The 139474-nt window shown below is 37.2% G+C and overlaps 18 protein-coding genes and 3 pseudogenes across 24 annotated transcripts; 13 read left to right on the top strand and 8 right to left on the bottom strand.

The window, feature by feature from the left end:
- The first annotated feature begins 17990 nt into the window (after positions 1-17990).
- Positions 17991-19785, top strand: LOC103960848 (protein RADIALIS-like 4). 2 transcript variants are annotated; one of them, XM_048589281.1, is made up of 2 exons: positions 17991-18480; positions 19583-19785. In XM_048589281.1, the coding sequence occupies exon 1, from the start codon at positions 18197-18199 to the stop codon at positions 18443-18445; it is 249 nt and encodes an 82-aa protein (XP_048445238.1). In that variant the 5' UTR covers positions 17991-18196; the 3' UTR covers positions 18446-18480; positions 19583-19785. The 2 variants fall into 2 exon arrangements, with proteins under 2 accessions (XP_048445238.1, XP_048445234.1); XM_048589277.1 differs by having other exon boundaries at positions 17995-18480; positions 19579-19785.
- A 3479-nt stretch (positions 19786-23264) lies between these two features.
- Positions 23265-31828, bottom strand: LOC103960872 (annotated as a pseudogene).
- Positions 31829-34219: 2391 nt separating this feature from the next.
- LOC103960849 (phosphopantetheine adenylyltransferase) lies at positions 34220-37432 on the bottom strand. Of its 2 annotated transcripts, none has more exons than XM_048589254.1 (7): positions 36820-37432; positions 36029-36187; positions 35866-35937; positions 35682-35741; positions 34961-35055; positions 34653-34722; positions 34220-34535 (listed from the first exon to the last, which is right to left on the bottom strand). In XM_048589254.1, the coding sequence occupies exons 2-7, from the start codon at positions 36143-36145 to the stop codon at positions 34431-34433; spliced, it is 519 nt and encodes a 172-aa protein (XP_048445211.1). In that variant the 5' UTR covers positions 36146-36187; positions 36820-37432; the 3' UTR covers positions 34220-34430. The 2 variants fall into 2 exon arrangements, with proteins under 2 accessions (XP_048445211.1, XP_048445222.1); XM_048589265.1 differs by having other exon boundaries at positions 36029-36172.
- Positions 37433-37584: 152 nt separating this feature from the next.
- LOC103960850 (phosphopantetheine adenylyltransferase) lies at positions 37585-39848 on the bottom strand. 2 transcript variants are annotated; one of them, XM_009373345.3, is made up of 6 exons: positions 39534-39848; positions 39381-39452; positions 39148-39207; positions 38471-38553; positions 38163-38232; positions 37585-38043 (listed from the first exon to the last, which is right to left on the bottom strand). In XM_009373345.3, the coding sequence occupies exons 1-6, from the start codon at positions 39651-39653 to the stop codon at positions 37936-37938; spliced, it is 513 nt and encodes a 170-aa protein (XP_009371620.2). In that variant the 5' UTR covers positions 39654-39848; the 3' UTR covers positions 37585-37935. The 2 variants fall into 2 exon arrangements, with proteins under 2 accessions (XP_009371620.2, XP_009371619.2); XM_009373344.3 differs by having other exon boundaries at positions 38471-38565; positions 39534-39837.
- Positions 39849-40359: 511 nt separating this feature from the next.
- LOC103960851 (transmembrane protein 53) lies at positions 40360-42671 on the bottom strand. The gene is made up of 4 exons (XM_048589218.1): positions 41909-42671; positions 41704-41806; positions 41054-41262; positions 40360-40924 (listed from the first exon to the last, which is right to left on the bottom strand). Exons 1-4 carry the CDS (start codon positions 42523-42525, stop codon positions 40609-40611), a joined length of 1245 nt encoding a protein of 414 aa, XP_048445175.1. The 5' UTR covers positions 42526-42671; the 3' UTR covers positions 40360-40608.
- Positions 42672-42682: 11 nt separating this feature from the next.
- On the top strand, positions 42683-45264 carry LOC103960852 (pheophytinase, chloroplastic). Its single transcript, XM_009373347.3, has 7 exons — positions 42683-42867; positions 43074-43175; positions 43285-43423; positions 43820-43990; positions 44269-44512; positions 44653-44744; positions 44881-45264. The coding sequence occupies exons 1-7, from the start codon at positions 42771-42773 to the stop codon at positions 45152-45154; spliced, it is 1119 nt and encodes a 372-aa protein (XP_009371622.1). The 5' UTR covers positions 42683-42770; the 3' UTR covers positions 45155-45264.
- Positions 45265-46317: 1053 nt separating this feature from the next.
- On the top strand, positions 46318-47967 carry LOC125479639 (vitellogenin-1-like). Its single transcript, XM_048589207.1, has one exon. It carries the CDS (start codon positions 46766-46768, stop codon positions 47894-47896), a length of 1131 nt encoding a protein of 376 aa, XP_048445164.1. The 5' UTR covers positions 46318-46765; the 3' UTR covers positions 47897-47967.
- A 118-nt stretch (positions 47968-48085) lies between these two features.
- On the top strand, positions 48086-50154 carry LOC103960873 (replication factor C subunit 3-like). The gene is made up of 9 exons (XM_048582120.1): positions 48086-48127; positions 48233-48265; positions 48513-48962; positions 49108-49244; positions 49325-49420; positions 49627-49696; positions 49785-49859; positions 49934-49979; positions 50093-50154. Exons 1-9 carry the CDS (start codon positions 48086-48088, stop codon positions 50152-50154), a joined length of 1011 nt encoding a protein of 336 aa, XP_048438077.1.
- LOC103960855 (protein RER1B) lies at positions 48646-52630 on the bottom strand. 3 transcript variants are annotated; one of them, XR_007260147.1, is made up of 5 exons: positions 52470-52630; positions 51857-52218; positions 50944-51124; positions 50693-50820; positions 48646-50193 (listed from the first exon to the last, which is right to left on the bottom strand). XR_007260147.1 is itself a non-coding variant. In XM_009373349.3 (4 exons), the coding sequence occupies exons 2-4, from the start codon at positions 52204-52206 to the stop codon at positions 50800-50802; spliced, it is 552 nt and encodes a 183-aa protein (XP_009371624.1). In that variant the 5' UTR covers positions 52207-52218; positions 52470-52630; the 3' UTR covers positions 50550-50799. The 3 variants fall into 3 exon arrangements, 1 of the variants encoding a protein (XP_009371624.1); XR_669331.3 differs by lacking the exon at positions 48646-50193 and adding an exon at positions 50265-50519; XM_009373349.3 differs by lacking the exon at positions 48646-50193 and having other exon boundaries at positions 50550-50820.
- Positions 52631-59254: 6624 nt separating this feature from the next.
- LOC103960853 (protein RER1A) lies at positions 59255-61525 on the bottom strand. Its single transcript, XM_009373348.3, has 4 exons — positions 61366-61525; positions 60731-61095; positions 59652-59832; positions 59255-59531 (listed from the first exon to the last, which is right to left on the bottom strand). Exons 2-4 carry the CDS (start codon positions 61081-61083, stop codon positions 59511-59513), a joined length of 555 nt encoding a protein of 184 aa, XP_009371623.1. The 5' UTR covers positions 61084-61095; positions 61366-61525; the 3' UTR covers positions 59255-59510.
- A 1822-nt stretch (positions 61526-63347) lies between these two features.
- Positions 63348-65225, top strand: LOC103960874 (soluble inorganic pyrophosphatase 1-like). The gene is made up of 6 exons (XM_048582082.1): positions 63348-63602; positions 63979-64007; positions 64231-64296; positions 64511-64618; positions 64845-64951; positions 65123-65225. Exons 1-6 carry the CDS (start codon positions 63473-63475, stop codon positions 65223-65225), a joined length of 543 nt encoding a protein of 180 aa, XP_048438039.1. The 5' UTR covers positions 63348-63472.
- Positions 65226-66078: 853 nt separating this feature from the next.
- On the top strand, positions 66079-68072 carry LOC103960856 (gamma carbonic anhydrase 1, mitochondrial). The gene is made up of 5 exons (XM_009373350.3): positions 66079-66478; positions 66652-66795; positions 66998-67123; positions 67230-67381; positions 67611-68072. The coding sequence occupies exons 1-5, from the start codon at positions 66364-66366 to the stop codon at positions 67878-67880; spliced, it is 807 nt and encodes a 268-aa protein (XP_009371625.1). The 5' UTR covers positions 66079-66363; the 3' UTR covers positions 67881-68072.
- A 10931-nt stretch (positions 68073-79003) lies between these two features.
- LOC103939265 (auxilin-like protein 1) lies at positions 79004-85190 on the top strand. Its single transcript, XM_048589198.1, is given in 9 exon segments — positions 79004-79553; positions 80349-81700; positions 81703-83795; positions 83886-83940; positions 84074-84156; positions 84240-84305; positions 84398-84487; positions 84661-84837; positions 84939-85190. Coding segments are annotated over 9 exon segments (4278 nt in total). The 5' UTR covers positions 79004-79227; the 3' UTR covers positions 84975-85190.
- Positions 85191-86111: 921 nt separating this feature from the next.
- Positions 86112-87918, top strand: LOC103960875 (pentatricopeptide repeat-containing protein At5g66500, mitochondrial-like). Its single transcript, XM_009373367.3, has one exon. The coding sequence runs from the start codon at positions 86326-86328 to the stop codon at positions 87916-87918; it is 1593 nt and encodes a 530-aa protein (XP_009371642.2). The 5' UTR covers positions 86112-86325.
- A 46-nt stretch (positions 87919-87964) lies between these two features.
- On the bottom strand, positions 87965-89070 carry LOC103939264 (probable aquaporin SIP2-1). Its single transcript, XM_018645478.2, has 3 exons — positions 88786-89070; positions 88396-88656; positions 87965-88288 (listed from the first exon to the last, which is right to left on the bottom strand). Exons 1-3 carry the CDS (start codon positions 89068-89070, stop codon positions 88124-88126), a joined length of 711 nt encoding a protein of 236 aa, XP_018500994.2. The 3' UTR covers positions 87965-88123.
- Positions 89071-94268: 5198 nt separating this feature from the next.
- Positions 94269-98273, top strand: LOC103960859 (annotated as a pseudogene).
- A 1334-nt stretch (positions 98274-99607) lies between these two features.
- On the top strand, positions 99608-102880 carry LOC103960860 (GTPase ERA-like, chloroplastic). Its single transcript, XM_009373354.3, has 9 exons — positions 99608-100068; positions 100176-100321; positions 100704-100844; positions 100918-101034; positions 101132-101257; positions 101702-101800; positions 101905-102006; positions 102271-102351; positions 102549-102880. The coding sequence occupies exons 1-9, from the start codon at positions 99675-99677 to the stop codon at positions 102633-102635; spliced, it is 1293 nt and encodes a 430-aa protein (XP_009371629.2). The 5' UTR covers positions 99608-99674; the 3' UTR covers positions 102636-102880.
- A 1809-nt stretch (positions 102881-104689) lies between these two features.
- On the top strand, positions 104690-107562 carry LOC103939261 (mannan endo-1,4-beta-mannosidase 7-like). The gene is made up of 5 exons (XM_018645477.2): positions 104690-105293; positions 105791-105985; positions 106215-106337; positions 106737-106939; positions 107014-107562. The coding sequence occupies exons 1-5, from the start codon at positions 104961-104963 to the stop codon at positions 107420-107422; spliced, it is 1263 nt and encodes a 420-aa protein (XP_018500993.2). The 5' UTR covers positions 104690-104960; the 3' UTR covers positions 107423-107562.
- Positions 107563-112314: 4752 nt separating this feature from the next.
- LOC103960877 lies at positions 112315-114861 on the top strand (annotated as a pseudogene).
- Positions 114834-117658, bottom strand: LOC103939272 (lipid phosphate phosphatase epsilon 2, chloroplastic). Of its 2 annotated transcripts, XM_009349333.3 has the most exons (5): positions 117180-117656; positions 116754-116979; positions 115828-115901; positions 115189-115412; positions 114834-115075 (listed from the first exon to the last, which is right to left on the bottom strand). In XM_009349333.3, exons 1-5 carry the CDS (start codon positions 117522-117524, stop codon positions 115021-115023), a joined length of 924 nt encoding a protein of 307 aa, XP_009347608.2. In that variant the 5' UTR covers positions 117525-117656; the 3' UTR covers positions 114834-115020. The 2 variants fall into 2 exon arrangements, with proteins under 2 accessions (XP_009347608.2, XP_009347609.1); XM_009349334.3 differs by lacking the exons at positions 114834-115075; positions 115189-115412 and adding an exon at positions 115419-115741 and having other exon boundaries at positions 117180-117658.
- Positions 117659-125454: 7796 nt separating this feature from the next.
- LOC103939258 lies at positions 125455-126296 on the top strand. Its single transcript, XM_009373368.2, has 2 exons — positions 125455-125795; positions 126026-126296. Exons 1-2 carry the CDS (start codon positions 125455-125457, stop codon positions 126294-126296), a joined length of 612 nt encoding a protein of 203 aa, XP_009371643.2.
- Positions 126297-139474: the final 13178 nt, after the last annotated feature.

The raw sequence follows: 139474 nt of genomic DNA, 5'->3' as shown, positions 1-139474 counted from the left end.
AAATAAATCAATTTGACTAATCTAGGGTTTATGGAGATATATTCATTTATATTCTATATACTGATTAAACATTTAACCACCATCAAAATTCATGGAGCACTAAGACCATCTACAAAGGAGATGTTAAATTTTAAACCTAAAATTTAAATTTGAAGGCTTACGTGGTACTTTGACATTTTTTAAATAAGTTTTACTCTCCAACTGATATACCAAATTTTAAACATAAAATAAAAATTCATTTGTATTTTCTTTGCATTGGGAATGAAAAGAAATAAAAGGATAATGCTTGAAATCAATAAAAAAAAACTAATAAAAATCATTTAATAATTAATTAAAAAAATGTGAAGGTGCTGTCAAATTTGGCAGCAAGGGAGAGATATGTCATTCCATGTCATGCTACATCAGATTTAACTTCCCGGTTAGAAAATATTAATGATATTTTTTATTACCGTTATTACTGATTTAGACAATTTTACATCTTCTTTGAATATGCTTTAAAAAATCTGATGGAGATGCAACAATCCAAGGGTCAAAGAAAAAGGAATCCACAGGCGTGCATATTGCTTTGATGGACGTAGACATGAGATAAGGTGATAAAGATTCCAAATATATATATATATATATATCTGCAAATTATGATTTAATTCAGTATTTGAATTTTGAATGCAAGGACCAGTGCTGGTACTCTACATGAGTACAGATTCCATGGCCACTTTTCCAAAAGTCTCTCTCAACCAATCATATATATAATATAATACATATATTTATCAACCGATCTCAACAAAATCAAGTCGAACATAATATCTAGATTTTTGTGGCATTTATGAGGTTATCATATGAGGGACTTGATCAGCTAATTATATATTCTATGCGCGATTTACATATTTTAAATATATTTATATGTGTAAATTAGTAAAAGAAAAATCAAATATTTGAAGTAAATGAATAATTTTATATCATGCTAGAAAAAACCCCTCACAAATCAATCAAAGCAGCTGAATTCATATAATAAAATCGGTCTTTCAATTTTCATTTACATTATATTGAATTTACATTAAAATAGAGAAAATAATATTTAATAAACAACTGATTGAATCACATTATTGCTAGCCCATTGTGAGGCTAAGCCCACCCCCTCCCTCTTAGTGTAGATAATATCAATTGTTAAAAAACAAATAATAATAATCATTTGACAACTAATTTAATCATATTATTATGCGCGTGTGAAAGAAATTTTTTATAACCGGCATTTCACGCCTATTAAGATGTTTTGAATGTGTTTAAAAATAGAGAAAATAATATTTAATAAACAATTGACTGAATCACATTATTGCTAGCCTATTGTAAGATACTAATTAAAAAATGTACAAAAAGAATTAATTATTAAAAAATACTTTTAAAATGACGAAAATACCTATGCATTATTTTGGGTTGCTTTTGACATTTTTTGTTTTGGAGGCATTTTTGTCCAAAACATTTTGGTGAAGCTTATGACCCCAAAAGGGGTTGTTGGTTTTATATATAAAGATTCAATGTAAGCTATGTCTACGAAGAAATGTTCTTTTCAGATGCAACGTATATATACAAATTACTTATGTGTGAATTTAAATTATCCATTAAATTACTTATGCTACATTCGCAGTAGCATAAACATTTCTCTAGCACCATTATCATAAAAAAAGTGTTTTCCCGACGAAAGACCATTTGTTGCACAAAGTGAAAATCCTTCATGTAAAACTTTAGGCGGCAGAAATTTCGTCACCCCTGTGTACTTAGGCAAATTCAAGCGTAAACATTTTCGCGACGAATATCAAGCCTCGTCGTGCAATAGTGTTTATTTGCCTAAATTTAGGTCAGAAACATGACAAAAATTTTGTCACACAAACTTATCGCGAAAAAATATTTCGTTGCACTAAAATTTAGGCAACGAAGCTTCTCCATTGTGAAAGTTTAACGCGATGACACATCTTCATTGTACTAAGTTTAGGCAACAAAAGGTCTTCATCTCAGAAAACATTCCATAACTAAATATGTCGTCGTGTAAACTAATCCGCACGAAATCTTTCCTCACATATTTGTTTTTCGTTTTTTTATTAATATTTCACCGCGCATACTTTTGAGCGACGAAACATGTACTAGCTTTAAGTTTTAGGTGATGAAATACTTTCGTCATGCAAACTTTTTCTTTAAAAAAAAATAATTCTATTTATTTTTAATTAAATTGGATATTTTAATGTATTTAATTATTTTATATTTAAACACAATAAAAATAATAAACGATGTACAAAAGCTATTAATATTATAAATAGAAATATACATATAAATAATAATAAAAAATATTGTACTATGCTAATACAAAATGACTATAGAGGTGGCGATTGGCAATCTGCTAGGTGGGGCAGCTGGGAACCCGGTGGCTAAGGTGGCTGGGAATCAGATGATGACATTGGAAATCTAATGTTTGACAACTGAAGGGCATGTAAGATCTAGCTTATCTGGAAGATGAAAACACCAGTGTCACATAATTGCACATTTCCCATTCCCAATAAACCCTAATAGGCCTACGACCAGTTTAGCGTCTCAGTCAAGGTTTGAAGTCCCGTATCATATGTCGAAGTCACCTCCTTGATGGGTGTGGAGCCAAAAATAATCAAGAAAATTATGGAGGTGACACATAGACTTTTGGGTTAAAATGAAAATTACCTTCAAGGCACACTGGGATTCCCACGCGCATGCAACGAATAATAACAGCTCAATCAAGGAAGAGTTAAAGGTGATCAAAATGGTATTTATTCAAATCCCTCTCATCACTCCTCATCAAATCCTTATTCAAAAGGTAACTCCCAAAACTTCCTATTTAATTTGGGATTAATTACCATGTTGATTGCAAGAAATTATTTCACATAATATCTTGCAATTATTCTCCAATTACACCATATATGGCCAGCCACTAATCTCCAAATAGGGTCGGCCACTCCCCTATAAATAGCCCTATTACACCATATATTGCATCCATAAATTGGTGCTTTCATTAAGAGTGTGATTCACATGCTCGAAAAAGACTCTCACATTCAAAGTTTCTCATTTCTCATTCATATGTATATTTTTTTCATACTTTCTTATTCCTAGAATTTTTTAATTCATTGAATAGAGGTAAGGGAAAAATACAATGAAGGGAAATTCGAGAACCACGACGAGCTGAACTTCCTACATTTAAAGATCTAGATCGAATGATGGAGGACGAGATGTAGCCCCACCATGACGATCCATAAGGCTCAACGCGATGGCAAGATGAGCAACTTTGCCACCATGGAGAACAAGCACCATGGCAGCTATGGGGACCACCGTGACAATAGGGAGTGGGCCAGCTTTATGGCAGCAAGCTTACTAAGAGTAAGGAGCAGCTACTTTAGCAGCTCAGGAGGTAGCCCAAGTAGCCCATACCGCAAGGCAGCTGAGCCAGGCCCATCATGAGTCGGCCCAAGGCGCTGCTCAGTAGCGCATGCCCGAGTCACGCCAACAATCTTCTCGGCCCAAGCTGTAGCCCCAGCAGTGCAGATCTAACACGCTCTCAACGCCGCATCGCGCCCATACACCTCACATATGGCTCGGCTTATTTTCGCAGCCTGACACGCTCTCGTGGTCCATTTGGCGATCCCGACCAGTTCAACTGTCTTGGTTTTAGATTTTTGGATTAACGATTGAACGGGGGGTATTTCACCTTGAGTTTCTACGGGTTTAACTATCATGGCTCAAAATTTTGCACACAGAGTCCACTACTCTTCTACCACACCTATGGAGAAACTTACCATCCAAGCTCTTACATCCCACATGGTGAACAGCAATTGTCCCGACAAGTCATAGAGTTGACAAGCGCCTTTGGCCAGCAGACAACTTTGGTGAATTAGCTTTTGCAGCGTACCGAGGTGAAGCGTGCCCCAGACGAGGTGTCTCGAAGTAGGACAAGGGTAAACAATGAACCTCTCCAACAGCATCCCAACAAGCAACCCTTCAACCAGCTATTAACTAAGCGTTCCGCCCGGGCCCTCGAGATAGCGTATACATTCATTTTAGTGGGCGAATCAGCATGCACTCCCGATTAAGCCCACAGACAAGCATACATTCACGGTTGAGGCACACTCCTATTATCAACATGGACAATCTTCCAGGTGAAATGTTCATTTGCGGCTAGGCCCACAAGGAACATCTTTCACCTTACATTGGAGTAGGCAGCACATCGAACTGAGAGAAGTAGTCACTCAATTTGGCTCAAGTTCAACAGGCAGCCTACAAGTAACCCGCTCGCCTGCTAGGAATAACACAGGGAAGAACATATTAGACCAACATGTCACAACCGAGGGTAGTCGGAAACTCCGGTGCCCTAGCAGAGACAAATTCAAGAAGAAGTTGAGAAACTCTCGACCAAACAATTGCGCGATTTCCAGCACAATGAAGTTACTGATGAGGTGCTCTGACGAGACATGACCAACATGAGTAGGTCACATTTCATTGACAAGATTGAGCAAACAGAACCATCCCATATGCACTGGAGGATACAAATATTACTTTTGTTTCGAAATGAAGCAATTCAGCCTAATGGCGCATTGGGGGCAAACGGTTACTAGAAGGACACACCAGCCCAACCACCAAGAACCAGAGGCAGGTTTTGTTTTCATCACTCCAGATGATTCAATACTGGAGCAGCACATCTCCGGTAGCTAAGCATCACAAACCTAATGGTCCAATTCCGCCTACTACGCACAACCTGGCCTAAGCTGACCTTCGGCTCCACGCTCACAGCTATGCTTACCTGTTTCACGACTCCCAGCCTCCCTCAATCTATCACCATGACTTCCAGCTGTGCCGATTTTGCACCACTGTTCCCAACCTTGCCAATCTTGCCATGCAGCTCCTAACCGCGCTGACCAAGCCCACAGTACTTCAAACTTCAAAGCATCCAATGATGGAGTAGAATATGAGGCTTTACTAACAGCCTCTGCTAGCGAAAAACTTAGTGGTGAATAAGTTTGCAATCCGTTCAGATTCTTAGCTGACCACTAACCAAACCTTAAAGGAACACATTGCACTTCCCACTTACACCCTTATGCGGGTTCCACAAGTAGCTCAAAGTCTCAAGTAGATCGCCGAACAAGACCTCACAAGCTGAGGATTATTTCAATTGTCTAGTAGTTCAGTTTTCCTCAGCTACGCTCACAACAATAACTTACATACTCTCTAGTGCGAAAGCGTAAATCAATCCCTCGACACCTATCTGGTTAAGCTCTTTAGTGCAAGAGGGTAAACTAATTCCCCAACACCCATTTGGGTCCGCTCTCCAGTGTGAGAGGATAAATTAATTGCTCTTCAGTACGAGAAGGTAAACTAATTCCTCGACACCCATATGGGTCTGCTCTCTAGTGAGAGAGGGTAAACTAATTTTCCGACATTCATCTGGGTTTGCTCTTTAGTGTGAGAGGGTAAACTAATTCTTCAACACCCATATGGGTTAGCTTTGCAGAGCGAGAGCATAAACCTATTCCCTGACACCCATATAGGTCAGCTCTTCAATGTGAGAGAGTAAACCAATTCCCCAACACCTATATGGGTCTGCTCTCAAGTACGATAGGGTAAACTAATTATTTTCTAGTGTGAAAGGGTAAATTAATTTCCCGACACCCATCTGGGTAAGCTCTTCAGTGTGAGAGGGTAAACCAATTCTCTAACACCCATATGGGTAAGCTATTTAGTACGAGAGGGTAAAACTAATTGCTCTCCAATGCGAGAGGGTAAACTAATTCCCCAATACCTATTTGGGTAAGCTCTCTAATGCGAGATGATAAACCAATTCGCTGACACTAATCTGGGTAAGCTCTCTAGTGTAAGGGAAAACCAATTACCCACACCCATCCAGGCCACACAGCTCAAAGGATCAAATACTCGAATACCAGTTAAGCAGCAAATGGTCAGGGGGCAGCGGTCAACGACGAACTTAACAGCTCGACGTCCTAAGAAGACAAAACTGATGGCCATAGTGACTACATGGGATCGTTAGCCTTTTTCAAAGCAGCTTGCTCAACCTACGGTTTTATGGCTAAAAGTTTTGACAGACGCTTCAAGCAAGCAAAGTTTGAAGAAAAACAAAGATGGAGTAAAGCAGTTTATTAAATTTTAGCAAATTGATAAACTTATATGAAGGTCACTGAAATCTGACACAAGCTAACATAGCAGACTATTCATTTAGCAGCTTGGATAACCTTGGGCTCTCTAGCAGTCATCCTGCCTTCATTAGCCACTTCGCACTCAGCAATTTCCTCACCCGACATTTCATTTCAGCAGCTCCGATCTTGGCAGCACCATTTTCGATTACTCCATCTACAATAGCTGGTAAATTAAACTCATGCAGTTTCTTCCTTCTTAACAAGCAGCACAACCGTGGTAGCCCAAACCATGGCCTCTGCCACGCCACTTCCTCGGCCTATGCCGAGCAGCCCAAGCGGTGGCCGTTGCCACACCACCTCCTCGGCCTATACCGAGCCAACTATTGGCCTCTGTCAGCTGACTTGCTGCACCACCCCACAGTTACTCCGCGACAGCACAACTTAAGAAGAAGACAAAAAAATGAAGTTTTTCTTACATTGGTGCAGCGCGAAAAAGACAAAGAAATTAACGAAAAACGGTTCTTTGCACAAGTAAGAGAAGAATAATGCTAGGGAGGGGGAACAAATATCCTCTAGCTTTCTCTCTTTCTTGTAGGGATAAATAGTTGCCTTCCGAAGTTGATTTAATCCCCTACTTAAGGTAAGCTTAAATAAGCTTTAGACGTGATTTATTTCCCTTTCCTAGAAGAATCTAATTCCAAGTAGCATCTGTATCAAAGTTGGAGATCACTACACCTACTGCCCTTTCCTGCGAGTAGCCCAGTAGGTGTGGATGCATTTGTGGAGCAAAAAACAATCAAGAAAATTATGGAGGTGACACGAGAACTTTTGGGTTAAAAGGACAAAATTACCCTCGAGGCACACAAGGATTCCCACACTCGTGCAACAGACAATAACGACTCAATCAAGGAAAAGTCAAAAGTGATCAAAATGGTATTTATTCAAATCCCTCTTATCACTCCTCGTCAAATCCTTATTCAAAAGTTAACTCCCAAAACTTCCTATTTAATTTGGAATTAATTACCATGTTAATTGCAAGATATTATTTCACGTAATATCATGTAATTATTCTCCAATTACACCATATATGGTTGGTCACTATTCTCCAAATAAGGCCAGCCACTCCCCTATAAATAGCCCTATTATCCCACTAAAAAGTTAGCCATTGGCTACCCATAAACTCTATAAATACATTCTTTTCAAAATTCTAACTTTGGCATCGGAGATTCTTCGGCCAAAACCCTTATTCATCATGGGAACATGAGGCTTTTGGCCTTAATCTTAAGTGTTACATTTTGCAGGTGCATTTTTGTCAAAGGATGGCGGAAATTTGCATCCACAATGGGTGTTTACAGGAAGCTAAGATGCCACATTTTCTCCACCACAACAACCTAATATAAGAAAATACATATTAATATTTTTAATATTTATAAATGAAAGAAAAGCAAAGTTAAAGAACTTCTATGGAGCTACTCAGCTGTCTTGGGCCTTGGTTGAATATAAACTACATGTCGACCTCTAGAAACGTACAACCATCTTAGAAAAAAATGTTAAAGAAATAATCAAATAATCTTAATAAAAATCACTATATATTAATTTTTGAAAATAATATACTTTTACCTCTTGCAGCTTCTCAACCTATAGGAGAAGGGCTTCGAACCAAAGTGGTGGAAAATTTTCTTTTACAACATATTGATTTTGTTGGCTTGAGATCTCTTCTGTTAAACACAAAATTTATTAATGCAAATACTTGAATATAATTATTAAAATATTATTATACTTACCAAAGGCTTAGGGTTCTGAAAATGTTTGCACAACCACGCTCAATCCGTTGGCCACTTTACCAATTCCTTAGGCAGCCTTTGGCGAGAGCAGACTCTATGTCTAGAAAAGCCTTAAAATGGTGGTGGAGGTTGCTCTTCCACTCGGTGTACCACTTCGTGAAGAGCTCTTCTATGTAGGTAGTATGGTCGGGATCAAGGTTTTCAACATTAAAGTTCAGCTGCAAAAATCAAATAGTATTAAAATATTAATAATAATAGTCTTAATTTAGAAAGTACTATTAAAATTTGAATACACTTGCTTATAGCTCATGCCACATCACCTTCTTCGTGTCCTTCAACACTTTTGCCTAGGTTTACCATTGCAGATGGCAATGAGTTTCCACTATTGATCATATGTCATGGACTAGCATGTTGTGCTGGTCAAACGTAAAAGCATCACAGTGTCGGAGATCATAAGTAATGGTGATGCGCATTCAACACACATGTGACCTTCATAGACTTTGTAGACATGTGACCTTTTGGTTTTTTTTTTTTCTACAAAAAAAAAAAGAAAAAAAAAAAAGAAGAAGACATTTATGGTAAAATATCAACCTAGAATTCTACTGAAAAATCAAAGAGCTTCCCTTAAAAGTAAAACATTTTCCATAACCTGCAAACATAATACAACATATATTCACATCCAACCAACATTTTCAACAATTATATTCATCTATTATCCATATCCAACCAATATTTGCAGCATGCAACAAAAAAAAATCATCATCAAATATTATTAAAGAATTGTTGTTGGTACTCCAAAAATCTCATTTTGCACTTCATCCTTTCTATAAAAATATAGTTGTAAGGAGTGCATATTAGATTTGAAGAACAAGGTATGGAGTCTACTAGAAGTTTGAGAGACGTCTCAAAGGTATAAAATTGGTTAATGATTGAATAATTACAATTGTTACATCCAATGACTTAATAAAAGATTACAACGACTTGGAACAACTCAAAAGACTTTGAGAATTAAAAACAACATTAATCGTCATTAATCCAATGGAAACCAAAAGGCCTGATTTTCTTACGAAACTTTAAACTGCATTTTGGAAGCCTAAACGGCCTCGAATAGCTAAAAGTCTATCAGATATCCTTGCAAAGCATTATATTTGAACCACGACGTCGTTTTCTTTTAACAAGGTATCATAAGCCCAAACAGAGCTCGGATGCCAAATTTGTGAATTCATATTGCATCCATTCGCTTTGTCAATCTTAAAGCACTTCTTGCTCTTTACCTTTCCTCATACAAATTCACAACAATCTTCTTCTACATCAGTCAACTTCACTTGGAAAGAACTTAACCTCGAGTTCATCTTCAATAGAACCAGTAATGGTAAGGATCTTGATGTGTAAATAAATTCTTCAACCCAAATAGCCCAATGTTCTTGATATATGGTTGGACTCACAATAGAGCTAATACCATACACAAGATTAGAACATGCAACTTAATATTTGAATTCTTTCTTAAGTGACGACTCTTGCACCTCTTGGTCAATATGGGCCTTGGTTTCATCATACCTTGACAGAACGATTCTGAACCCTATGTCACAGATGATTTTAGCTAGTGAAATTGGTAATAGATAGAATATCTTGTAATTTAAAATTCGATATATGCTTGATTGACTAGTCAACATCACAAGTTAACTAAGATCAAATTTGTTAGTTTACCAAAACCGATAATAAACAATTATACCTAGTTTACAAACTTAACTTTAGTTAACAAAGGTCCAGTTCAGTGTACATTTAAACTTTGTTAAACCTAGCTGAAATTTAAACTTTGTTAAACCTAGCTGAAAGCACATATCTGTTTGTAAACCCTAGAGTCAATGTGGTACATGCAAATTAACAAGATATATGAACAAGAATAACAATAATCAACACAAGGAGTTTTTGGCAACAAAAACCCACATCTGGGTTAAAAAACAAAGGACTCACCACTGAGTCTAATCCCCTAGTGTAAACAAAGGTTCATACAAAAATCCACACAAAGCTCAATTCTTAGAACCCTATTTATGAAGCAGTTTTACCTTTGTGCAACATTGCTTATACGAGATGAATTCTTACGGCTTTCACGAAGTGACAGCTCTTTCTAAGCTCATCACCTTGTGGCATTGATAACTAACACAACCAATGCTAATGATATGACAATGAAGGTTATGTGAAATCTGGATTCAATGACCATTCAGTTTCTCTAGTCAAACATTTGAAGGAAGAAACTGATAAGAATCCTAAAACAAGTCGATATAACGATTTGAAACTTAATGCAAGACCATGAAAAAAATGCAAACCTACTTCCTAATGATTGGTGTTTAATGCATGAAGAAGGTTTGGCAATAGGGTTTCATAAATGGAGAAAAGGCAAGCTCAAAGCTTTTAAGGCAGCTCTCTCACTCCAAAATAAATTCTAAACCCATGAACAACAAATTGAAACCCTAGGGAACAAATATACCCAAGGAAATTTGATTTCCATTAGCCAACTTGTGTCAAGGACACTTGTCGGCTGCAAAAGAGATATAGGCAGATCAATGGCCAGAAACTGACAACCAGCAAAAAGGTGTTAGTCAACCCATGTAGGCTATCTTAATTTGTGTGCCTATACAACTGGAAGTCAGCGTGCAAAGCTAACTAAACAATCAAACTAGATACAATGCAACACATATATAAATATGAAATGTACATGCATGAACAAACCTTTTGAGGTAAAATGTGCCATATCTTGAACATTTACTCTTGCAGCAAAAACCCATAATCAGAGTATATCCTAAGGCTAAATTGAGCATGTGTGAGGTTCAATTACAATATTTGACAAGGAAAACCAAACCCAAGAGTCTTGACTTCACAGCTAGCAACTTAGTATTCACACTTCAAGTCGGCATAATTTGTCAAATTATCAAATAAACGGGCTTAAGGCCCACTTCCAACAACACCAATATTGCCCCCAATTTGTTAATTACCATATGCACAGGTCGACAGATGTGGGGTTTTATCACAAAAGCCTCGATATTAGTTGGAGTGAGGTTAGGATATTTAAACTCTTATTTTCTCAGAGATACAGTTGATGTGTGATATTTTAGCATGACCCCTCATGTGGGACCCAATTAGTAGGTCATACATGGGAGATCCACATATCGACAACCATGTGGAGCCAAGGCGACTCACCCTACACGAGGGGCCAAGGGACCGAACATCATCACGAGGGGCTAAAGGGACTCACCCATCACGTGGTAATACATGCCCATTTTTTAGGTCTGATACCATGTTGAATTATTAGAGAGACAGGCCGAAGAATTGCATCCAACAACATCGATATTGCCCTTAACTTGTTAATTACCACCTACATAGTCAGGTGTGAGGTTTTATCATAATAGGCCTCGATATTAGTTGGAGTGGGGTTAGGATATTTAAACTCTTATTTCTCAGAGATACGGTCGATGTGAGATATTTCAACATAATGTTTCTTGCATTACAAACTCCCTCTAATGGTCAAGTTTGTCCTTTAATTTCTCTTGGTTGATTGTTGATTTGCTAAATTGGCTTGGTTATTTTTTTCTCGTATTCTTCTCCATTTGAGACGAACTCGACCACAAGTTCTCTTTTATTTGAGACACCTTCACTTTGATTATATGTGCTCCATTAATTGCCAGTTTCATCTTTCAAATTTGGAATTTCAACAAGTACATCACTTTCTTTTCCTACATGGTCGTCATCATTAACTTCTTCTTCTTCATTTTTCCCGTCAGCCTCCAGCAAGTTTGCCTTAATTTGAAAATCATCAAAGTTTTGATGATTTGGATTATTATCCAGGGGCGGGTTTGCAGCTTCCTCTAATTCACTTTCTTGAACACAAGGCCTCTAACCTCCTTGTTTATTGCTTTTGGCGTCCCTTCTATTATTTGGCTCGAATGCTTGGAGTAACACCTCATGAAGCTCTTCGAATTGAGTGATTCAGTTTGCAAAATGCATTCTGAGCATCTAGGTCTACTTGAGTACCAATTGACGTAACACGAATTAATCAAAAGGGTTACCAACATAGTCCCTTGAAGAATAAGGTCTGGAGTCCACCAGAAGTTTAAGAGAAATTCCAAAGGGTTAAAATTGATTAATAATTGAATGATTACAATTGTTACATCTAATGATTTAAATAAAAGATTACAACCGTTTGGAATAGCTCAAAAGACTTTGATATTTAAAAAATAATAATAATAATAATAATCATCAGTAATTGATGAAAACTGAAAGGTACGATTTTATTACGAAACTTTAAACTATGTTTTGGAAGCCTAAACAGCACCGGAGGGCTGAAATCCGTCATATATCTATGCAAATCACTGAGCTTGGACCACGACATCGTTTTCTTTTTAGAAAGGTATAACGGGCCCAAATCAGAGAGCAGACGCGAAATTTGTTACTTCATGTTACGTCCCTTCGTTTTGTCAATTTTAAAACACTTCATTTTCTTTACATATCTTCGTAGAAATTCACCCCAATCTTGTCCCACATTACGATCCTTCTTTATTAGTTATGGATGTCGAGGGAATCTGAGATGGATGGTCAACTGCACGACGTCGTTGGTGAGTTCGACGTATGCTTAACTATGGATGCATCACCGAGGCATTGAACGATGTGAGCACCTTAGAAATAACTGGTGTAGGCCTCACAATAAGTTGAGCACTATTGGCCAGAACAGGAGGTGTGGGAGATGCACTAGCACCTGATCGACGATGAGAAGAAATCAAACATGACATTTGTAAAATTTGTCGACAACAAAAATATCAATTGAATTTCTACAATTAAATAATTATTCATAAAACTAAAATTTTGATCCTAAAATTAAAAACAATTAAACTAAAACCATAATTTGAAAAAAAAAAGTTAATCATAAAAATAAAATTCTAATCCTAAATTAAAAAAAAAAGTTCCTAAATCTAAAAACCTAATATGCAAAAAGTTAAGATATAAAACTATAATCTAAACCTAAAATTTAAAATAAAATAAAATAAAACCCAAATCAGGAAAAATCAAGAAATAAATATAAAATCCTAATCCTAATCCTAATATGCACAAAAAAAAAAAAAAAAAAAAAAAAAAAAAAAAAAAAAACCTAAAATTTGCAAAACATCCTAAACCTTAATCTGCCACCTACAACCCGCGCCTTCCCCAGCCAGCTACAACACCACCCACCCTTCCCCGGCACCTTCAACCAACACCCACCCTCCTTCGCCACCTTCAACCCATGACCACCCTTCTCCACCACCTACAACCCACGATCTCCAACCTACCACAACCCACCCCCCAATCCCGAACCCCAACAACTCACCTAATCTCGAACCCAATAAACCCAAAATTGAAAATTAATAAACAAAAAAAAAATCAAGGGTTTAGGAGAAATTACCTTAGGGAGAGAAGGTTGAAGAGACAATGAGAGACTGTGGGAGATAGGACCGGAAAGAGAGTGAGCTAAGGTCAGATGGAGACAAGGGCGGAGAGTAGAGGAGAGGAAAAGAAAGAAGAAAATGGGGCCCTGGTTTTAATTTAGGACAAAAGCTTCGCCGCGCAACAATCATTAAAAATTAAAAACTTAGCCTGTTTTTCGTGCACTGCCAAAATTTCCACAGTTTCGTGATGAAAGCCTAAATAAAGTTCATCGCCTAAATACTTTTCAGGCGACGACAAAATTATTTGTTGCTTAAGAAGACCTGAGGCAACAAACTAAAAGTTTCGTAGCACAAGAAGCATTAAAGAAATTAAAAACCCGCTCGTAGTTTAGGTGATTAGGAGCTGACGAATTCCCAATGGTCGCTTTAAGATTCTTTAGGCGACGAACTAAAAACATTTTGTCGCCTAAACATACCTAAAGCAATAAATATCCTGATTTTGTTGTATAAAGTTTTTAATTAATTCTAAGATGTTCTTCTTTTGAGCTTCCAAAACTTATTCATTTCTAAATAAAGTAATTTTTTAAAGGATAATCTTGAAGGAGAGCTCTAAATATTGAACGGTTCGGATTTTAAAATTGACTTTTCTAAAATGTCAATCACATTATATCACTTATGCAGTTTGAAAATCATTTAATAGTGTCGTAACATTTGCAAATGTCAAAGGTACATCTTCAATGGCCATATGATTAAGCAATCTCATGGTAAAAGTATGAGCTTTAATATGTATAATAAAACCTCATTGATAATATAATAGTGATACCTTAATTTTAACATCATATAATAGTTCCCTCACATTTACAAAATTGAAAAGAAACGTTAATCTATATGGCCACATTTTTGTGATTAATCGATCTTATTATCAAAGTGTGGACATTAATATGCTCAATAAAGTTTTGTTGGTAATAGCCTAGTGTCGCTCTTATTATTAAAGGAAATAGGTTTTGAGATTTGGGGGAGAAAGAAATTTGGGAATTTAGTGAAGAAGAAGAGGAAGATAGTAAATGAGGAGAAGGGTGCGGATTTGGAATTTTAACCTAGAATCTCATGAATCCTTGCGCGACGAAGCTCTTCGTCTCCCTAAGTGCCTTCTTCGTGCCCCAATAAATTTCTGCCATTGTTGTCCCATCTAAGATTCTTGGGTGTTCCACGACAAAGCCTAAAAGATATTTGTCGTCCCATTTTTTCTAGACGATGAAATGTTTCGTTGTGCAATAAATTCGTTTACTGCACAAAATTGGTGCCAAATTCTCATTTACTGTGAATTTTTCTAGGTCTTGTGCAACGAACACAAACAGTCATTGAGCAACTGTAGTTTGCACGATGAAACTCTTCATCACGCAAAGGTTTTGTTTTTTTTTTTTTTTTTTTTGTTATAGACATTTTGCTCAATGAAAGGTACTTTTGGTCGCGCAAATTTTTTTTGGTAGATGAAATTTTCTTCGTCTCCTAAAATTATGTCGCCCAAGTAATTTTTTTTACTAGTGCAAACTATTTAAGTATAACAAGCTTGTGTTGGATGAATATTTCATAATTGTTGTTTACATGGTCAAATTCCAAAAATGTACATTATGCATGCATCATCAACCCACAAACCACAAAAATAATTCCTTGTAAAAGTAATTAATTTAGGATATATAGCTATATATCAATGATTCGTTGAGAGAGTTGAAATTTGAGATTCTTATTCCTAGCCTCAGTTTTGTAAGCCAAAACTTAAACAATCATAGATTCTAAGCTTTTTAGCAATGGACCTAAAATATATGCCACTTGCATACAAACAGGGGGCGGTCGATTGAACCAACTTGCTTGGTATATAACTAGCTAGGGAAGTGAATTCTTGGTAATCTGACAATTGCGTATCTATCTCAAGAATATCCCAAACGTTCCAAGCAGCCATAGATTTATTTGGTCCAAGAAAATGAGTCCATATCTCTTGTTTGGAAGAATATATAGCAAGTGGAATGGAAGAATCAAGATCATCACCAAATATATGTTTTACTAGAGAAGAGAAAATTAAGATAATAAGCACAACAATACATGATGAAAAACAAAGAAAAATCATTTTTGCACACTTTTTTTTTTTTTCCCTTTTGCACACTCATGCTTTTCCGTTCGTTAGTTTTTCTTTGAGAAAATTAGAATCCCCCACTTTTTTTTACATAATTTTTATTAAACATTTGTTTCTTTTAAAATTTTAATTAAGACGCTTTAACTAGTGTCCACCTAATCATTTTTAAATTTATTTTATTTACATGTCATTAGTTTATTTTTTAAAATAAAATTGCAATAAGTTGATTTCCCACTTTATCCTTTTAGTTGATAAGGGGAATTTTTTTGTCTTGTCAGGATTTATACCTTTCTTTTAGGGATATTATTAAGGAAGTTTTAATGAAAAGCTCACGGTACTGTTCACTTTAACGAAAAATCACATTTTTACACTAAAAAGTCAAACCTGGTACTATTCACTTTACCCTTTATTTTGTCCTTATTGTTAAAACTCAAATTTTTCAAGCCATTTTCATTAGTTTTCCTTATTATTAATGGCTATTAACTAAATCACCAATATTATCTATAAACTTTGAATTTTGAAATTTTTTTTGGCGTCAAGGTTTATACCCCTTTTGTTAGCTCGTTCACATCATAAAATTATTATTGAAACATAAAAGTTGTTGATAAAAAGGATGAGTTTGGGGTCTTTGGACTGAGATTAATGCTATTCAGCATGAAATATATAATGTGAATTTTAAATTGAAATCCATTTCGAAACATATTCAAGTCAATTTGAAACATACCAATAACAACTTGAAACGTACCGATGCTAAATTGAAACGTACCCATTTCACCTTGAAACGTTCAATAACAACTTGAAAAATACCAATGCTAAATTGAAACGTACCCATATATAAATGTGAATTTTAAATTGAAATCAATTTGAAACGTACCAATAACAACTTGAAACGTACCGATGCTAAATTGAAATGTACCCATTTCACCTTGAAACGTTCAATAACAACTTGAAACGTACCGATGCTAAATTGAAACGTACCCATTCTAACCTAAAACATACCAATATATCAGTTTGAAACGTACCAAATTATCCTTTAAAAGAAAATGTACCACTAAATTCTATTTTCCAAATGTACCATGGTACGTGAAAAAGATGGAAAGATGGGTAAAAAGTGTGCTAAAACAAAAAGCATACCCTTTGATATGGATACTCAGATCAAGAGGTGTGCATAAAATGAAATATGAAGGAAATGAATATGACCAACAAGGGAGAACGAAAGAGGGTTTGATTAGCCGATCGAGGAAAGCAATGACATGAAAAAATTGCTAATGGTTGTAGAAGAAGATAGCACGTTAATTACTTGTATGGTGTGGAGTTAGGAATAAAATGCACATTAGAAGCATAATTAGATTAGGTTTGATGTGTTAAGATTTTTAAAACTAATACGTTACATTTTAGGAGATTTGGGATATTAACATGATAATTATTAATTAATTAAAGGTACATCATAATGGCAAATTATGTAATATGGCATTAAACAGATGTTACTTATAAAATAAGTGGCACCTTAATTGTAGGAAGAATGTTTAATCAAATTCTTAAAAGGAGTAGATGTTTAATCCAAGAAATTAAAAAAAAGAAGAGCCTATATCAAAACTACCCTTTTTCTTTATTTTATTCGATTCAAATGCTAAAAACAAGGGAATGGATGAAGAGAAAAAATGTGTGATCATTTCCGAAAGGAAATATCAGAAAGGACAGATCGTCTAAGATTCGAATGTGGTCCAAATGAATGCACATTGACCTAAAATATTGAGTTGCTATCGGCATGCATTTGAGCTTAATTTTAACGTACCATGTATAACAGCTGTTCACTACCATTTTGTACATGAGCTTATCGAACAACATTGGAATCCAAAACCCTAAAGGGGAAGATATGGACCCTTTATACTAACACAATCTCAAATATCCTGCCTTGCCCATTTTCAGACATGGGATGATGACGGAGAACATAAAGGTAAAAACACAGAAAGGAAATTCGCCCTAGGTTGCTGAGACCTTATCACATATATAGATAAAATAGTTACTTAATAGCGAAAATTAAGCCTAAACTACAAAGTAAAACATAATATATATAGCGCATTCTTTCAATTTCCCAAAAGAAATTGAAAAAGAAACATCTATTTGCATGGAAGAAAAATTTACATATTCTATGTTGTATACCCATATCTTCCTCTCGTCAAATGACGAAGATTTGATGAGAGAGAGATAGAGAGGATACAACAGATAACATGGAAGTTCTCCTGTTTAGTTGTTTATGCCAGCCAAGCAAGTATTGATACATTATGTGTTTTCAGTTGCTGCAAAGTTACCAACACTGCATAATTAAGAAGGGTAATTGCAACAAAAGGAGGTCCAACTTGGTGGTCAATCGATCAAGGAATATAGTTATGGTAGAAGGAAAAAAACTAAATAAATAAAGGGCCAGCCCTTTCGTACTGGATTCTCTTCTACCATTTGCATCTTCATTTTGTGGCTCTTGAGGGAACAAGTCACTTCAAATTACGCCCTTTTTGATGATATATTCGGCCAACTGGCTTAACCCCACCACTCTTTTTTTATGCTTCTCCTCCTGCTTATAAGGAGCTTATTTGCTTATCTATTTCTCAAGCCATTCCTCGACCTTAGTCTTCCTTGACTGAGATAAACACAGCCCTTCCTTTCCTTTCTTAAGAAGTGTTTTTAGGTTTTGTTTTTTTAGAAGTGCTTATGATGGCATCCAACTCACTCACTTCCTCGAGAAGCTCTAGCTCCTCCTGGACTCCTAAGCAAAACAAAGAGTTTGAAAAGGCCCTGGCTTTGCACGACAAGGACACCCCTGACCGCTGGCAGAAGGTTGCAAGAGCGGTCGGTGGGAAGTCTGCTGAGGAGGTGAAGAGGCACTATGAGATCCTCATTGAAGATGTCAAACACATTGAGTCTGGCAGAGTTCCGTTTCCTGATTATAGAGGGGAATAATATTAAGTCTTCTCTTTGGAGTTTGAATGACAAAGGTACTAATTCATAGTTCCCCTTCTACTTTTGTTCATATTTTTCTTTAAAGCATTTTACTTTACCAAATCATCTTCATTGGTAATTTGGTACCAATACTGAATTGAATTTAGATGATGTTATACTATATGAAGAGCGAATCACATTAGGAGAGAGAAAGGAAGAGCAAATACCATGACTTTTGAGATGTTGTACCATGACTTTTGAATCTAATCAGAGAATGCTGGTAGTTTCCAGTTAGCATGAACAAGGTGGGCATCACCATTTTTGAGATAGGTTAGTTGTGTGTATCTAATACTGCCTCCAATCATTTCATAATCCCCCAAAAACTTCTTTTGTGGGGATAATAGAAAAGTCGGGGAAAGTGAAACTGAGAAGTACTTGTGAAGGGCTACTTCAGTGTGTGGACATCAGTTTCTGCAACTTATATATTTATTTTAAGGATAATGTTAGGAAGATAAAATTTGCAAACTAAATGATGTGTTAACAATAGGAATGAGCATGTTTATCAACGCTTAAATAATAAATCAATCATCAACTTCCATATCCTTTAATTTCTAAAATTTTGTCAACAAATTTAGTCTTCCTAGCATTACCCTTATATTATATACTCAATTAACTACTTATCATTATATAATGTAGTATTTAATGCAAAATGGAAATACGTGACCACACTGTATTCAACCTCTTATCCTCTCTCTAGGACAAAGAAATGCCCACATGTGATCTAATCCCACCCCTCATATGCCATTTCGTCCTATATGGACCTAATACTCACCACTTGAAACAAATGCAATGTGAGATACATTGGCCTCATGAGGATTCTCTAGCAAACCCAACTCAATATTTTATGATTTCTTTTGGATACGGGGTGTACGCAAGCGTTCTAACATGATACAAAGCATTATTCACGTGTTAGGCCTAATAGTCTCACGTGTTAACATGAAGAGATCATATACGCGAAAAGGCATGCTGAAAGTATTCCACATTAGATATGAAAGTCTTGCATTTAAACAATGCTGCATTGTTCACAGTTTTTGCAGACCGTTTAAGTTTTCTCTGCATACTAAAACTTTCTGTTTCTCTATTCTTCCACCAAGCAAGCTCTTGAAGTTTGTGCTATCTAGCGTTTCCATGAAGTTCAAGGAGCAAAGTTGTAAACATTAGCAGATGCAAATGTGTATGTATGTATGTAAAGAAAGCAGTTGGGTTTTATGCAGCTAAATTAACCATTGATGTGGATTTCGATCAGTGTACGAAGTATAATCTATTGGGTCTATGAAATTCAATACTACTACGTACAATTATATATGACGTTTGCAAAAAGCATATTCGTTTTATAATCTGGTTATCTATAAATGGGGAGACAGATGGGATAGTCTTATCCCTTTCCCAATCTCATCCCTTCCCCATTGTTGTCCAGCTTGAATTCCCCATCCTTAGGCGAGAATCTACACGGTTGTATGTCCCTTTGCTGTTATAGTTCGCAATAAATACTTTAAATGCAAATATTACACAACCAGTTACAAGACAGATACTTTCGTCCTTTAGGATGAAAATGAGATCCGTGCTCCAAACAGTATGTTTACACTGCATGGTACAAAAAACTTGAGCAATACGGCAATCAAACCATGCAAACCGATGCGAGTTTGAAAAGGAACATAAGATATGACTATTGGCATAATTACATCATCAGCATCAACATATAATGTTAATTAAAAGATAGTGATCTCTTTTAAAATATTGATGGAATCAAAAAAGTTAAAAGTTCCGAACAATATGATGGCTGACCTAATTGATTCTGGACTAAAATATTCAATCAAGAAAGACGGCCACGAGGAGAATCTAAAAATTCTTAGGAGGAGAATGCTAGGGTTAGTGGGCGCGCAATTGAATCCATGGCCATTGATGTGTATGGACTTCGATGTGCAAACTCATATACATCTACAGTTGAGAATTTACTACACATCCACATGTGACTGACCTTAACGATCATCTTTTTTTTCTAATTTAATCTCTACTACTCATGATCTATGGTTGAAAATCAACCACATACTTGTAGAAGAGAGTATTCAGTATAAGAATTGTGCTCGATAGTTTGAGTGTATTGTATTAATGTTTTTATAGTGATTACAGATAGAGAGTTTGAGTGAAGAACAAACTCTTCAAAACAAACCAAAGATAATTTACAGATAACACAATTAACAAATAATCTATTTGAATTCAAAATCATTTAACAGCCAAAGGATTGGACTGTTGAGAAGTTGTAGCTACGCCTTCCTATTGACTGATTCCATTGTGATCTTCAGGGAGTTTTGTGCGGGAAGCTTGGATTTCAAACTTGGTTTATCACACCCCCGCAAGTTGAGCGATCGCCGGCGAACGGGAAGCTTGGACAAAAGATAGTTGAACCGATAAGTGGATAGACCTTTTGTTAAAAAATCTGCAACTTGATCTTGGGTAGCTACGTAGCCCACTTGGATTTCACATCGAGTTACCTTCTCTCGAATACGATGGTAGTCCACTTCAACATGGCGTGTCCGAGCATGGAAAATTGGGTTGATGGAGATCATAGAAATATTGTCACACCACATCTTTGGAGGAGTAAGCTAGAGATGAAGGTCATGGAATAACTTTCAAAACCATGAAATTGTGGCAGCAGTAATGGCAAGTTGACGATACTTGGACTCAATGCTAGAACAAGAAACACCTTTTTGTTTCTTGGAACTCCAGGGCACAAGATTAGAACCAAGAAAAATGCAACATCGTCATGTTGATATGAGATCATCGGGGTCTCCAACATAATCAGAATCAGCAAAGGCAATAAGAGTGAGAGGGCCAGGTTTATACACAAGACCATGATTAGGTGTGGATTTTAAATAACGTAGAATTTTCTTGACAATAATCCAGTTTGTAGTGGTAGGTTTGTGCATGAATTGGAAAACCTGGTTAACAGAGAATGCAATATCTGGACTTGTGAATGTGAGATATGGAAGAGCACATACCATGCTTCAGAATTCATTGATGTCAGACAATGGCTTGCCATCGTAAAGACTCAGCCATTTGCCACTAATTGCAGGTGTGGAAACGAGCTTGCAATCAATCATATTTGTCCATTTCAGCAAGTCCATGATGTACTTGGACTGTGATAAATGAACCCCATTGCTAGAACGGTGAACCTCTATGCCTAGAAAATAATTCAAAGGACCAAGATCCTTCATGGAGAAAGATGTGCCCATGTCTTTGATCAAAGTGTTAATGCACTGGATGTTATTGTCTGTGATAAGAACTTCGTCAACATAGATTAGTAAATAAATTCGAACTAACCATGGCAGTAAACAAAGAGTGATGAATTTTCCTGAGAAGCCACAAAACCGAGATGTTTAAGGTGGTTGGAAAAAACATTGAAACCATCCCCTTGGAGCTTGTTTGAGACTGTAGAGACAACTTTTTTGGTGAACTTTTCAGCGACCCAACTAGGCGCGTGTGGTGGAGCGTGGCCTTCCGGGCCGCAGTCTTGTGGGGGCACGTGCGGTGGAGCATGGAGGAACCCGATGACCCTCCTTAGGTTTCTCGACGTGCCAAATCTGAATCCGTCATCCATTTTTCAAAATTCGATCATTTTAAAATAGTTCCTTTATTAGCCGTACTTTGTACGAAAATGCGTAATTACGTTAATACGTTATATTTCCGTAAATGGTCTTGCTTCTAGGTGAAAAGCATCACAAAGATCTTCGATGCCTGTGAAGCGAGTTCGACTCGACAACATGACTTATGAGTGGGTCTTTTCTTTTATGTAGTATATATATATATATTGGTTAGTTTCCGTATATATATAGGAAGCCTTTAAGGAAAGGGATCCCTATTTTTCAAAAAAAATGGGGACATCCTCTTAATTGTAGATTTGGCTTTAATGAAATCTTGTGGTTGAGATTCTGTGGCCTGTGATTTAATCTTAGCCACAGAATTTCATTAAAGTCAAATCTAATAGTCAAGAGGGTGTCCCTATTTTTTTTTTTGTGTTTTTTAAATGGGGATCTCTTCCCTTAAAAGGCATGTGTGTGTGTGTGTGTGTGTGTGTGTGTATTAATGAATTTTCTACATGATTGCCATAATTAAATTAACGTTTATAAGAAATGTCTTATTGTTGAGAAATTATGAAATAATTCTACGGGATGCACATGTAAGATTACTATAAGGGGATGCCTTAATTATATTTATGACCATGAATGGTATTATATTGACTAGAATTGTTGAATTACTGTGGCATGATCATATTTACATTATCTGTTCATCGTTGTTGCACCAGTGTTAGTACTCGGCCAGGGCCAGGGCTAGTCTTTCACGTGTATGTGCACATCACACCGTATGCTCGCTTTGGATCCATTGTAAGTGAAGTCTTGTCCTAGATTGTTATAGGCAATTAGGACTCGGATGTGCTGCGCATAGCACCCATCTTCACGTGATTGTAGTACTAGAGCGTAAATCATTATTACACCCAATCATGTTCATGTCAGAATACCTCTGCATGAACTCATGTGTCAGCATATGTCGATGAGCACTCAATATAATACATTTGTTTATGTGAGATTATGTGATTGTCGAGCGTTAGATGGTTCTTTACAAAATATATTGTGACGTATTAAATTCTTGAGATATTGCAAGCTACAGTAATTACTTTCATACTATACGTGTGAAATAGGTTCATTTCCGCTCACAAGCGCACTCTTATATTTAGGCACTTTTAGGTTTAAATTTATTCACATTTTCCACATCACTTCACTTTATGGCTTCGTTACCCTTCTGTTGTCGGCTAGCATAACTTGATTTGGAGTCCAGGTGGACTTTTCGGGTTAGGGTGTGTCAATATTGAGTTAAAATAAATTAATTAAGAATTATGAAAACTAAAAGAATCCCATGTAGTGGGCACATTTTATTGTTTATCTATATCTAAACTATTTATTAATAGAATCGTGGTTGTCAACCAAGATTATATGAAATTACTATTTTAACTCATATGGGCAATTTAGTAATTATATGAATGTAAATTTTTCTTTTTTTTTTTTTTTTTTTTTACAGCAACCTCACTGCCAAGTTAGTATAGCATGCTCTATTTAAAAATTTAGAATAAAACTAAATAATAGAAAAAAGGCTTATTATCCCAATTCGTAAACTTTTTTTTGTTTTAATTTTAAAAATTAATCACACTTCATAATAAAATAAATAAATAAAAAGAAATTGTTCGCACACTATGTGGGTGTATCTCTGCTAGTTACTAGTATATAAAAAGAGAAGATAAAGAGGGCGAAGCGTTCTAATACCCAAATTATCCTTCTACCTTCAGGATTTCAAAAAATAATAAAATCACAAAACAAAAACAAAAAAAAAAATTCATTATTTTAAAATATATTTTAATAAAAAAAATAATATCTAAAATAAGTACAATTAAAAAAGTTGACCAAAAAAAGTACAATTAAAAAAAGTAAAATAATAACCAAGATTTTAATTGCAATCGGCGTAAGCGTGTGGCAAGAGACTAGTATAAATGATTCTAGTATCATTTTAAAAATATTAATGAAAGAAAACAATAGTATCATTTTGACAATATATAATGAAAGAAAACAATTGTTACATAGTACGGTGTAATTTGTTGCATTTTCATCAGTATCGCACAAATTGATTTTCGTAAATTGATAATTGTTTGCAACTCTGAAGAAACTTCTGCAACTTTGGCAAAAAAGTGTAAGTAGGTGGTACACCAATGTCACCAGTTTGATCTGAACCCGGTCCAAGCGTCATCAGCACGGTGGAAGATCCTTAGGTGGAGGCAGGACCGATAGATCTGATCCCGGTCCATCTTCTACAACAAACGCCATCTTCAATCCCCACCCGGTATGAAACTCCAAATGACAGTGCATGAACCAAACACCTAAAAATTCATACAAATGAACCAAAGCTTATAGTAGTAAATAACCAACAAGTCTATATGTCCTGTGGTACATGTAAATTGAAGTTTGCTATTATTGTACCTGGATTATCAGCTCTAAACCGAATGGCAGTCCAACCACATGTGGGAACACCGACTGTATTTCTCTCAACAGGATCAACTAAGTTGTACTTAGCAGGGTCCTTGGCAGGATCAAAGTTCCCAATCCCAGTTCCAACAACAAAGAAGTTGTATCCGTGGAGATGGAACGGATGCGACTCCACTGTTAGGAGATTTGTGTCTTGCAAAACAAGCTCAACGGTCAAATTGAAGGCAATCTTGCTCAGTCTAGTTCCAGTTGATGTCCCAAGATTGGCTGTGAGTGGTGCACCAGTGTAGTTGAAAGGAGTTGAAGGCCTATCGGGGAAGTCAGGTTTTGAACACCCCTTTGAGATTGAAGTAATGTGCTTGAAGAAGACCGACGTGAGGCATTTCGAAAGAGATGTTGTTCAAGGAAGCAACAAATCTTGTTTCGTTGATGCAACTAGGGCACGATTCTTTCCCAAAACCAATGGTGTAGAAGAGTTTCCGGTCGACTTTGAGAGGCACATTGGCCGGAAAGTTTGGAGTGTTTAGGCTTCTGAGCTTCTTGTTGTAGCTTAAAGCGAAGGACGTGTCGTTAGGGTTAGGCAATTGAGGAAGGCTTGGCAGGATGGTGTTCAGAACTCCTCGGTATTGGAGAATGGCAGTGGCTGTCTTGTTGTCTACGGGAACTGGAGCATCCATGAAAGGCCTAGCAGCCATGAAGTATCTGTTGGGGGTTTAAAAATGCTTCACTACTTGGAGAGGTTTATCTCACAAAGAAAAATGTAACGCAGCGGAATTGATAGGCAAGAGAAAGAAAGAATTCTCAAAGTATTACACAAGGTTTTTATTCACTCACAAACTTAGTACAAAAGGAAACACTCAAACACTCTTAGAAGCTTTGTTGCTTCTTCTTACTTCTTACTTGACACTCTCACTTCTTGCTACTTGCTCTCTTGGTTGTTCCAAATGGTGTGGATGCCTTCTCCTTTTATAGGCATGGATGGAACCTTGGAGAAGCATGAAAACATTATGCTAGAGATATCTAGATAATTCCACTACCTTCCTAAGCTAGAATTATCTACACTAATCTTGTATGTTGGTGGAATCCTCACCATTCTTCTAGACTCTTCCACCAACTTGAACTTTGCTAGAATTCTCTAGCATGTGCATGGATCTTTCTTTGTGTATGGGCCGGATCAATTATCTTTGGGCCAAGACAAGATTACAATTCAACATCCTCCCTTAATCTTGTCTTGTAACGCCAATTGAGTTTCTTAGTCTGACAAAGTCTTCTTGTTTAAGTGGCTTGGTGAATATGTCGGCAACTTGGTCTTGAGACTTCACGTATTCCACTTGCACATCCTTTCTTGCAATGCATTCTCTTAAGAAATGATAACGGGTATCTATGTGTTTGCTCCTGTCATGGAATACTGGATTCTTTGCTAGAGCTACTGCAGACTTGCTGTCGACATAGATCTTTGTTGGCTCTTCTTGTCGCATTCTTAATTCTTTCAGCAAGTTTCTCAGCCAGATTGCATGGCAGACACATGAAGTAGCAGCTACATATTCAGCTTCGCAGGTAGAGAGAGTGACAATCGGTTGCTTCTTCGACATCCATGTGAATGCAGTGTCTCCCATGAAAACACAAATCCAGTAGTGCTTTTTCTATCGTCGGAATCTCCTGCCCAATCACTGTCGCTATATCCAGCAAGTTTGTAGTTATCAGAACTTGAATAAAACAAGCCAAAGTTAACAGTACCTTTGAGGTATCGAAGAATTCTTTTGGCCGTTTTCAAATGTGTAGTTGTGGGATTCTCCATGTGGCGACTGATTAATCCGACAGCATAGAGAATATCTGGTCTTGTGCAAGTCAAGTAGCGCAAGCTTCCAACTAGACTTTTGAAAAATGTTGGATCTACGCTTTCTCCTTTGTCATACTTGGTTAGTTTGACTCCGCACTCCATTGGCGTGCTCACGGGCTTGCAGTAGTCCATTTTGAACTTTTTCAGTATCTCCTTTGTGTAGCTTTCTTGGGAAATGAAAATTCCTTCTTCGTTCTGCTTGACTTCAATGCCTAGGTAATATGCCATCAACCCGATGTCGGTCATCTCAAATTCTTTGGTCATCACTCTCTTGAACTCTTCAAACATGCTTGGATTACTCCCGGTGAAGATTAGATCATCCACATATAAGCACACAATCAAAATATCTCCATCTTTGACTTTGACGTAGAGAGCATGTTCATGAGGGCACTTGATGAAGCTGTTTTCTTGAAAGTACTTGTCGATGCGACTATTCCATGCTCGTGGCGCTTGTTTTAACCCATAGAGGGCTTTCTTCAGCTTCGGAACTTTGTCTTCATACCCTTTGATCTCATAGCCTGACGGTTGCTGAATGTAGACTTCTTCTTCAAGGACTCCATTTAGGAAGGCGGACTTCACATCCATTTGTTGAATCTTCCAACTGTTTTGAGCTGCCAAAGAAATTAGTAATCGTATAGTTTCCAACCGAGCAACGGGTGTGAATACCTCATCATAGTCGATTCCGGCTCTTTGACTATAGTCTTTCGCCACTAGTCTTGCCTTGTATCTTTCGACCTTTCCATTGGCATTTTTCTTTGTTTTGTACACCCACTTGACTCCGATGGCTTTGTGTCCTTTCGGAAGAATAGCGAGTTCCCATGTATCATTCTTCTGGATTGCTTCAATTTCTTCATCCATTGCTTTCCTCCACTTAGTATCTTGCACTGCTTCTTGGAAGTCGACTGGTTCACAATCAGCAAAGAGACAAAAAAGTGTAGGATTATCAAGTCTTTCAGCTACCTCATAAAGATCTTGTATACTTCTTGTGCGTGGTACTTTTCTTTCATTTAGACTCCCACTTGACAATGCTGATGCTGATGAATTACCATGATTGGTTGATGTTGGTGAAGCAAGTGGAGTAGTGGATTCTTGTTAAACCTCTCTTGCTTGGTCCATCATCCCTTGTTCATTCTCTTCTTCAAATTGAGGAAAGAAGTGAAGATCACCTGCATGCGGGCTAAAATCCCATTCTCCTTCTTCATCGAACATCACGTCTCGACTGATCACCGTTTTCCCATTGTTTGGATTATACAGCTTATAGCCTTTTGAATTAGTGTCATAGCCGATGAAGATGAACTTCTCACTTTTGTCGTCGAGTTTGGTTTTCCTCTCGTCTGGTACATGTACATGGGCTATGCTTCCAAAAACTCTTAGATGAGAAATACCTGGTTTTCTTCTACTCCATGCTTCTTGCGGAGTTTTTCCCCACACACTCCTTGTTGGAGACCGATTGGATAGGTAGACAGCACATGCTACAGCTTCTGCCCACAATTCCTTAGGCAATTTCTTGCTTTTGAGCATGCTTCGAGCCATGTCGAGGATGGTTCGATTTTTTCTTTCCGCCACTCCATTTTGTTAAGGGGATCTTGGAACTGTCAAAGGTCGACGAATTCCATTTGCTTCACAAAACTCTTGAAATTCCTTCGAAGTGAATTCTCCTCCTCGATCAGATCTCATGGCTTTGATCTTGCAACCACTCTCCTTTTCTACAGTGGCTTTGAACTTCTTGAATGCTCCAAAGACTTCTGATTTCTGCTTCAAGAAATACACCCAGGTTTTTCTTGAAAAATCATCAATGAAGAGAAGGAAATAATTATTTTTACCCAAAGAGCTTGGTTTTATTGGACCGCACACATCGGTGTGAATGAGCTCAAGTGGCTTCTGGGCTCTTGTGGTCGACTCCTTTGGAAAGCTTTTCCTGAACTGTTTCCCAAGTAAACATCCTTCGCAAACTTGATCAGGGTGGTTGATACACGGTAAGCCTCTCACCATCTCCTTCTTGGATAATAACTCCAGTCCCCCAAAGTTAAGATGCCCAAAATGAAGATGCCAAAGCCAAGATATGTCTTTGTAACATATCTTGAGACACTTTGCAACATCGTTTTGAATGTTCATGGGAAACATCATATTCTTTGACATTTTCGCCTTGGCAATTAATCTTCCTTTGTCATCTCTAAGAAAAAGGATATAATTTTTCGTATGAAAATCATAACCTTTTTCTAAGAGTTGACCCAAACTCAAAATGTTGCTTTTCATATTGGGCACGTAGTAGACATTTGAAATTAATTGGTGACCACCATTTTCCAAGGGAATAAGGATGTTACCTTTTCCTTTTACGGGTATTTTGGATTCATCTCCAAAAGAAACGTTGCCACTCACTGATTCATTGAGCTCTACGAAGATGCTTCTTCTTCCGCACATGTGGTTGCTAGCGCCGGTGTCAAGGTACCATGTATAGTCTTGGTCTCCATCATTGTTCTTGCATGCTAGTAGCACAACGCCATTCTCTTCTTGCTCTTCTTTCACATAATTGACCTTCCCATCAAGTCTGTTGTTTGGAGATCTACATTCCCAAGCATAATGCCCAAACTTTTGACAATTATAGCATTGAACATGAGATTTTTCATACCTCGAGTTTGAGCGTCCTCTTCCGCGACCTTTTGTTGAGCTTTCTCCTCTTTCGTAGTTGCTATGGTTGTTTAAGTTCCAACCACATCCACGCCCATGTCCATGTCCGCGACCTCGACCACGACTTCTTCCGTATTGGCTTCTCTCGTTGTTGAAGCTTTCTTCTTTCTTCTTTGGCTGGATATGCGTCTTAAGGAGCTGCTCATCATTCCCTTGCCTCTTCTTATGTTTCTCTTCATATGCTTGTAGCGAACCCATTAATTGCTCTATACTAATTTCTTCCAAGTTTTTAGTTTCTTCAATCGTCACGACAATGTGCTCGAACTTGGGGTCCAACGAGCGTAGTATCTTCTCCATAATTCTAACATCTTCTAACTTTTCTCCGTTTCTTTTTAATTGATTGGAAACGGCTAAGACTCTTGAGAAATAATCAGAGATTGATTCAGACCCTTTCATTTGTAGAGATTCGAACTCACCTCTTAATACTTGAAGACGAACCTTTTTCACTTGTTCGGCTCCTTTGTAAGAGGTTTGAAGCTTCTCCCATGCTTGCTTGGCAGAGGTTGCACTCGAGACCTTCTCAAAGCCATTGTCATCTAATGCTTGGTAGATGAGGTAGAGAGCCTTCTTGTCTCTCTTTCTTGAATCTTTCAAACTCTCCTTCTGGGGTTGAGACAGAGTAGCTTCATCTTCTGGCTCAGTGTAGCCTTTCTCCACGACTTCCCAGACATCGTGTGCACCCAAAAGGGCCTTCATTTTGATACTCCAATTATCGAAGTTGTTGCTGTCGAGCACTGGAACTTGGAAGGCTGCCATAGCATTGCTAGCCATAGCTCTGGTACCACTTTGTTGGGGGTTTAAAAATGCTTCACTACTTGGAGAGGTTTATCTCACAAAGAAAAATGTAACGCAACGGAATTGATAGGCAAGAGAAAGAAAGAATTCTCAAAGTATTACACAAGGTTTTTATTCACTCACAAACTTAGTACAAAAGGAAACACTCAAACACGCTTAGAAGCTTTGTTGCTTCTTCTTACTTCTTACTTGACACTCTCACTTCTTGCTACTTGCTCTCTTGGTTGTTCCAAATGGTGTGGATGCCTTCTCCTTTTATAGGCATGGATGGAACCTTGGAGAAGCATGAAAACATTATGCTAGAGATATCTAGATAATTCCACTACCTTCCTAAGCTAGAATTATCTACACTAATCTTGTATGTTGGTGGAATCCTCACCATTCTTCTAGACTCTTCCACCAACTTGAACTTTGCTAGAATTCTCTAGCATGTGCATGGATCTTTCTTTGTGTATGGGCCGGATCAATTATCTTTGGGCCAAGACAAGATTACAATTCAGCAGTATCTGCCTGGAGCTTGATTGGCTTTGACCAAAACGTTTGTGGTCTGGCCTAGTGCAATTAGTATGGCTTGAGTAGTGAAGGGTTTGGTGTAAACTGCATCGACCTCCACCACTATCAAGTTCTGTCCAGCAATGCCGAAGAAAAGTTCGTCATTGAGAGCAGCGTTGATGATTCTGAGGAGATAGGTCTTCCCTTGCTCAACCTCCATTGCAAAAGTATCTAAACCAAAGAAAATGGAACAAAATTAAATTACAATTTTTTTCAATTGTGCTTATGTTGAAGCTGAAAGTGTGATTGTGTTTATAAATTTTTTTTTTTTTTTTGGGGTTTGGAGTTAAACATTTTGGCTTTATAGGGTTTAATTTTAGCATTTCGACTATGTACAGAACGTTCTGTCCTTTTTAAAGACAGGATATGCTGAGAAAACCTCACTTATACTCTTCAATTATGATTCCATTTATTGAAACGGTTGAACATTTTAGTTGTAAAATCGTCATTTCAAGCTTAGAGATTAGGTTTAGTCTTGGTGTAGTTTTTAAAAGTAGGCTTGCTTACGTTTCTCAGAGCAAGGAAACAGTGGCCCTGGCTTTCCATTGATGGTGTGAGCATCTGAGGAGTTTGGTGGCAATCCCAATCTGGTTGCCTTGTTGACAAAGGTTTCCACATCCACATTCCACCATTCTCCAAGTAAAATCTCAGTTTCCCTATACGGCTGTGGGAATGGGAATGAAGTTCCTTGTTTAGGCATGATCACAATTGCTCCATAGACAGTAGCCCTTAGCCAAAGAATATGTGCATGCCACCACAAAGTTCCTCTTTGCCCTGTCACATTGAAGACGTATGTGTAGCTACTTCCGGTTTGGATCGGACATTGGGTCACATAAGTTGGTCCATCTGCCCAACCATTTCGGTACTGCTTCAATCCATGCCTGCAAAGAAAAGATCAAATTAAACCCTCTAAATGTTTCTGCTAAATCAACATATTTTTCTTGGAGAACCGGTAATTAGTACTTTGATACGAAAAAAGGTTGTGATAAAAAAAAATGGGTGGTTAGTATAGGTTAATTCTTACCAGTGAATTGACATATTGTATTGAGCATGGTTTGTGACATTGATTTGAAGTCTGTCACCTTCCTGGACATAGATCGTAGGCCCCGGAAATCCGCCATTTACAGTAACAATCGGTTTTGAATGGCACAATCTGCTCACTTTCTTTACTTGAACCTGTAAAAGCACAGAGATGAGGATTTAATTTATTGAATCAAAAACAATGCACGGAGTAATACTTTTTCTTCTTTGTTTTTTTCTTTGTTTCTTGTAATGCATGGAAACAACTCACATCAAACTGGTATTTCTTTATAGCAGCTTCAGCTGGAGAAGTGATTAAGCCAAGAAAACCGCAAAAAACAAAAATGAACGCGCATAGAAATCTTTTCCGGAGGCAGCTGCTAGCCATTTCGATTCTCTCGTTTGATCACAGCTTCTTAAATGTTTATGTGAAGAGGCACTGAGGCATGGAGACTAAGGTGCCAAATATTTATATGAATGTGTTGAGGCAAAATTTGCATTTGTTTTTTTAAGTTTGTTAAGGGGCTTCTGGCTCAATTAACTAATAATTAGGTAGGCATTGTGCTGGACATGAAACCTTGTAAGCAAAATTCTGAAAGGGACTCGGATTGTCCTTGACTGACTTTAAGGTTGGGATTGCTAAAACTAGGGACAAGATTTCAGATCTCAGAAACTTCAGATTTGTAAAATGGATAAAGGATGTATTTTGACAGGAACAGTTTTTTTTTTTTAATACATGTACAGTGTACGCCGACCAAAACCCTAAATGCAGTGCCAATCTTTACTGTTAAGGGAAAGGCATAGCTTAATGAATATGGTAATGGTACTGCTAAAGGGTTCTTGACGAGGGAGACTCACGGGCATGCACATGACATGTCACGTTTGTTTAAGTCAATCACTTACCATTATGTGTCATTTTTATAAATTAAACATTTGAATTCTCTCATGCAGTCGTAAATAGCTCACGTGGCACTGCATACAATGTGATTAACTTGAGGCACTGATGCGATAGACAAGTTAATTACTCTCTTAATTATTTGCCATAAGCAATTTTTCAGTGTAATAACATTGCTATATGTTATTACAATGAACTCATGTTTGACACATATATTTTATTGATATTGTAACCTAGGTCCATGATCAATCATGTCGTCTACATCATTGTAACACATGAATTAGTGATACCAAATGATGGGGTGGCAATTCAAACCATTAAACCCGATAACAGTAGATATCCGTCCGAATGAAATAGATTTGGAGATAAAAATCGGGTATATTTTGAATATGATGAAAAACTATGAATATCATTCTGTTATGGTTTTGGATATGGTATAAGAGTTTCCGATCCATATATTTGTCACCAAATACGACCCGAATATTATATTGTATGTAACATAATTTGTATAAAATATAATAGTAATATATATATATATATATATTATTTATATTCATTATTCGTGGAACCCTTTATCTTGGGAATACAAAAGTTGCATTCTGGAAGTTTCATTTTGTGAGAAAGTTCAAAGTTTTGAATCAAAATCAATGAGAATTCAATGATACTTATGAGAGATATAGAAGATTAGCCAACATCATCAATGCTTTATATTCAATACTTTAATAATTATACCCTACAAGATCCGTTCATTAAATCATTTCACATAAAATGTTCCAAGTTTATTTTCTCTCTTCAAGAGTCTCACAAACAAGAAATTGGTGAATATTTAATGACAAAATTAGTCGCTACAAAATTATAGTGCGTCAACTGAACTAATATATTTTTGTATTGACGAAGATAGATATAACCCTTAACTGATGGGAAATCTATTACCCCGTGAGCATGGTTATGGATGATCTCCAATGGTTAATAAATTTGCGGTTATAAATATGATTAATTTTCGTGGTTATGAGAGTAGCCATTGGACCAAGAATTTACAGAAACATTTGGAACATTTCATTTCTGAGCACACATTTCCGTCTCTGTACCGGCCAAAAGGCTCATGAGCCCCACCATGCTAAAAATTGGAGAACCGGCCAAAGGGTTGGCCAAGAGCAACCAGTCTTATAACCCACCCCAAATAGATGCAACCTGACATCATGTTATTGCTGGATTTTTTTAGACGAAATTTTTTTCCTATAAATACCTAAGTCATTTCTACCACATTTCTCACATCATTTTCACCATTTCATACTATCTTACTTCATTTTATTTCAATTCTTTACCAATATTTCACATCCTTTTCATTATATAAAGATAAGAAATCCAGATGCTTATTAATTTAGCGACAAGTGGCACTCAAAATATGTCTAAACCCTTATTTTAATATGGTAGTTTAGTTCAATTAACCATATTAATTCAATTAAAATAATAAATTATTAAGGAAACTGAAAAATAGCCCCTTCGGTTGGAGATGGATTTTTTTGCCTAAAGACTATGTTTTGGTCTATAACTCTTTGACCTCCTCAGTTGGATATGATATAAAATATAGTATGACACTGTTCATTAGAAAATAATTTTTTGCAAGACTATAGAGCTAAACATGACCCTTTAGCCCTCCTGTGATGGCCTCAAATGCTTCACTAGCTGCTATGATGGGGGAGTTAAAGGTCTTTGCAGAGTATCATATGGGCAAATTCAAATGCTTCACCACCTGCTATGCTTCTTCAGTTGGGTCAGATGTCATCCTCCAAAAGAAGTTGCTTGTAGTTATAGCTACGAATTTTGGTCTATTAGAATCTGAAATATAAAAAATAAACTGGAGCGTGTAAAAATGGGTAGAAATCATTTCTCTACTTAATATTGCTAGAAAGAAGTGCAAAGTATTCGTCTGAAAGCATTTTATTAATTTCTCAAGTGGAGATCATAACTCAAGATTGCTAGAACGACAACTTCTTGAAGAAGTGCGACCTATTTTCTGCACAGATACACTTTTATACATTTTATTTAATACATTTTCCACCCTCAAGCCTTCTAATGTGAGACTTGAGTAGTTTTATTTTTTTTAGAAATAAGAACTTGGTTTAATTATGCTGGCTGGTAGTTCTTGGCCTTCTCCGCCTCACGCTTCCTCAACGATGATGAACTCGGCCTATCTCCGCCGGATCCAGAATACAGATCTACAACTTCAATCTGCAGAATACCCAAAAAATCAAGGCCTAAAAAAGAATATTTTTCAAAGAAATTGAAGTCTACATTTTTACGATTAGTATATCATAAAATGATAAGTTCACGGCAGCCAACTCAAACCTTAAGCTGCGGAAGGCCTTCCTCAGCTCTCTTCTTATTAACAGACAGTCCGCCGTCTAGCGTCTCCTTGCTGCCAGAAATCAAATCTACAAAATTAGCTAGGGAATAAATAACGCCTGCCAACAGTAAGACGGAGACCCGAAAATGCACATTATGCCGCCTTATAGACTTCAAGAGTGTAGCAAAGGCGAGCGTGATGAGGGTTGCATGTACATTTTTTTCGATAAACCGCTACTCGGGGACATTGTAACCGAATTGAAATGTTAACACAGATCAAAAGAAAAGGATGTGATCAATCTGCAACGAACCTGACAACAATTGCCTCCAGATTCTCATCAACTATTGCAGGGCCATAGGGATCCGTAATAGGTTGAACTTGCACTTCAAGCGACGGCGTGATAGACTGCAATTTTTGGCAAAAATTTGAGGACTAAGAGTGTCATTCCACGACATTAAACAAAACAAAAAACAAAATTTCTGAAAAAAATGAGAACAGATTAAAGACATGAAAGTAGTGAGTTTACTTTTATAGCTTTGTGAACTAAAGTTGAAAGGTTAATTACAATTACATTCCTTGAAATTCAACTCGAGCTTGTTTAACTCCTTCAAACTCAAATATTGCTAGTTGTTACCTTAACTCCGCTAAGATTCAACTCATCAACTCATGTCTCACTTTGTCCTTAATCTCAAAATCTATACATAAATTTTTCTTAACAAGGGGGTCAGATCGGTGCCACGTAAACAGTTTTGACAAACTTTAACGGCATAGCACAACTGAGCCACAAATTGAGTTTTAAGATGTTAAGTAAAAAGATTTGATGTTTTTAAGAGGTTAAGTAATGCTTGAGTTGAATTTCAGATGTATTGTTGTAAATAAGCATTTTTCTTTGACTATATTCTCTAACTACATCAAATGTTTATATCTTCTCATTCAACACTTAATTTCTACTTAAATCAAACCCAAAATCTCTTTTGTAAGTACATGTACATTAAATCCAATATAAATATTAAAAAATTCCAAGTACATACCTTGAGGTAATTTTCAACATTATTCATCCTTTCCTCAACGGGTTGTATCAACTCAGCAAACTGCCAAAATTAAAAAATAAATAATGGATACATTAAACACACTGAAAACAAATTATGATTAAGATTGGAATTAAACTGTAAATACATGAAATCACAGAAAAACTGAAGGATGATTAATATAAACCTGTTTGTTGGCCAACATAGGTCCGTCGCAAATTCCAACCACAACTCGATCCCTAGCCAAGTCCGTCGCGGCCTGGTTCCATTCCACCACCACCATTATTTTTCATCATCTCAAAATTCACAAACCCAAAAAGTGAAAACACAAACTAAAACGGAGAAGAGACCTTGAGAAAATATCGATGGCCGTTGTGTAAGCGGTCGAAGGTGCCGCCAAGAACCACGGCTCCATATGTATTCGGCGGAGAGAGCTTGTAATTCGCTGTAACATCAGAAGTCGCCATCTTCACTGCAGCAGCTCCTCAAGATAACTTGCATGCAAAAACCTTTAAGGGGTCAGCAACACTTACACCACTACTTTCCTCACGTCTCACTTCGACTAGGTTCGAAGTTAAATAAAATACCTACGATAATATAGAGCCAGTTTCAAAACTGCGCATGTTTAAGCGAAATCACAAGCAGATAGAAGTGGAAAACTGAAAAAAAAAATTTCCAGAAGGATGCATGCATGATAACCAACCAATATAACGAGCAGTTGAGCCCATACTCATATATATATAAACACTGTCAAACAAACAAATTCACAAGATCTACAATCTTCAGAATAGTTATAAACAGCTTAGGAAGTGATTAAACGATTATGGTTATGATGTTTGCACGATGAAAGGGAGGAATAAGGACTTTCCTCGCTCCTTATTGAGGATTAGGAGAGAGCATCTTTCAACAACAAAAGGTTATCAAATGTGCAAACCAAGAAAACCCAAGAACAATTTCAAAAATACCATTTTACTAATACAGTTTTTTCCCTTGTGTATTTATAAAGGTGAAGTGTGGACTTAGAGTGCTAATACATTTTCAACAGTAAACATTTCCAATTCACAGTTGGAATGAATGTAAACATTGAATCATAAACAAAAAAATCACGGTAAAAATATACAATAGAACACGAAAAAAATACCTGGATCCCGAAGCTATAGCAAGACTCTAGGTTACCCTAAACCCTTATATGGGAGCAGAGTCGGCAACAAGTGGTGAGTGGGCAGATGATGTGTCACATGGCTAGAAATGCAGACATGATGAGATGACACATACCAAGTGGCAAAGTCTCAATTGGATTTGTATCGGTGTTCGGCCATGCATATCCCTTGAAGGCACACCATCTAGAATTGTGTAGGGTGAAAAATGGGTTATTTGAAACCTTGAGAAAAGGAAATAACAAAGACCAACAGAAAAAATTGTGACATCTCAAGTACCAATTAGACCTAGGTTCTGTTCAATCCTGCAAAATAAAAAATATATTATCTAAAAGGAGATTCCAACTTTGGAAATTTTCTACTAATAAAAAGAGAGAGTATACAGATTCAAAATATTAAACAGGTTGACTCAACCTCGCTGACCCGTTTAAAATCAGCCCATCAAAGATTCGGTCCGTTCTCAAGCTGGACCACTTAGTACTGAGACGACTTTATATAAATACAAGAGATTCTATTTATAAACACGAGTTCTAAATGTAAACAAAATCACTCTATAAATATCTAATTATAAATAATAATAAAATCAGGGTCTTACATAGCAAACGATATTAAATGCATTACCTTGTTTGGTAAGCACATTACAGAACCCCTGGCCTTGGATCCTTTGTTTATGCTCTTCCCGTGTCATGGGAGAACATATGGATATGGATATGGACATTGAGTTCTGAAACTTTTACGGAGACCCAAAAAAAAAAAAAAGCAGACATTTTATTGACATTTACTGCACTGAGGACTCAGTTAAAACCTTAGATATGTTCCTATTGATAAAACACCAGCAGTAAATCAAACAACACAATCTGCATTTGCAGATTTTTACATAAGAAACGGTCTAACTTTGAAGAGTGTATGCTGGGGGAATGTCCCGAAGTGATCCACATGCGTTGATAAGCCGAAATTGAAGGACGTTACCATTTCACTCATCTTCTTCGCTCTGCAACGAACAGCTCAATTGACTTATGGATTACTGCACGATCTCCAGTCTTCGAACGGGACAGATTGCACTTGCATAGTTTCACGTACACTTTTCGGTAAATAACAACTTATGATAGCGGTTGGTTCTTGGCCTTCTCCGCCTCAAGCTTCCTTAATGATGTTGAACTAAGCTTATCTCCACTAGATCCTTCGGACACTAGATCTACAACTTCAATCTGCACGAAACAGACTAAATTGAGGCCTAACCGCCACAAAGGTTTTCAAAGTAATAGAAAATAGTCTACTTTTAATATGTTAATGTCAGGAAGATATCGAATTTGCAGCAACCAACTACCTTAAGCTGTGAGAGACCTCGGTCAACTCTCTTCTTATTAACAGACAGTCCCCCCGGTAAAGTCTCCTTGCTGCCAGAAATTAAATCTACATAATTAGTGAAGAAATACCTCTATCAACATTTTAAGAGGGAGACTCGATATTTTAAACGTAAACCGAATCTTTCCAATTCAAAGCAGGCAGACAAGTTTTGAATTTTAAAGCGGGTGATGATCTACAATTCATGGTCACATGAATTTGTCCTTAAAACCTACCGACCTCAAGACTGAAGCAAAGACCAAAAGAAAAAGATGTAAATCTGCAACAAACCTGACAACAATTGCCTCTAAATTCTCATCGACTATTGAGGGACCATAGGGGTCCGTAATAGGTTCAACTTGCACTACCAGCCCCTGCTCGATAGACTGCAAATATTCGTAAGAAACTGAGAACTGAAATTATCATTATAGAACATAAGAGAACTACGCATTTTCTACGACACAACAACGGCGCAGGAAAACAACACAGAAATTATTGAATGCATTATCCTCCTGAGATAGCAGGGTTGATGGTCCATAAATACCGCCACGCAGTCTAATTTCTGTAACCTTTACCAAAATTGAAATACTAGCAAATGTCACCCTGAAAATTGAGATATAAAGAGATGAAAGCGGTACGGACATACATACGGTGGCCAAACACATGAACCTGTTCAAACCCACAACAACAGCTACAACAGAATGAGCTGCATTGCAACTTATTCTTAATTGTGTTGGATAAAATGTTAAAAAAACATAAAAATAGAACATTCCGATACTTTTTTTTATTAAGGATTGAGAAGAAAGTTTTTCCAAGTGAACTATAACACCGTATGTTCCTTTGAGTATTTGAAATCCTCCCTACTTTCCAAATTTTATGCTTCCGAAAGGTCATCAAACCATTTCTATCTCTTCTTGCAATACACACCAATTGAATCGCAATACAAACAAATTCATGGAGCATAATACCTTGATGTAATTCTCAACACTATTGCTCCTTTCCTCAATGGGTTGTATCAAATCAGCAAACTGCCATATTCGGAACATAAACCGCAACATTAACATCGAAATCTACCTTATCAAGACAATAGTTAAAATTTTAAAGCCTTTCGGGAAAATCAATGCTAACACCAACTAAACCACTTCGAATTAATCCACAAAATTCGTAAAATATGAATGAATGATGGATGAAAGCTAAGAACCTGCTTGTTAGTCAACATGGGTCCGTCGCAAATTCCGACCACAATCCGATCCCTTGCCAGCTCCGCCGCCGCCTGCTTCCATTTCCGTCAAACCATTAATCTTAAAATTCACATGCAAGAAGTATATATAAAGGAAAAGATGAAGAAACATACCTTGAGAAACAGGCGATGACCGTTGTGTAATCGGTCGAAGGTGCCGCCGAGAACGACGGCTCCGTATGTATTGGGCGGAGAGAGCTTGGAGCTCACCAGCGAATCCTCCAAAACCGCCATTTTTTACGCGCGACTCCGAACAGCAGAAGCAAAAGTCTCTCTTTCCGTATCTCTTATTTTTTAGGATCCTTTTTTTCAGAAAAGGCCTGAAAGCGTTGGTGTTTTTGGTTGTCGGCTAGGAACATAAAGAACCTGGACATCTTGCCTATGTATGTGCCGGGTCGGGTTTTCAAATTTTGGTTAGTAGGGCCAGTGTTCTTAGCTCCTTGAGCTGCTGGTGATTTTTATTTTTTAACAAACGATATTATCTACCTAAAGGGGAGAAAGTGAGTTTAGTCTTATAATAAGCTAACAATAATATGGTTCAAATTCGACTTTAGCTCGAATCTAAGACCTCTCACTTACAAGTAAAAAAAATATCACTAAACCATAGTATTAAGTAACAGCTACAGAAGAATTTGAATACAATAATTACAGAAACAGTTAATTGAAAACATGACCTCGGTAGCGCTCATTTATTGGCATCTATAGTGCCCCAACCTTACATCAATAAATCGGTAGCAAACGGTTGAATCATCATTCCAAATTTACTTCTAGTCTACTACGTAGACATGAGTTAAATTAGTTGTTTGTGCTAGTGCGCATGCCTCCTTGACCCAATCGGATCATTTTACTCGTAAATTGAGTAGATAATAATATCGGGTTGTAAAAAATATATCTACTACTCTAACAATGCAAGCATGAAGAACCGGTAAGATCTGCAAAGTTCAAAAGAAGCATTAGATATCTTTCATTCCAATAAGGACATTTGAGTTCTTTAAACAAGCTCTCTATTTCCCATCGGTAGCTAAACACAGTATGTTAGACTGTCCTTCCAGCCTAGCAGATCTTTGCTGTGAACTAATAGACTGCAAAATTATTGGCATTTGCTCCATTAGAACTGAACACATACCTTTATAACCTCGGACGTGTTCCTATAGACAACACACCAGCCGATGTTTAAATAGAATGACTTCTACACAACAATCTGCATTTGCAGGTTTACACAATCTGCATTTGCAGAGTTTACATCGTCTTGACTGTAGTTAAACAATCTTTCAAGAAACCTGTCGAGCTCTGAAGAGTATATGTCGGGGAAATTCCTGAAGTGATCCACATGAGGTGTTGTGCCGAAATTGAAGGACCGTACAATTCTACCCTTCCTCTTTTGCTCAGCCATGAACGCCTCAATTGACTGGTGTGGAACGACTTTATCAGCAGTACTGTATAGGTAAAGCTGTGGGCAATCAGGACTGTTTTCCGAAAGAATAGAAACTACCTTCGTTAACCTCCTGCACGAAAACAATACCAAAGTCAATCATCTACCTTTTAATTGCAAAGTTCTGCCCATTTTCTTGAAGATCAAGTTATATATCATCTATGATTTACAAGCACTTAAATCAAAAACAAGCATTGCTTACTTATCCACATCAGGAAACTTTAGAAGAACTGAAAACAGCTTCCCTAATATCAGTAAAACCACGGCTTCAACTAGTGGAGGCTTCTCTTCTTGCAGCTTTGACAAGCTTGCTGCATCTTCCGACTCATTTAATTCTCCAGCCTCAATTGCAGCGCTTGTTAAAGAGCTGCGTTTTTTCAAAATCGCAGCAGAAAATCCCGATGCCCACACCTGTTAAGGTTAGAGAAGGTTATCATTTGCACACAGCACCATAAATGCAAAGCACAACGATGCCCTTCTGAATCCGTAACATATAGCTCAAGTTGAACTCACATTGATGTATAACCATAAAACAAAAACAAATATATAAAACCAACATATTTGAAATATTTGGCGAATTAGATTCAAAAACATTCCTCAGATTACATTGCAGATTCAATCAAAATGCAGAGAAACCAAAGCGAATTTGCATTGCAGGGTGCTTTGTTGCATTCTAATAAGCAGTAAGTCATTTCAGATTCCAAAAAATAGGTAATCCAATCAAAAGCAGATCCTAAATTCAATCTAAGCAAACAAATCCATCCAATTAAACCATGTCAAAAAACAGTTCTTATGTTATTCGACAGCAATCAATTGATACTTAAAAATCCGATTAAACCATGTCAAAAAAACCTTAGGATTAAAAGGTTCAGCTGCTCCTGAATCAACCACACACCCTTTAATCTTCTCCCTCAGGTCTTGCCTCCTCTGCAGAATTTCAAGAATGGCACCATACCTGCAACAAACTAACTGCCATAAGCAACCTCTGAAAACCTGAAATTGGCAACCCATGAAAGCAGGAACACAAAGCAATCACATTCAAACAAAGAGTACCTACACAAACCAACCCGTATTGCTGAAAGTGTGAAAAAGCAAAGACCTTTCTCCGCCATCCTCCACCCACGAAGCCAGCTCCCAGGCCAAGTCTGAAACCCGATTTTCGACCCGGCGGCCCAAATCAAACCAGAGCACCTCTCTCGGAGCAACGACGAAGGTCACCGCGTGAATGCCTCTGGAGTTGTACCATTCCACGTACCTCTTCAGATGCTTCGTCTTGGCGCCGAGCCAGCCGAGCAACACCACTCTCACTTCACGGCTGTGGGTCCCGAAAGAACCCACATTTCCGTCAATGTCACCGTGGAACGCCCGATCCGAGGTGGAAACGTCGTCGTTTGAGGGTGAGAGAGAGTGGTTGAAGCTGCTGAACGGCGACTGGGAGGAGAGAGAAAGGGGGAGGGATTTGAAGGGGTTCGGATTGAAGCAGAACGAGGAGTGCGACTGCGCGAGCGAAAGAGAAAAGGGGGTTCTTTTGCCGACGCCGTTTGGAGCGAGAGTGTGAAATATAAGCGACGAATTTGCGGGCCGACGGAGTTTTGGGGAGAAAGCGAAGGTGGACGGCGTCGTTCTGGCAAAGAGCTGGCGATTGAGACTGAGAATTCTCGCCGGAGCTTCCATGGAGCAAATGAAAATTTTCGGTTGGAGCAGTTGGGTTGTAGACGAAGAGGAAGAGCGCACGACCGTGATCACCTAGAGATTATCAAACAAAACGACATCGTATATCCGAGGACGAGAAACGACAGACCGTATAATCATGCGGGATCTCCTCCCTCCACGACGCATAACATACACCAACCACAGAAAAGTCGAGAACTTTCCCATTTTACACCCAAAGATTTGAGAGGGTATTCACAGCCATTGCGATGTCGTCGTCCGTACTGCCTTCAGCGAGAACAGAGCTCTTCAACCCAATTCATGAAACCAGGTTCAATGGCCTCACAAGACCATTTAATTGCAACAGTAAGCTCATCCACTCTATCTTTGCATTTAATTTACTAAAGTTTCGATTTTACTGACGTGGGTTAGGCTAGTTGGCTAGTGAGCCCGCCTTGTGCGGCCAAGTTTTAACTTAGCGTAGATTAGAGTTGTTTAGAATTTCGGAAAATGAAAAGTTTCAAATTTCTTTTTCTGGGTACTGACTAGTGTGTGTTGCATTTACTTGGAAGGAAGCAAATGTGTGATGAACAGGAGGAGTTTTGCTTTCAGAGGAGTTGCAGCTGCAGGACTCTCAGTCATGGGTTCTTCGTTGACTGCTCAGCCAGTTCAAGGTTAATCTCTTTACTTACCATCTTAGTTCATAATCTCTTTGCAAATTTTCCTGCTTTTAGGCAAAAGGGTTTTGGATTATGTGGGATTTTATTTTATTTTACTCTGTAGGTGTTGAAAGACTGGAATTTAAGCCGGAGGGGTACAATTTTTGGACATGGAGGGGTCACAAAATCCATTATGTGGTACAAGGAGAAGGGCCTCCTGTTGTTCTTATTCATGGTTTTGGTGCTTCTGCGTTTCACTGGAGGTTTGCTACTTTGTGCCCATCGCCTTCTATTTTTCCCTTCAGTGTTTATGAGAGTTTACATTTACTTGCGTATGCATTGGCAATGGCATAGTTGTTCGCAAATTCCTATAAGCTCCGTGGCAGAGAAAATCTAAACTGAGAGTGAGAGGTTTTGAAATCTGATCAAGTGCGAAATTTCAAGAAACTGAGGCTGATTTCCTTTTTGTTTCTTTTGCTTTTGTGATTAAAACCCAGTTGTTGTCGGCATGCCTTGGTGGTTTTGGGTTTCTTTTAACCCTTCGATTTCAAGTTTCCTATGTGAACTTTTATATGAAGTAAACATTCATGCTTCTGGTGGCTGTAAGTTTAGCATACTTTTAAAGTTGGTAAGAGTTTTTTTTGCTCTCCGTGTTACAGGTACAATATTCCAGAGTTGGCTAAAAAATATAAGGTTTACGCTATAGACTTGCTGGGGTTCGGGTGGAGTGAGAAAGCACTTATTGATTATGATGCCATGGTTTGGAGAGATCAAGTGGAGGATTTCTTAAAAGAGATAGTGAAAGAACCGACAGTTTTAGTTGGAAACAGGTAATCTAAACTTTAATTAGTTACTTATGGAATCTGTAATATTTCATGTATAACATTACATAACTTAAGGTTTGTAAAATGTGGAAGATTGTGTTTTCTAAACATCAAACAGTGTTTCTACAGGCATAAACCTTGAGTTGAGGTCTTTTTAACTTTTTCAATTAAGAGGGATAATTTTCTTTGAGTTGATCATTGCAAACGGAAATTGTGTGTATCTCATGTTTTCTCTTCAGATGGCTTTTGAGATAATGACTATTTGACTCGCTGTAAATTTTCAGCCTCGGAGGTTTTACTGCTTTGGTTGCAGCAGCTGGGTTGCCTGAGCAAGTAGTTGGAGTTGCACTTCTGAATTCTGCGGGACAGTTTGGAAATCCTAATAGTGTAGCCAAGGAGTCTGAGGAGGAAACAGCCCTGCAGAAGTTCATCCTAAAGCCTCTGAAGGAAGTGTTCCAGCGAGTGGTACTTGGATTTCTGTTCTGGCAAGCAAAGCAACCAGCACGTGTTGAATCCGTCTTAAAGAGCGTAAGTTACTTTCTAAAGCTTCTCCGTGAAGTCTGAGTGTAAGGTCAACCTTGATATTCCAATCATTATACAATAGTCTCCCAAATTCGTAACAAAATCTTACTACGATATGTTTTAAATACTTAATTTTGCTGGCGCAGGTGTATAAAAACACTGCCAATGTGGATGACTATCTGGTGGAGTCCATAATAATGCCAGCCGCTGACCCAAACGCTGGAGAAGTGTATTACAGGTATGTGTAGATCTGTTCTATAATAAAGATCCCCTGAAAACGAGTGACGTAGATTAGTGATATCTTGAAGATTTGGTCATGAAAATTGATGTCTGATTCGTTAGTAAGTATGACGTTTCTTGATTGTTTTGTGCAGATTGATGACCCGGTTCATGACAAACCAGACCAAGTACACTCTGGACAGCGTCTTAAGCAAGATGTCTTGCCCACTGTTGTTGGTCTGGGGTGACTTGGATCCGTGGGTAGGTCCTGCCAAGGCTAACAGCATCAAAGCGTTTTATCCGAACACAACTTTGGTAAATCTGCAGGCCGGGCACTGTCCACACGATGAAGTTCCAGAGCTTGTCAATACGGCTTTATTAGATTGGTTATCAACTTCGCCACTCAAAGCCTCTCTCCAAACAGTCTGAACGAATAGAAATCTGTTCATGTTTGATATGAGGAGCATACTTGCAATACGAATGTACAATTGTAAATTCATTTATCAAATTACTACTTAATGTCAGCTTTCCTTCGTGTTCGTTTCTGAGCTTTTGAGTTCACAGAAGAATTTCTCCGTTGCATAAAAGAGTTTTGAAGCTTCTTTTGGTGGAAGAGGAAAACAATGAGAGAGTGATAAGTTCTGTGCATTGCTTGAGCTACAAGCAAGAAGCTTTTTAAACTGCTTAAAGAGTTCCAACGACTTCCATGTACCCATAAAACCCTACTTAATTCCTCAACAGAGTAAGAGAAACCAGAGAATACATTGACTTGTAGCTCAAGAAAATACATTGACTATAACACGACGTACATTTATTAACATTATATCTTAAAAGTATAAACTCGTCGTCCATTCATGCTATAACACATACATAACAGTGTTATTGTTCATTTAGTAGTAGACAAGGTGACAACTTGTTATGCAGACGAGACTCCTAAGGCTTCAGACGACGAGACGTGAACATAATAATATTGACAAATCACCACCTTGTTTGTCAAACTGTAATTTGTTTGCGACGTGTAATAAGATACCAGTGACATATTATCTGCTAATATGAATCCTATTTCCAAAGAATCCAAACGAACTTCCATTGCAGATGACAGCCTCTGGACATATGCCGATATAGCCGCCATGCCGATGCCGCGAAGTTATTCCATTCAAATTTCCCTATCCTTGTCGGTACGCTGTAACCTTCCAGTCCGATAAAACAGAGACAAGATAAAGACAAAAACATGAGCTTAGAAATTAAAGAAAGCAAGGTTTATTTGTCTCTCTGTTCTTATTACAGCTGTAAACTTTACACTCGGAGCATAACATCGACATAGTTAACATCATCAATGTCTTCTGTTCTTTGTAAGCATCGGATTTTCCTCCTCACTTCCTTCAGATACCCTTTTCCTTGTTCTTCTCATTGTCTCCTTCGTTACATTAAATTTATGTAATTCGCTTCTCGAATTTCTTCTCCTTCTAAATCAACCCTTTGATGCCTGCCTTGGTGTTCAATTGGGTTTTTTGTAAGCTCGTGGTGCTCAAATTAGCAGTCGTTTAGGGGGCTTCGCTGGTGATCCGCGCTGTTTTCCCTCTCGCTGATGCCTTACTGGCCAAGCCTGGCCACTTCATCTGAAAGTTAAGAAACCTTGCAAGAACTTGTAAGGAGTTGAGTCACTTTCTAACCATTACATCAACTTGGTTAGTTAAAAATGGAGAATAATTGGTCAAGGCCCAGTAGGAATTCTCTGACGCCGGTGAAGCAAGGAAGAGTGGATATGAGCCATCTTATGCCGAGACAGACATCCCAGATAGCCCTTGGCACGGCGGAAACAAATGGCCAAGTGGAGAATGGCAGTCTGAAGGGGCAAAACCTGAGTTGTATTTAGGAAGAACGATCAGCCCTTTGAAGCAGAGCAGGAGATCTTCGAGGCTTGAATACGACGGCCCTACTCCAAGAACTACCTCCGTGGTAAGTCCGGTTCGAAGAAGAACCAGCAGCAAGTCGCCCTACAAGCCTAGAAGAGATGACAGCAATGCTCGAACTTTGCCAATGGCGGGTTCTGATATTCATAGGAACATCAGCCCCTTGGGAAAGTCCGAGCGCAGGAGACACGTTTCACCTTTTCAAACAGACCGAGAAGAGCGCAATATGAACAACGATGGTGATGAGATTGTAGGCTCAAACAGAAACCAACAACATCAGCGAAGGAACAGCAGAAGATCAACAGCTGCTCCGCAGCATAGATCACCGAGAGAAACTAACCAGCAGAGGAATCGTTCGATCACGCCTACGAAAGGGGAGAGGACTCCATCCCCGTTATCCAAAAGCATGGCTCATCAGAAGCAAGGGCAAGTGAGCACGCCGTCTGTTGGCGAAATTAACGAAATGCTTGCCCATGCAAAGCTTGCTAGAACTTCTCCAAACTCGATGTTGAATAACAAAGCTGCTCCGGTTTACGAAAGCTCGGATTCTATTGCAGCAGGTGATATCTTCTTCTCTAGAGAGTGCGATGTCATGGCATTGCCTGGAAATCACTTACAAAATCCGAAAGTGGTTTCCTCTGCTGCCTCTCAACAGAGAAGTACCACTCGATCAAACAGTAACTTTGATCAGGATGTGAACGTCCACGGATTTTTGTCCCCGTATGGTCTGTCACAGACAACCACCACCACTTCCAGCTCTGCGGTGAGCAGGCAGAGCAGTGGGAAGCTGAGCATGGCTAGCAGCAAGACGAGTGATGCAAGCAGGACGACAACAGCTAGCATGAGGAAGTTCACGGACAACAGGAGGAAGAGCGAAAGTCAGGCGTGGTTTTCGTGTATGAGAAAGAGTTCTTGCAAGAACAAAAAATTATCACCTGAGCATAGCGCGTTCAATGAAGCTGCATTCATCGAGAAAGCGTACGTGGTGGAAAGTCTCAGGCAGTTATGGGCTGATAAGCATCGCCCTAGTTCGTTGAACGGATTCACTTGCCACAAACAAGAAGCTCAAGTTCTCAAGCAACTTGTGAGTAATTTTCTGATTAAGTATGCGCAGACAGAACTGATAACAAAGTTCCAGTTGAAAATAAAACTGCAAGACACTAAACAGACAATACAGCCGTTTATTGTATTGGCGTCCCTCCGGTTTTGTTTTTTGTTTTATAACAAGTTTCATTTGTGCGTATTTCACCCATTTTGATCGTTTGTTCTGCGTATTTTTTCTAGCTGCATACGCAAATACGTAACATCTGCAGGCCTTGTGCATGTTTGTTTTCGGTTTCCTTCATGCTTTCTTACTCATGCTCTGTTGAATATGTAGGTGATTGATAACGCCCGTCCCCATATTTTGCTTACTGGACCAACTGGTTCTGGGAAGAAAGCTCTAACAATGGCGTATCTACGGGAAATATACGGCGATGCGAGCTGGGAAGTATGTTTCTTTACATCAAATACAATAAAGTTCGAATCTTTTTCCTTGAAGATGGATTAAAATGACCTGTTTTTGGTTTTTTTACTTTTGTTTTCCTCTCTGCAGATATCTCATGATTTAAGATATTTCCGGGTTCAGGTATTCTGTTGTGAATTAGACAATTGAGATATTGAAATAATGCTTTACGTTTTGTGAAATGCTCATAATGTTCTTACAGTTAAACAAGTCGTTTCTTCTTACTTAGAAATTACATGCTGACACATATGCGAAAATAACTTACCGAAAGCACAAAAGAAAAAACTTATGTGCATGTGTCAAACTGTGATTCATCTGTACGGGTGAACGAGCGTTTTCCAATCTCTCTTACATAACCCAATGGTGACAGGAACAAAGGCCAATGCAAGTAGTGGTTCCATTGACATCCAGTCCTCACCATGTAGAACTCAATGTACAACTGGAACCAAATGCCAGATATGCCCTAATGGGTTTAGTCAAGGAAATAAACAATAACAACGAAATTGCTCATGAAGTCAGCTCTATAAATTCCAAGGCAAATCATAGAGGTCAAAATTCTCTCAACACCCACAAATCCCTTCCAACACTTTTGAACTATTTCTCTCAAAACCCCAACATGTTTTTCCTTTTTGTTCCAGTGATGGTTCTGTACGGTGTTGACAAAGCAACAGCGCACATTCAGCATTTGATCAAATGGATCATGGACTGTTACTCGGAATCGTGGAAGCTCATACTCTGCTGCCAAAATGACACCCGCGTCATTGAATCGGTGAAAAACCGGTGCATGGTCATCAAGGTTGATGCTCCTGCGACTCATGAAGTAAGTATTACATGGACCGTAGAGTTCCTGAGATGTTATTTTAATTTTACCTTAAACTAATATAAACTGCGGAGAGGGAGATTCAAACTCGGGTGCATGGAGAAAACACAACCGTTTTCAGCCAACGTGGTTTTCTCTTTGCCAGATTATGGAAGTTCTTATTCAGATAGCCAGCAAGGAGGACTTTGACCTACCTATGAGCTTTGCTAGTAAGATTGCAAATGAATCAAAGCAGAATCTGAGAGAAGCAATCATGGGTCTTGAAGCATGCAAAGCACACAAGTGAGAACATATGCCAATACAATTGTTGGGAATTTTGAGTTTATTGTAAAGTCAACTTACAAAGAGCTTTGCCCATGCAGCTATCCTTTTGAAGATGAACAACCAATTCCACTTGGATGGGAAGAGGTGCTGCTTGAACTCGCTTCAGAAATCCTAGCCGATCCGTCACCCAAGAGGTAATCATTGTAATCATTTTATTGGCATCTGGTGAATGACTGTGAGAGAGGTAATCATTTTATTGGCATCCGTTGAATGATGTGAATCTCAAAGTCATTCACCGACGTGAAACCCACGAGAGTTGTCACACCTAACTCAGTTACACCGTTCATCTAACAGCATCCCACTATGCTTGAATTGATTTTCCGCATTAATCTTTTGCCAGATTATTTTTCATCCGGGGAAAGTTTCAAAAGCTTCTTATAGATTTTGTCCATCCGAAACTGATTCTACTGGTACTGCATCAATACCTCAAATTTGTTCATATCTAGTTAGTCACCAAAGTATAATTTTGTGATGGAGTTCGCATTTTCCGAAATGCAGAAGCTCGTGGAACAGTTCCTAAAGGGAGTAGCATCTAGTTCTAAGAGGGAACTCTATTACTGGCATGCTTACTACGTAAGTTCTCTCCCTCATTTCTTCTTTCGCTCTCAGAGATGGATGATAAACTGACTCAAATCTTGTCCTCGCAGGAGAAAAGACTCCCCGCAGGGGCGAGTGCATTACTGAAACTAGAAGGTAACATATGCAAACCACTAAAATTCTGCATCCAATTATATAAGCATTCAATAATTTGGCACAAATCCACTTCTGTAGTAAGCTTACAGGTTAATCATGCACTTTTTATGCAGAATTTGTGGCCAAGTTCATGAGCATACACCGGAAGAGTTCCAACCACCGGGAGTACGTGTAGTTTATATGCCCTCGTTGAGAGTTGATCATTACTTTCCGCCTATGTATATGTTTTTTTCAAAATTGTGTTACTGCAGTCTAATACTCAGAAAAAAAAAAGAGAACGAGACAGAGACAAACAGCCCTGAAGTTTTTTTCCTAGGTTCAAGATGATCATTAAGGTTTAGATATAGTACAAAGGCATGATTATCTTTGTTTTAGACAAAAAGGAATAAAACAAGTTTACACATTCTCAGTTCGGTCTTTACGTCTATCTTTTAAAATGAACAATGAAAAGCCTGTGAACAATATTTTAGTACGAAAAGAGCGTAAACACACCCATCTGAACATGGAACATCTTCTCATGCTTTACTTGCAACAAATACACTGAACAATATAACATAGACTGCTGTTAGCTGTGTCTTCAACAATGTATATTTTAATTTGCTAGGCAATGTTTTCAAGAAAAATGAGTGCAACTTGAACTCTGATTAACTATTAGGGCATCTACTTCTAAACTAGAGTCTAACACATGTTCAAATATAGTGAGCGAACAGTACCTTCAAACATACTTAAAAGCCCAAATTTATCATTTTGCTTTCACTCAAGGTTCTTCAAATCAGCAGCATTTGATTTCAGATTTGTAGAAAAGCCGCTCCCATTCAGACTACTTTTTTCCAGTGTATCGCTGCATAAACAGACGGAGATAGTATATAATTAGTTTCCATTCATGATAAGGAATGACTCACCGACCTACATATGAGGGCCTACAACAAAGATGGGGAGAAAGAATGAGAATCTGTTTACTCACCCTCTTCCCGATATCAAATGGAACATATTTGTATTTGATCATGTGTAGGATCTGCCGTTTCATTGTGAGGACAAACAGAACAATCCAGTAGCATAGCAGTATTGGCCAGAAAACAGGTACATCCAGCAGAGAAATAAAGGTCATGATGAATGCAACAACAAATGCCTTTGTGATGGAATACCTGAAAAACAATGAACACATTCATTTTCCATGATAATAAAAACTTCGTTATCAATACAACATCAGTACATTAAAACTCCTCGAGATTTTAAAGAAGTGTGATATTAATATTAGAGACAATTCAACTTCCTTGCTGCTCTTCATTTTGTGAGGTGAGCCAGTTTAGTCACGAAACTAGGTATTGAACCAGTCCACTGGTATAATTCCAATACACATGAATCAGATGGGAGCACGAAATCTGAAATTCACTTACTGATTTATGTTAACTGATACACCATGGGATAAACACCCAGTTGACTCGGTTATTCAAGCATTCAATAACTTCTATACCCAAATTCCTATAAACTGTGCTGATACTTCAACAGCAAAACCATCCTTTAGTAGTTAAGAACTACTCCCGTCATTATTCAAAAACAGTTTTCTACCACTAGAGTAAAACCCATGAAAACCCTTCTGCAAAGCAGGAAATATATGGCTTTCATACATTTCTACGTAAGTTGAACCAACTACACAAAGGAAAAATAGCATGCGGACATAACTAGATGACACTTGAAGCATTTAGTACAACTACAAGATACATTCACACATCCTTTAACATACACAGCATATGGAAAGGGAGTTTTCCATCAAAACAAGAATAACCCCGAACATAAGAAATCACACTGAACCACGCAACACTATTGTCTTAACACCATCACTGCACATAAGAAGCAAAAGGATGAAAGAAATTTACCAGAACTTAAACTCGGGAAGGCGGCGAACAAAAGGCTTAAACTCATCAGAACCACTTGTTGGCAATGAAGGCCCATCCACGGACTCAAGCTCCGGGTCAACCTTCGGCGAGAAGAAACCAATCAAGAGATTCAAGACGTAGATCCCCAGGCCATAGGAGACAACATAGAACCCCTGAACATAGTACACACGCAGAATGTAAATCATAGCCAAAACTAGGGTTCCAAGCCATCTATTCACAGTGTGAGGCGTTGATCGATCCAAATAGTACTGGAATGCTCTCGCAAAATCGCTCCGCCATTGGGCTAGTGGCGCCGCCGCTGCTCCGCCCTCACTTCCAATTCCCTCCATCAAATCCGGATTCTACCAAAAAATTGCAACAAAAATGATTGCTTTTTCACTTTTAGAAACTGACTTTTGTTTGCTCAACATAGAACATCAGAATTGAGAAAAAATGTATGAATCGAAATTTTCTATCGCCATTTTCTCGGTAAACACACAGGAAGCTATAGATTGTTCTTGTGCATAAAGGAGTGAACGAATTGAATAAATTAACTGCGGACTAAGCTAAATCAAGCAAAAAAGAATGTAGGATCAGCGAGAGAGAAAATTACCTGGCGAGGGAGTTAGGGTTTCGTGAAGCGGATGGATTTACGACTCTTGCCGCTCCACGATTGGCTCTCGTGATCTCTTTTGTTCATAAAGCTCTGGGAGACGGGGATGGTGAAGGTTCTTACCCGCCCTAGCTTCGAGAGCAGGCCTAATAACGGGCCGGGTCAAACAGGCAATTCACGCAATTGGCTTTCAAAATATCGAATTCATTTTTTTCCCTTTCTTTCCAAGGGTATTGCAGGTAGTACAGCATGTGTTTTTATAGAAGTGGTAAGAAATTTTTTTTCTTTAAGTTATTAACTTTTTAACACACATATCCCACCATTTGTATAATGACATATATTATACCACTATATACCGATCACACTGAAAAATCTCTCTAAAAGAGCAAACAACAACAACAAGGCATTTTCCCACTAAGTGGGGTCGGCTATATGAATCCTAGAACGCCATTGCGCTCGGTTTTGTGTTATGTCCTCCGTTAGATCCAAGTACTCTAAGTCTTTTCTTAGAGTCTCTTCCAAAGTTTTCCTAGGTCTTCCTCTACCTCTTCGGCCCTGGACCTTTGTTCTGTAGTCGCATTTTCTAACTGGAGCTTCAGTAGGCCTTCTTTGTACATGTCCAAACCACTGTAACCAATTTTCTCTCATCTTTCCTTCAATTTCGGCTACTCCTACTTTACCTCGGATATCCTCATTCCTAATCTTATCATTTCTCGTGTGCCCACACATCTAACGAAGCATCCTCATCTCCACTACACCCATTTTATGTATGTGTTGATGCTTCATCGCCCAACATTTCGTGCCATACAACATCGCCAGCCTTATTGTCGTCCTATAAAAATTTTCCTTGAGCTTCAGTGGCATACGGCGGTCACACAACACGCCGAATGCACTCTTCCACTTCATCTATCCAGCTTGTATTCTATGGTTGAGGTCTCCATCTAATTCTCTATTCTTTTGCAAGATAGATCCTAGGTAGTGAAAATGGTCGCTCTTTGGGACTTCCTGATCTCCGATCCTCACCCCTAACTCATTTTGGCCTCCATTTGCACTAAACTTGCACTCCATATATTTTGTCTTTGATGGGCTTAGGCGAAGACCTTTAGATTCCAACACTTCTCTCCAAGGGTTAAGCTTCGCATTTACCCCTTCATGAGTTTCATCTATCAACACTATATCGTCTGCGAAAAGCATACACCAAGGAATATCATCTTGAATATGTCCCGTTAACTTATCCATTACCAATGCAAAAAGGTAAGGACTTAAGGATGAGCCTTGATGTAACCCTACAATTAGGAGGAAGCTTTCAGTTTGTCCTTCATGAGTTCTTACAGCAGTTTTTGTTCCATCATACATATCTTTTATAGCTTGGATATATGTTACTCGTACTCTTTTCTTCTCTGAAATCCTCCAAATGATGTCTCTTGGGACCCTATCATACACTTTTTCTAAATCTATAAAGACCATGTGTAAATCATTTTTCCTATCTCTATATCTTTCCATCAATCTTCGTAAGAGATAGATTACCTCCATGATTGAGCGCCCTGGCATGAATCCGATTTGGTTGTCTGAAACCCGTGTCTCTTGCCTCAATCTATGCTCAATGACTCTCTCCCAAAGCTTCATTGTATGACTCATTAGCTGAATACCCCTATAGTTCATGCAATTTTGTACGTCACCCTTATTCTTGTAGATAAACACCAGAGTGCTTTTTCGCCACTCATTTGGCATCTTCTTCGTTTTCAAAATCCTATTAAAAAGGTCTGCGAGCCATGCTATACCCGTCTCTCCCAAGACTTTCCACACTTTGATCAATATATCATCTGGGCCTACTGCTTTTCTATGCTTCATCTTTTTCAAAGTTACAACCACTTCTTCCTTCCTGATTCGGCGGTAAAATGAGTAGTTTCTATACTCTTCTGAGTTACTCAACTCCCCCAAAGAAGTACTCCTTTCATATCCTTCCTTGAAAAGATTATGAAAATAACCTCTCCATCTGTCTTTGACCACGTTCTCTGTAGCAAGAACATTTCCATCCTCATCCTTGTTGCACCTCACTTGGTTTAGGTCCCTTGTCTTCTTTTCCCTTGCTCTAGCTAGTTTATAGATATTCAACTCTCCTTCTTTGGTATCTAGTCGCTTATACATATCGTCATAAGCCACTAGCTTAGCTTCTCTCACAGCTTTCTTCGCCTTATGCTTCGCTATTCTATACCTTTCACCATTTTCATCGGTCCTATCCTTGTATAAGGCTTTACAACATTCCTTCTTAGCCTTCACCTTTGTTTGTACCTCCTCATTCCACCACCAAGATTCCTTTGGTGTGGAGCAAAGCCCTTGGACTCTTCTAATACCTTTTTTGCTACTTTTCGGATACAACTAGCCATGGAATCCCACCTTTGGCTAGCTTCCCTCTCTCTATCCCATACGCATTGGGTGATTACTTTCTCTTTGAAAATGGCTTGTTTTTCTCCTTTTAGATTTCACCATCTAGTCCTTTGGCACTTCAAGTCTTGTTCTTTTTTCTCTCTTTTGATATGTACATCCATCACCAACAAGCAATGTTGATTAGCCAAGCTCTCTCCTAGTATAACTTTGCAATCCTTACAAGTTATATGATCCCCTTTCCTTATTAGAAGAAATCTATTTGTGTTTTTGACGACCCACTCTTGTAGGTTATCACATGTTCTTCTCTCTTCTTAAAGAAGGTGTTGGCTAAAAAAAGATCCTATGCCATTGCAAAATCCAAGATGGCTTCCCCATCCTCATTTTTCTCCCCAAAACCATGGCCACCATGAAAACCTCCATAGTTGCATGTCTTCTTTCCCACGTGTCCATTTAAATCTCCTCGTATAAATACCTTCTCCGTCTGAGCAATTCCTTGCACCAAGTCTCCAAGATCTTCCCAAAATTTCTCCTCTAAAAGAGCAAACGCTCTTAAAAATTTGAGCTACAAGGTCTGTACAAAAATATGGAATTTATCAATACTCAACATTTAACGTCATAGTACTGAAATGTCATTCTTTTTCTTTCAAAATAATTAAGGCTAGTGTCATAAAAAAATGGTCTACCACTTGAACTAATAGCTCTTATGCGGACTAAGAATAATCAAGTGCGGACTCATAAATTTTCATAGAGACGTGCATTATTTATTATTATGTCGGTGGAGACAGGCTTGTGGCTTAAGGAACTCGGAACCGGATCTCCTTCGGATCCAAAGGAACTGAGCCCAAGAATCAAATGATCTGGATCATTAAAATTTAATCAAACGGCTATAATTATTATAACTTTTAGAGGAGCTCCCTGTTTGTAGTCGTGGATCAAATTTTAGTGGTCCATTATTATAACTTTTAGAGGAGCTCCCTGTTTGTAGTCGTGGATCAAATTTTAGTGGTCCGAATCATTTGATGAGTGGGCTTAGTTCCTTTAGGTCTAGAGGGGATCCGATTCCAAGGAAATCATCAGGCTAAAAGGCTATTTTTTATTAGGGATTTGGGTCTCATCCGATTCAAATTATGGGGATCCTAGAGATCCTCACATCTTAGTTATTCATCATGCGGTCAGAAATCATTTGACATTTTTTATTAAAATTGAACATAAATAGTACTTGACGAAAACTCCTACATCTTAGCCAGTTCATCGTACATTGTGCGATTAGTTTTTGTCAGGTAATATTTGTGTTTAATTTTAAATTAAAAAAATCAAATAATTTTTAACCGCACAATGTACGATGAATGGTTAACATGTGAGAATCTCTAGAATACCCACAATTTAAATTTGGATGGGATCCAAATCCTTGTGGTGGGTTAGCTTCTGAGCCTATTAATAATCAAGTGCAGCCCTACTTCCTTGAGTATAACAAAAATGATAACTCATTAATGACTAAAACAATGTCCATAACATTTGACATTAAGCATATTGTGAGACTAAGCACTTTAGTGTAGATAATATTATTTCGTTCAAAACAATTTAAAAAAAAAAATTAAGACAATCACTATTGGTCACAAATATGCAGTCGGTACTTGCACTATTCTTTTTGTGGCATCAAAACGTGCTAGTTTCTCATGAAATTGTAGGCATTTCACGTATGTATCTCTCTACAACATGTGTTTTAATTCGCCCATGGAAACCAACTCCATGTGAACTTTCTATGGTCATGCCAAAAATGGAAGCATGATCTGAGAAAAGCAATCATGGATCTTGACCCTTTGAAGCATGCAAAGCACACGAGTGAACATACTGCAAAAACGAAGATTTTTTATGGTGTTTCAGTATCGATACTCCAGACTTTTTAACTGTTAGTTCTTTACTTCAAACACAAAAATACATGGAGCTTGACCCTATACAAGCAGCTATGCTTTTGGCGAAGAACACCCGATTCCACTTGGATTGGAAGAGGTGCTGTTTGAACTTGCTTCAGAAGTCCTAGCTGATCCATCACCTAAGATGTAATAATTTCATTGACATGTGTTGATTGATATGAATCTCATAGTATTGACAAATGTGAAATCCGCGACGGATTCCACATCTAACTCTGTTACACCGTTCATCTAACGGCATCCCACAATATTTGAATTGATTTTCCGTATTAATCTTTTGTCAGGTTATTTTTCATCCAGGGAAAGTTCAAAAGTTTGAAAATTTGTGTTCATATCTACTTAATCGCCAAAGTATATTTGTCTGACAGAGTTTGCATTTTCCGAAATGCAGAAGCTCATGGAACAGTTCCTCAAGGGAGTAGATGCTAGTTCTAAGTGGAACTCTATTACTGGCATGCTTGTTTATTAAGCTCTCTACCTCGTACCTTCTTTCTGCTCTGGGAGAAGACGAACTGAATCAAATGTTGTCCGTGCAGGAGAAAAAGCTCCCGGAAGGAGTGCGTTACTGAAACTAGAAGGTAACATATGCAAGCCATCAAAATCCTTCATCCACTCTTGTAGTAGTTTACTGGTATATAAATAAGTAGGGATCGTTCTTAAACCGGAGATTAGGAGGGATTGCTAAACACTTTAAACTGACTCAAATAAATAAAACTAAACTTTAAAACACTTAACTCAACTTAAAAGACTCAAAACAAGTTCACAAGACTCAAACTAAAAACACTCAAAACTGTCTAAAAACACAAACTGGGCAGATTTGACTCTAAACACAAAATTGGACGAATTTTGGTTTTAACTTGACTCAAATCACTTGAAAACACAATCTAAAACAGATTTTAACTAGTTAGACACTCTAAACTAAAGGGGATTTGGTTTTGGACGAAAATAAACTAAAACAAAACAAGACTTTAAACTAGGCAGATTTGCACGAATTTGGTGAAATTAGATGGATGATGGGCTAGCTAGGAGGTCTTTCTCCACACATGACATATTTGCATACAAAACAATCTCGAGTTGCTTTTTCAATGAATCATGAACCTCAACACCCCAAATTAATTAGGTACGCTTAAATTAACCCTCAGATTTTCTTAAGTCATTGAATTGAATGGAATTAGCGCATTGCAATCAAATTATTCCTCAAAAGTTCTCTACATGAAAGCGCATAATAGAGAAACAATCAAACATCATTAAATTCTATGAAAATCATAAGTGTTGACGAGGCATTCGCAACTATGAAAGCGCATGATACTTATGCCAAGAATTTACTTAACATGATTGTGACTAGCAACATTTACTACTTATGAATATAAGTTCACAACGATTAGGTGAAGCTTCCTTATATCCTAGCATCAGATTTATGCATGCAGATTAAGTGTGCACTCTCAATCCATATACGTAAACAAGTTTTAATTCAAATAGATACGTAAATTGAATTCACAATTCATGAAATCACAACTGGAAGTAATCAAATCATAATGCAAATATAGTCATGGTTTCGAAATTCCCCCTAGCCAAAAGGGGATTAGTTCCTCATACTCACAAAGCAAAGATTCTTGAAATTAAACATTGAAAAATACAAGAAAGATTACACCTAAAACGTTCCAGCAATTCCAAGTCGAATGGCATGCACGTCTAAGGGCTCTCCTCCTTCTTCCTTGCTGCGGCACTTGGTGTGGGTGGTGGTTTTGGGGGTTATGAACGATGTATTCTTCCTTAGGATGATGAATGATGGCTGATTAGGGTGGAAGGGTGCGGCAGATTGTGGATGGAAGTGTATGGAGTGAATGAATGATGGAGAATGGGGTCTAAGGCTTGCGGCAAGGTGTTTTCTGAATAGCATGAGGGTTCCTTCGAATTTGTGGCTGAAAATATCTATATATAGTCCTAGGGTTAATTAGATTAGGGCTACAACTTGGCAGATTTTATGAATTAGGACCCTAGGGTTCGGCACAAGTAACTTAAATCCACTTAGGAGAGGGTTTGGCCCAATTAATTTCAGAAAAGGATTTGTATAACCCAAATCCACAAGGAATAAGGCCTAACAAATAAGAATCCAAAAGGAAAAAGGTTTAGGATATTCGTCCAAAATTGGGCCTTCTAGAAACTAGGTGTTTTGTGGCTGATTTTGGATTTTCTAGAAGAGATAAAAGGGGGACGGGTGTGGCACCCTTTTAGGGTCAAATAAGGCTTCTAGAAATCATGTTTTTAGGTCCACTTGCAGCTAGGATTAAGGTGGAACAAGATTAGTTTAGGATAAGACAAGAAGAGTTCCAACAACCGCCAGTACGTGTAGTTTATATGCCCCTGTTGAGAGTTGATCGTTACTTTCCGCCTATGCATGGGTGTTTATCAAGATTGTGTTACTGCAGTCTACTACTGGGAAAATCAGAACGAACCAAAGACAAATGACCCTGAAGCTTTAGATATAAAATCACGTGTTCTCTTGTTTACGCTAAAAGAAACAGCGTACTCATTCTCAGTTTAGTCATATGAGTGTGTCTTTTAACATGAGAGTCTAGCACATGTACAAATATACTGAATCAACATTACCTTCAAAACATACTTAAGAACCCAAATTTATCATTTTGCTTTAGCACAAGGTTCTACAAATCAGCACCATTTTAGTTTTTGGATTTGTTGATAAACCGCTCCCATTCAGACTCTACTTCTTTCCAGAGTACCGCTGTCAAAAACAAATGGAGACGGTATAATAATTAGTTTACATTCATGGTAAGGAATGAATGACCTACAATGAGGGCCAACCACAAAGATGAGGAGAAAGCATGAGAATATGTTGACTCACCCTCTTTCCGATATCAAACGGGACATATTTGTATTTGATCATGTGTAGGATTTGTCGTTTCATTGTGAGGACAAACAGAACAATCCAGTAGCATAGCAGTATTGGCCAGAAAACAGGTACATCCAGCAGAGAAATAAAGGTCATGATGAATGCAATAACAAATGCCTTTGTGATGGAATACCTGAAAAACATCGAACAATTTCGTTTATTAGGGAAAATAAAGGATCAAAATCAATACAACATCAGTGCATTAAACTCTCCAAGATTTTTCTAAACAATTGTATGTAAAGAATAAGAGACAATTCGGCTTCGTAATTCCTAAATGCTTTTCATTTTGTGAGCCGAACCATTTTAGTCATGAAGCCTAGAAAATCTAGCATACCAGACAGTAGACACCCATATGCAAGAACTTCTCACATAAGTCAAGGTATTGGACCCTAATTACCGGGCACATGAATAAGGTGGCAACATGAAATTTAAAATTCATTTCTTGATTATAACTCCTACAACCTGATGGCTGCAAACCAATAAGCAATATCGACTAGGACACCACTTCAACAGTAGAACCATCCTTCAGTAGTTAAGAACTACTTCCATCATTATTCAAAGTCAAAACGGATTTCTACGATTAGAGTGAAAAGCATTAAAACCCTTCTCTAAAGAGGGAATGTTTACATACATTTCTAAGTAAGTTGAACTAAATACACAGGGAAAATAGCAGACTGATTGTTTGTTAATCAAGAAGTTCCCCCCATCCCTGGCATTATTGGAAGACACTTGAAGCATTTACACATCCTTTAACATACAGAACATATGGAAAGGGGTTTTTCATAAAAATAGGGAAAGAAGTTTCCCCCTACCTGAAAATAAGAAACCATAGTCTCGAGAACAGACACGTGAAGCATTTACCTACTACAAGCTACATTCACACATCCTTTAACATTCACAACATATGGAAAGGGGGTTTTCCATCAAAATGAACCCGGAACATAAGAAATCACACCGAACCACGCAATACTAGTGTTAATACCATCACTGCACATATGAAGCAAAGCTGCAAAAGGATGAAAGTAATTTACCAGAACTTAAACTCAGGAAGGCGGCGGACAAAAGGCTTAAACTCATCAGAACCACTTGTTGGCAATGAAGGGCCACCATCCAAGGACTCAAGCTCCGGGTCAACCTTCGGGGAGAAGAAACCGATCAAGAGATTTAAGATGTAGATCCCCAGACCATAGGAGACAACATAGAACCCTTGAACATAGTACACACGCAGAATGTAAATCATTGCCACAGCTAGGGTTCCTAGCCACCTATTCACAGTGTGAGGCGTTGACCGATCCAAATAGTACTGGAATGCTCTCGCAAAATCGCTCCGCCATTGGGCCAGTGGCGCCGCCGCTGCTCCGCCCTCACTTCCAAGTCCCTCCATCAAGTTTGGATTCTACCCGAAAGATAAATATCAGCAAAAATTACTGTCTTTTCGTTTTTAGAAGCTGACCTAATAATAAATCTACTTGATTTGTTTGCTCAAGTTAGCATAAATGATCTAAAAAATGTACGAATCGAAATTTTCTCTCTCATTTTCTCGGGAAACAAACAGGGGATACAGATTTGTTCTTGTGCATAAATCAGTGAACGAATTAAATTAAGTGCTGAGGTTTAAGCTAAATCAAGCAAAAATGAATGTAGGATCAGCGAGAGATAAAATTACCTGGTGATTGAGTTAGGGTTTCGAGAAGTGGACGAAACTTGGAAGACGATGAATTTACGACTGTTGCCTCTCCACGATTGGCTCTCGTCGTCTGTTGATTCGTAATTCGTAGAGCTCTGGGGAACTGCGATGGCGTTGGATTTGACCCGTGTCCAGCACCGTGAGTAGGCTTATAACATTAACAGGCCGGGTCAATGAGGCCCAGGCTCATGTATAGGGCTTTGAAAATATCGAATTTGAACACGAGATTTCGAGTAAATAAGTCTACGCTCCTAAAAACTTGAGCTACAAGATCTTTACAAACTATTGAATTCATAAGTACTCAACATTTAACATCATAGTACTTAACTGTCATTCTTTTTATTTCACATAAGAATTGAACTTTGGTCCTAAATATTGCTCTATCATGAAAACTAATCGTTCTTTTTTTTTAACAAACGATATTATCTACACTAAAGGAATGGAGTTGGCTTAGCCTTACAATGGACTAGCAATAATGTGGTTCAAACTAGTATTTGACAAGAATTGAACCTAAACTAATCGCTCTTATATGCACTAAATTAAGTATAATCAAGGGCGGACTCATAGATTAAGGTAGAGAAGTGCATTATTATCTTATACATTATATTTTGGGTGACTGACTGACTTGTGTCTCATCAAGTTGATAGGCTATGTTTTATTAGGTCATCTCCAACTAAAGGGGCTATGTTTAGCCCTTGTCCAGATTATAGCCCTGTAAAACAATTATTTTTTAAGGAACACTATCATGCCATATTTATATATCATCTCCAACCGAATGAGACTATTTTTTAGCCCCTCATTAATTTGTTATTTTGAAGTTTGTTCTTTAACTTTATTGATTAATTGAATTAAACTATCATATTTATAAATGAGTAAATCTCCATATTTCTTATCTTTATGTAATCTTTATAATTTTTCGGAATGATATGTTTGTTTTGCTTCCAAAAAAAAATTTTAATTTTTTGGATAGGAGTTTAAAGAATGAGAAGAATTGAAATAAAATGAGGTAAGATGGTATGGAATGGTGAAAAAGATGTGAGAAATTGTGTAGAAATGGCTTAGATGTTTATAGGAAAAACATAGATTTTAAATTTCATCTAAAAAAAATATAATCTAATGACTAGCTGACATCAGCTAGCATGTGGGTTGCTGATAGCTGGGCCCAACTTTTCAGGCTGGCTGGCTAGCTTCAATTGTCCAGCCCGATGGACATAGGCTGGAGTTTGGCCCAGTGGGTCCCTTTTTTCTTTGGCATGGACCTCCATTGGAGATGGTTTTTTCCTCATTTTAGGCTATAAAAGAGCCTATGGCCCTATGACATGATAAATTGGAGATGGTGTTGATCTGAGCCTACTAATGGTTGATCTGGGAAATGTAATGTTTATGTTGGAATCATGATGTTGCCCAATTTCCACCACTTGTCTTATGTACTCTGCCCTAATCTTCTTTCGATTTTTTGCCTCTCTATAAGAGCTACATTGAAGCATAAACATCTGTAAAACTCATCATTGTTAGCAAAAGACATAAAAGTAATATCATTCGCTCTTACGTAGATCGGCCAGCGTAGTTGGCCTTACTTCCTCCTTAAGTACAACAATGACTCTTAGTCACAAATATGGAAATGGAAATATGGTGGATCAAGTTAGGCACTTGCACTATTCTTTTGTGGCATCAAAAAGTGCTATTGTCTCATGGAATTGTGACATTTCATGCAATAATGTCTTTACCACATGTGCCTTAATTCGCCCATGGAAACCAACTCCTTATGAATTTTAATGGTCATGCCAAAAATGAGGAAATCTCCAATTTCGGCTTGTTTTCGAGTATAATCAAGTCGTCTTTTCTTTATTTGTTCTTGTTTTTATATGTCATCATGTATAGTTGCCCCCTTGATGTTGAAAGAAATTCCAGTTGTGTTATTAACAGATCTGTTTCTGCCTTATCTGCCATGTTTTTGACTCTCTGAAACTAACTGTTTCTGTGTAATTGATCAGTGGGTGAAATATGATTTGTTCAAGAAGATTATGTGGTTATGTTGTTTTTTTCTTCCTTCTTTCTGTTTTGAAGGTTAGTGTAAAGGGTGAACATGGCTGACAATGATGGAGAAGGGAGTGGAAAGGATTCGGGGTTACCTCACCCTAAGCTCAATGAAAGAATCCTTTCTTCATTGTCAAGGAGATCGGTTGCTGCTCATCCCTGGCATGACTTAGAGATTGGTAAAATTTGTTGGCTTTTTGACTCGTAATCTTAGTTTCTGTCTTATTTTTTGTTCCTGAGCGTTTCCTTATGTCAGCAAAGTTAGAGACCCTAATTCTTTATGTACAGAGGATACTTGGACTCGCATGTAACAACATGTGAGAAAGTGAGGTGCCATGTGTTATAGGTGTTACTTGTGTGTGTGTGTGTGTGTGTGTGTGTGAGCTGAGAGAAGCTTAGAGTTCGTTGTGTGTGTGTGAGTATTGCACTTCATTGTGTTGTGCGTGCGCGTGCGTGTGTGTGTGTGTGAAAGACTCGTATTCAAGAGTTCCATGTATAATTTGACCTAAACTTTACATGTTTGGTTAATAATGCCTGATGTTTTCGTCTATGCAGGACCTGGTGCACCAGCAGTTTTCAACTGTGTGAGTCATTGTTTCTAACTTTCTTTTAGTCTTTTTATTGTTCTGATCTTTTAGCAAAAGGACCCTTTAACAAATCCAACATGCAAGTTATGGATGTGTTGCATATGGTCGCCGTGGATGAGTTAAAACCTTTCAGAATAAGATCGTGGAATGCTTCTATCAGTGGACAAAATATGCTGTTACACCAGTTACATAAGAATCCAAGTGATAATTTCTGTGGCAGGTTGTTGAAATTGGCAAAGGCAGCAAGATTAAGCATAAGCTCGACAAGAAAAGTGGCCTTATAGTAGTAAGACTCTTCTTCTTCTTTCCAAATGATAAGCTGTTGCCTCTTTAGTTAACCATGCTTATTCATTACAGTTAGAGAAATTTAAACATGGGCCCTGTATATTTACCGTTGTTTGGTAGACATTGTTATCATAGTGTTTGCTAGGGTATTGGCATCTATTGTGAAATTGATGCCTTTCATGGAGGACACTAATGCATGAGGCTCTTTAACGCAGGTGGACCGAGTGCTTTATTCATCGGTTGTTTATCCACACAACTATGGTTTCATCCCACGAACAATCTGTGATGATAGCGATCCTATGGATGTCCTGGTACTGATGCAGGTAATGTCATGTGGACACATAATCCACTTAACTTTTGGAAATAGATATGATCTTGACATCAATCTTGAGGGGAATTCAGGGTTTTAAATCTAGATCAATGCATTTAAAGAACTTAATGTAACAACAGATTGAATCGTTTATTCTTTGTATCGTTTCCCCTCATAACGATCTGATTTCATACATCCAGAAGTGGGTGTAGCTATCGATAACATGAGTTCTATTGCAGGGTGAAAAGGATGACAAGATTATTGCAGTATGTGCTGATGACCCTGAGTACCGCCATTACACTGACATCAAGGGGATTCCTCCACATCGCCTTGCAGAAATTCGTCGGTTCTTTGAGGATTGCATCCTATTACTACATTGCGTGCATTCCATTAAATTGAAGCGGTTGGGAGTCGTGTGACTCCACAGTTATGAATTACCTCAAGTAGATACTTAATCTATTAAAAAACTTTGTTCGTCTCGTTGCAATATGAGCTGGTTTTTGCTGTATGCCCTTAGCTCTTACGCCCTGATAGACAAAAAGAATGAGAACAAGGAAGTTGTTGTTGAAGACTTTCTACCTGCTGAGGCTGCCATCGAGGCCATCAGATACTCCATGTGAGATAAACTTTAGTTCCTTTCTTTTCACGGTCGCCTATGATTATTGCAAATAGAATGTAAAATTTTCATTGTTATTGTTTTCTTAAAATAAAATCTTGTGTGCAAGAACCTGTATGCATCTTACATCGTGGAAGAGCTTGAGGCAGTAGGCTAACTTGTAGGCTTCATAATTAGCAAAATGGCTGGAACGATTTATTACTGTAGTGAGACCCGTAAACTACTTGTTGAATACGAAATTATCGCGCTTTATCTCTGAATTTTAAATGATTGGTCTTATGTGGTACTTATGATTGTATATCTCTTCTGTGTGTTGAATAATGTTTTGTGGATGGTAGATTTTGTCATCGGATGATTTCATGCAACTTTGGATGCAAAGATTTACCTTTTCAAGTGATTGAATCTAAAAATTTGAGTTGTATTTGCTTTTACAGTATTTTTAGTGCATGAAAAGGAAGTAAAATGTTTTGGCATTAGGGTACAAAACCAAGAGAGCTAAACATGTATTGCTAAATTGGACAAGCATATCGGGCAACTGATTTGTAGCTCGGTTGGTCAAAAAGCATTCGCCCTTGAACCGATGTCTCATGTTTGAATTTCCCTCTTCATAATTGGATGAGTTTAGTGTAGATTATTTTCATTGTTTGTCACAAAAAAGAATCACAAGCCTTGATCCTCAAATCTGGTTCCATGCTCAAATACTCGACCTTACCATTGTCAACCCCGGCATGAGCATCCTACCAATTTCTCTCATGAACTTGAATTACATTACTGATTTTATCATGATAAAAAGAATTAAAGAGCTCGTTTTCCCTCTTTCTACGTGGTATACATATAACTGAAAGATCACATTACAATAATGTAGGGAAGCTGTAGTCAATAACCACCAAAACAAGATCCAGGCAGGTGACTAAACGGCGCGCATTGGTTCCGAGTGAGCGAGTCCAGTAACCTCCTTCGCTGGCCAACATTTCCAACCCACTTGTCAGCAGCGCCGCTCTCCTCCTCAAACCTCTCAAATTCTCAAATGCTTTGCTCCACCACCCACAGCTGAGACCGCGACTGAACCCAGTACGCGCCGTCCCATACACCAGCCCCTGCAAATTCACGCTTGTCGACAAACCCTCCAATCTCCGACGACGATGGGGACCCTTGGCAGAGCAATCTACACCGTCGGATTCTGGATCCGCGAGACCGGCCAAGCCATTGACCGCCTCGGTTCCCGCCTCCAAGGCAACTACTACTTCCAAGAACAGCGTACGCCCCCAATTCTTCTCCTTCATCTCTCAATTCCTTCAAACCCTAACTCACAATTTGCACACAAATTGCACAATCCTGAGTCTGTGGCTTTGTTTATTGAATGTCGAATTGAATTTCGAGATGTGCGGTGGTTGAATTTTGCGTGATTTTGTTTCGATTGTTGTGATTAGTATCGCGGCATCGGACGCTGATGAACGTGTTTGACAAAGCTCCTGTGGTCGATAAGGAGGCGTTTGTGGCGCCCAGTGCATCGATCATAGGCCAAGTTCAGGTGGGCCGAGGCTCCTCCATTTGGTACGGTTGCGTTTTGAGAGGTAAGCATTTCAGTGAATTTTGATCACTATATTTTAATCTTGTTGTTACCAAAGTTTGATTTGGATCATATTAGCTCCTAAAGTAGGGTAATTTTGGTTTGAGAATCCAGTTCTGTGAAAAAGTAAGCCAATTTGTTGTTGGGAGTAGAAGCGTAATCCCAAAGATGTTGTATTTACCTGATTGTTGTTTTCGGGTGTGAAGGTGATGCTAACAGCGTCAGCATTGGGTCTGGGACCAACATTCAAGACAATTCCCTTGTTCATGTGGCAAAATCTAACTTGACTGGCAAGGTTTTGCCTACCATTATCGGAGACAATGTTACTGTAGGTGAGTAATGTGTGATTGTGTTTCCGGTGATTTTAGCATGGTCTTGATGTGGGTTTAGTGTAAGGATCTAATTCTGGTGTCGTGGTTTTCGATTTGAACTGTGCAGGCCACAGTGCTGTCTTGCATGGATGTACTGTAGAGGATGAGGCATTTGTTGGTGTGGCTGCAACCTTGCTTGATGGGGTTTATGTTGAGAAACACGCCATGGTTGCTGCCGGAGCCCTTGTCAGGCAGAACACAAGGATCCCCTGTGGAGAGGTATGTCAAAACACCCTTTATTTGCGTGGAATGTGACAAGTCCGTACCCAGTTAAACTAGTTTCTTGATTGTTCAAACTGTTATTACAAAAAGCTCACAATAAGTTCATCCAAGTGACTCAGTGCGAGCTGACACCTTTTGGCTGAATGTAGCTCTTTTTGTTTATTAATTTTTAACGACCAACTTAAATTTTTCGAAGTGGTTGTTTACTGAATATTTTATATAACAGGTATGGGGAGGGAATCCAGCAAAGTTCCTGAGAAAGCTCACAGAAGATGAGATGGCCTTCATCTCCCAGTCAGCCTTAAATTATTCCAACTTGGCTCAGGTTCATGCAGCTGAAAATGCAAAGCCCCTCGACGAGATAGAGTTTCAGAAGGTTCTGCGAAAGAAGTTTGCACGCCGTGATGAGGAATATGACTCGATGTTGGGTGTCATTCGTGAGACACCGGCAGAGACTACTCTTCCTGATAACGCATCGCCACCTAGGGCTGCTTAAGAAAGTACGACTATTAACGATGTTGGTAATGGTACCACCTCTTTGAGATTTAGTGTAAGTGAGTGTTTTTGTTTATGTGCGGATTTATAGCGAATGGCTGCTTTACATTTCGAATAATTTTTGGGGCCGTCTGGAGTGTGAAGGTCAAGACTCAAAACACGAAGTATAGCATATGGCTCTGCTCGTTCTCTCTGATTGATGTGCAACTTCTCTTCTCTTCTCTTATGATATAAAGCAAGCGAAATCAGGCATCGAAACCTGCTGACACTTTTTTCACATCCTTTGATCGATTTAGTTGTGGACTTAATATGAATTATGAACGGGATTATTAAAAAAAATTAACAGTTTTGAAACTTCAATTTATAATAATTAGAAAATAGTTCTCATATTTAAGCCTTTAAGGTGTGCAATCGTACATTTTGTTTCATCACGCTTTCTTTTTTTTTTTTTTTTTTTGTGAGAAGGTTTCATCACGCTTTAAATCAATCAAAAGATCATTCAATCCATTTCGTTTGGGCGAGATGGAAAATGTGAGTCACTGGGGCCACGGATTTTGATTTCACGGATTTTTGGCAAAGTTAGATTTTCAAAAATAAACTAGAAAGTAGACGGTTTTAATTATCGAAACATTCTAGAACGAGGAAAAGAGCAGAGAAAATAGAATGAGAAGGTTAGACCGAGATTGTCGGCAGGATAGCCCAACAAACTAACAACCTTGGATCAGATTGTATGGATTTTGCAGTATTTCTCAACTTCTGTGGGCTGGACTATAAACCTGTAAACGGATCAGGTTTATTGGGTTTGAATCGGATTTAATCCAACCCGTTAAGTTAACGGGTTATCCGAACCCAATCCGTTAATTTAATAAGTCATCCATTTCACTCGTTAACCTTTGTTAACATTTTGTTTTTTTTTTGGCACCCCAATACACTTACACATGTTAACTACTGAAATTATGAACTTCACCTAATTGAAAAGGATTCCCAAGAGAGCAAGATCAGCGGCCATATTTAATGCAGAAAGCCATTCAATCTTGTAACCTCAGATCATAGTGAAAAAGTCCAGTAAAACAAAGAGCAAAACTTGCTGTTAAAACTCGCGCTCCTCCTCCTCCTCCCCAAAATCCAAAATCCACAGTTTCTGGGGTTTGAATTTGTTTATTAATTTACCAAATTACAATCGACTCCGCTCCCCAAATTCTAATTTATAATCTCGCCAAGCGATGTCGACTATCGTCGACAAAATGTTCGGTGACCTCCACATGATGCCGGAGCTCTGCAGAGAATGACTGAGCTTACCAACTTAGCCAAATGAGCAGAGTATATAATGCAGATAGAGGTGTTTGCTCAACAGTTTGGTGACCATGGTGCAACCAGCAACTAAGAGTTTATTTTTTGTTGTTAAGGCTTTACTGAAATTACTTAAACATCATCAACTAACGGGTGTTAACGGGTCTAGTGGGTTGACCCAAAATGACCCGTTATTTAACGGGTTCACCCGTTAACAACCCAACCCATTAAGTATCCATCCAAATACTAATATTAACGGGTCGGATCAAGTTAACAAGTCGGGTCCAAAATACCAGGTCTATTGGACTGGATAAAGAGCTATTATTTTTCTTTCTATTCTCAAAACTTGAAAGTTAAACCTGTCTATGCGTCATCAACTCAAAACTTTACTTCTCCAATCCAAAAAGATAATTAGTTGACAAGTAAGTCCAACTTAATCATCCTCATCATAAGTTTGAAATTTACTCATTTGGTTAAAAGTGTCTTCAGCCACTGTTCATGTCGAAATAAATTACAACGTAGAACAAACGTAAAGATCATAATTTACAATTTGAAATAAAAGTTAAGCACATCATGCTAGGGATTCGGGAACTTTAATACTTCAAAAGCATTTTATCCATTTCACGCTTTTGCAGGACCATCACTAGTCTCAAAATCTTAAGATGTATCACGGCAGTATCATCTCACTTTACAATTTGCTAGCAGACAAAAGGTAGGGACCGAAACTTAGACCTACTAGAATCCAACTTAAGAATACTATTAAAAAAGACTTCGATACCAACCAATGTATATCAAACTTGTGCTTTTTAATGTTTTCACAAGTCATTCTTCATGAATTGAGATTCTCTTCGGTGCTTTGCGTCCAGAGCAAATGGATCCGGAGATACAAACTACTCATTTTAAATTCTACACAGATTTTATTAACTTATTTCATTGGTCCACCTCATACAAACTAAAGGTCTGGATCTCTCTCTCCGCACTGCAAAATCCGGAGAGAGGATCTAAATTCATTCTTTCACTAGTTTGTTCGTGTAAGATGGTGGCATGCACTTTCTACTATTTATGTGCCACCCACTAAGTTAGGAATGGCAAGCAGTATGACTAACACGTCTTATCTAATTCAGATGTAGAGAGAGAGAGAGAGAGAGAGAGAGAGAGAGATTTATCCTATCCTAATCCTGTACTTGCGCTCTCCCCTCATGGAATAATTCCATAATTCCTGCTTTGTATACAAATATTATACAATATTTGACAGTAGGTGTAATATTCTGCATCGTTAAACAAAGCAAATGAATTCCATTTTTCAAGCACAAAAATGAAGACTTTGGTGCCTTTTCCATACGAAAGTGGCAAACACAAGGGCCCAGAAAAACCCCCTCTCTTCTTTTCTGGCAATTGGCATTGGCGTGCATGAGAGGCTTATGGGATACCCAACCTCACATTTCAAACATTTCAAACATTTCAACATTTCAACAAGGAAAGAGAAATACGTTGTCAGAAGCACTTGCCTTAAACTATTCAAACACATTCCCAAATTTCTTTCTTTTCAAATTTTTTTGAATTTTAAACATACAAAATTCATTACAAATTCAACTTGCTCGTAACCTACTGTTTTTTTTATTTTTTTATTTTTTTTTTTTTTTATTTTTTAAGTTCTTATATTATTAAGCAGAGGGGAGAGAAGAGAGTTCAAAAATATAATATTAGTAGAGGAGAGGGGAGAGTTTCGAACCCAGGATGGACGGATAGAAATCCAACACCATTCCACTAGGATATTGGACTAGCTCGTAATCTACTGGTTCTTGATATTGAATGAAGTCTCAAGTTTGAATTTTTATGTACGCACTAATTAAACAAAAATATTGAGCATATGAATCTCAAATTGGGTCACTTATCTATGACCAATTCATTTTAAAGTGAAACCTTAACTTTCTTCATATTATCAAGACATGTTACCTATGTATTGAGTCCAAGGTCTAGGTGATGCCTCGTTATCAATGCCTACGTCCTCTCACGTCATCCAATATGTATGTCCATATGGTTAATGGAGGATGCATATTGGGACTCAGTGATCCCAGGACCATCCAAGTCCTAAAAATATACATGGGAAGGTCTTTTGAGAACCTTCCGAATATTTGATATGAGTCATTTTTGTGCTTAAAAAGTGTTTGACGAAATGTTTCTTGCATGTTGCATCAAAAAAGCTCTTCAAATTTTTTCAATAGCACTTATCAAATTGTTTTGGCATATGTTAATATTTGTTGACATGAGCGCAACTTGATTCGATTGACAAAAAGTTAACCAAGCGTTCAACGAAATGTCTTAGTAAATAAACTCATTTTTTTAACACGCTTTGCGTTCTATTTCAATATAAAAAAGAGTGCTACTAGACTCGCCCCAATATCTTATTTTCCCACACACATGATAATCCCACCCACCATAAAAAAATTAAAATAGTAAAATGTTATTTTTCCACCCTCCATTATTTCCAAAATAACCCTAATATATTTTTTTAAATAACTCTATTATATCTTTAAATAATATTATAAATAAATAAATAAAAATAGAAAGAAATAAAAGAAGATGCAAGACCTAAGACTTGGACATTCATCATCTCCTTCACACCTATCACTACCCTGCAGAGACTCCGAATCCCTAAACTACTCTTCTTCCTCCTTTTTTGTCAAAACCGCAGATCTCATACCCAAGTCTCTTTTTCCTCCATTGAAGTTTCTCGCCTTCATCTAGCAGATGCTCATTCCTTCCTCCAAATTTTGCGTCGATTCTAACCCAAATCTTTTCCAACCTCTTTCCACCAAAGATATCACACCCCACCCACCATTATTTATTTATTATTTTAAATTATTTTTGTTTTTTCAAAATTTTAGTACTTAAGTAAATAGGGGTTTAAGAGTCTTCTTTTAAAAGGATAAATATGTTATTAACATTTTCATTAAATGGTGGGTGGGAAAATAAAATACCGGAGTGAGAATATCAGCACTCATAAAAAATTTAAACTTTTATCATTGGAATCTCAAGATTTGAATCCTGAATACACCACTACTTGTGACTCATGTGGAAAATAAAAAACTTTCCATATTTTGTAGTACTATAGTTAATTAGTTTTATGATAAAACATCTACTTTCTTAAATAAATATTTAAATTTTAAAATTTAAAATACACTCAATAGGCAACAAATCGTATATAAATTATAGCCGATTCTGTTTATGCATAGATGTTTGAATCTTTGAATGCAAAAAGAAAATAAATTAACTTTATCTATAGAAAAAGGAGAAGCCTAGTGCTTTATGCATTGGATTGGACTGTTTGACAGGCAATTTGGGAACAGGTGCCAAAGTAATATAAAGAAGAAGATACCATCCATAATCCATGTGTTTAGTTTAATTTAATAGCTGGATTACTTAATTACATTCCGATTCCCAGAACCTTGTTTTAATCCTTTTTTCTCAGTTTTTGTCCTGCTTTCAGACAAAGAGAGAGACACACAGTGTCTGTTGTTTCTTTTCCTTCTTTGGAATATGCAATGTCCTCAAAACAAGAAGCAAAATTACTAAACAAATTATGTCCAACAAGCTTTATAGACACGGTTTGCTTCAACAGTTGTTATTCTAAGTGAACGCCTGTTGACCGTTGACATATGAAACTTGTAAGTTATAACGCATCTTTCACATTCTATATCTTATGTGACGGTCGCATAATCATAAACCTAGGAGAGAAACGTTGTGCAATTATTTCTCCTACATGGGTGTTTGTCGTTGGAATTTCCCTTTATATGTGTTGCTTGTGCTTTACTTTCCTAAATTGGTTCCTCTTACTGTCACTTGCTTAATTGCTAGTGATAATTTAGTTGAATAAAGCTAGACACATCATATATGTTTCAGATACACTGTTATCGACATTTTATCCGTTATACGCATATTTAAAGTAATTTGAATTTGAATACACAACATTATGTTTATATCATAAGAAATTTTAAGGAGACTCTCTCAAAGTGAGATTCTCCGTGGACTCTCTGCCCACATCTCATGTTTTTTGCACGAAAATTGATATTAAAATGTAAGATGACAAAAAGTTCATGGAGAATCATATTTTGAAAGAATCTCTTTAATATGTCTCTGATATCATTCAAGAAATTAATATAACGAGTGTGACAGTACTACTCATCCTAGCTTATGAGTTTGTGACAGGGCAGAATAATAATTGAGTGATACAACCAAATTGAATGATTGTTTTTTTGGTCCCCATTGACATGGAGAGAGGGAGAGAGAGAGAGAGCGCCCATGGCTAATAACTTCACCCTGGTAACAGTTAGGGTTATAATATAATGTCTCGGGTGGTGCTATATGCATACACTTTTTTACTTTCCACATATTTTTTTTATTTTCTAACTGTCGAATCGAATAAATTAAAAAAAAATTAAATGATAAAAATTAATAAAAAAAATGTGACAGCTCCATCTTAATGTCTTTATGAAACCCTGCAAAAATGGGAAGCATCAAATCATACATTACATTATATGCACATGCATATGTATTATTTATCCACATTAAAAATTTAAATGCTCCAACTACCACCCTTTGAGGAGTTTTTCATTTTTAATGTTGACACCTAATTTCTGCTTGCAGATTGCAGGCTGTGAAAAAATTTTATTCCTTTTGATGATTGAATTTAATATAAATTAATGGATTACGTAGCCTTAATAATATACGAAAAAGAAATGAAAAATCCATTTGAGTGCTTTTTCTTGTTGCAATTAGCATTGGAATTGTGCATGGAATAATGTTTGGCTACTAAAAAATAAGTATGAACTTCTATTTAAAATTCTTTATATTTGAATCACAAAGTTTTGTGCCTATGATTAAAACGTTCATACTATGAATCACTTTGTAAAGATCGTCTCTACAAAAATCAATTGAAAAAGAATTGTTACTAGTACTTTAAAATTCTCATTTTGCATTATTCACGAGTGTATTTTTCTTTCTAAATAGAACAAATTTGGACTGTAAAATGAGAATTTTGGAGCACCAATAACAATTCCCTAAAGCTAAGGTCATTTAGTCAATCTATTCTAGAAAATACATAGATGGTTATGCTTTTACCAATCTAGTCATCTGGTTTTATGCAGTTAATGACTAAACGATATTAGTTTTAATTGATTTTTTTTTCAGAGGCAATCTTTATAGATTGATTAATAATATGAACAGTTATAATCATAAAAACGAAGTTTTATGAATCTGAAACAAACAGTTTCAAATAAGAACTCCTACTCGTTATTTGAGTTGCCAATTATTATTCTTATACATGAGCAATGTTCCAAAGTTGATGATGATTTTTTTTTTCCTTTTAAAAAATAAATTTACATGAGCCACTTAGTACTACGATCTAATGGTATTCCTATTCACTTATAAGTAAGAAGTTTTAGATTCGATTATAGCCAAATGCGTGTTTGAACTACATTATTGCTAGTCTATTGTGAGGCTAAGCCCACCCCTCCTCCCTTAATGTAGATAATATCGTTTGTTAAAAAAAAAAAATAAAAAATTTACATGAAAGATCATCAACGGATTCTAAAATCATAAATCGAATATTTAATGATGAATTTTCAGTCCAAAAGGCTTCCATATTCTTCATTCAAATTTCTGCTTTCACCTTTTGCCTCGAAAAATCAATTGTAAATTAATGTTAAAAATGCATGCATCATCTTTACGTTTCTTTAACAAATTCATTCCAATTTCTCATGGTTGATGATTATTTGAAACAAGAATGAGGGTGATTTTTTTTTTTTTTTGAACAAGTGATATTATCTACGCTAAGAAGAGGGAGTGAGCTTAGCCTCACAATGAGTTAGTAATAATGTGATTATCGAATTTAAGATTTCTCACTTACAAATGAAAAGGAGAACGCCGACAAATTAACAATTATTATTCACCTAAAATCTATAGCCCAATATAACATTTGTCATGAACCAAGGTCTAGTCTAGTTTCAAAAAAAAAAAAAAATAAAAAAAAAAAAAAAAAAAAAAAAAAAAGGGTCTAGTCTAATTACATGAAAGTTCGTATCATGTTTAATTGAATGCATGTGGGATATTGACGTTAGCAAAATTTACGCCATTTTCTTATCTATGAAGTTGTCACAATCGAAAGTGTTACAAAATAGTATCCTAGATGGGGTTAGAATCCAAAAAATTAATGGATGCACGTAGACGAGAAACGTCGATATTCTCCTACAAGCAGGATATGACAAGTTACTTTCCATCAAATCAAATCAAATGATGTCATATAATACCTAAAAACTAAATTCACCACTTCAAAGTAACCTCTACCATTCGTCGAGAGGCAATCCCAGACTTCTCTTAAAGACAAAGATTGTTTGCCCTCTCATTTCTAATATTTTTTTGGTTTGTGTGGTCACAATTAAATCATGTTAATATTTTATATTACTATTTATTTTTATTTTATTATCTCTATAAAAAAATAATATAAAATGTTGACATGGCTTAACCATGACCACACAAAACAGGAGGGCACGGAAAGTGGAAGGGCAAACAATCATTTTCCCTCTCAAAGACACCACCGTCCAGGACGGATGGAAGTAAGGACTAAGGTGGTCCCAGGACTACGAAGTTTAAAATATATTATGTGAACGAGGTCTTTCGAGGATTAAATGTTTGGTACGAATCTTTTTTGTGTATACTAAATGTTTGATGAAATATATGATAGACATATCTTAACATGTTGTCTTGACAGGACTTGATAAGTTTTTTCTATATCACTTATTAGATTCTTTCGGCATATACCATTACTTATTAATATGTGTGCAACATGATTTGGCTGACGAAAACAAACCACCAAACATTCGGGGAAATGCCTTTGTGAATAGGCTGAATTTTTGTTTACGCACTCAGTTCCTATCTAAAAAATTTGTCTTTAACACTAGGACTCCTTAAGTTCAAATTCTAGATCTGCCACTCCCACCATCCTCATTCCTAGACCTGGCAATTTCTTACACGACTCAGTTAACACAACATGTAAACAACACCAAAATAAAGGATTTCGTGTTAACAATGATAACTAATCGAGTTGTTATTGTGCCACATGAGAAGAACCCCCTTAATAATGGGTCATTCACAAGTTTACACGAAGGTGACACTTGGATAACCTGTTCGATACGTTAAGAAAACAGTTATTTTGATGATTTTAATTTTTTATAACTAAAAAAACTTACTACAAAATACAAGTGTCATAGACTATATATAAAGATAGATTGTAATATTAAATATGTATTATATATTCTTTATAAATTTTAAAAAAAAAATTAAGTTTTATTTATTTTATAGTACACAATGGGCGATGAGTCAAAATTACAAAACATAGTAAAGTCTAATAAAACAAATATTAAGATAATATATCAAGCTAATCCAATTATTGCCACATCCGCCCAGATCATTCCAGGGCACGCTCACCACGTAGCACATATTGCCTTGGGCTTACTCCCTCACGTTTTGTTTTTGGAAGACATCCAGTTCACCCATATGAGATTGCTCTAGCCCCCTTCTCGCTTAACTTCAGAGTTTCTACGAAAGCCAAAGCCAGTGAGCTCTCAAAAGGCCTCGTACTAGGGAGGGATGAAAATATACATATAAGGATCACTCCCCTGGACGATGTGGGATGTTACAAATACTATTTCCTTTGGTGATTGATGAAAATGGAATGGTTTTATTGTAAAATACATGCAAGGTTCCTCAACCTTGAAACACAACTCTCTTCATTTTACATATTCTTGAACATTTGGTATTTTGTAGTAATGTACTAATATTTTTTCATTAGATTCTTATTTTGGGATATGTAATGCTTTTTTTTTTTTTTTTTTTTGAGAAAGGAATATGTAATACTCGAAAGATAAATGTTTTATTTTTTATTTTTTATGTTTTGAATTAATATTTATGTTACAATGTTGTATGCATATACTAATTTTATAATATTTTCCTTTTATTTTTTGGTTGAATTATGTTTTTCATTTTCATCATTTATTGGTTTAAAATATATTTTATTTAATAGATAACGAGTCAGGTCATATTATCTATTAATTTTAACGGATGGATTTCGAGTTGGATCATATTACCCATTTACTTTAATTGATGTTACATGACATGATCTGTTAAGATATTAAATATGTTATGAACATGAAAAACACAACACGAATATCAATACCAAGACAAATGCAACTTGTTTTTTTATTTTTATTTTTTGTTCAATGACAAATGCAACTAGTTACTCACTTGTAAATTGCCAAAGTTTCCCTCAAAGTTCATCAATTTTACAAACCCACCCCACAAAATAGTGAAATACTAGCAAACAAGGCGCCTTGTCATTCATTATTCTCTGTAGCAAGTCCTTCCCATAGTGTTTATGTGGGAACCAGGTATTTGCTCATCGTACTCAAATTGGGACCAATTTTGTAGGACATTTTGATGCATTGAAATTGAACCTTATCTAAAAGATTGCAACCCAAATTGCCCATTCCCAGTTGCCCTTTTACTCATTTCATTTTTTTTTAAATGATAAACATACACATTTTATAGCAGCTTGTACATACTTGTGTTTCGTTATGTTCGTTGTTTTCGTTTGATTTATTCAACTAGGATGACCATAAATAAAGAGAGATGCGTGAGAAGTCAAAAGTCACACTGCATGTTAGTAATTTATTTATAATATTATATCTATTTAGTAATGCTTATAATATACTTATATCCATTTAGTAAGGGCTGGTTTGGAGTTCAGTGTTTGGTAAATAAAAAAACATATATTTTTTTCTTCTCAAAATCATGGGTTGAAAAAGACCAAAACAACATAAAACAAAAGCAAATCTACACATGCCTCTCAAAATTTTATTTATTTTTCATTGAAGACGGATGAATAGAACCAATTAATGAAACTTTCATATTGAAATCCTACCTCATATTTGACACCCTTGTTTTTTTTTTTTTTTTTTTTTTTTTTGCTAAGAACACTTTTATTACTATAGTTTACCCAATACTTACCTGCTTCTTTTCACAGTTGTTTATTCTCATAGCACAGCTAGAAGTAGATTTAAAAAAAGCACAGCAATCCCAAACTAGCCCTAATATTTATGATTAAGTACAAAAAAATTAAAGAAGGAAGCACTTTTATACATAAGTTAAAAGGTAATTTGTTGTTAAGTGAAATGTCTTAGATTCGATTTTTGCCAAATGCAAATTTGAATCACATTATTGCTAGCACATTGTGAGGCTTATCCACTCCCCCTGCCCCTTAGTGTAAATAATATCGTTTATTAAAAAAAAGATTATTTGCTGTTGGTATTTCAAGAAAGTTGTTACTTTGGACTTTTAGAATGTTACATACCTTTTAACTGGAGTGTTATTTTTTCAACTGAATAATAAGAGCTCATTTGAAAGTACTTTGAATATTGCTGAAAGCGTTTTTGATAAAAATATTTTTTGAATCAATCCTTAGTTAAAATACAAATAAATCCTACAAAAATACTACTAAAATACTTTTTGAAAGAGTGTGCTTCTTGAATAAAGCATCCAGTATATACCATACGCACATGACATACGAAAATTCTCGTTCAGCAAACAACATGTAATTAATAAACGTGGTTGTACTCAAAAGTTTCTAGTTGTCCACCATTTACCAGCTAAACCCCCTCACTTGTCCAAATCCATACAAATTGCAAAATCCGAAAAAGGGGAAAAAGGTGAAAGGAAAATTCGCCATGCAATTATACAAGTCCTTTTTGGTAATTTCAGACTTTCCTTTTAATTCCACTTTCGTCGCCCTGTGTCCGAGTTCTGAGTCTGAGACTCTCTGCAAGCAGGAGGGACTCAGCGGCGGAGAGAGAAAAAAAGTTAGAGAGAGAGAGAGAGAGAGCGAGCGAGAGGGAGGAAAACGAAACGCCTCGAAGCGCAAAACCCTAGAAACGCGAATTTTTCTTCTTTCTCTCATGGATAATTTATCACATTCTCGGCATCCAAACAGGTCTTCTTCCGCGAAAATGATGAACAATGGCGGCCTGTTAGCCAAGACGCTCTACGACGACGTTTACGGCGGTCCGCCGAAGTTCGGCCTCTCGTCCCTCTCGCCCCGCCTGGAGGACTACAGCGAGATTTTCGGGAGCTTCCACGCGTCACGCGCCTCGTCGATTCCGGTGCTGGACGTTCCCACCGTCGACGAAAACGAGGTCTTCTTCGATGTGCGGAGCTCCGGCTTCGACTACAGCGAGGTCTTCGGCGGCTTTAACGGCCTGGATTTCGCCGTCGCGTACGACGACCTGGCTGATCAATCCCACGGCGGCGGCGGCGATTCCTCCGACGAAGCCTGGTATGATCATGCATGTTTTTGTTAAATTCTCGGTCAAAATTTGTTTCCTAAGTAAATATGTTATTTTTATTTTTTACTGAAATGTGAATAGCATTTTGGGGAACATTTTTGAGCAATTTGGGGAAAAATCTATGTCTTTCTATTTTTTGTGAGTTTTGAGTGGGAACTGTAAACTTGGTGACCAAAACAAAACAAAGTCTTGTGGATTTAGGTATTGGGGTTGATTTAATGAGGTAATTAATAACCTTTGATCTGGGTTTTTTCCGGGTTGGATAAGTAAGAAATAGTGACCTCGAGGAACTTGTAGCTCAAAGTGGTTAAGCGCGTTTACTCTTGCACCCGAGCTCTGTGTTCAAATCGGGCCTCCCGGAATATGGATTGTATAGAAAAAAGAAAGTAAGAAATAGTGTCCAAGGGGAGGTTATTTATTTGATAAAAGTTCGATTGAAGTAAAATTTTGACTTCTATGATTGTGGAAAGGCGAGATAAATGTGTTTACCCTGGAGTTGGAGACTAACTTCTCTGTTAGGATCTGTGGGTTGTTTTGGTTGAAGGTTGTGACACAGCCCGTGTTCAACACCTCTCTTGATAAGCTTCTTGATCAATCTAATCATGTACTAATGTATCTGAGTGAATTTCTTTACACATGGAAGTATGAAAGAACAAGAAACATAATTGTTTTGTCTATCATTGCAATAGTAAATGAGGAATAAAAAGATTTTTTATACTTAATTTGAACCATGTAATGCTATAATTTGATGTTAGAATATGTTTTTCTGGTTTCCTCATTCATAGGACTCCTGCAGAATCTGGTTCTCTGTCAGAAGGGTCGGATGATTGCGGAAAGAACCAATGCTCAAATGGAGATCCTTACCAGTCATTTGATGGCAGTACAGATTTCAGCATGGCATATCATACAGCTCATCAAACAGGCAGTAAAGATTCTCTGAATGGGATGACATATGTAACTCAGGCACATGTTGTTCCTGGATACACATTTGTGCTGGATGAAATCACTCCCTCCCAACAGACAGAACATGAGAATCCAATCTTTCAAGTAGCTGATGATAGCAAATTAAATATGAACTCCAATGTGGAAGTGGTGAATCAAAAGTATCTCAAAAAGACCATGTCACACCCCCCTAATGGTAGTTCTTCCGGACAGGCATTTGGAGACAACCTTAAACATGAAAGAGGACATGGTAGATATGGTTCTCATCATAGAAGGCCGTTTGTGACTGTATCAGACATAAGCCTTAGAACTCAGCCCTCTCAGTTGCCACCACCCTCTCGACCACCGCCCATACTGGATGGAAGCAGTGGTGATTCTGGTAGATTGTCCTCAAATTCTAACACGATTGCTTCTGATGGGACTACAGGTGATAGTTCACCCCGGTTCTTTGATGTCGAAGTGGATGCAAGTTCATCTGCAGCAATCTCTGCTGCTGCTATGAGAGAAGCGATGGAGAAAGCTAAAGTACAACTGAAAAGTGCAAAAGAGTTAATGCAGAGGAGGAAAGATGGGTTCCAAACCTGTACAACATCGGGTTCAAAGAAAGAAATGAAAGAGAAGGAAGGAATGGTGGGTAAAATTGTTGATGACTGCGATGGTGTGAAAGATGAGGGAGTGCAGGGCACTTCTGTACGAGAAGATGGTAGAATGAAATTTGTTGTTAAGAAGGAAAGGCGGAAATCTTCAAAGACGACCAAAGAAGTTCCAGAATTTTTAGAAGATGAAATATTATTAAATGTGGCTAAACATTTTGAACAAGAGAAGCATGGGAATGGGTCTTTCAAAATTGATGACGCTAATGAATGGCAGGAAGAGACACAATATTTTGAATTGGCGGCAATTGATGAGTCCAAGAAGGCTTTTGAGCAGGAAAACAAAGAGAAGATTTTGGTTCAGAGCGGAAAAAGTCACGAGAACAGGCATAAAGAAAAGGCAACCATGGAAGCATTAGAGCAGAAAGAAGAAATCGATAAGAAAGTAAAAGTAGTTATTGAAGAGGAACCAGAGAAGCAACCTCGTGGATGGGAGGAATGCAATGCAAGACCCAAAGCGTCTAATGAGGCATGCAGTCGAAAAGAGCATGACAAAAAGGTGAAAGTGGCTGAAAAATTCGTGAGAACGGACAGCATGAGATGAGTTCTAGAATGGGGACTCTACCTGCAGAACCTGAGAAGCAAAGAGATGCTGAAAAATCAGAAAAGCATGACATTGTGCTGGAGGTTCAAGAGCAGGCCAGGAAGCAGAAGGTAAATGATAAAAGAATTAGAAGTGACAAAAGACTCAAGGAATCTCGTGGCACAAAAAGTTTTGAACAGAGACAAGAAGAAGCTTTGAAGCAGGAAGAGAAGGAAAAAAGGCTTAAAGAGGCATTTGAACAAGCAGAAAATGAGAAGAAACTGAAAAAGGTTCTTCAGCAGGAAGAAAATGAGATGAGGTTAAAGGAGGTTGCTCTTGAGCAGGTAGAAAATGAGAAAAGGCTGAAAAAAGCTCTTGAGTTGCGAGAGACTGAGAAGAAACTAAAAGAGGCTGCTGAACGGGAAAATAAGAAGAAACAGAAAGAGGCTGCTCAAATAGAAGAATATGAGAAGCGGATAAAAGAAGCTCTCGAGAGGGAAGAATATGAGAAGAGACAACAAGATGCCTGTGAAAGAAAGGAAGCTGAGCAAAGAATAAAAATGGCCCATGCTTGTGAGCAGCAATATGACATAAATGGATTAATGAAGGCTCAGGACAAAGAAGGAACTGAGGGAAGATTAAATGAAACTTTTGGGCAAGTTAGAACTGAAAGCACGTTAGAAGAGGCTAATGAGTCAGAACAGACTGGGAAGACTGTTAAAGTTGCTGGTGACTGGGAAGAACTGAATGTCCTAAACACAACAAATGAGGGGACAGAGAGGAATGAAAACGGTCAGACTTTGTACATGAAACAGGAGGATCTCAGGGTATCTGGTGATACATGTAACCAGGATTGTAATCAGAACTCTCAAGCGACTCAACTATCCAATAAGCATGATAAAAGCAGTGAAACAGTGGCAGCAACACAAGAAGTCCCTGCTCATGAAGGAAATGGAGAGAAAAGGACTGAACACAACAATAGTGATACACAGCCAGAAGTAGTACGAGTAAGCATGCTAATTGATTTGGAGCTTAAAGCATCTGACGCATCTGCACACCATTTAGAAAATGGAGAGAACTGGTTCAAAAGGGAAGATGCCAGTGAGTCTCTTCCCGTAGATGACAGTGTCAAGAAAGCAAGTGAAGAAATTAGGGCTGAACCTAAAGCTAGCAAAGGGGAATTGGGGGCATTTGAAATCGACAATGTGCTGGTTGATGAAAAGCTCAAAGAATCTGGCATGGCCCAGCAAGGCACACAAGAAGGAAATAGCCAAGTTGCTGTGGAAGATGCCTATGAGTCGGTTCCTTTAGACATTCACATGAAGAAAGCCGGAGAACCTGGCAGTCGCTTTGGACCACCACGGGTTGAGCAATTTAATCAAATGGATTTTGATCATGAAGCTAAAAAGGACTTAAAGGAAGTTGAAGCTGCCTCAATCAGAGAAGAAAACAAGAAAGAATACTCGACACCTAAACTGGTGAGAGAGTTTGTTGAAAATAAAAGGAAAACAGCAGCAGCTCATCCAGCCATGACAGAATTAAACAGCCAGAAATCATCTGGGCAATTTAATGCAGGTCAGCCACCAGAGAGAAAAGAGAAGAGTCTTAAGGAGACCGTTAAAAATGGGGAAAAAGAAAATGAAAGATTGAAAAGAGAAAGAGAGCTTGAAAATGAGCGCCTTAGAAAGATAGAGGAAGAAAGAGAAAGGGAGAGAGAAAGAGAAAAAGATAGGATGGCTGTTGATAGAGCGACACTTGAAGCTCGTGAATGGCCGTTTTTGGATGCCCGTGATAGGACAGAATCAGCTGCTATTGAGAGAGCATCAGCTGAAGCTCGACAAAGAACAATGGCAGAGGCTCGTGAAAGACTGGAGAAGGCATGTGCAGAGGCCAGGGAGAAGTCATTAGCAGGGATGACAGCCATGGAGGCCAGGCTCAAGGCAGAGCGTGCCGCAGTAGAGAGAGCAACTGCAGAGGCTCGAGAGCGTGCTGCAGAAAAAGCAATGGCTGAAAGGGCTGTATATGAAGCAAGAGAGCGTGTGCAAAGATCTGTTTCTGATAAATTCTATACTTCGTCTACAAATATTGGCTTAAGGCACTGCTCTTCATCGTCGGTGAGTATATTTTTTTTCCTGCTGGATTTATCATCCTTTTAATTAATTCATATTGTCAAACAGCGATCTGAACTGGCTGGTAATTCATAGGATCTACCGGACAGCACTAGGGGATCAAGATATCCATATTCCTCAGTATATGGTGGTACGTGATTTTTAATGCTCCAATGGTTATTTAAGCAAACTTTCTTTGAACTTTTCATAGTTTCCATCAATATTTGAGTTATTGATCGGTTGGCTCTAAACTTTTGTTCTTTTTTCAAAACTTTCTATTACAGAGAGATATGAGGTGGTGGAAGGTGAATCAGCCCAAAGGTGTAAAGCTAGGCTAGAGAGGCATGCTAGAACAGCTGAACGAGCGGTATGATTTTAAATCATTTATAATCTATGAGTGGTTTAGTCTTACCCGGCATTATAATTCCAAGCTTTCTGGGACTGTTTCAGGCAAAAGCTCTTGCGGAGAAGAATACGCGCGATCTTCTTGCACAAAGAGAGCAAGCAGAGAGAAATGTAATTATTCTCTCCACATTAAATGAACTTTTATGACTTCGAATTGTTGTTTCATTTCTCGCTGATTGTCTCGGATCTAATTCTGTTTGCAGAGATTAGCCGAGACTCTGGATGCAGAAGTCAGGAGGTGGTCAAGTGGAAAAGAAGGCAACTTGCGTGCATTACTTTCAACTTTGCAATATGTAGGTGTTACTGATCTGCATACGTTTGGGCATTCATTCTTCATTGACTTCCTTGATCACTTGAGTTTAATTTAACAAAAATAGAACGTATCAGCGAATGAACCTGTTATCTTCAGTTGCATAGAGCTAGGCTCAATCAAATGGTTAATTGACTAGACGTTTTTCATTGACAGATCCTTGGGGCTGATAGTGGTTGGCAGCCTGTTCCCTTGACAGAAGTCATAACGGCTGCAGCAGTAAAGAGAGCTTACCGGAAAGCCACTCTATGCGTTCATCCTGACAAATTACAACAACGGGGTGCAAGCATTCACCAGAAGTACATATGCGAGAAAGTTTTCGATCTTCTAAAGGTGCGTCAAGTGCAGTTGTCTGTTTGTGCCTTGAGTGATTTCTAGTTGTGCTTCTTCTTCTTCACTTGTTTGATTTTGTTCGTTGGTCTGGTTTAATACAGGAAGCTTGGAACAAATTCAACTCCGAAGAGCGGTAGCGCCGGCTTTTACGCATGCAAATTTTATGTAATTTGATTTTTTTTTTTACCGCGAGTAATTATGTATCCTTGGCTCAAAAGAATCCTTGTTGGGTAAATTATAATTGAATGAAATATGGTGGTTGTATGTTCAAAATTTGGAAGACCAACGGGCACATTCTCTCTGAAGTAAAGGCATGTATAATAAATAAAAAGAAGGAACATCTTAAATCTCCACCCGACCAAACTTAAAGACAAAAATTGAGTTATAAAAGCTAGAGAGGCTTACAGATGACTATTTTGCATGTGACAATCATGACGCCTCATGATGTATAACTGCTGGAGTTTGACCCTTTTCTTGTTGATCTCTATCATTTTATACTGCTACTAATTATGATTGTATCTGTCTTTGCTTCTATACATTTGGTTGTTGTAAATTGTTAAATGTCTACTGTACTGCCCATGTTCTCTTTTCTGCACTAGGGTTTAGGTCAATTTTACGTCATAAAAAATGCGTTGTCTCCCCGAGCATGAGTGTATTTTGAAATGTCAATATCAACTTTCATGTATTTTTAACTAAAAAAGGAAAGTAAATGTTGTATGATGCTCGCACGTCAATGAGTCATGTGTTTCTTGTATTCAATCAATAAGAGTAATGTAAGGGAGACCATATTTTTTAGATGGTGATTCCCTCCACCCCCTTCCCTCTTTTCACAGTTTTTTTTTTCCCTGCTCTTTACTTTTTTCTTCTCTCTCCCTGCAAGATGAAATCCTAAGCATTCAAACAGGAGGGGAGGGAAAATCCTGAGCATTCAAACAAGAGAGGAGGGAAAAAAAAAAGGAGGGAGATAATCCTTGTTCATATTATTTTACCAATATTCATGTACAATGTGATGTGACAAGTGACACATAACAAACATTCAATGACATGAACTTATTAATTCACGTGTCAAGTACACATCACATGCAACATCATGTGGTACATGAATGTGATAAAAAGTACGTGCCCTCTTTAGCATTTTCGCGTAATTATTTTTTTCAAGATTATTTAGTTCTATAGTTTAAGGAAATTTCTATTTGTAAGTAAGAAATTGTAAATTTAATTTTCATAAAGACGAATTCAAATAAAATTATTATGATTTTTCACTCAATATGAATAATCTCGTTAAGTTTATATTTTTTTCTAAGTTCGAATAACAATAAACAATTTGATGAGCCATGTGGATGCGGCGTCTCTTCCGGCTCTATATTTCCTTAATAACGCCGTATAAGACTTGGCTTCCATATCCTAACATGTTGGAGAAGGAAGCAAGCCGAGAGTGCCAGTGAGAGAGTATAACCTTAGATGTAAGACGTTCCCTCACCCCAATTGATGGCCGCCCTAACTCGTCCTATACGTTCCCTCCACCTTCCCGCCAAATGCTATTTCAATGGCTTCCACACCCACCACCTGTTTGATGAAACGTCTCACAGAGATATCTACTCGCTCAACTCCCTGCTCGCCTCTTACACTCGCAACGGACAATTTTCCTCTACATGGGCTCTCTTCTGCCGCGTTCATCGCTTGAAATCCGACCTCAATGCCTACACTTTCACTCCGGTGCTTGGTGCCTGCAGGGCTCTTCCCCGCCCTGAACGTGGCAGGCAAGTCCATTGCCTGATGATCAAAAGTGGCTCCGAGTCAGGAACCGTGGCAAAGACTGCCGTCATGGACATGTACTCCAAATATGGGTTTTTGGAGGACTCTGTCAGAGCCTTTGAGGAGATGGAGTTCAAGGATGTTGTGACTTGGAACGCTTTGCTTTCGAGCTTTTTAAGGCATGGGCTTGCCCGAGAAGCGGTTGGTGTTTTTCAAGCAATGAGGAAGGAAAGAGTGGAGTTCAGCGAGTTCACTATGTGTTCTCTGCTTAAAGCTTGTGCCTTTTCCAAGGCCTTTCGACAAGGCAAGCAGGTTCATGGGATGGTGGTTGTGATGGGCCGCGATATGGTGATTTTGGGCACCGCTTTGATTGATTTCTACTCTGCTGTTGGATGTATGAGTGAAGCCATGAAAGTGTTCTCGAGCTTGAATTGTCGAAAGGATGATGTCATTTTCAATTCTCTAGTTTCCGGGTGTGTTCGAAACAAGAAGTATGAAGAGGCATTGTCGATTATGTCCGCCATGAAACCGAATGTAATTGCACTTACTAGCGCTCTTGCTGCTTGCTCAGAGAATTCGAATTTGTGGATTGGGAAGCAGATACACTGCGTGGCAATGCGTCATGGGTTCATATCCGATACCCAAATGTGCAATATTTTGCTGGACATGTATGCAAAGTGTGGGAAAATTTTGAATGCTCGATCTTTGTTCAATGGAATTCGTAATAAAGATGTGGTTTCGTGGACAAGCATGATTGATGCATATGGAAGTCATGGGAATGGGGTTGAAGCTCTTGATCTGTTCAACAAGATGGGGGAAGAAAGAACTGGAGTGTTGCCGAATTCTGTGACTTTTCTTGCTGTTCTCTCAGCTTGTGGGCACTCAGGGCTGGTGGAGCAAGGTCGAGAGTGTTTTAATTTGGCGATAGAGAAGCATGGTCTGGGCCTGGTTCCGGAGCACTATGTCTGCTTCATGGATATGTTAGGCCGAGCCGGTCAGATAGATGAAGTGTGGTGTGTGTTTGATGATATGGTTAAGCATGGCATTAGGCCTACAGCAGCAGTCTGGTCAGCATTGTTGAATGCTTGTAGCCTTAATCTGGATGTTAAAAGGGGTGAGCTTGCTGCTAAGCATCTTCTGCAGTTAGAGCCCGATAAGCCCGGGAATTATGTTCTGATATCGAATTTTTATGCAACCATCGGAAGGTGGGATTCTGTAGATGAATTCAGGAGTGTAATGGAGACGAAAGGACTGGTTAAGGAAGTCGGAAGTAGCTGGGTTACTGATTCGCACTACCATGAACATGCCACCAGCCTTTCTGTTTGAGAAATCAAGACTAGTAAGAGAACATCTTTTGTTATGGATGCTAAGCTGGGGAAGGGCCGAACCCTCCATTTCATAGATAACAAATTCAAAGGCACAATGATTTCATATACAGGAGAAACTTGCTTAATTCAACCATCGTCGATCTTCTCTAAATGTCGACAGGTTAGAACGTCCGTAAGACATGGAGAAATGCAGTGGAATTTCTTCATTCTGATTTAGCCTTGTTTTCTACCTTCTCCTCTTGGACTGGTGGAACGACAACCCTAAATGTCCATATTGCCAGCAGAGTGGCCTCTATCGGGGCAAGCCAGTAAACCATGATATGCTCCTTGGTAATATGGTCGCCGCGAGCATAAGCCCATCCCATCACCTGCCAAAGTCCACAAAGTTCAGGTTTAGTGGATTCAAGTTTCGTAAATTAAATCTCAGCAAGCCGAAACAGATTTACAGACGTGAAGAATCGTTGTAGGTACTTACAGAGGCTGGGCTCATGCAACCACCAGTCAGATCAGAGCCAAGAATATGAAGAGTTAACTTAGAAACACTGGAAATCCACGTCTTCGTGAAGAAACTCCCAGGGATTTTTCTGGCGAGTCCAAGCGAGATAGTAACAATTGCAAACGTCAGCAATCCTTCTGTAAGAGCACCTCGATGGATGTCAACGTTCAAACGAGGCCCCAGACCTATTTCGGGAAAGGTCGCAATTAAGAACCTAACCCCAGCAATAGAGCCAATAACCTGAAGAGAGGTAAAAGAAGATCATCGACTTTCCATCTATCCAGACAAAATTTTCTATCTAGATTCCGTTATTTTAGTTATAATTTTCTCTCTATCCAAACAAACCATCAACAAGTCAAAGGGGGTCACCTGAGCAGGGATTCTGGCAGCAACAGTGAAAAGAAAGCGCCTGAAGCCCCCGGTGAACGCGCCGATCAACACGGTCAAAGGATTGTAGGTGCCACCGTTGGTCACCTTACCCAGCAACGCAAAGAAAAACATGTTCAAAATCGAAAGGGCGCACTTGATAATCTCACCGCTGGGTCCGTGGCCAAACCCCAGAAAGCTAAACACGTAGATCTTAATCAGGACCCCCGACCATACCCACATAAACGAGATTACCAAATCCGACGCGAGCAAACCAATCCCCCCCATTTCTGCCGCGCAGCAATCTGAACCGTCGGTCGGTCAGCCGGGCCGGGCGGACGATGGTGGCCGAAACTGCCTTCCGAGAATTCGAAGGAAGACGACTGGTTTACTGCGACGGGAAATAAAAAATGAAAATCGTTGGAGGGACGACATTGACGCTTGTATTTTTGAAAGACGAGGTGAGATGACCAGAATAACTTTCGCTGTTTTTTCTGTCGGATTGGAGATTCTTGGGCCTTTTTTCTGCTTATTTTACAAGCCCACCATAACGGGCCTTTTTTTTTTTATTTTGGGCTGAAATCGAGAATTAAAACATTAGATGTGATCATTAATAAACTGTTTTCGATATTATCTGAACGTGAGTAATCATGTATTCTTTAATCACGAGATGATCATAAAAATATTTCTGTAAGCCAATATTCCTACTTTCCTTTCTTTCTTAGGATTGGGAAAGGCAGTAAATGCGTGCCCGTTAATTTCCGATAAATTAATTTAGACAATGACAATGTAAATAAAAGGAGTATGGCGAGATAATATGAGGAATCTAATGCTCCCTCCACTGAACGAGATTTAGAATCTTGGTGACGTGGACGAAGTTATGGTAAGTGGTAGAGAGACTATGATTGCGTCACGTTTCAATATCTTAAACAAAAACTTTATTAAATGAGTTAATTAATTAATTTCTCCATTTCTCTTTCCTCTTCCCTACAAAATCTTCGTTGACATTTCATTGCATGCGTCAGCAAACTATAAAGCATGGCAACCCTAGATTTGCCTTGTCCTTTTTAACCAATGAAAAACTTTAGTACTTGCTAATAAGATTATTTTTAGCAAAAGTAATTGTAAATAAAAGTGGTTTACAGAGAAACAATCTAAAACATGTTGTATTACGTGACTAGGTTGCATATCTAACCCGAAGAAAATATCAAATATTCAATTTGCATCCGCAAACCACTAAGGACTGTTTAATTTAGGGTGGTAGTTGTTTCCACTTTAATCGGAGGTAGTTTCAAATTTGACTCACTACATTAGAAAACTATGTGTTATTTGTAAAACATATCTTTGTATAAATCTTATCGCGCTGTCCCATTTGTCCAAACAAATACTAGTAACCTTATTGGAGGTAGGATGTCGTCACTAAAAAACTAGTAATTCTACTTTCAATTGGTAGAATAATTTTACATTCTTGTTCGGATTAATTTTATCTTAAATTAATGTTTTCCTTTTGCTTTTGGAATGGATTTAGGTTTACTTCGGTGCACTTTACTTTATCCGATTATATATTATTGTCATTTATTTCGAGGGATCTAAAACTAGCGAAGGTTCTTTTGTTTGTTTCTAAATCGCTCAAATGACACAATAATATTTTATCCGTCACATCCAACTTCTTTTTTTTTTTTTTGGCCTTTTTAATCACAAATTTCTACTCTAGCTATTCCAAGTGACGTTATGGTACGCCCACAATCACACCAAAAGGGTCGAGTGGATCGCCTTAGTTTACGATGCTTCAGAACAAAGCCGGGTTTGATGAGTTTTTGATTAGAGTCCCATGCTGAAATTTATAAGATCGGTAGTTTGCCTCAAACTATAATTAAAGTTGAGTAGCTGGATTTGCACGTCTGGATCTTGACCGTTGCAATCGTGTTTCAAATATCGGTGCGCTCCATACGCTGTGTAATGTAAAAAAATTCATAAATAATAGGGAAATTCAAACGTCTAAAAGCAGTTGAGGAAAAACAAAATCCCTGAATGATTCCCAATTCCCACTTAACAACCAGCTTATTCATTCAAAGAGTATTCCTAGTGAGGGCCTTTATATGAGATTGGAAAAGTGGTAGATATGGTCCATTTTAGAGGTCAAAGGAATCTTTAGGGCTTTATAAAAGAATCTCTCTCAATGAGGGGCAATTTCTTTCGAGCTCTATATAGGGCTATATTTATTTATTTATGTAGTAATTTGATTATGCAATGATTTTTTTTTTGTGTTAACTTTACTTAAGTTGATTTTTGGACGTGTTATCTTTTTGTTTTTGTTTTTTTTGTTTTATGAATCTTTCAACCTAAAAATGTTCAAATTGTGATAAAGTTAGATTTTATTACTTATGAATCATTCATTGGATTATATTCTCTTATCTCAATCTCATCTATTAAAAGATACAAACTCCCCCTTCGCCCTCTGAAATAATTTGATTTTCATGTATAGCATAACAATTTACCTAGCACCAATTGGTAAATTAGTATTAGACAATTTTGAAACAAATTTATTTGAAAATTTCACCCATCAATGCCCATGAACATTAAATCATTTTGAAAGTTTTAATTCTTATGAAATTTAAAACAATCATTAATTTGCCAAATTGCAAAAAAAAAAAAAAATGTAAGAGAAAAGAAATAAAAAAAAAGAAGGAATAAAAGGACAGTATAAGTGTATTCACAAGTAGAGAGATAGTGATATAATTTTGCTCACGTAGGTTACTACTTTTTCTGTGGGACCGACTGTTTTTTGGGGCGAGATATAGCCCATTTTTATGCTACCCAAAAAATGAAGTTGATAGCCTTAGTGGTGAATCTAGCCCCACAGGGGATGAAATTTCTCGCTACATCAAAATGATAGTTGATAGCTTATGTGGCAATTTGACATTTTGTATAATATTTTCCTCCACCCGATATGTTAAATAATAATGTTATTTAATAAACTTTTTATCTTTTCGTGGAGTCCAATGATTAAGGGAACCAATCAAATATTTAAAAAACATAACAACATTTATTATATATTATATTAATCTATCAAAATATCATTTAATAAATTTGACAACTGCTGTCAAATTTGACAGTAAAAGGCTTTGCCTTCAAATGACTTAGCGCCACCTAAGAAATTGAAGGCTCGGTTGGAGAGAGCTTGCTGCCATTTTTCATTGTTGTATGCCTACGTGAAAATTTTGATATCTTATTTGGAGATGTTCTAAGACTTAAAATGTAGTAGCTTTATGGAGGATAAAACCACCATTAAGATGCTCTAACTCTTCCTCAAGCCAAATGTTTTGACCCTGACCCCGCCAACGTTCCACCCGCCACCAAACACGCCCTATCAAAATATAACAGCAGAAGAAACGTCACCGTACCGAGATTAACACAACTAAAACATGAGCGCTTATTGGGAAGCTTGAAAATCCATTCTACCCTTGACCTAAATCGTATATCGGCGGTCTGCTTGCCCACAAATTAAAATAACGCTTTGGACTTTTATGTCTTAACATTAAGAAAACCCTACGGGCTACTGCCAACGCAGCACTCAATTTTGATTTAATTTAATTAATACATGACCAAAACAAATGAAAAATTGCACAAATGGACCTGAACTTTCCCAGTTTTGAGAAATTGCGATATAAATGAAATGTTTTTACAATAACACCCAAATATCATGTTTTGCCACTATTTGTCACTTATACTTCTCATAATATCTTAGAGCATCCCCAATGACGGCTCTATATGAGACTAGAAAAGTGGTTGATATAGGCCAATTTAGAGGTCCTATGAATCTTTGGGACTTTAAAAAAGAATCTCTCCGTGCTAGCCCATTGTGAGGCTAAAAACACCCTCTCCTCTTTAGTGTAGATAATATTGTTTATTAAAAATAATCTCTCCCGATGAGGGGCTATATATTTTTTGGGCTCTATATGGGGCTATATATTTATTTCTGTAGTAATTTGATAACGCAATAAATTTTATTTTTATCTTAACATTTCTTGAGTTGATTTTTGGACGTGTTATCTTAAATCTTTTTATAAACTTTTCAATACTAAAAAATTCAAATTTTGACAAAATTAGATTTCATCACTTATGTGTGTGTTATCTTAAATTTCATCACTTTTTATGAATTTTTTTAACCTAGAAAATTGAATACAAAGCACAACATTTTTTTCTTTATCAATAACACAAAGTACAATATTTTTGGATAAGCATAAACACAAACAAACTACAACATTAAGAAAGGCAACAAACTACATTAAAACAAATACATCATAATCAAATCTCTCCAGGATACTCCTCTGATGCAAATGGAGGTGATAGTCACCCTCAAAGTTTAAATGGCATGCAATTCTTTTTTTTTTTTGAACCTCATTTTGTTGCTCTCTTATCCACTCTCTCCTAGCCGGAGTCTTAATCTTTGACGTTGCTCTTATTCTCAAGAAAACCTATCCCATCTTAGGATACATGTCATTTTCACAACTTGAGTACTTGAAAGTTGAAGTTAATTAACTCAATACATGCCCATTTTATTGCAGTTAAAACAGGTGTTTACGTGGTTTTTTTTTCTCAAAGAAAAAAACTCAACAATTTCACTTTAGTTTTTTTTTTTTTTTAAATTTTGTTTTTTCATAAATTTTTAACTATTAAACCTATTTTGTAGTCGAGTGAAATGATGACAATAACCTTAAAAACAAGAGGTTCTTGTGTCCAACTAGTCGTATGCATGTCCACAAATTATTTTTGATCGGGTCACCACATTAGCTCTGGCAATATATACCACGACTAGTTAGCCTAACACTAAATGACACGAAAATAATAGGTTCTTTGTTAACTAGTTAATGAGGCGGGTCTTTATCTGGCCACTCGTTAAGATAATGGGTATGACACGTAGACGACACGAAGACCCGTTTGCCAAGTCTAGACATTAGGCATGATAGTTTCTTGCATGACCCATTAAACTGAGATGATCCATTAACGAGTTGGGTCCATATTGGATCGCCTATCAAGAACCCGTTAAGATAGTAGATTTAACATAACACGATCTGTTAAGATAATGAGTATGACACAAACACAACTTGTTTGCCAAGTACACCCTACATGCATGAGGTGGGATAGGGGATTCTTGTGTAACTTAAGGTCTGACCAACAAACTTTTTTGAACAATCGATATTATCTACATTAAGGGGGAAGAGGTGAGTTTAGTCTCACAATAGGTTAGCAATAATGTGGTTCAATTGCCTTTGGTGAGAATCGAACCTAGACCTCTCACTTACAAACAAAAAGAAGTACCACTAGACTGTAGTACTAAGTGGCGGTCTGACCAACAAACCTTATACTATCTCTTTGAAGAAATGGTAATTGCAAAATAGAAAAAGTTAAAGTAGCATTGTGTAAATTTGAAATATTTGCAAAAGCTTGGTGTACACTTCTAGGAATAGAAAAAGGGAAGTTTGAAATATTTGCGGGGACCGTGTGAGAAGGAGGCTTCAAATAGCGAGCGAGAGAAGCTCTCAGAAAAAGAGGCGGTCGTTGCGATAGATTACAAGACCCATCCAACCAACTCGGAGGTTCAAATATTCTCTCTCATTTGGTGAAAGGAAGAAGAAGGTGGTGATGAAACCCCATAAAACCTAAAAATCTCGATAATGTTTCAGCTCTGCAATTGCACCCTCTCCTCTTTCTTCCCCATCGTCCTTCCCTTTCTTCCTCTCACCTGAACCCCCTTCTCTCTCTATCTCTCTCTTTCTCCTCCCTGGTATGCATCTTACTCTATCTCCGATCTTACTTTTCTGTTTCTGCATCTAGTTTTCATTTCATGTTTTTTATGTGTATTTTTGTTTGTGTTTGGCTGCTGAGAATCGGCGTCTCCCCGAAACCTGGAGGATTTTCTGATTTTTTTTTCTCGGCAACCAAACATAGCGTTAGGATTCTTCCAGATTCGATTTATTTGCTTACTTATTTATTTATTTATGATTAGTCTGTTTATTGTTCTTGAAATTGGAATTTGTGCGGCTTAGGTTTTTACTTGAAGAAAATGAATCGGATTATAAGTGTTTAATTTTTGGATTATAACTGCACAGCTAGGATTGTATTTATTTTTTGTTGATTTGGATTTTTTATGATGATGAATTGATGATGCAGAGCCATGCCGACTTTCACTGTCATAGCTTTAGATAGGTTGTTAGAACCTGGAGCTTCTTCCAAATCTGCTGACATGTCATCTCTTCCAAATTCCAATTCGAAGCCTCTTTCGAGTTCAATGCCGGTTCCTGACTCCAAGCTGGAGAGGAGGAACAGCACCTCCGTTGTGGAGAAGAGGCCTCATCGACCTCAGATTAGGCCGGCCCTCTATGCTACTCCGGAGGCCACACCGCTCCCGGATTCGCCCACTTCATTTCCTCCCTCGCCTTACATCATCAACCACAAGCGCCGTGGTCCAAGGCTTTTGAAGAGTTACTCGGAGCAGGATGTGTCCTTGCACCAAAAAGCTGGAGGTGGAGAGAAGCTCAATGGGGATGTCAACTGTGCGGAGGCCAAGCGGCAAAGCTCAATGGGAATGGCAGCAATGCAGAGGCAAAGGTGGCAAATTCGCCTATTGATGATTTGAATACTTTTACTTTTCAGAAGCCTGTTGAAGTGCATCATTCGAACGGTGTCCATCATTTCGTGAGCAGTAATGGGCAACTTAGAGGCAGTAATGTGGAACTAGGTAGTAGTAGCGAGCATGAAGATAACTTCTATGTGTCCAACAAGAGAAGCAGTAATGTGGAACTGAGTAATGGTTCTGCTAGGGAAGATGATTTGTTGAAGCAAGTTGCCATGCGTCCAGGGAGAGATAGTGAACTTGAAGATTTCGTTGATCCGAAAGACTCCATGAGTGTCTCAAGTTACAACACTGATGGAGAGGGAAATTTTGGGGCAGAGCGTTCTGCACAGACCAGTACGCCCACGGGGGAATTTTATGATGCTTGGGATGGTATGTAGCTTTGCTTTTTTGGTTAATTTTATTTCCTTTCATTTGATTATTAATTTTTCATGAATGTGCTTTGTCCATTTATCTGTGAATTAATTGAGCATCATGATTGAAGATTGGAATATGCTGATTTTGCCATAGTTTGGTATCTTTACATAGAATATGATGTATATTTCTTTTCCCCACTCTATATGTGTAGGGATGTGCAATTTGGCGGGTCATACTCATATATTTTCATCTCTTATGTAAATCTAGATTGGTGTTGAGCATGTCATCTTTTACTCTACCTTTTTAATTAATCACATTAGATACCTTGACCCATTCGTTAACTCTGTCGTGTTTTGGTTGACATGCATATCTCACGAATTAGAAACTCAAGAACAGAATTTTCATTTCGAACAAAACTCATTTCTTATATCTTCATAAGGTAAAAACCACCTGATCCAAGTACTAGCGAGAACTAATCTAGTGCGTTTGATATTCTTGTTAATAATTTGTATTATATTTGGATTCATATCAATTGATAGTTTACTCTAACTCGTCCTACCATACATAATAATTAATCCTAGCTTGTTATTTCGTATTGGGTTCAAGTTGTGTTACTGTTTTGTGTTTTCTTGAAAGTTAATCCTTTCCAGTTTATTTTCATAAAGGGTTTGTGTTGTGTCATACTGTTGCTGAAAATTGACATCTCTGTCTATATGACATATAAATGGTTCATTATTCATGAGATTACTACTAAATTGCTAATTATGATTAAGGGCATTCACATGCTGGTTCTCTAGAGATGCCCGACTATGTGAATTTTGAAATTGCATAGGAGGAGAGATTAAATTATGACATTCTATGCATGTCTTGTGTGTGTGTTTGAGGGCTTTTTGTTTAGGTTATGCATTAAAAGAACACTTCGTTTCTCCTGTTTAGAAGTTCAGTTTTAAATTACAAAAGGGTTTCCAAGTTTTGTATGCTTAATCTTTTAATGTTCTGTAATCCACCTTATTCTACTATGCACTACAATAATAAAGTTTTGGCATTAATGGACAACTTACTTTTATGGTTACTTTGTGTAGAACTTTCATCTGAGAGCGGACAAGGGCAGCAGCTTTCTGTTTCTGACCTTGAAGTTGAATTGCGTGAAATGAGATTGAGCCTCATAATGGAGATAGAGAAGCGGAAGCAAGTAGAAGAATCCTTGAATAACATGCGAAGGCAGTGGCAGAGGATTAGGGAACAGTTATCTCTTGTAGGATTCACACTCCCTGAAGATCCCACTGTTGCTAGTGGTCACGAGCAACTAGGTTCTGAACCTGCAGAAGATCTGTGCCAACAAGTTTATCTCGCTAGGTTTGTATCAAATACTATTGGGAGGGGATTGATAAGGGCTGAGATGGAGATGGAGATGGAAGCTCAGGTCGAGTCAAAGAACTTTGAGATTGCTCGGTTGATGGACAAACTTCGTAACTATGAGGCTATGAATCAGGAAATGGTTCAGAGGAATCAGGATGTTCTCGGTGAGATTTCTATACCTTATGCCACTTGTTTATTTCTTGATTTCTAAGGCTTTAGTTAGTTAGTCTATTGTTTATTAAATCAAATCATTTCCGATGCCTACCTCAGTCGAACTTTGTCCTCTTCCCCGTGTTTAACCCAGAACCCTCTATTAGGTGGAACATATTGTTTTATTAGTTTGTGGGATGCATTTAAAAATAATATGGGAACCAGTCCTTGACGGGAATGTAACTGGAAATATTCTATATGGAAGTAAATTTTAACTGTTCTCTCTGTGCCCAAATATTGACTAAAATGCATATGTGCACCTTCCTAATGCGCATAATGCAGCCCTTGGATCTACCTCGCGTAATTAGCTCACCTACGTGTCTCTGGTTTTTTTTTTTTTTAAATTTTTTATCATGTAGAGATGGCACGGCGTGACAGGGAGAGAAGGGAAAGAAGACAAAGATGGGTATGGGGCTCGATCGCTACTGCCCTGACTCTTGGCACTGCAGCCTTGGCGTACTCATATATCCCGTCCAGCAGGGGATCGCCAGGCTTTGATGCTGAGGTTCCTGAAAGGAGTGATGCAGGCAAATGATAATCACTTTACGAAGCAACCGTGACCCAATGCCGTAACACAGGAGGAGAAAATAAAAGGTCTTTTAATATGCCACACCCTTTGTGGATCAACAAACATTCTCTCGCACTTTATACAAGTTAGATTTTCCTTTGATCTGAGGATGTACGGTTCTACAGAAAATAATTCAAGTTTTGGCCGTTACTGGCATATTGGAAGGTTTATAGATCACAATTAGGAAGTCATAAAGTTTGAAGCTTCGGGTTGTCTCGAAGCGATTATACACAATTTGTTTGCCCGTTAAGTATTCGGTTTTAGAAATAGTGCTTGTTCACGGTGCTGCTGCTGCACCAGTGCACAGCCCCTGGAACTTTTGGTCGAAGGCTATTTGACCTACAGTTTGATTTGGCCGTATTCGATTCCATGTTTTTGCAATTTCAGTTTGAACTGAATTGGGTTTTCGCAGTTGATTCCGCAGCTACTTTTTTCCCTTTCACTCACCGGTCACCCTTATCAAGGGAATCATGCTTTGGCTTAAATCCTAACGACCAGATCTATTCGGCTTTTCGTTCACCCATAAGGAAAGTTGTAGGTTGTTTGCATGTTTCTAGTTCGTGAAGCAAAATATTTGATTTTGTACGTGTAAAGAGAGATTATTATTTGAGAAATTTTATTTAAATCCATGTAACCTCTTTTTACATCCAATTTGAAATTTTAAATGTTAATTGTCTATTTTACCTTATTGCATAATTACTATTAAGTACAAAATGAAATTAATAATAAAACTCAAATTTATCAATAAACCCAAATAATATAATTAAACCTTACGATTATTCTTTATTTATCCTACGTTCATTCTGGCTAAAATCCTACTAGCTCTCATAGAGAAAAATAAGTTTTTTTTTATTGATGGATGATGATTTTGAAGTTTTGAATCCTCCAACTAAGGTATGACTCAATTTATGAACTTTTTGTTCGTTTGATTTCAAATTTTTAGAGTTTAGAAGATGAGTATTTTGGTTTTAATTTTTTTTTTTTTCAATCAATCCCGCATAGTTTGTTTATATTTCTGCAATAGCAAATTGCTGCAGTCGGTCTCCCACTGTTCAACTGCACCCCAAAAAACCAAAAAGACTTGCAAATATTGCTAGGACCTTGGATTCCATTTGCTTCTTCTGTTTTTATATTATTATTTTTTTCTTCTCTATCTGTGTAGTCTGGTTTCACCCTAAAATCATGGCATCAAGATGAGTTAAAAAGTAAAGCAACGTCTCTTGATAGTATTATATACAAGCAAAAAATAGAGTTAAAAATCAAATGGGTGTAAAAATAAATCCACATATTGAATTGGATTTATAGGGATATATTAGGTAGTAAATTAGGGTTTAAAGATATATTAATAGTTTAGTTAAAAATCAAATGGGTGCAAAGAGTAAGTTAAGTGTAAAAATGGATTACATAGTTTAAATAAAATTTCCCTTATTATTTTGTTAAAAGGGAAAAAAGAAACAAAAATGAGTAATTTTGCTCACCATTCTCAAGTGGTGGTTATGTTTAACATCTTATTTGTAAATTATTATGTTAAATGAGTTTAAATTTTAAAATTTATATCTATAAATTATATATAGATATTGAAATTTAAATTTATCTAAGAATGAAAGGTAATTTGAATACAATTTAACGTGAATACAGGTCCCAGAGAAAAAGGTAGAGAAAATGGGAAAAATAAAAAAACGGCGCCGTTTTAGAGGTTTATCCACTGGTAAGATATAACAGAGTGGGAGGAGAGTCAACAGAAACTCTGGAGCTCCGACAATGGAGCTAGTTCTGCATATGTCCGCAACTCTTCCCAGAGAAAACCCCCTCACCCACTACCGCCACTCTAAATTCCTCGCAACCCAAAACCACCAAACCTCTCTCTTCCCCCATTTCTCTATAAACCCACAATTCCAGCCAATATATCGAAGAAATTGGACCCCAAAACTTGTGTATGCAGCCACAAATCAACGGCTCGGGATCACCGAACAAGAACAAGCCCAGGAAGAAGAAGAAGATGCAAAGGAGGAGGGGGAAGAAGAAGATTACGATTACTCGGGGGACGAGTCGTCGTTACTGTCTCTGAGTGAGAAGCCAGACAGAAACATGGCTTTGCTGGATGAGTACGAGATGGAGGAGCTCGAAGATGCCGCTGACCCGAATCATCGAAGCGGTAAGAAAATGATAAAATATCTTCTGGGTTTTGTTTAATTTTAGCAGAGGAATTTTGGGTTTTATTTAAGAGTTGGCATTGTGGATTTGATTGAGTGAAAAATGCAGGGTACGTGGCTGTGCTGGGGAAGCCGAATGTGGGAAAGAGTACGCTCTCGAATCAAATGGTTGGTCAGAAGTTGTCCATTGTTACTGATAAACCTCAGACTACCCGGCATCGAATTCTCGGTATATGTTCTGGCACAGACTATCAGGTAGCTGATATTATTGTTGGTTTTGTTTCAGTTGTTTATATGCATTTGTATTGAAGTCTCATTGAAAGCCATGAGAAATGTTGTGGTTCATATGTTGTTATAAACTATAATAACGGTGTAGTTTGGTTACTTAGCATATAAGGAAACATAAGGGAAATGGTAAATGCGGTTAAGTTTCTGAGGGTTTGAGGTGTACCCATTTGATGGTTCCCCGAGTAGCGATTTTTGCTTCAGGATTCATATTTTTAGGTTCAAGGTTTAATTTTGTAGTCCCTTATAAATAAGAGCCAACTAGTATCTTGGTTCGGACAGAAATAATACTCTATTGATGGTTTCGGAAGTTTTGGTAAAGCATATGGCTTTGACATTGATATGTTTGCAGATGATACTTTATGACACACCGGGTGTTATGGAGAAGAGAATGCACAAGTTGGATTCTATGATGATGAAGAATGTTCGCAGTGCTGCGGTTAATGCGGATTGTGTTGTTGTTCTTGTTGATGCATGTAAAGTGCCTGAAAAAGTATGCTTCTTCATTTGTAGGATTACCTATGAAACTTTACCATCATGTCCTTAGATCGTTTTCTCGTTTCTAGATTGATGAAGTGCTGGAAGAAGGAGTGGGTAACCAGACTGAAAGCTTGCCACCCATTTTGTTGGTTATGAATAAGAAGGATTTGATTAAACCTGGTGAAATTGCAAAGAAACTAGAGGTCAGTATTTGTTTACATGTATAACTACACACGTAATTCTGGATCTTGTTGTTTAAGCTACCTGTTGAGCCTAAAATAAGAATTACATCTTTTACAGTGGTATGAGAAATTTACAAACGTTGATGAGGTCATACCCGTGAGTGCCAAACTTGGACAGGGAGTGGAAGACGTCAAGCAATGGATTTTATCAAAACTTCCTTTTGGGCCAGCATATTATCCGAAGGTACGTGGAATTTCATGTTATAGACTCATGGTTGCCTTTCCTTTCTTTTGAAACAGAATTTCTTAATGGTGTTCCTATTTTATGGCTGCGAATGTTCTATTCTTGCCTTATCCCAACCATCAGGAGTCGTGTCGAAATTGCACAATGGTTATGAATGTCATAAGACTATCCATGCAATCAGACCTCGCATTCTAAGGGAACATAGAATTAATAAAAGAAAATAGCTTCAGTTGTAGGTTTTCTGGCATTAGTTTCACAATGCTTTCCATCCCAAAGAAGAAAACTATATCAGTGTAGAACTTTTGAAAGTTAGTTCCTTTTAAGCAGGAGTAAAAATCCATCTTCTGTATGCTTATTCAAAGTGGATATTTAGATGTCAAGAATATCCACAAGTGCTATTTTCATGTATGGAAATACTTATCTTTATTCTCTATGAGTCCTTAGGACATTGTCAGTGAGCACCCAGAAAGATTCTTTGTATCCGAAATTGTTCGAGAAAAGATCTTTATGCAGTACCGCAAAGAGATTCCTTATTCATGTCAGGTATGTAGTATAGAAGCTCAAAAGGTTTGGCTTGTGAGGAATGGTATCCAATCCCTAGAAAGAAACAGAATAAAATGATAATATTTATAGTTTCTTTTCTCCAGGTGAATGTCGTGAGCTACAAAACTAGGCCAACGGCAAAAGACTTTATACAAGTGGAAATTGTCGTTGAAAAAAACTCACAGAAGATCATTGTTATTGGAAAAGTAAGTAATCTTCAGTTGCAATACTGTGTCTACTTTTTTTTAGCTATTATGAAATAATAAGCTGGAAGATGAAATTTTCAAGTGCAAATGCTTGCAAAAGGACGTGCAAATTATATTCAAATTAATTTATCTTTATTTTCTTGATCAAAGATTTAATATGGGGTGTAAAGGCATGTATCACACAAAGCCACAGAGCTTTCATGTGCCATCACTGTAGGAAGAGATAGCTTGTCCGCTGATTTTGTGTCCTGAATAATTTCGTAGGAAGGGAGAGCTCTGAAACTACTTGCAACAGCTGCGCGGCTCGACATAGAAAATTTCTTGCAGAAGAAAGTCTTCCTAGAGGTGCCAAGTTATACCATGAACAATCTTTGTGCACAAACTATGTTAACTTTATCCTTTAATTGGCCATTGTCCTGCACTTAATGCACTGTCACTGTGGGCAGTTCAGCTGCTGCATTATCTCCTCACTTTTACTTTGTTCGTCATGTCTTATATAGGAAATATCCACCTTACAGGACTATTATTCATGCTTTAAACAGGTTGTAGTGAAGGTTAAAGAGAATTGGCGGCAAGACGAAGTGCTTTTGAAGAATTATGGCTATGGGGGTCAAATTCAAACATTATGATGTCAGGGCCAATCCGTATCCATTGGAGTACACAAGTGACGATGGCCGTATCATTTTGCCACAAAATCGTATGTTATCTCTGAGATGATTTTGATGTCGTTGATTAACGTAGATGCCTCCCGTTTCTTTTTGTTATATGGAGTAGGGTATATTGTAATCTCATTGGGAAGATAGTCTCAAGCGTTCCTGTAAGGCTGTAAAGCAATGGCATTTTCCCAAAGCCAAAGATTTTGTTACTTGTAGAACCCCCTTCAGTCTCTCTCTCTCTCTCTCTCACACACACACATGTGGGCTCAGTAAGCCCTCTAATCTTGTATCCCAGGCTTTGTAGAGATGCATGTCACTGTTCAAACATATGCACAATGGCCCAGAACGAACGTGGCATATATTCCGTATGCAGTTAGTGTGCCATTGTGGCATTCCGATTTAATAATATAAAGGGACAAGTGTTAAACCCTACACTCCCACGATGCCATTTGCGTTGCAATGGCATCCCAGAAGTGTAGGTAAGTTTCCCATAACGTGGGATGGTTGAGGCAGTTGAATGGTGGGAGGCATCGTCACTTTAAGTGATGGTCAGACATGACTTTGACTTGCCACGTGTCACCATCATGTCAAGACCCGCAGATGGCGCCAATTTAATGTAGGCCAAAGCCAAAGAGTCAAATTTTGACAAAAATAAAAGAAGCCAAAGAGTCAAAACAGATATAAATGTTGTGCGAAAAACTTACCTAGAAATGATAATGCGTGTGGTGGCCGTGGTGGGTAGATAAGGAAACATAAAAAGTTAAAACCTTAAAACAAATTAAAATAAAAAAAATGCTCGAATGGGTGTTGGTTTCAAATTTTCATAAACAACGAAAATGAGAAGACATTGAATAGATAGTAAGTCATATATAACTTAAGAATTGGTGTCTTTTGTTGTCTGTTTAGTAAGTTGTATACAAACAACGAATGGATCTCCAAATGTAGTAGAGAAAAAGAATGGAACTTTTCAGCAATACTGTACTTGTTTCTTGTATTGTAACTTGTAACCAGACTAGTGTTACTGGTATTTTTGAGATCATACTAGTTTGAGGATTACTAAATCTTATACTTGAATACAGGAACGAAAATGCAACTCGTGGTATTGTCCATGAGTCATAGTTACAATTAAGCCTTGCCTTTAATATTACTTTGAAAACGTTTTCAAACTTAGTCTTTCAATGAACTCCACATGTTTGCCATTGAAGTTTCCATGGACATAAATCTAGCAAATAAATTTGGAACCATAATATTTTCTGCATTGTTGGAACAGGAACAGGTAGCTGAGTGTTTGACTACGGGACTAAAATTTATTTGGCGTCTGCCTACAAATGTTGCATTAAAGCTCAGCAAAGAGGACAAGGCCTCCTCTTAGAGTAAGTTTGGGTGAAGAAAATAGGAACTTTAACGAAAAACTTCTGGTACTGTTTACTTTAACGAAAAATCATATTTTTACATTAAAAAGTCAATCATGGTACTATTCACTTTACCTTTATTTTGTTCTTATCGTTAAAACTCAAAATTTTCAAGCTATTTTCATTAGTTTTCCTAAAGAAAATTTACCATGAGGATACAATTGTATGAGGAAAATGAAATGTGTTCATTTTAGGCTCTAGTTTTGAGAGATTCTTGATTAGAGTCTTTTGTGTTACGTCATTCGTTTGCTCAAAATACACATAAAAAGGTTGTAAGATGGACGACCGCTAGGTGGGTAGGGTTGGGTGGATGGTTTGCTGCCAATCTTCCTAAACTGCGCATGGGCGAAGCTTAGAGCGTTTGAAATTGATCACTACATCGTATAGCATGGTACACGAACGCGCTGTTTTTTCTGGTCCTTGCACTTGGGATTCTCTTGTGTGTGTCTAGGGCGGAGAGATGAAGTGGCATGGAATAAACCTAAATACAGGGAATCCCCCCTCGTGTCGTGTGTGTCCTGGCGAACGAATGAAGTGGCACCAAATAAACCTTAATGCAAGGAATTTCTGTATGCGAATAACTTACAAGACACTGGATACACATTATCTGCGTCTCATGCCTATGACACAATGACATGCGGACAAAACTTTACACATTTCTTATTTCATGGACACAAGATGCAAACGTGACGGTGTACCCATGTCATAGGTGACTTGTCACATATGCCCCCACCAAATTCGGCGGTTCCGCTGCTCTGCTGCATGGATTACTAGTTTCCTTCTTCTCTATTTATTTGCACATTTGCAATTGTAAAACAAGACAACCAAATTCACCTCCAAGCTTTTTATCCAACTGCAATAACATTACATCTACATTTTAGAGAAGATGAAGCATCCTTCTATTGCTCTTCTTTTAGCAATTATAATACACCAACAATGTTTTATTAGTCCCATCCATGTTTCAGCAGCAGGTGATGATTTCATCAGAGTCAGGGGAGTGCATTTTCTTCTCAACGGCAGCCCTTACTATGCAAACGGCTTCAATGGCTACTGGCTCATGTATGTGGCTTCTGACCCATCTCAGAGGCACAAAGTCTCGTCTGCTTTCTGCGAAGCAACTAGCCACGGACTCACCGTGGCTAGAACTTGGGCTTTCAGTGATGGAGGTTACAGGCCTCTTCAGTTCTCCCCTGGCTCCTACAACGAGCAAATGTTTAAGGTTCCTCTCTCATACTTGGTTTGCTTTACTCTTTGTTTTTCCTATCTGTCACTCTCGACGCCTATGATTGGATTGGATAATTCACTGAACTAGGTCTCGTTTGGTCTTTACAATTGGATTGGAATGGATAATGCACTATATTGAAGTATGCATACAGTGAGTTACCTATTCACTCATAGTTACCAAACAAGGCCTCAAGGTATGCTGAAGTAAGAAATGAAGGCCAACTATCAAAGTTTGTCCCAAATGAAAGAATTAGATGGATTAATTTATAACTATAAGGTGTTGATCCTACCATTTTGTGTGGATTGAATGAGATGAGTTTCATTCACAAGTGATCCATCATCCATCTAATCCTAGGCCATTTCTTCTTTCAACATACTTTGAATTTGCTGAGTTATCTAATCCAATCTTAGCCACCACGGGCGCAAAAGATTTTTGAAGTTTGCACTAATGGTGGGTTTCGTAAATGTTTTCCTTCGGGTTTTGGTTTGAAGGGGTTGGATTTTGTGATAGCTGAGGCCAGAAGGTATGGGATTAAGCTGATATTAAGCTTGGTAAACAACTATGAGAGCTTTGGAGGAAGAAAACAGTATGTGAATTGGGCAAGAAGGAAAGGGCAGAACTTCACATCTGATGATGATTTCTTCAGGAACCCTGTTGTGAAGGGTTACTACAAGAACCATGTAACCGTAAGTGAAAGCAATAAGAACTCATTTAGTCTCTATGATTGGATTGGATAACTAATAAAATCCCACGTAAGTTGAAGATACGAGTTACTCAACATACCTTGGGTATAAATATATTATCCAATCCAAATCCGATCCTAGGCACAACGAGCCTTGAGACTATGCGACGAGCCTTTTCTGTTTATGAATATGCATGATCTTCATTTCTAATTTTGATCCATTTTTTTTTCAGACTGTTGTTAACAGATATAACACCTACACTGGAGTTCATTACAAAGATGACCCAACAATTATGGCCTGGGAACTTATTAATGAGCCTAGATGCTCATCAGATCCTTCAGGAAGGACTATTCAGGTTAAAAAAACAAGCTACTGACTATCAAATTTCATCTTTCTTAAACCAAGTTTCAGGAAAAGCAAAAATATAAACTAATCATAGCTCTTATAGAGGATAAGGCTGCTTGACTAGGATAACTTTCACATCGGGTGGGACGAATGTGAAGTTAGGTGAGACTAAAATACAGGGAGTCTCATGCTTTTGTGAGAGCTGCCTTATAAATGGAGTAGTGGTGTGCCCCTGCACAAGTTTTTCTCCTTGAGAATCAGAATAAATGCTAAATAGCAAAGCATAGATGGATAATATGCTAATTACCAAAATTGCAGCTACCATTTTTATGTGTTGTGCATTGCTAATTTAAGATGGATTTTTTTCTTTTCATGTCAGATTTTTACTAATTGGTGTTCATATTAACAGGCTTGGATAATGGAAATGGCTTCACATGTGAAGTCAATAGATAGAAACCACTTATTGGAAGTTGGTCTAGAGGGATTTTATGGACAAGCAATACCTCAAAGGATGAGTCTCAATCCTGGTTATAATATTGGAACAGACTTTATCGCGAATAATCGGATTCCTGGGATCGATTTCACAACAGTTCATTCTTATCCTGATCAATGGTAAACATTCCTTAACTTGCAGGATCATGTCAACTTTCTTAGTGGTGTACTTATACCGGTTTTTGCTTGAGCAGGTTGGGTAGCTCTAATGATCAACATCAGCTCGCTTTCTCGAACAACTGGCTCAATACCCACATCCAAGATGCACAGAACATTCTTCAAAAGCCGATATTCATCGCGGAGTTTGGGAAGTCATGGAAAGATCCCGGTTTCAGCACCTACCAAAGAGACTTGCTCTTCAACACCGTGTACTCCAAGATATACTTTTCGGCGAAAAGAGGAGGAGCAGCTGCCGGGGGACTATTCTGGCAACTTCTCACTGAAGGCATGGACTCTTTCCGTGATGGATACGACATAGTTCTGAGTCAGAGTCCCTCGACAGCAAATGTGATTGCTGAACAGTCTCACAAGCTCAATCAGATTCGGAAGATCTTTTGCGCGGATAAGAAATGCTCGGATGTGGAAGAGGGCAAGGGCCATTAGAAGGGATGAATGGTTGGGTAGAAACTGTTGGTTTTATTTATTTAGATTATAAATAAACATAATCCACCAAATAGGAGATGGATTATGATAACATCTTTAATTATTTGTTATAATTAAAATGCAAGGAACATGCTTGGTATTATGGGCTTGCCTTAGCATCCAAGCCTCCACCCTAAACCCTAGCTAGACCACTATAATAGAGGTCTTAAGGAATTTCCTCCTCACTCACAAAACCCTCCCAAACACTCGATTCACCAAGATGGAGGGGGAGACTTAAGAGGAAACTCTTAGAAGCAATTCCAAGTAGCCAACTCACCGCCCTATGTCTCAAATTTGTACACGAAAGCCCCAATTCATGCGTGTTCGTGGTTCCTCGCTCGAGACGGTCGTAAGAACAAGAAGGTTGTTTGACATAAGGTTTTTCTGCTAAGTATAATCCCTAAATCTTGAGTATTTATATATGTTGCATATTCATATATTTCTAATAGTGGTATTAGAGCTAATAGCTCTTGTTTTTCGCCATTCAATTGATATATGAGCTGAGAACCTTCATCAATACTGGATATGGCTCAAAACTACATAAGCCATAACATACATAAAAATGTATTGTGCAAGAATCCACAATTCCCTTTTTATTATTTATTTACTTTACTAAAACAAAGATACTCTAGTAATTGCCTGTAACTATAGTAGTTGTCGCGTCATGTGGAGACTCACGACCACAACCTGTTCTTTTATGATTTCACTTCAAATACGAGTTGATCTCCAAGTTGGATGCGAGACACAAGCAAAGAAAATTAAGAAGCCATGGAGTTTGATCGAGTTCTTAGAAACTTCTCAGTTTGTCCTAGTGGGACTTATATATAGAAGTTGTTGAATGTCACCATATGAGCCACTCTTGAACTCAAGGACATCTTGGAAGAGAAAGAAATGCCTTAAGACTAGGATATGCATTTCAAGTAAAATGAGAGAAACAATAATTTTTTTCTATAATAGTATGGAGTGCTATGTCATATGATATGTGACTATAAATTTTTTGTCTTATGCAAGTTGAAAAGAATTCTATGATGCGCTTGATATTGATATGAGCGATCATAAATTAACCTAGAGTTTATTGTGTTCGTTAAGCGAAATTTTGAAAATACTTGTGTGATTAAATGAAGAGAGTTCTTTAATATCAAGATGGGACCATTGCCCTCTCTATTGGCCACCTTGATGTGGACTAGAGACATCCCTTAAGGATGAGCAATGAAAAGAGAAATAAAGGCAACATAGTATGAGGTGATGCACCTAGATGTTCTCTCAAAGGATGAGAAACAAACTTATATTGCCTAACCCACTTTATATAGAGTTCAAGTTAGCCATAAACCTTGAGGGTAGGGTACGTAGGGGGCGTAGCTTGAAGTTTGAAGACGAAGTTTGAAGCATCTTGCAAAGACTGGATAGCCCAGAGATGAGAAGCTATACTAGAATGCAGAAATGGAACTGCTCTAGTCCACGCCTAAAATTGCTTTAACCAGAAATGATTGTTTCAATTAGAAGTGCACAAAGAAGATGCAGTCCAGAGACGCATCTTAAGCAACTAGCATGGTTAAAACCATGACTAGAGTTGCTTTTTGACATTATAATTGATGTTTACTGCCTCATTTCATACATGGAATTGAAATGATGCAAACACATCTTTATTATGTCACCGGACTTTGAATGGGTTCACTCACACGAACGCTTCACCTTGGCATCTTGAGATAACAAGCAAGTTGAAACATTCATGTCCTAGACACATATAGTGTATCCGGACATGTCCTGGGCGCAGAGAAAGCATCCCGACGCGCGCATTACTTAATTGGTACAACAAAGAATGCACGTGTATTATCTGATATGTCACCTTAGAGAGCGAACTAAGGCCATCTCCAACCGAGCTAGCCAAATGGCTATAGGGCTAAAAATAGCTTAGAATGACATGAAAACCGTCTCTAACCAAGGGCTAGGCCAAAGGGTTTGTGGACCCCACCGCGCCAAAACCCCCAAGTCAGGCCAGCTGACCATTTCCAGCCAGCCAGCCAACCCTCCAGTCCGACCCACCTGGCGTTAGAATGTCAAGCATGACTTTGTGGCAGGTGTAAGAATACCACACTTTCTTCGTTATTGTGCTTTCTTTATGCCAAAGGGTGCTTCAATGGACAATTTTCTAACTCAAAACGAACTACAATGGAAGATCAAAACAAGAGAGATGAAGGAGAAAGAGAAGTAATCTGGAGAGTTACTCACTTTAACGACACATGTCACTTAAAATCCTATCCGACAAATTATTGAGGTTACATAAAGATAAGAAATCTAGAGAATTACTCACATTAGCGACACGTGTCACTTGAAATCCTATCCGAAAAATTATTGAGATTGTATAAAGATAAGAAATCAGGAGGCTTATTCATTTACCGACAAGTGACACTTAAAATATGTCTGAAAATCTTATTTTAATATGGTAATTTAATTTAATTAACCATATTAATTCAATTAAAAGAATAAATTATTGAGGAGGTTATGTTTGGCCTATGGCTCTTTAGCCCTCTTGATTGGAGATGAGTTTTTTGTCAAAGGGCTATGTTTGGCCTATGGCCCTTTGGCCGCCTCGGTTGGAGATGGTATAAAATATAGTTTGGCACTGTTCATTAAAATATAATTTCTTGCAAGGCTATAGGGCTAAACATGGCCCTTTGACCATCCTTTGGTTGGAGATGGCCTAAGATGAGATGTTATGATGGAGAAGGTCGATCTTGGCATAATTTATGTATATATTTCCGTGACTCCAAGTAGCCTAGTTATAGCTGAATGTGAATTGTCTAATATAGGAGCCTGGATGGCATCCATGCCAAGAAATTCAGGTTTGATGCTAGCATAGCATAGCAATTGCGCTCAGAGTCGTATGACGCACCAAATATATGTTTCAAACAAATTGATATGCTCGTATTTGAAGTATGAGATTACGTCATAACATACATGTTTGAGACTAGAGTCAAACAACTATATGTGCTTAAGTTGACCAAAAAATAGTTAGAGTAAGGAATAAATCACTTCTTCAGTATTGTGTGAGCCATTGAATTTTTGAATCCAAGAATTTATACCCTTTGGACTAAAGACTATGTCAGAAAGAGGATACTTGCCGACTGTTGTTTTAGCGTACTTACTTGAAGACGCTCATCAATTATTACTGTCTAAGGGGTCTGTCTAGGAAAGCGGTCAAGTCTACTCAAACTGACATGAGTGCTTAGGAAAGACTGTTTGTCATTACACCACTTTAATGTAACTCATTAGCTAGCTAGCGTTTGCGTAAAAGGCGATAACATGATAATAACATGATTACATTTAATACTTGAGAGAAAAGACATTGCTTTTTCACGAGGGATTAAAGAATGTCTTGTTCTGTGTTTTAGAAAAACAATTTAGGGTATAGACGAAACGCCATCGAGAGAACGTTTTCATTGGCTATGCAAATAGTTTAAAGTTTTCTGTTCCTATGCTATACATATTTTCGTTGGGTCGCGTCTTAATCCATTCTTTGTGAACGTCAGAATGTTGGGAACTTGGGATGATGACAAGTGAATGTGAACGTGAGGACGTCACTCCTATTTGGGTGAGTGGGAGATGTTAGTTTTATTTATTTAGATTATAAGTAAACATAATCCACTCAAACAGGAGATGGATTATGATAACATCTTTACTTATTCATTAATAACTTAAAATACAAGGAATATGCTTCGTATTATGGGACGCCAAAGCATCCCGCACGCAAGCCACATCCGAAATTCCCAAGGAAATTTACCACGGTGAAAGTGGAGGCTCAAATCAAGAGGAAACTCCTAGAAGCAATCCTAAGTAGCCTCTCACCACCCTGCGTCCCAAACCTATACACGAAAGCCCCAATTCATCATGTGTTCGTGGATCCTAGCTCGAGTATGGTTGTAGGAATAAGACGGTTGTTCGCCTCATCCGCTTGGTATAATTCTTGAGTGTATACATACATACATACATACATACATACATACATACATACATATATATATACTCTTTAAAAAGGCAAGCCTATAGGAGATTGATCAAATGCATTACACTTGTGAGGCTTCTGTTATGGTTTCTCTGTTAGAGATGATTCGGATGAACTTTTTCCCTCCAGGAAGGAAACTTGTGTTACACGTATAGTTTGCACTTTTCTTTGCCCTGCATGTCTCGACGTCTCGTACTTATGTTGTCACTTGTCAAGTGTGACGTGGGTTTTCCAGGAAGTTTTCTGGTTTGTAGAAAACCAGACAGCTTCAAAGTCAAACATGTTATTTCATTCTGTCAAGCTTGTAATGCTGCTGCAAAATGAAAACCCTAATTTGTTCTTGTGTTGCTCTTTGTGGGATGAAATCTCGAGGCTACAATGGTTGGAGATCGATGTGACTTAGAGTTTTGTAAGCGTGTTAAATCTCAAGGCATGTAGCATATCGCTTCGACTATGGAGCTCAATATTCAACTAGAGTTTTTTAGCGTGACTATCATGAATTTACGTGAAGTCACTAATCGATTTATATTATAATATGTGAATTTATTTATTATTACTATTAATATCATAAATTGATGTTATATCAATCATGTCGTCTATTTATATTGTAACACATGAACTGTCACACCCAAAAGTTTCCTTATGCTATAACGAGTGTTGTTCATGGAACACATAGAACATGAACTCATGACCTCTTCAAACACAATAAATTTTAGGGTTCATTATGAAACCATCACGTGGGGGTTTTATAAATCCACTCACGTTATAACAATATAACATGTGTTTTATTTATTGATACGAAACACATTATGCATGCTATATTATAATATATGAACTAATAACGTTACGCGTCTGTGTTACGAGTACACTCGGAAAAGTGCGCTCAAACAAATTAGTCTCCCTCGGTGCCAAACCAGTCGCAGAGTATTTCTGATTGAGATTGAGTTAATCCCATGTCCATTAGACAACAATAGCCAGAAAAATATTCGGCGCTTCTAACCTGTAGGCGCCAAATGTCTCTCATGGTCGCTTAATAACCAGAACATGATTTTATCAATTAGACCTCATATTCGACGAATATTTACAGCTTCAGCCTTCGCTCACGCAGAATGCAGAAACCTTCTTCTTCCGAATGCAAAACCAGACCATCTACATCAGAAGACCCATTTGGGTAATCATGTAGATATGCTTGAACTCAACGCTCAATTAAAGCAGCTAGTTAATACCAGTAACGTTGGAGAAGCCCGGCAGATGCTCGATCAAATGCTTCAGAGAGATATGATTTCATGGACCAATATGACTTCAGGCTACGTTGGTCTTATGGGGAAGTAATACATGGATACTCGATGAAATCGGGTTTAGTATATTTGGTCTTCGTGGGCAGTGCGCTTCTTGACATGTAAATGAAGATTGGTAAGATTAAGAAAGGATACAGGCTTTTTGACGAAATGCCGATAAGAAATGTGGTGTCTTGTATTAGTGTTATAACTGGGCTTGTTCGTGCCGGTTACAATGTAGAAGGGTTGGTGTATTTTTCTGACATGTGGAGGTCGAAGGTGCGGTATGACGCATATGTGTTTGCTATCTTGTTGAAGGCGTGTGCTGATTTGGGTGCTTTGAAATATGGGAGAGCAATTCACACGCAAACAATGAAGAATGGGTTCGATGAGAGCTCAATGTGGCAAACCCTCTTGCCACCATGTACAACAAATGTGGCAAATTAGACTACGGGTTGCAGTTGTTTGAAAAAAATGAGGATACGGGATTTCGTTTCATGGACATCAATCATTACAACTTATGTTTGGACTGGTCAAGAGGACCGTGCAATCAAAGCCTTTATAAGAATGCAGGAAGCCGGTGTGAGTCCTAATGAATACACTTTTGCAGGCGTCATCTCTACAGTTGCCAATCTTGTTAGAGTTGAATGGGGTGAACAATTGCACGCCCACGTTTTACACAGGGGTCTTATCTCTTAGTTGTCGGTGGGAAATTCCATTGTAACCATGTATGCCAAATGTGGGCGTTTTGCTTTAGGTTCTAAGCTGTTTCATAAGATGAGCAGGAGAGATATTGTTTCATGGAGCACTTTAATTGCCGGGTATTCTCAAGGAGGTTACGGGGAAGAAGCTTTTCAGTTTTTGTTGTGGATCAGAAGGGACGGACCAAAACCAAATGAGCTTGCTCTTGCTAGTGTATTGAGTGTTTGTGGAAGCATGTCAATGCTTGAACAAGGGAAACAACTGCACGCTCATGTTCTGTCTGTCGGTTTAGAGTTTACATCTATGGTACAAAGTGCTCTTGTGAATATGTATTCGAAATGTGGAAGTATAAAAGAAGCTGCAAAGATCTTTGATGTGACAGAACTTAGTGATATTATTTCATGGACGGCGATGATTAATGGATATGCTGAACATGGGTTCTACTGAGAAGCCATTGATCTGTTTGAGAAGATTCCTAGGGTTGGTCTGAAACCAGACTCGGCAACCTTCATCGGTGTTCTTGTTGCTTGTTGCCATGCTGGACTGGTTGATCTTGGTTTCCACTACTACAATTCAATGAGCAATGACTTTGGGATTAATCATGCAAAAGAACACCATGGCTGCATGGGTGATCTCCTCTGTCGAGCTGGACGGTGAAGTGAGGCAGAGGACATGATCAAAAGTATGCCAGTTCAACAGGATGATGTTTTTGGTCTACTCTCCTCAGAGCTGTCGACTGTGGAAGACGTGCTGCAGATGAGATCCTTAAATTGGATTCGAGTTCTGCAGCGACTCACATTACCCTGGCTAACATGTATGCTGCTAAAGGAAAATGGAGGGAAGCGGCAGAAGTAAGGAAATAAAGGTCGAGGATCGACCTTCTGCATTTGTCGCTGGAGATCGGTCTCATCCACAAGCTGATGATATATACAGTGTGCTGGAATTACTAGCTTCAAAGGCAGAAGATACAATTCGGCAAATTGGTTCTTCACTAATTGACGTTGAAGGTTAGCATTTAATCCATAAAAAATTTAAAGCAAATCTCTTCAATTGGATGAAGCTACGACAGACTACATGCAAGAGTCCAGTTTATATTAAGTGGGATCCTCTTAAATTTAAAGAAATCTATGGAACCAAATGAAATTGCATCTATGGCTGACGTTCAAGGATAGGAAGTCGCATGAAAATTTGGATCCGGGGTCGCATTAAAAGGTCAAGCATTATCGAAGACATACTCTCGAAGAGGTCTCTTTCGGCTTTGTCAACATCCGAGGGCTCTGCATCTCTAATTCAAAGCATGCCGGGTTTAAAGGCTAGCGCGCTGGATTCAAAGTGTTGGGTTGCATGTAAGTTTCACTCCTATACAATTAACTGTTGAAACAAGCAGATATTGTTCAAACCATTTTGTCACTCCTTTATATGCTTTCTCAATTTGTATACAATTTTTTTCTTCTTCATCCATGCATTTTGTAGCTGGATAATCGAAGGCGTTCAACCCTCTGCATGTCACCAGTCAAATTTCTGATTCATCAACTAAAACTGACACTCAACAGAAATTTAAAATTACCGACTACTTCTTAGTCTAATGGTATTTCTCTTTTCAATGCCCCCAATGAGGATCCTCCGCTATAACTATAAGAAAAAAAAAAAAATAGCAGAAACGTAAAAGCCAGAAGCATAAAATGAGATCTACTAGTGGAAATGCAGTTTACCATTATATCAAATCAATGTACGTGGTTTTTCACCTTTCATCCTTGAGCCAATAACGAATTACATGCACAACAAATCCTAGACAAAATCCAGCAGCCCCCACAGTTACAACTATTTGAACCCATAAAGAGGAAACAAATGCTTTCTCCACAAAAGAATTCCATGTCCAGAACCAAAAGATGGCGAAAATAGTTCCGAATGCAGCACCCACAACAATTTGGCCGAGTGTATGAAATTTTTGAGAGACTCGTAACCACGACTGCAAAGACAAATAATAAAGATATACATAAGCAATCTAAATCCCCTTCAGTTCTGTTTACTTCGGATCTACTATCTAGTCAAGGCATATTGTTGCTTGTTCATTCTTTGCATGTCCAGCATTTATTGAGTTGAGAATAGATTTGCTCGCCACCACACGTTAAACGTCATTGGATGAACTTAATTTCTGAGATTCGTGTAACGGATTATATTAAATCAAACTCATCCAATGACACATAATATTGCGGTAATGTTCACCATGTGGAGCAAATTTGTTCTTTTGGGTAGGGCATCAACTGAAGATCTTGAACACTCAAGTATGTAGCTGAGCTTTTGACAAAAAAAAAAAAAAAAGAGTATGCAGCTGAGCTTCAAAGCATTATTTAACTGAAATCAACACATGGTTGAATACTTACACAATATGTACCAAACGCCAAGGCAAATGCAGTGACAGTCACAGAAATCTCATTGATCCCTAGCCAGTCCACAACTGCAATAGCAGCACACATGTAAACAGCATTGGATGAGAAAATAGAGGTAGCAGATTGATATTTGACAGACAAAAACAAGAAAACTACATGCCAATTCTCATCAACACCAACAAAAACACTGCATGCCAGTAATTCTCATAAATTTCATCCGGTTGCATTTCATGGTATCAGAGCTGAGACAAAGTCACACCAGAAAATCCCCTAAAGATGTACTCTTCGACATATGTTAAGAATTTTGCTAACTCCCTCATATCACACAGATTGAAAAATGCGACTACAATCCCACATAGCTGACTCACTGTCTTCTGGAAAAATCCTAAAAATTTAATCTTCACGAAACTTTAGAGATAAGATTTAAAGGCAGGCATCATCAATCTAATGACAGGTCATCTAATCCATTCAATGATGAAGATCAGAAGACATCTTGACCCTTAGATGTGTCTAGACTCTAGTTGCTCGGCAGATGGCAATCATTAGTGCCTTAAAAACTGACTATTTTCCCCTAAATATTCCTCTGACCACAATTTGAAATTGTAAAAGTTCATAGCTGTCATTAGCATCCTTCCTAATGACATTATGCTGCAAACGGCTCTATGAAACTTAAGCTATCAAGGAAAGGATGAACAATGTACATTTAAGCTCGCATTCCACGTCAACATGATTATAGTAGTTTACACCAATCAGCGTATTATATCTTATAAACATACATTTTTTCAAGCAACAAGATATACTCTAATCTACGGGGAGGTGGATTCAACTTGAGTGCAAGAGGGCGGGGATTCTTCCGTTAAAAAGCATACAACATTCAGTTAACGGAGAAACACAACATCAAGACGGATAAGAGAGATTACTTGACCAAACAGTGAACATAACAATGTAGAAGATGGATTGTGCGTGGGAAGAAGGCATTCCGGGCTCAGATTTCAACGACGGAATTGGCCTCTCCTGGTTCAGTATCCTTTTGAGCATAACAGATAGGATTGAATTTACAACAGACCCCATTGCAGCCCATATGGCTTCTCCGTCATGCCTCCATAGAATCACCACAGCAAATAAAGCAGATATAATCCACTTGCTCTGCATCCAACCCAAACCAATCCCTTAAAATCATTCTAATTAAAATAAAACCCGACAACTATAAGTTTTATACAAAAACACTTCAAGGTCGTGCTCTAATTAAATTAATTATTAGTACTACAGTATTGGATTTGAAGCGTTTTTCTCTAAGTCTATGTAAAACACCCAATACTAAACATGAAACAGGCGATATTACCAACCAGTCGATTGAGCTTCGATTCCAACCCATTATCCACAACCAAAGGACTCAACTCCGAAGTCCCATCAATGTAATCTTCACGATGAAGCTCTCCGCCGCCGTCTTCGCCATCGGCGTTTCGAAAAGGCAGCATCTTTATCAGCTCAACCATGGAGTTGGAACCCATGACTCTGCTCCTCTGCCCTGAAACAGCTTTCTTTGGAACAAACCCACCTGAGGAATCCAGTTTTTTGGTGGGAAATCTGGGAAAAGAAATGGGTTTCAGAGATTTGAGCCAACAAGAACAGCGGGGGAAGATTCTGAGATTTGGGTGGTGGAAGAAATTGGTGGCTGCTGATGGTGGCATGGTTTATTGATGGTGCGGGAATGGGGTGGGTAGGCTGAGAGCCATATCTCAACGTTTTTATGGTGGAACTGGAACAAGTAATAAATGAGCGGCGCGTAATAGCGTTGGGTGGTTTTGCTTTGGGCTAGATTTGTCCCTCACACAACTCTCCTGGATCTTGCCTATAAGGCAAGATTTGCCGCTTGGTGTACTGCAATATAAGTTTGTTATTAGTTTAAATGGTGCATTTGTTGGGCCTTTGTTAGGTCTTGAGACTCACAATCAAAACTAATATGAGTCTGAGCGTGCCACCGTTATCTTTGTATATCATATTGTTCTTTATTTGTTATTAAGTGAGATGATTACTTGCGCCACAAGTTATTTAGACTTCTTAGTACGATTGGATTGTTTACAGATGAGTTAAGTCTGTATAAAGTTCTTTTCTTGCCTTGTAAACAAGGACTTTTACTCATAATATCATATGTCCAAATAAAGGGAGTTCAAGGTCCTTCAAATTATTTCTTTGATTACGGTTAACACTAAAGAAGCAAGGTTAATTAGTTTAGCAAGATTAACCATAGTTGAAACCTTGAATGAAAAGCAGTCGAAAATGATATAGGAGTTGTAATCTTTGGAGATCTGCTTTATGTAAGTACAACAGAAATGCATAAAACAACAGATCTACTTTATGTAAGTACAAACAAACAAGACTCAGGTAAGAGTATGACCTTGTCAAGCAAGGTTCGTCTTCTTGTAACCATTTCTCTTGTGTTTTACAAGCGTTGTAATCTTTGGAGAGTGAATTACAAATGGGGTTTACTAAAGGAATTCGATACTACAACACACGGGAAGGGTAACAGAGCTTCTAAAACTTGACAAAAAATGGCTTTCTATGGTGCACCTGCAGCTAAAAATGATAAAGTTTGAACAAACTAAAGCTTTATGGTTTCTTGCTTTGTTAAAGTGCAAAGTTGGATGTATTTTTATTGATTGGTTGAGTATCCTTCTTCCTTGTGTCCTTCGTTGCTTTTAGCCTCTCTAACTCGACTGTCTAAGCCTCCCCTTTTTGGTGATGGCCTCCAAAGCATGGTGAGTCACCGTTTATTTACCTATCCATGCCCTTGAAAAGTACTTTTTGCTGGTGGTGACTTGTCATTTGTCTGTCACTTCTCAAATAGGCTTGTTGCCTATTTCTTGGCAAAAATGATTTTCAATTCTTCCTGGGCTACCAACTGTCTGAGCCTAATCCTCCTTCTATTTTTTGCATTCTTGGGCTTCCAATTGCAATAAGCCCAACATTAAATATCCACTCAAATAGGTTTTGCTGAGAAAAATTCAAACACGGATGTGTTATTTTCCGGGAAATTCCAAAATGGTATCAAAATATTATTTGTGCACAGTGGCAACATAATGTACATATCAAGGCATGACTTGTAGTGCTTTCGTCACTCATATTTTACCCTAATTTTTGGATAATATCATGCAAATAACTTCTTCTTTTTTTGAGTATATCGATCAAATAGGTTTTGCTGAGAAAAATTCAAACACGGATGTGTTATTTTCCGGGAAATTCCAAAATGGTATCAAAATATTATTTGTGCACAGTGGCAACATAATGTACATATTAAGGCATGACTCGTAGTGCTTTCGTCACTCATATTTTACCCTAATTTTTGGATAATATCATGCAAATAACTTCTTCTTTTTTTGAGTATATCGATATTTTTACACTGGGGGAGGGGGCGTTCGGCTAAACCACACAATGGGCAGCCTAATTTGATATCGAATTTGCCATTCACGAGATTTGAACCTAAAACCTCTCACTTTTAAGCAAAGAGGAATACCACCAGACATGCAAATAACTTTTAGTTGACCTAATTCATAAACGTCTATTTTTATTTACTTATTTGGGAATTAAACTTAGAATAATGTGTTAATTGCAAGGTTAGTAGTTTGGTTGGTAAGAGCATATCGTAAAAGCAATTTTTGGATTTCATAATAGATTTCTAACATTGTATATAGTTTTGTGTATATCTCTATCATCACGTAGTAACATAATTTCTTTTGTAAGAGCCATTAACATATTTTGTAAACAACATTGCTTGGTAATAATAACTTGATAAAATTGAGAATATATCATTTTCAACATGAGATTATTTATTCATTGCTTTCTTTTCATTATTAGCGATAGTACTATTCTAAGCTACACTAAGAGAAGAGAAAAAAAAATTGATCTTGAAACATAGTGTGTTGAAGAGAAAGTCCATTAATTAATAGAGCAATCTAACACTAATTCACTACTATTTATTTATTAATTGTGTGGTAGTAAATGATTTGCCGAAACTTATAGTATAATAAACACACGTGTTTATTTTGTTTTCCAATTTACCTTATTATGTATATTTTTAGGGGAGTATTTTTGCTCACCCATTTAGTGTGGTGTATACTCACTACTCTATTTATCACCGTTAGATGAGTTTGAATTTCGAGATTCGTGTAGTGGATAAGCATAAATCTCAAAATTCAAACTCATCTAACGGTGATAAATAAGGTGGTGAGCAAAAATGCACTCTATTTTTAGTGTTGTATAATAGAAATTAAAGTAATTTAGTCAAAGATCAATAAAAACCTTACTATTTGGCAATATATCAGTGACATATTTTTGTTCTAGACTTAATCAATGATATATTTTTATTAATTAAGTATAGATCAATGATAAATGCTACATGGGCTTTAAGGCATTATCAATAGTCAAAATTTTATCCTTCTCTCCTTCTCTTTCATTTTTTTCAAAAAAATTGTGACTACATGCTGCCCGATCTTTCTTCTCCACCCCAGAACCAACCGCTAAGTAGATTTGCGAAATATGCAGTCAAGCCGTCCACGTGCGCTCACCACATCGATCTCTCTTAGCCCTCTCCCACTCCCAATCCAGCAACTTGTTCTTGGTGGGACTCTTTGACGACGCCACACCACCGCCACCACCTACAAGAGAAAAAAGACTTGAAATCAAACCCAAAAAGCTCTAATTTCAATACATACACCTCACTGCCACCATCTTTCACTAGCAAGGCCTTCTCGTTGAGACCGAAACGGGTAAAGCCGTGACAAGGATCTGCAAGGGATGAATTTTGGGTTGAATTTTATGGGTTTTGATGTTTTCTTCTTTTGGGTTTGAAATCTTTTTGCGTTTTGATTAATTTGATGGGTTCTATCTCCCTTTGTTCTATGATATGAAATTTATAAATTTTTTTAAAAAAAGTAATTTTATGGGTTGAGAGAGACTCCATGAAATGTAGAAAAGATTACGCGAAGAAGAAGAGAACCATGAAACGAACACTGCAATGCAGCGTCTGAATAGAAATGTAAAAACAGAACCAGAAAATGGACATTGCATTGTATTGTCTAACTCAAAATGTAAAAAAGAAAAAAAAAAGAAAAAAAAAAGAACTAGGAAACGGACACTGCATTGTAGTGTTTGAATCAAAATGTAGAAAAGAAAAGAAAAACAAAACCGAGAAATCAAAATGTAAAAAAGAAAAAAAAAAAACAAAACCAGGAAACAGACACTGTGTTGTAGTTTCTGAATCAAAATGTAATACAAGAAAAATAGGACATGGAAAAGAACACTGCATTGTAGTGTTTGAATCTAAACATAAAAATAAATAATCGCTCGAAGAATGAAGCATAGAAGGCATGTGAATGATGGAAAAAAAGGGAACTAGGAAATGGACACTGCAATGCAAGGTCTGAGAAGGGGGGTGTCAATTGAAGTAGGTGTCAGCTGTAATGGCAGATTATGTAATTTTTGTTTATTTTAAATGCATTTAAGTGTCATAATACATGATTGACCTATTTATAATTAACATAAATATTGTTGATATATTATCAATATGATAACTTTGTATTGATTTTATACAAAATCACCCTATAAATTAAGTGCATTCTCCTTCTAACTTGTTTTAATTTGTTCATAAATAATAAATTCACAGCCAACCACCACTACAAAAAGCTTAAACAAACGAAACAGCTCACATGTACACACTTGAAAAAAAAACCAGAAAATTCCAGCATTAACACTAATTAAACAAGTAGCATAAGATTCTAACTGTGGCAAAGCGTTCCTAATTTGTGCATAATCTTGAACGCCATTCAAGTAAAGTAAGAAGAGGTTAGCAACAATACTGCAATACTCTGTTTCTTTTTGTTGGAAAACAACAGCAGTCGTCTAGTAGTTACGTGAGAGAGAGAGAGAGAGAGAGAGAGAGAGAGAGAGTCTTGATGTTGGAAAACAACAGCAGTCGTGTAGTAGTTACGTGTGAGAGAGAGAGAGAGAGAGAGAGAGAGAGAGAGTATTGACAAAGTTGAAAGTCCATTTTTTTTTTTTTTTTTTTGAATAAGTTGAAAGTCCTGATAAAGCTTTAATGTGGCCACTTAAATGCGCGTTATTCTCTATTGTATGCATTTTTCCCATATAAATGAATATCGTACATATTCGAAGAAAGGTGTTTTTAGTTATTCTGTGTCGAATATGCAATGCTTGCCTGACTTGATCGTATGTAGACTATAGCCCAATGTATCCGTTTAATATATAGTTCTCTCTCTTCTCATTTTTCTTAGAATCATCTGTATCTAATATGATTTATAAACATAGTTTGTTAAAAATAAAACATAAAGAACTTGGATTGGAGTATTCACATTTTGTCGCCCCTCCCTCTCAAGCATTTGTTTCTCAGTTGACAGTCTGAGTTGGCGCCGATTTTCGGACTTCTTGTTGTTGCATAATTGATAGAAAAATGGAAGAGAATAGTTGACTGCTAAGGTTTTGTATTAAAAGTTTTTAAGCCACATAGTATTATAGTTTAGTGATATTTTTCTTTACTTATAAATAAGAGATATTAAATTCGAATATCAATGTGAGTTTGAAATCAATTTATTCTATCACCCTGAGTTTTAGAGGGTTTGTGGGCTTTAAAACTTTGGAAAACGAGTGACTAAAAACAAGGAACCATAAGAGCAAGTCCATCCCAATGGGGTAGGCTAGGACAAAGCCTAAAAAATAGGCTGGCTTCACTCAAATCCCCTCCGGTTGATCCAAATAGGCCAACCCACAGCCCAAGCCAGCATGTAGGTTAGCCCAAAATGTGCTGAGCAACACTACTACAATATTAGCTTTAGGTGGCGGATGATGGTGGCGAATATTAGAAAAATCTTGTCAGATAAATTATATTCGATACATCATTTAATTAGTTGCGGATATTAGAAAAATCTTGTCGGTTATATCCGACATAAAGTCCTGACGGATATTTAGTGGCAGATTTTGGCGGTTTTTAAGTTAATGGTGGTGGTTATAACCGACATAAATAGACTATTTTATTATTTTACTTTCTGGCGGTTATTATTTTATTATTCTGACGGTTATAACCGACATAAATGAGAGTTTTATTATTTTAAAATGTTATATTGATTAAAAATAAATAAATAAACACATATTTTAAATATATTTTTTTCACTCATGACCCTAAAGTCTAATGAACCCAATTCCCATGGGTCATAAATTTTCTGAGAGAATAATAACAACAAACTACAATCTGAAGCTCGATCATTTTTGTAATAAGGATTATGCTCCCTCATAGGCAAGCAACAAGATACAAAGAAATTCAAACAATTTTTTTCAATGCGTCACAAAGCACATTGTTTGGCACATAAACACACATGAACATCTGGTGTACTCTATCATGTCTGATTTTATTATTTTAAAATGTTATATTGATTAAAAATAAATAAATAAATAAACAAATGTTTTTAATATATTTTTTTTCACTCATGGCCCTGTTAGATATAACCGACAAGAACAAAGCAAAATTTTGGATGGCCGCCAGAATAATCTCTTAATGATTTTTTTTTTTTTTTTTGCGATTTTTTACACATGCTATCTTGGAGTATATACAAACATATTTGACGGTTGGATCGTTGAAACTAGTTTCATAGAATGCATATCCTATCAAATTGATAGATTTAAGAAACACTTAAGAGTTAATGTTGTACTTCCATCAAGTATAAAATAAGATTTATCCACTAGTGTAAATATTTTAAATTGAAGATCGAATTCATTCATTGCATTCTTATAGGATCGATGAGTGTAGCTGCAAAAAATCATCAAAATCGGAGCTAAAATAACCGTTAAATTGTGATTTTTTGTTTATAACCATCGAAAACTTTTGTTCCGTTACCTAATCTCTGAATGTTTGTATTTTGCGATTTTTTACGTATGCGATCTTGGAGTGTGTACAAACAAGTTTGACGGTTGGATTGTTGAAAAATGTTTCGTAGAATGCGTATCGCATCAAAACGGTAGATTAAACCAACACTTAGAGTTAATGTTATACTACCCTATCAAGTATAAAATAAGATTTTGTGGTATCTACTAGTGTAAATATTTTAAATTGAAGATCGAATTCATTCAATGCATTCTTATAGGGTCGAGGAGTGTAGCTGTAAAAAATCATCAAAATCGGAGCTAAAATAACTGTTAAATTATGATTTTTCGTTTATAACCGTCGAAAACTTTTGTTTTGTTACCTAATATCTAAATGTTTGTTTTTTGTGATTTTTTACGTATGTGATCTCGGAGCGTGTACAAACAAGTTTGACGGTTAGATCATTGAAAAAAGTTTCGTAGAATGTGTATCGCATCAAAACAGTAGATTAATTAAACACTTAAGAGTTAATGTTATACTTCCATTAAGTATAAAATAAGAATTTATGGTATCCACTAGTGTAAATATTTTAAATTGAAGATCAAATTTATTCATTGCATTTTTATAGGGTCGAGGAGTGTAACTGTAAAAAAACCATTAAAATTAGAGCTAAAATAACCGTTAAATTGTGATATTTTGTTTATAACCGTTGAAAACTTTTGTTCCGTTACGCAATCTCTGAATGTTTTTTTTTATGATTTTTTACGTATGCAATCTCAGAGTGTGTACAAATAAATTTGATGGTTGAATTGTTGAAAAAAGTTTCGTAGAATGCATATCACGTCAAAACGGTAGATTAAACAAATACTTAGTTAATATTATACTTCCATTAAGTATAAAATAAGATTTTGTTGTATCTACTAGTGTAAATATTTTAAATTGAAGATCAAATTCATTCATTGCATTCTTATAGGGTCGAGGAGTGTAACTGTAAAAAAATCATCAAAACCGGAGCTAAAATAACCGTTAAATTGTGATGTTTTGTTTATAACCGTTGAAAACTTTTATTCCGTTACCTAATCTCTCAATGTTTTTTTTTATTTTTTGCGATTTTTTACGTATGCGATCTTGTAGTATCTACAAACAAGTTTGACGGTTAGATCATGGAAACTAGTTTCGTAGAATGCATATTTCCGGTAAATTTGCTAAATTTTGAATTGGGAAAAGTAATTTGTGCTAAATTTTTATTTATGTTTTTCAAGTATTGATTAGACAATATTTAGTTTGTGTGATGACATTTTCATTGTACAATTCTCTTTTTGTTTCTTTATCGCATATTTTACATGGGTTATTATCTATTAAACCAAAAGTGTAAAAATTATCTATTAAACCAAACAATTATTTATTTAATTTTTAAAAACGTATTCTATTTAAGAATATGTATTTATTTATTAAACCACAAAATTATTATTTTATTTTTTAAAATCGTAACAAAATTTTGGGAGGGAATTTAAAATTTTCGGAGGGAGTTTTGGGGGGATTTGTGCTGTCATTTTGTTTCTGTCGGTTATAACTGACAGTAATGAAAATTTTCTGTCGGTTTTTATTTTAAAAAAATGTTTCTTTCGATTTTAACCGACAATAATGAAAATTTTATATCGGTTTTTATTTTTTAAAAATGTTTCTTTCGGTTTTAACCGACAATAATGAAAATTTTCCAAAATAAAACCCCTCCATCTCTAAGAGCAGTAATGGCTTGGTTGCTCACCGAGTCGTTCGCGGAGTCGATACTTTTGCCTTCTAGGTTTGTGTCTATGCTGGGGTACTTGGTCAAGCAATACTTGTTTGAAAGAATGGAGCTTCTTCCCAACACCGCCACACTCATCTCGTTTTACAGAAAAAGAAAAGAAGAGGGCAAAGAAGAAGAAGAACGACTGGAAGAAGTAAAAGAAGAAGATGAAGTTGAGCTTTTCGCGGGGACTGTGGAAGTTTGCTTTAACAAAAAGGGTGTCGTTGCCTCTCCTCCTACACCAACTCCTCCCAAGAATTCGCCTTATATTAGTAACATGGCGGTGAAAAAATCGCTTTGGAGGTTTGTTTTGCTTACTTTATCAAATGTTGTTTCTTGGGCATGTTGTGTGCTCGGCATAATTGCATTGCATTGTATTCTTGTCGTAATTCACAGATTGAAGTTGTAGTTTTTTTTGAACTGAATGATCACAAAACTACGCACATATAACACCAGATTTGAAAAGACAAAGCTTTAGTTCACTGTATCTCAAATGAGACTTGATTTAAGATTATGACTTTGTAAATTTTCAGGAGGGTCATTGAATGGCATCTTTTGAAGGCAAGCGAGGAACTAATCTCGCAGATGAGTTCCTCAAAAGAGGTGTACTTGCATTGTAGGATGATTGATACAACTCCATTCAACATGTATAAAAAAGCAGGATACGACATTGTAAAGACGGATACCATTTTGGTTTTGTTGCTGTTGCAGAGACGCAACCATTTAATGTGCAAGAAACTTCCAGTCTTAACCAACTTTTCAGAATCGGATATGTTCTGTTCACAAGAGGAATTAACACCATGAATGTTTACGTGAAAATCATAATATGTGTCTCTGAGGTACATGCAGTTGCTGCCATAATCTTTTTTTGTAGATTTGTATTGATAAATCATTATGCAGTAAATCTCATACTGTTGCCTTCTCTGAGCATAGTGAAAAAAACTAGGAATTTTGTATCTTCTCTAAGCAGCAGTAATGGCTTGGTTCTTTATTGTTATGCAGAAATTAATACATTTGAAAGGGAAAGAAGTGATCAGAAAGTGGTTTATATATATTTTTTATTATTAATATATTTTCTGTCGGTTTTATCCGACAGAGAATGCTCTTATTAATCATTATTAATAAATTCTCTGTCGGTTATATCTGACACAAGTTCTGTCGGTTTTAGAGTATTTTCTGTCGGAAAATTCATTTCTTGACACTTGCAATTCTGTCGCTTATTATATCCACCACTGTATCCATTTTTCTGTCGGATTTTGCTTAATATCCGACAGTAATATACGTTTCTTGTTGGTTATCATAACGATACTAATAAATGGTTTCGTAGTAGTGCAATGTATCGGTTTATGTGACGTCACACTGGCGTTAGTGAGGCCCAATAATTTTTTGTGTGTCAAGCGCGTGGGAAACACACGCGAGTGGGCGTGTGTTCCCAATAGAAAAAAGATGCAATAAAGGGGAGCAGGGAGAAGCCATGTGGCGCTTATTCGGTCGTTGGATTTCCAATGATAAAAAAAAACTTGAAATTCAAACCTAATGGCTAGTGACATGATGTGATATAAACTAACACACAAATTAAAACCCTCTTCTTGATAGTTGTAGTATGTGAAAGTAGGGATCGTTCTAAGCGGGGGATTAGAAGGGCTGCTAATCTACACAAATTAAACTCTAAATCACTACACTAGACTAAAAAACATAAAACTAAACTTAAAATGACTCAAAACAAACTAAACTGACTCAAATAACTCAAAACAAGCACTAAGGGGGTGATTTGAACGAAAAAAAAACTAAATTGACTCAAAACATGAAATGGGGGTTTGTTTGGATGAAAACTGACTTAAAACTAATAAGTTGCAGAACTAATTAAAGGTTGCACGAAATTGAGGTGAATTAAATGGTTAAAGGCTAGTTAGAGGATCATTCTCCACACATGACACATATGCATACATATCGATTTCCAGTTATTATTCCTATACACCATGAATGTCAATGGCCCAAGTTAACCGTGAACTGCACAAATTAACCATTAGATTTTCCTAATTTCATTGAATTGGACTCAGCGACGCAATCAAATTATTCTTATCAAGTTCCCTATATGAACTGCATAATAGAGATACATATCAAAGATCATTAAGTTATATGAAAATCATAAGCATTGACAAGGCACTTGTAACTATGAACTGCATGATACTCCTGCCATGGATTTACTTAACACAATCATGACTAGTGACTTCCACTACTTGTAAATATAAGTTCATAACTATTAGGTAAAATTTCCTTATACTTTAGCATCAGATTCATGCATGCAAACTAAGTATGCATCCTTAATCAACATACAAGAATAAGTTATCAATCAAATAGATAAGTAAATCGCATTCATGTTTTATGAAACAATAACTGGAGGAAATCAATTCATATCACATATATGTTCATAGCTTTGAATTCACCTCTAACTAAAATGAAATTAGTTCCACATGTTTGCAATTAAACAAAACCAATCTAATTTAAACATTGAACTAAAACTAAGGATAAAAAGAACCCAAAAACACTCTAGCACTCCAATGGTCTTGGATAGCAGGTCACGACACAAAGCTCTTCTTCTCCTTCCTCCCTTGCAAAGCTGCGGCACAAAGTTATTTTTCTGATTTTCTCTCTAAAGCTCTCCCTCTCTATCTCCCCTGAAAATTGTGGCACAAAGTTATTTTTCTGATTCTCTTTAAAGCTCTCCCTCTCTTTTTGTGCGGCATAATATATGTATATATAGGCTAAGGTTCACAGCACCAATCTTTGGAGGACAAGGATAGGGCATGGCACAATTCTAAGAGAAGAAGGATTAGGTATTTGCATGATTTCAGGACTTCTAGAATCAGATATGCATTGTAAAACATGATAAGGACTCCTAAATTCAGATGGGAAGGATTTAGAATAGGATAAGGACTCCTATTGCAGCTAGAGATGAGTTTAGATAATGTTGGATTAAATAGGATAATGTTTGGATAATATGGGATAAGATAAGATAATAAGATAAGATAAGGTTGGATAAAATCTCCTTGTTTTCAGCTGATTCCTTGTCTTCCAAACCTTAATCTAATTCTTCCAGATTTGTAGCACATTTTTACCATCATTTAAACATCAAAAACGTCCATCCATTATTCTCCATTCACATGCTATCCAATCCAAGTCCAAAACTGCTCCAAATTGCTCATTTTGGCCAACTTTGCCATTTGGACCTGCAAACACACGAAAATGGCTTAAAACACTCTAATAAATAGAAACTAACTGAGTAAATGGAAGGAAATAGGTTAACAAAGTCACATAAATATGCTCCTATCATGACATGGCGCGTTTTGGGCCGTCTGATTCCTAGATCAACGGTCCACAATTTTCGGCCAAAAAAAAAGAAAAAAGGAAAGCAAACGGTCATAATTATTACCGTTGGCCACGTGTCGTGTCCAAATCTGGGTTGTTAGATTTCAATCTTTTTCAAATCCAACAGTCTAGATTAATCAACTTAATAAAAATTAATAAAAAATTATGAAAAATTGTTTAAAAATATAGAAAAAATAAAAATAAAAATAATTATTATTTTTTCTATAAATACCTAACCATCATCTTCCACCTTATGTGATTGTTGAAAATCTTGTTGAAATCTTGGCTAAAGGATTGTAAACAGATAGTGACACATGGCGCGTTGGGATTAGTTGAAAATCTTATCGAAAATCTATCCACAAATTAGTACTTTCGGATAATGACACGTGCCGTGACAAGATTGGTTGAAAATCTTATCGTAATCTTGGCTACATGATTGTAAATAGATAGTGACATGTGACGTGTCAGGATTGGTTGAAAATCTTATCGGAAATCTATCCACAAAATAGTACTTACAGATAATGGCACGTGGCGTGACAAGATTGGTTAAAAATCCTATCTGAAATTAAAACTAATCTTTTTTTATAAAAAAATAAATAATATTTTAATACGAATTGACTAGACCTTATGCTAGCACATTTTTTAGGGGTAGACTTGCTTTAACAGCAATGAGGCCTTTGAACAGGTGATTGAAATCCAGATCCAACTATGGTTTTGATAGTGTGAAGGAGAAGGGTCGTTCAAGGACTTGAAGAATAAGAAACCCTTGTTTCTTGTCCAACCACACATGAGAGCAAACTATTTTACGGTGACGACCCTTTTTTTCTTTCTTCTTATTTTTTTTGGGGCATAGCATAGATGTTGGTGAGAGAATGGATTTTAGAATACGAATTATCTATTTCTAAAGAAATTAAACAGAAAAGCCGCTTTGGTCACTTTAGATTCCCTAATTATCAATGGTGTAGCCATGTTAAGGGCTACCCTGGGCTATAGCCTAGGTAGCTTTTCATAAAAAATTTATATTTTATATGTAATTTTTATTGATTTTCGAAATGGACCTATTATATATTTAGTTACTAATCTTAATTCTCTTGGTTTAACCATATAAAATTATATAATACAGTTTACAAACCATCACTTTTTGTTACATCCTTTTTCTCATCGCTTATTGTACATGTACAACTTTAGATTTGTGTGAATTTTAACACGAATTTTTTTAATAATGAAAATTCTCGGCTCACCTTGTGAAATTTTCTTAAGCTAGAGCATACTCCGAAAAATACAGTATTAAGTTTCTTTGTTTATAAAGATTTAAATCTTTAAGCTAGCCCACATGGTGAAAATTTCCTAGCTCCGCCATTGTTGATTATAGTGATCAAAATAAGTCATTTAAAGTTTGTTGAAGCTTCAGAGCTAAAATGTGTCATGCTAGGGGTTTGCACCGGCTCTAGAAGTAGAAATAACTATAGGATGGATTAGGCCGCTACTTGAGGGCTTCCCTCAGGAGGTAGTTTAGTCACTTTCTATTCTGGCTAAGAAAGGGAATATGTTTGATCGTTTAGGGGGAATGCGAGTTTCGATCCCAAGACGCATGGGTAGAAACTCAACACCCTATCCACCAACAAGTGATGGGAGATTCGAATTTAGAATCTCGTAAAAAATGAAGTGGTGAGCAGAGAAGTCGTAATGCAAACTAAGGCCTAAGACGAAAATGAAATGAGATCTTACTAATTTAGCACCTTATCATGAATTTTTCATATCATATTAGAGTTATGAGAATAAGAGATTTTTCACTCTTTCTAATCAAGAATACGATGAATGATTAAAATTTTAAGATATATAACAAGCATATGGAGAAAATATGAGGATTAATTTAAATTGAGGTCCAAGGTGCATGCCTTGCGATCGCCTTGCCTCTGGGTCGCCTCTGTCGATGAGCCATGATATTAAACACATTTCGGCATAGTTCAGAGTGTGAGGATGTGAAGAAACATCTCACATTGTAAGTTTATCAAATCTTGCATTATAAGGAGTTGGGCTATATTTTCACATATTCTCAGTTTTATAGTAAAACTTCCACTTTCTTCATTGTATCATAGTATGTTGGCACACGTGTGAAACCCAATAACTACACATATTCAACATCACTCTATCTGTGATGTCTACGTGTTAGGCTTGAAATTTTACTCTAAGTAAGACCTGTGAGGAAATGCCCCGCATTGAATGTTTACCAACCTTGCATATCCTTATACATTTCAAAATTAAAATAAAATTAAAATCTTTGCATGTCTTGATAAGAAGTTGGATCATAGTCCTCATCTTATTGATACGCTTTATAATGGAATATTAATTTTCTTCATATAGAGCATTGAGTGTCTTCTATAATGGTAGATAGAGAAATACAGCTTGACTAAGAGGTATTTTGTAAACCAGCCATTTGATATTAAATACATGAACAAGACACTTCCAAAATCTTTTTGCAAAAACTAAAAAAAGAAATGAGAAGAAGATTGTGCATATGCTGCATGCTTTAGTCGTTCTATAGTATTATTAATGCTCATCTTTAATTAAGAAAAATGAAAGAAACAAATGTCATGTCTGTGTGGAGCTTACTAATACCACATAATCCACACCACTAAAACCAAACTAAAACGAATATATAACATATAAGAGTGTTTAACTCAAAGGTAAAGTGTTATCTGCAGCAGCCTTTACATATATTCTTCTGGTCTTTACAGCCAAGAAAGTTCCATTATGTTCAACAAAAAGCTTCAACCTTGAATCAATTAAATCACTTTCAAAAATCAAAATCATAATTATGTTGCAAACTCTGCGAACAACTTTCACTTACTGCATGCAGATTCCGAAGAAGCAAATTTCCACCACTAAAGCTCCTTTATCTGTTTTTGTTTAATCAAAACCCTAGCTAATGGCTAAAGCTTTGTGGATAATATAAGATAATGATCAGCTGGCTCACCGCTCATGCCTTTGACAATTGAAATATTATGTCAACAAGGACAAGAGATATCTTAGCTTCAAATCCAAATGATAATACTAAGAATAAAGCCAAATTAACTGCAGAATTTATGGAACAAATAAAAATGGAGCCCGTATAATTTGATGCATCATATATATCTCGTTTGAAATGGAGGTGGTGGAGGTGAATATATATAATCGAACGTGTTTGCCAAGTGGGTGATGAATAATACTGCAGATTCTTTGATCATCTCCAAGGAAATGTTATTAAAATCTATATCATATATATAAATTAAGAAAGAAAAAGAAAGAAAGAAGAAAGAAAGAAAGAAAGAAAGAAAGAAAGAATACTTGATTAATAAACTTTTAAGAGTTTAATGAGAAATTATTGTGTATTTGTATGTGCCAATCTGGTGTCATGAATTCATTCAACTACACACAAAGTCATGGATTTTGCTAAAAATTTGTCGCTCAGATGCGAGTGGATGATTTTGACCATCAGACGAAATATAAATCTCACATGCATCAACTATATGTATCTGTAGAAGAGACCAATCTTAACACATAACATCTAAACCTTTTTAACTTAGTAATTGTTATATAATATGATTCGGGACTTGTAAAATTAGGAGGAATGAGTCAAAACTCAGAAGTGTCAAAGTTATCGAGCATTAAATGCTTTAATGTTGTGTGGGGGGTGTGGTTGGGTAGGAGTTAGTGGTTGTGTGGACTGTGAAACAATGCCACGCGTGTAAGGAAGCAGATAAAAAAAGACAAGGAAACGTTGTCGGATCGGGAGAAAGAGACGGTGGAGGGCATGGAGGCCGGCATCCATCACTCAGTCTCTGTCAATTATAAACTCGTTGCTTCTTTTGCTATCTGCGGTACCGTTTGGTACGTGGGACGGGATGGAACAGAGTGGGACAAGGCGTTCCGTCTCACGTTTGGTGCGCCTAAAATGGGTGGAACGAGCTGTTCCACGGGACTGAGTTTTGGATGAATTTTCGTTCCACCTCACCCCCCTGGAACGACTCGTTCCACATCCGTGGAACACAAAATTATAACCTCTTTGTCTCCTTCTTCTTCCTCCTTGTTTCCATCCGAAGGCATCTTTGCTCCCGCTCCGTTCCGTTCCGTCCTCTCCCGTCCCGTCCCGTCCCATCCCGTCTGCATACCAAACGATAAGGAACTACAGGTACGAAGGATCAAAGAGAAGACTCCTTTACAACTGAACTGGACTGATCAACTCAGATAATACCTAACACCAGACGGACTCATTCACGGAAAATCTACATTCCTAGGTTTTTCCCTACCCTACAATAATTGATCAAATTACTCCAAGTGGGTCCCATTGGAATGGATCCTATCTAATTTCGATCAGAAGAAATTTTGAAGCGTGACAGGTCACAATAATACCTAAGTGATTTGGTTATATTACATGATGAATACACCTGCAAACTGAAACCTAATTCAAGGAAGAAGAAACTCGACCCAGCCAAACAACCAGTTCTTTTATTTGCTGCTGTTTATATACCAAGATTAATCTATGTGCACGGATATTTCATTTCAAAAACTGAAGACTAAACAGTAGAGACAGCCAAATCCTCTTGTGACTTGTGAGGAGTTGTCAATAATAGTGTTCAATATTATTCATCTGGGACATTCATCATACATTGTCGACTATCACCTTGGCCAACGACCAGTACCGTCTCATTTCATTGGTTAATTTTCTTAATTAGTATTGCGAAATAAATAGGGTTGCGTCTCCGTCAAGCATCCTCTGCACTCTGCAGAAGGTCAGTTCCAGACAAATCTTCTTTAAAAACTGAAAAATAACAATTAAAGGAAGGAAAGAAGATGAAATTTTTCTCTATAGTGTTTAATTGGACAATATAAAGGAAATCATATTTTTTAGAAAATACTGCATGTCATCGTTGATTATTAAATTTTTTATGTAATAATTTAAAGAAGGAACTTAACAATATTATTGAATTTTGGCTTTTTAATCGAAATGGTCTCTGAGATTTGCATAACACATCATTTTGGTCTCTGAGATTGAAAATCAATAGAAATGGTCCCTGAGATTGTCTACCATCCATTATTCTGATCATTCCGTTAAAAAATCCGTTAAGTGTCCTAGAGCTCTTGGCCAGAAGTTTGGGCAATTTTCAAAGCTTCATAACTCAATCATTTCTTAACCAAATTCGACTCATAGTATATCAAAATGAAGATAGGAAAGCGTAGAACAAGATTATATCCATTTGAAAGCTCATGGTTGCCGGAGATGGCCGGAAAATAGCCTGAAAGGTGACTGTTCTGCGGGAAAACTGGAAAACTCGCCGGAAACTGGGTAAACTTTAAACATTAATAACTTCTTCAATACTCAACGAAATTGAGTGATTCAAAAATAAAAATCATACTTCTCGACGAGATGAAGAGAATAATATTTTATAAAAGGCTAAATCGCCATGTTTTGGCCGTAAAATGGCTCAAAAGTGGTTGTCTTGGTCATCGAGTTTGCTATTTTCGAGCCGTTTTATGGCCAAAACACAGTGATTTAGCCTTCGATAAAGGTACCATTATATTTTTCTCATTGAGAAGTATGATTTTCATTTTTGAATCACTCAATTTCATTGAGTATTGAAGAAGTTATGAATGTTTAAAGTTTACCCAGTTTCCGGCGAGTTTTCCAGTTTTCCCCGCGGACCAGTCACCTTTCAGGCTATTTTCTGGCCATCTATGGCAACCATTGAGCTTCTAAATAGGTATAATCTTGTTCTACACTTCCCTGTCTTCATTTTGATATATTATGAGTCAAATTTTGTTAAGAAATGACTGAGTTACGAAGCTTTGAAAATTGTCCAAATTTCCGACCAAGAGCTCCGAGACACATAACGGAGTTTTTAACAGAAGAACCAAAATAATGGATGATGGACAATCTCAAGGACCATTTCTATTGATTTTCAATCTCAGGGACCAAAGCGATGTGTTATGCAATCTCAGAGACAATTTTGGATAAAAAAAACTTGGAATTTTTTAAGTAATAATTTAATCAAGGAACTTAACAATCAACCATAATATCGTATGATGTATAAAATATAGTTTAAATAGATGGAATGGATCTATGTAGCATTGGTATATAACACCATAAGAAACCCTAAAACATAGTGTGCTTCCCCCAAATCTTTCATGTCAAAACTATTGGAAAGAATGTTTTTGGTTTCTCTAAGCAAATGAACATTAGAACGGGCAAGTAAAATGTCATCCACATAGAGAACCATAAAGATAAGGTGGACTTTACCATTTTGAAATAATTGCAGTTGTTAATCTTGTTCTTTATGAAGCCAAAGTTTGCCATAACTTGATCAAACTTCTTATACCATTGTCTAGAGGCCTGTTTGTGTCATATATTGATTTGTTGAGTTTGCAAATCATGTCTTCCTTCCCCTTTTCAATAAATCCAGTTGGTTGCTTCATATATATCTCTTCATCGAGACCACCATTCAAAAAGGCTATCTTAACATCCACCTGGTGTAGTTCAAGGTCAAAGTGAGCAGTGAGTGCCATGATCACTCGAAATGAATATCGTTGGTTGAAATTGGAGATAATGTTTCATTATAATCCAGACCCTTATTCTATGTAAAACCCTAGTCTACCAACCTTGCTTTATATCTCTCAATCCTTCCCTGTGAGTCTCTTTTAGTTTTATACACCCATTTACATCCAATGGGTTTGACAATTGTTGCAGGCAGAACCAATGTCCAAACATTGTTTGTTTGCATTGAATATTAATCCTCCATGGCAACTTGCCATTGTGAGGATTTGGAGCTCTCTATTGCTGCTTGATATGTGGTTGGATCATCATGATCACCAATGTCAAATTCAACTTCCTGCAAGTAGCACAAATAATCACTTGGAATAGCAAACCTCTTAGGCCTACTAAACTTTCTTGTTTGAATTGGTAGGGTTTCGAGGATAGGTGCTAATTGATGCAGATGCAAGTATGTGCTGAGAAGAATTGGGAATTGAAACAGAAAGAGATTGTTGTAGTGTAGTATCATGGAAATCATGCTGCAATGAATCTGTAATAACATCTTGTATTGACACAGGTATCAAAACACTCACAGTGGTATTTGGAGTACACTCACTCTCAGTGATCTGAGGTTCTTCACATTTCTCTTCAAACACATATGAAGTTTTGGAATAGGAGTGCATATCACTGCAATCTTCAATGAATTTGGCATTGTTACTCTTTACTATCCTAGTTAATGCATTAGGATAGTAAAACCTGTAGCCTTTGGACCTTTCTGCATACCCCACAAAATAACAATTAGTGGTTATCATGTCCAATTTTCATTCAGTTGGATTATAAAGCCTAGCTTCACATCTACATCCCCAAGTATGAAAATGAGCTAGGTTAGGCTTCCTACTTGTTCATATTTGACAATGAGAAAGCATGCTTCTAACCATTTCCTTTAGCGTTCTATTTCTTCTTTTAGCAACACCATTATGTGATGGTGTCCCAGGAGTTGTATACTATGTTGCAATTCTTTCTTGTTCCAGAAATATGGCGAATGGACCCTTTTGTTGTCCTTTCTCTATGTACCTTCCATAATATTCACCTCCACGATTGGACCTCACAATCTTAATTGATTTTTCCAATAGTTTTTCAACCTCTAATTTGAAATTCTTAAAACAAGTTAAAACTTGGGACTTTTCAGAAATCAAATATATAAAAGTGTATCGTGAAAAGTCATCAATGAAGAGAACAAAGTATGAATTTGCACAAATGGTTCTGGTTGGAAATGGTCCACAGACATCTATACGTATGATCTCTAAGAGACCATTGCTTCTTGTTGCTGCACACTTGTTTGTTGATGTGTTAGTTTTGCCTTTAAAATAGTTAATACATTCCACAGTATCATTAACATCCAACTTTGGCAATATTCCATTCTTGATTAATCTCATCATCCTTTCTCTTGAAATATGTCCAAGTCTTTGATGCCAAAGCATGTAAGACCTATCATTTAGGGACATATATTTTGAAGTAGAATGCTTAATATTGAGACATTATTAGTGATAAGAACATTCAACTTGCCAAAGATCACCATTTGGAAACACATAACCGAGTAGATTGTAAAACTGATTTTGAAAATAAAACTTAATTTGATTAATATCCCCTACAAATGAAAAACCATCTTTTACGAATTGTATAGCAGAAAACAAGTTCCTTCTCATAGAAGGAACATAAAGTACATTACTTAAAGTTAAAACATAGCTAGTTGACAATCTCAATTTGACAGAACCAACAAATTCAACTGCAACTTTATTCCCATTTTCAACATAAACATTGTAGATCTCCTTACTTGTTCTCTCTTGGCTTTGAAATCCCTGCAAAGAGTTTGTTATATGTATAGAATAACTTGTGTCAAACCACTAAGAATGGTGAGGAATAAAAATCATTTTTGACTTTACTGTCACAAAAACATTTATTGTTGTTTTACCTTTCTTGATCAACTAAGCTTTAAAGCTTGGACAATCTTTCCTCAAGTGATCCTCAGAATGACAAAAATGACATTTTTAACATTATTGTGATTGTATTTAGGTCTAGAAGCAATGGAGAGTGCATTTGACTTCATAGGTAACACAGTGGACTTGTAATGCTTCTCAGAACCAGAAGTTGTTCTAGCAGTTGATACGGACTTCTTGAATGCAAGTGGCTTATTTCCCTTGAAATTCTCATTCGTGTTAACACCAGTGACCTTCCCCTTTCCTTTTCCAGCATGCACAAAGTTAGCAAACTCACTGTTCTCAGACCTCATCTTCTTCAATCTTTCCTCTTCTTGACTGCAAATGGCTATCAACTCATTAATGCTCCAAATCTCCTTTTGAGTGTTGTAACTCACTTTTAGTTGCTCATAATCATTGGACAATGTGTAAAGAGCCATGTGAATAAGGAACTAATCAGTGATACCGATGTCCAAGGCATTTAATTTGTTGGCAATGTTAACCAATTTCAGCAAGTGTTCAAGAACACTTCCTGATCCAGCATATTTGGTGTTTATCAGTGTTGACAGATAAACACCAGTTTTAGCCTTGTTTGATATTTTGAACTTCTCCTCTATTTTGTCCAAATAGTTCTTAGTCAAGTCACAATTAGGAATCCCTCCTCTCACATGTTCTTACATCGCATTCTGCATTATGAACAAAGACATCTGGTTTGCCTTTTCCCATTTTGCAAAATGTTCCCTTTCTTGTGCAGTACTTACATCTGTCAAGGCTACAGGTTGGGGAACTTTGAATGCAATACTAAACTCTTACATGCCAAGATTCATCTCAAGTTGTTGCTTCCATGTTTTGAAATTGTTGCCATTCCATTTCTCTATATTTACCAGGCTTATCATATTGAAACCTGATTTAAACCAAAAGGAATTTCGAAAAATCTCATAAATATATATGACCAAGAATGAATTCTTAACTTCTTGTCACACTTCAATTATGGTTTCAGTTACACCTTTGGGCAAGAAACTAACCATACATAACTATGAGTTCCAAATTTGTTGCATAACCAAATCATGAAAAAATTCCAATACTAGATGTAAATGTCACCTTTGGGTGAGTATGAGTCCACAAATAACATGTTTTTCATGATTCCTTATACACTGATTATACAAACGAACCCAGTAAACTTACTTCTTTGGAAGTGGTTAACCTGTTAATATTTGCATATCACCAAGATCCATGCTACTACATTATTCTGAGATGATAATTTAGCCCTACACTTTAGTGTTATACTTAATTAATCTCAGAATTCATTAGTTTGATATGTTTGTAGATACATATTGATAGGATTAAAAGCACACCACAAAGTAGCACACATATGTCCTATTGATTTTCCTTATTAACACTAAGATTTGTCAATTGTAGCATATGAAAATAAGGGTCTTTCCCGCAGAAGATTGTTTTATCTAACTACTTAAAATTTCACAAAAACTGGGCTGCTGTCCCTACTGGCCAGCCACCGAAAAATAATTATTAGATCGACTTACACTTATCTAAAGTCTACGAAATTTTATATGCAAACACTAGACACATAGAGCTACACTCACACAAACATAACAGAAACAGTTTGCTATTTAAATTAAATCGAGATTTTATGTAAACATGAGATTTTTGGAGTTGATTTGCTATTTAAATTAAATTGAACAAAAACATAACAGAAATAGATTTTAAGTAGTTCACAAATTAAGAAAAACGAGTCAGAGGAATTGCTATCCACCACCAAATGATCATACAAACATGTTATGTTTCATTCAAATTCCTTTTATTTCCGAATGAAGATGCTCAAGTTGGCTCAATGTTAGAACTCAACCTATTACTCTTTCTTATGTAGTATGTTAAGAGAATGACTTTTTCAACTTAACTTAGTCCCTAGCCTGCAATCTAGAGTGGCGTTTTCATAGATTTAACAAGTAGAAATCATTAAGAACGAAAAGAGTTTGAGTCATTACAAGGCATCGTAAGTACTTGCGTTGTCTTACTTATCCTAGAAATTGGTTCACATGTTAATCGCAATTAACAAGTACTACTCTAGAACATATGTAGGTCCTTATTCGACAAGGGCAGGCACACACATA

This window comes from the organism of the source record quoted next, unplaced genomic scaffold (assembly GCF_019419815.1).
Source record: "Pyrus x bretschneideri cultivar Hongxiangsu unplaced genomic scaffold, Pyrus_bretschneideri_v1 Contig1, whole genome shotgun sequence".
NCBI lineage: Eukaryota > Viridiplantae > Streptophyta > Magnoliopsida > Rosales > Rosaceae > Pyrus > Pyrus x bretschneideri.
The sequence above is the reverse complement of the archived record's forward strand: the minus strand, read 5'-3'. Positions and strand labels throughout refer to the sequence as shown.

Excerpts from the sequence above, each read along its gene's own strand:
- LOC103960873 (XM_048582120.1), top strand. The coding sequence starts at position 48,086 with ATGGCGTATCTACGGGAAATATACGGCGATGCGAGCTGGGAA. Across the intron at positions 49,421-49,626 it reads GCCGATCCGTCACCCAAGAG|ATTATTTTTCATCCGGGGAA; the intron begins GTAATCATTGTA and ends ATCTTTTGCCAG. Across the intron at positions 49,980-50,092 it reads TGCATTACTGAAACTAGAAG|AATTTGTGGCCAAGTTCATG; the intron begins GTAACATATGCA and ends CTTTTTATGCAG.
- LOC125479639 (XM_048589207.1), top strand. The coding sequence starts at position 46,766 with ATGGCGGGTTCTGATATTCATAGGAACATCAGCCCCTTGGGAAAGTCC.
- LOC103960860 (XM_009373354.3), top strand. The coding sequence starts at position 99,675 with ATGGAGCTAGTTCTGCATATGTCCGCAACTCTTCCCAGAGAAAACCCC. Across the intron at positions 101,258-101,701 it reads GGCCAGCATATTATCCGAAG|GACATTGTCAGTGAGCACCC; the intron begins GTACGTGGAATT and ends ATGAGTCCTTAG. Across the intron at positions 101,801-101,904 it reads AGATTCCTTATTCATGTCAG|GTGAATGTCGTGAGCTACAA; the intron begins GTATGTAGTATA and ends TCTTTTCTCCAG.
- LOC103939261 (XM_018645477.2), top strand. The coding sequence starts at position 104,961 with ATGAAGCATCCTTCTATTGCTCTTCTTTTAGCAATTATAATACACCAA. Across the intron at positions 105,986-106,214 it reads ACTACAAGAACCATGTAACC|ACTGTTGTTAACAGATATAA; the intron begins GTAAGTGAAAGC and ends TTTTTTTTTCAG. Across the intron at positions 106,338-106,736 it reads CTTCAGGAAGGACTATTCAG|GCTTGGATAATGGAAATGGC; the intron begins GTTAAAAAAACA and ends TCATATTAACAG.
- LOC103960874 (XM_048582082.1), top strand. The coding sequence starts at position 63,473 with ATGGCTGACAATGATGGAGAAGGGAGTGGAAAGGATTCGGGGTTACCT. Across the intron at positions 63,603-63,978 it reads CTGGCATGACTTAGAGATTG|GACCTGGTGCACCAGCAGTT; the intron begins GTAAAATTTGTT and ends TCGTCTATGCAG. Across the intron at positions 64,008-64,230 it reads CACCAGCAGTTTTCAACTGT|GTTGTTGAAATTGGCAAAGG; the intron begins GTGAGTCATTGT and ends TTTCTGTGGCAG.
- LOC103939258 (XM_009373368.2), top strand. The coding sequence starts at position 125,455 with ATGGCTTGGTTGCTCACCGAGTCGTTCGCGGAGTCGATACTTTTGCCT. Across the intron at positions 125,796-126,025 it reads GTGAAAAAATCGCTTTGGAG|GAGGGTCATTGAATGGCATC; the intron begins GTTTGTTTTGCT and ends GTAAATTTTCAG.
- LOC103960851 (XM_048589218.1), bottom strand. The coding sequence starts at position 42,525 with ATGGAAGCTCCGGCGAGAATTCTCAGTCTCAATCGCCAGCTCTTTGCC. Across the intron at positions 41,807-41,908 it reads AGCAATACGGGTTGGTTTGT|GTATGGTGCCATTCTTGAAA; the intron begins GTAGGTACTCTT and ends AGTTTGTTGCAG. Across the intron at positions 40,925-41,053 it reads AAGTTTCCTGATGTGGATAA|GAGGTTAACGAAGGTAGTTT; the intron begins GTAAGCAATGCT and ends GTTTTCGTGCAG.
- LOC103960856 (XM_009373350.3), top strand. The coding sequence starts at position 66,364 with ATGGGGACCCTTGGCAGAGCAATCTACACCGTCGGATTCTGGATCCGC. Across the intron at positions 66,796-66,997 it reads GTACGGTTGCGTTTTGAGAG|GTGATGCTAACAGCGTCAGC; the intron begins GTAAGCATTTCA and ends TCGGGTGTGAAG. Across the intron at positions 67,382-67,610 it reads CAAGGATCCCCTGTGGAGAG|GTATGGGGAGGGAATCCAGC; the intron begins GTATGTCAAAAC and ends TTTATATAACAG.
- LOC103939264 (XM_018645478.2), bottom strand. The coding sequence starts at position 89,070 with ATGGGGGGGATTGGTTTGCTCGCGTCGGATTTGGTAATCTCGTTTATG. Across the intron at positions 88,657-88,785 it reads CTGCCAGAATCCCTGCTCAG|GTTATTGGCTCTATTGCTGG; the intron begins GTGACCCCCTTT and ends ACCTCTCTTCAG. Across the intron at positions 88,289-88,395 it reads GTTGCATGAGCCCAGCCTCT|GTGATGGGATGGGCTTATGC; the intron begins GTAAGTACCTAC and ends GGACTTTGGCAG.
- LOC103960852 (XM_009373347.3), top strand. The coding sequence starts at position 42,771 with ATGTCGTCGTCCGTACTGCCTTCAGCGAGAACAGAGCTCTTCAACCCA. Across the intron at positions 43,176-43,284 it reads GACTGCTCAGCCAGTTCAAG|GTGTTGAAAGACTGGAATTT; the intron begins GTTAATCTCTTT and ends TTTACTCTGTAG. Across the intron at positions 43,424-43,819 it reads GCTTCTGCGTTTCACTGGAG|GTACAATATTCCAGAGTTGG; the intron begins GTTTGCTACTTT and ends TCCGTGTTACAG.
- LOC103960849 (XM_048589254.1), bottom strand. The coding sequence starts at position 36,145 with ATGGCGACTTCTGATGTTACAGCGAATTACAAGCTCTCTCCGCCGAAT. Across the intron at positions 35,938-36,028 it reads GCCATCGATATTTTCTCAAG|GCCGCGACGGACTTGGCTAG; the intron begins GTCTCTTCTCCG and ends GAATGGAACCAG. Across the intron at positions 34,536-34,652 it reads AAGGCCTTCCGCAGCTTAAG|ATTGAAGTTGTAGATCTGTA; the intron begins GTTTGAGTTGGC and ends GGTATTCTGCAG.
- LOC103939272 (XM_009349333.3), bottom strand. The coding sequence starts at position 117,524 with ATGCCACCATCAGCAGCCACCAATTTCTTCCACCACCCAAATCTCAGA. Across the intron at positions 115,902-116,753 it reads TATGTTCACTGTTTGGTCAA|TTGTGGACTGGCTAGGGATC; the intron begins GTAATCTCTCTT and ends CTGCTATTGCAG. Across the intron at positions 115,413-115,827 it reads TGGCGTTTGGTACATATTGT|TCGTGGTTACGAGTCTCTCA; the intron begins GTAAGTATTCAA and ends TTGTCTTTGCAG.
- LOC103960850 (XM_009373344.3), bottom strand. The coding sequence starts at position 39,653 with ATGGCGGTTTTGGAGGATTCGCTGGTGAGCTCCAAGCTCTCTCCGCCC. Across the intron at positions 39,208-39,380 it reads CCATGTTGACTAACAAGCAG|TTTGCTGATTTGATACAACC; the intron begins GTTCTTAGCTTT and ends CGAATATGGCAG. Across the intron at positions 38,044-38,162 it reads GAGGTCTCTCACAGCTTAAG|ATTGAAGTTGTAGATCTAGT; the intron begins GTAGTTGGTTGC and ends TGTTTCGTGCAG.
- LOC103960875 (XM_009373367.3), top strand. The coding sequence starts at position 86,326 with ATGGCCGCCCTAACTCGTCCTATACGTTCCCTCCACCTTCCCGCCAAA.
- LOC103960855 (XM_009373349.3), bottom strand. The coding sequence starts at position 52,206 with ATGGAGGGAATTGGAAGTGAGGGCGGAGCAGCGGCGGCGCCACTAGCC. Across the intron at positions 51,125-51,856 it reads CTTCCCGAGTTTAAGTTCTG|GTATTCCATCACAAAGGCAT; the intron begins GTAAATTTCTTT and ends ATTGTTTTTCAG. Across the intron at positions 50,821-50,943 it reads CATTTGATATCGGGAAGAGG|CGATACACTGGAAAAAAGTA; the intron begins GTGAGTAAACAG and ends CTGTTTATGCAG.
- LOC103960848 (XM_048589281.1), top strand. The coding sequence starts at position 18,197 with ATGATGGCATCCAACTCACTCACTTCCTCGAGAAGCTCTAGCTCCTCC.
- LOC103960853 (XM_009373348.3), bottom strand. The coding sequence starts at position 61,083 with ATGGAGGGACTTGGAAGTGAGGGCGGAGCAGCGGCGGCGCCACTGGCC. Across the intron at positions 59,833-60,730 it reads CTTCCTGAGTTTAAGTTCTG|GTATTCCATCACAAAGGCAT; the intron begins GTAAATTACTTT and ends GATGTTTTTCAG. Across the intron at positions 59,532-59,651 it reads CGTTTGATATCGGAAAGAGG|CGGTACTCTGGAAAGAAGTA; the intron begins GTGAGTCAACAT and ends TGTTTTTGACAG.